The sequence below is a fragment of the Hemiscyllium ocellatum genome, chromosome 11 (assembly GCF_020745735.1).
Source record: "Hemiscyllium ocellatum isolate sHemOce1 chromosome 11, sHemOce1.pat.X.cur, whole genome shotgun sequence".
Lineage (NCBI taxonomy): Eukaryota > Metazoa > Chordata > Chondrichthyes > Orectolobiformes > Hemiscylliidae > Hemiscyllium > Hemiscyllium ocellatum.
The window spans coordinates 54,034,966-54,179,144 of NC_083411.1; the positions used below are offsets into that span (position 1 = coordinate 54,034,966).

The 144,179-nt window shown below is 41.5% G+C and overlaps 2 pseudogenes; both read left to right on the forward strand.

The window, feature by feature from the left end:
* LOC132819999 (sodium- and chloride-dependent neutral and basic amino acid transporter B(0+)-like) overlaps window positions 1-50,213 on the forward strand; it is a 129,019-nt pseudogene extending 78,806 nt beyond the window's left edge.
* A 13,654-nt stretch (window positions 50,214-63,867) lies between these two features.
* LOC132820000 (sodium- and chloride-dependent neutral and basic amino acid transporter B(0+)-like) lies at window positions 63,868-119,000 on the forward strand (annotated as a pseudogene).
* The last annotated feature ends 25,179 nt before the right edge of the window (window positions 119,001-144,179 follow it).

Genomic DNA, 144,179 nt, shown 5'->3' on the forward strand with positions numbered 1-144,179 from the left:
CACTCATCATTGTGAAAATTGCTCAGATATGCTCTGCATACAAAAAAAAGCTGGACAAATCCAACCTGGCCCATTACACCCCATCAGTCTACTGTCAATGATCAGTGAAGTGATGGGATGTGTCGTCAACAATGCTATCCAGCAGCACCTGCTCAGCAATAACCTGCTTGGTGATGCCCAGTTTGGATTCCACCAGGACCACTCAGCTCCTGACCTCATTACAGCCTTGGTTCTAACATGGACAAAAGAGCTGAATTCCAGAGAGGAGGTGATAGTGACAGCCCTGGGTAAAAACAATGGCTGCAAATGCTGGAAACCAGATTCTGGAGTAGAGTGGTGCTGGAAAAGCACAGCAGTTCAGGCAGCATCCGCGAAGCAGTAAAATCGACGTTTCGGGCAAACGCCCTTCATTAGGAATACAGCTGTCTGCCTGATGAAGGGCTTTTACCCAAAACGTCGATTTTACTGCTCCTCTGATGCTGCCTGAACTGCTGTGCTTTTCCAGCACCACTCTACTCCAGATAGTGACAGCGGTGGACATCAAGGCCACAGTTGACTGAGTGTGATATCCAGGAGCCCTAGCAAAACTGGAATCAATGAGTGTCAAGGATCAAACACTTCTCTGGTCCCCAGGAAAGTGCATGGTTGCAAATCCTCAACACCATTCACAATTGCTTAGATACTGAAGCAGCCCAATTTCAAATGCAGATTTGGGATAACAAGTGGCAAGCACATTCATGTCACACAATTGGCAGAAATGACCCCCTCCAACAAGAGAGAGTCCAGCCATTATTTTGTGAAATTCATTATCATGACCATTACTGAATCTCCCATTGTCAACAGCCTGGGGTTACCATTGACCAGAAACTGAACTAGACTCATACTCTGGTTACAAGAGCAAGTCAGAGTTTAGGAATATTGCAGCAAGTAACTCACCCCTAACTCCACAAAGCCTGTACATCATCTCCCAGGCACAAGTGCCAAACACTGATATTATAATGTAAAGGTTGAATTTATCATCAATCAGTGATTCTTTAAGATTGTCTACTGCTATCTATGATTGATAAATAAATTAATAGATAAGGAGATAATGTATTCCAACCCCAGATGAACAACTGGCAAATATCAACATATAAATTTATTCCCTTTCTAACTCCTCACACTCATAGTCATACACAGATAGAACATAGAACAGTACAGGCTCTTCAGCCCTCTATGTTGCGCGGATCTTTTATCCTATTCTAAGATCAAACTAACCTACATACCCTACATTTTACTATCATCCAAATACCAAGTGATGTAAGACTGACTGGTCTGTAATTCCCAGGGTTATCCATTTGCCCTTTTTTGAACAAGGGAATGACATTTGCCACCCTCCAATCATCTGGTACTACTCCAGTAGCCAGTGAGCGTGCGAAGATCATTACTTTTGTTGTAATGTCCTGTACCTTTAAGAAAGAGTGAATGCTGTTCTGCACTGAGAGCTTAGAAGCATCTATCATATGATTTAACTAGCAGTCTCAGAGTGTACTGGAAAATTGAAAATATATAACATTTGGCTGTGAAATGGAAACCTGAATTGTTTGCTGTTTTGGCAACAAATCCTATTTAAACAAACAGTTTAAATTATGCCTCAGGATACTAAAACCCAATCCAGTTTGAATTTATTGTTTTACCAACATCAAACTGATGATCCAATGTTGGGGGAATATAAAAAGGCAGCCATTTTCAAAATCAGATAGAGCAACTGCAATCGAGAGAGAGAGAGACCCAAGACATTGAAATACTCTGTATCAAAAGTACCTTTCATACGAAACATCTTAACAGTAAAAAGAAAGAAGATGATCCAGTGAGGTCTTCAGCCGGAAGAAGAAAGACACCAAAGACAGCCACTGAAAGCTTTTGAAATTGATTTGATGTAATTTTAATAAATATTTTATTGGAACAGTATATTATAGCATTAGAGGCAGTTATTAATCAGTTAAGAGAAAAGGAGCCTTAGTGTTGTGAATATTTGTTGCTTGATGTTCCCTTTTCGAGTTAAAGAATGAATTGATGTTATTTTCTTGAAATATTGGAAATATGAGGTGAGGTGAGCTTCTCTGGGTGTTTGGTTTAATGAAGAGAGGGGTTCACCGCTGTGTCATAACACTTTAGGCACAGCAATCTCTTCCCTCGCTTCCTGCAGCAAAGTTAGGTATATCCCGTCTGGTTCAGGCGACTTATCTATCCTCATGCTTTTCAAAATTTGCAGCATATCCTCCTTCTTAACATCAACCTGTTTGAGCATATCAGTCTGTTTCACGCTGTCCTCACAAACAATAAGGTCCCTCTCCCTAGTGAATACTCATACAACAGATTCATTAACGACCTCCCCAAATGCCAACTCCAGGCACAAGTTCCCATCACTATCCCTGATTGGCCCTACCCGCACTTGCTGTAAGTTCTCCGTAAACAACCTCAACATTTCTGTTGTACATTTCCCTGAGAATATCTACTCCCAGTTTATGATTCACGGTTCCTGCCTAATAGCATTGTAATTTCCCCCTTCCCCAACTAAATGCTTTCTCATACCATCTGCTCCTATCCCTCTCCATGACTATAGTAAAGGTCAGGGAGTTGTGATCACTATAACAGAAATGTTGTCCCACCAAGAGATTTGTCACTTGGCTTGGTTTATTACCAAGCACCAAATCCAAATGGCCTCCCCTTTGGTTGGCCTAGCTAAATATTTAATCAGGAATCCTTCTTGGACACACCTGACAAAATCTGCTGCATCCAAACTATTTGCGCTGAGGAGGTTCCAGTCAATATTAGGGAAGTTGAAGTCACCCGACACAAACCTGTTACGTATGTACCTTGTCAAAATCTGCCTCACAATCGGCTCCTCCATGCCTTTGTTGCTATTGGGTATCTATAAAAAACTCCCAATAAAGTGACTGCTCCTTTCCTGTTTCTGACTTCCACTTGTAATGGCTCAGTGGACAAATCATCCCCGACAATCTCCCTTTCTACAACTATTATACTGTCCCTTATTAGCAATGCCACCCCCCCCATCTATTTTACCTCCATCTCTGTTCCTATTGGAACATTTAAATCCCGGAACATTCAGCAACCATTCCTGCCCCTGTGATATCAAAGCCTCCGTAATAGCCACAACATTGTAGCTTCAAGAAACTCCATGCTCCATTGTAGCTCCATGCTCTAAGTTCATCATCCTTATTCTTGACACTTCTTGCATTAAAATAGACCCATCACACTAACTGCAGCTTTGCCCTATCAACTGCCTATCCTTCCTCACAGTCTCTCTGCATGCTGTATCTGCCTGTTCACCAGCATTCACATCCTTTGATCTATAGTTCCAGTTCCCATCCCTCTGCCAAACTAGCTTAAACCCTCCCGAAGATATCTAGCAAACCTTCTGCCCAGGATATTGATGCCCCTCAGGATCAGGTGCAACCTGTACAGGTCCCACCTTCCGCAGAAGATCCACATACCTGAAGCCCTCCCTCCTATACCAGCTCTGCAGCCACGTGTTTAGCTGCACACACTCTCCGCTCCTAGCTTCACTAGACAATGGCACCAATAGCAATCCTGGGATTACTCCTCTGCTTTTACTAATTAACCTTACTCTTACTAATCTTTCAATGTTCCCTCAATACAGGAGTTGTCCCACTGGACTGAAGAATTGCAGACATTATTCCACTTTAGAACAGGGGCGAAAGAGGAAAATCAGGGATTTATAGATCAGTTAGCCTAACATCTGTACTGGGGCACTGGTTGGTGTCTCTAATTAAGGATAAAATAACTGAGCACTTCAAATTTCTTCAGTTAATCAGGGACAGTAGGTCATGCCTGACAAACCTCATTTAATTTTTTGAAGCCATGACTAAGATAGTGGACAGGGGAATGTCTATGGTTGTTGTTTGTATGGACTTCAGATGGCATGTGATAAATTGCACATAAGAGCTTATTAACTAAGGTAGAGGCTGATGGAATTGAGGGCAAATTACTTATATAGTTCAGAAATTGGTTGAGTGGCAGATGACAGAAAATAAGGATAATGAGTAGGTCCTGAAATTTGCAGGATAGGACCAGTGGTGTCCCCGTAAGGATCTGTGTTAGGGTCTCAATTATTCATATTTTTTATTGACAACTAGGATAATAACATAGAAAGTCATATATCCAAATATACTGATAACACAAAGTTAGGGGGCATTGTAGACAATGTAGTCAACAGCATAAAATTGCAGAGGGTTCTTGATAGACTCAGTAATTGGGCAAAAATATAGCAGATGAAGTTCAATGTAAGCAAGTGTGTGGTTATCCATTTTGACCGATATAGTATCGATCTGGATACTTCCTAGATGGCATCAAGTTAAACACAATGGATGCCAAAAGAGACTTGGGGCTTCAGGTGCATGGACCTTTAAAGTACCACAAACAGGTACAGTAAATAATGAAGAAAGCTCATGGAATCTGGCTTTTACACCTCGAGGACATGAATACAAGGATGTAGACAGTATGCTGCAGATATACAAAACCCTGGTTCGACCACAATTGAAGTACTGTGGGAAGATCTGGGCACTACATCTAAGGGAGGATATATTGGCCTTGGAGGGAGTACAACATGGTTTTACAAGAATGATAACCTGGATTTTAGGGGTTTGGTTATGAGGAGAGATTCTAAAGATTAGGCCTGTTTCTCTGTTAGTATAAAGTTGCTGTTACCATCCACTTGAAACTGCAGAGTATGTTGGGAATTCACATCCATGGACCCTGTTTCACCTTTTTATTCTATTTTCCAGGTGTATTTCTTATTCCCTACTCAATCATGCTGGGTCTTGTTGGGATACCAATATTTTTCTTGGAATCTTCCTTTGGACAGTTTGCCAGCCTCGGGCCTGTGGAAATCTGTACCAATATTACAAGGTTAGAGATTATTGAATAATTAAAACTCAGCAACAATTTCAATGCATTTTAATGTTTAATTCATATTAATAAACTAATTATAATTGAGTGATTAAATGAGAGTGTATCTGAGCCTTGCTGTCATTCTCTTTGAAAACTTTGCTATGTTACACCAAGATATGTCAGTGATTAACACTGATGTTAGTTTAGTTTCTTATTCATTAAATGCGCGTGATTGTGATTGTGTTCAGTTCACCTGGATGGTTGACTCCAAATCTCATTGCTTTTTAAGAGTCAATTTTTCCTTAGATCATTTAAAGAATGATTAGATTAGATTCCCTACAGTGCAGAAATAGGCCCTTGGGCCCACCAAGTCCACACTGACCCTCTAAAGAGTAACCCAGATCCATTTCCCTCTGACTAACACAACAGACAATTTAGCATGGCCAACCCATCTTTGTTTTGTGGGAGGAAACCAGAGCACCTAGAGGAAACCCACTCAGACACAGGGAGACTATGCAAACTCCACACAGACAGTCGTCCGAGGCCGGAATCAAACTCAGGTCCCTAGCGCTGTGAGGCTGCAGAGCGAGCCACTGAGCCACTGTGCTGCCCTTGTAAATTGTATCAAGCCGCTGTGGTGAGGTTTGAACCCATGACCCTTGAGCATTAACCTGCGCTTCTTGACTACCAAGCCAGTGACTCCTCCACTACACCACCATCTCCAGGAAACTTGACTAGTAACATGCCCAACTATTGTAAACTAATAGCAAACTACTAGCTCAGAAATGTGTATGCTTGAGCAATGTAATGAATGAGTGTTGGGTTGCCCAATATCACAATATCATGCCCAGTTTCTGACATTGTGGGAGATAACAAAAGCAGTGCCCCATCAGGTAAAACACCCTGGTGGAGGCAAACTCACACCATAGCAACAGCAGTTACTATCTATTAAAGACATCGTAGACGTACAGATTTAGAAAACAAATTGATGACCAGCATGACTTTGGAAGCAGACAGTTTGGAATAGGGAGAAGTTTGTTATCCTTAAACAGCATCAGTTTTTCAGAGTACAGACAGTTGTACACATCTATAGATGGAGCATTAAGCACGAGAACAATGGAACATATTTCTACTTTTCATTAGGATGCAAACTCTTTCAAGATAAAATGCATTTCTAAGATTTCCTTGGTAATAAAAACAAATTAAAATGCTAAAGAACGCCCTTGAGCTATGACGAAGGCCAGTGCATTACAGAAAACTTGAATCCTAGAAAGCTCGGTTGATGGCAGTTAATACATAATGACAATTACAAACGTCTTTGTTCTTAAGGAAAGAGCAGTATAATTTGGAGAGACAAAAATATCAGAGACACACAGCAAAAGCTGGTGTTTTTGTAAAGGCCAAGTCATGGATAGCAACAAAACTGGTATGGATTTGGCATCCAGCAACACCTTCACTGATTTTACTGTTCCAAAACTTCATGCAGTTCTATTTTGCAGATCAAGGTCTAGGTGAGCCCATGAAAAGAACTCTTAAAAATCTTGTCAGACCTCAGGGAGGCACAGTGGCCTTATATTGCCAGGGATCCGGGTTTGAATTGACCCTCAGGCAACTGTCTTTGTGGAGTTTACACATTATGCCCATTTCAGATGGGTCCCACCAAGTGCTTGGGTTTCCTCTCATGGTCCAAAGATGTGCATGTTTGGTGGATTGGCTGTGCTAAATTGCTGATAGCGTCCAGGGATGTGTAGGTTAGGTGGATTAGCGAGAGGAAATGGAGGGTTGCAGGGATAGGGTAGGAGATTGGTTCTGGGTGGGATGCTGTTCAGAGAGTCATGCAGACTCGATGAGCTGAATGGCCTGCTTCCACTCCGTAGGGATTTTATGACTTGACAAGGAGGAGCTTCACATTATTAACATGCACAGTTTTTCTGGGTGGATCAGAAAATTCTGGATATGATTTGGAAAGATCTTGAAGAGCAGATCAAGATAAGAATTCACTTCAGGATGAACAGACTCCACATCATTTCAAATAGACAAGAATCCTCAAGAGACTATTCACCAGTTTGTTGGAGGATGCCAAAGCAAAGGGCATGAGTGTGACTTTACTGAAGAGGAACGGCCAGAGAATATTAATGAGTTAATTATCACATTCACATGAATTAAGGTCAGTTGGAAGAAACATTTGTGCAATAAGAAGGGCCACAGTCTTGACATATTACTTGAGGATAGACAGATCTATGAAGATGTCGTGGCAGGCCAGCAACAATTACATGCTTTAGGTGCTACCAATACTATTGCAATGGTCAGTAAAGCACAGAAACCCAACAAAAGCTCCAGTAGCAGTGGTTTGTTGCACCTCTCCAAAGTCCATGCTCTATTTTTTGATATCTGTAGCATCAAGGGACATGGCTATGTGCAGGAAATCTGTTTCCAAAAGCCAAGTCAGGCCCTTACAATAAACCACAAGCGACCAACATGACAGTATAGAGTAATAACAAATCATCAGCAACAAGGAAACTGTTACCAAGGTGCACCAAGGCAACCACATTGATGAGGTTCACAGTCAACCAAATGAAAGGCAAATTTTAGAAAATGAGCAGGCTTTACATGATGTTAATCTCACACTCTGTGTTGGGAGTAGAAAGCAATCAGGAGCTCTTTAATATCATGTGTCCTGAGAAGGCAGTGTGATACAAGATAAAAGCTAAAATCAACACCGGAGTTAGTGTTACCATGTAACCACTATATGGCCTCAATGACATGCACCTGAGCAAGTAATGTTCCATGGTACAGCCTATGAGAAACCATCTCTCAGTGGAGACAGCAGATCAACAATTGTATGTATTGCTAATGAGTGTCAATGCGCAAACTCTCACTGGCTTCCCGAAATATTTAGTCTAACAGATACATGGTTACCAGTATGTACAGATCTAAGTGCAGTCTCAAATCATGACATTCAAACCACACCCACCAATGCAGAACAAGTCACATATGGTGCAATTGAATTAGTCAAGAATTGGCAAAGTTATAAATTTGAAGTAGTAATTAAGCCAGGTAGCCAAGATGATTGCATATGATTCACAGAACTGCTTATCCAAAATACAAAGATATTCATCTTGATCTGCACCATGATCACCTAAACTATGAAATTAAATGTACTCTCAAGGCTGACATGTTATACTTTGGATAATGTGAATTGTTGTCACTGGGCGCAGTTTCAAATCATGCCCATGCTACCACAGGAACGCATGAGTATTGAAAGTTCAAAATGATTGGCATAACAATCCAGGGATGAATCGGGATATTCAATGACTCACGAATGCAATATATAAACAGTGGGAGACTCTATATCCAGATGATATTTCATCCAATTCTTCAGCAAAGTAACAACAGAGCTGTTCATATTGTATGGGGAGATTACTTCCTTGTGACAGATTACTTCTCTAAATCACCCATTTTTTTGGTGAATTAGCAGCAAAATGAGTACAAGTGTCACTGACACAATGGTGGTATTTTTAGGTTATTTGGTGTCCCAAGTAAGAAACTCCAAAATTGCTCACTGGGCAGAGAGTGAGAGTTAGAAATACAAATCTTTGGATACCAGCAAAGGTTTCGAAAATATGCAACCAGCCCAGGTCACAGAAATGTATTGCAGCTCATGATATTACATGATAAAGGAACAGAAGCCAGCTCTGAACAATTTATGACAGACCAATCATGCATGAAGAGATTGAGAGTTGAACCCTCTGATGATGTTGTGTGGTAGGGTTGATTAATAGCAACCAGCAGCAACTAACCAAGTTGTCAAACAAGTGCAACAGAGATCAATGAGTACCTTTCCAGGTGGACATACATGCACCAAGTCAGGAAAAATTGTCAAACTTTCAAAACATTATATTGAATTTTGAAACATTAATCTTTAAACTCTGTCTTACCTGTGTGCATAATTGTCAAATTAATTCCATGTGCCTCTGCACAACCATGTATATCTGTTTTGGAAAAGTTATCCTTATTCTGTTGTAAAATATCAGCCCAGATGCTATTTTGCCTCAGGAGGGTACCACTTGTTTGCAATAGTTAATTGTAACAAATGTTTAACAGTCTCTTCAAACCCATGATATTCACACTCAGTTTCTTATGTTATTGGGGATCACATAAGCATTGTCACATCTGGTAAAACATCCTGCTGAAGATAAACTCACACCAGCAGTTGCTGTTCTACTTTGAATAAATTAAAGCTAAATCACAAGATATGGGTTAGCAATGCAGCTAGTTATGAGCTGCAGTGAGAACTCTGGAGCTGAACCTATGCCCTCAGGTTAAGTTGGAAAACACAAACGAAGGATCCTGTCACTGATTCCCAATCCTTGATAAAAAAAATACCAAACTGCATACTACACTTTGGGTCAAGTCTGGACCCAGTGAGTTAATAGTTGATGGAGTTCAATGTTTCAGTGGTTAGTTTTTAGGTTGAAGAATGCTCACTTGGACATCAGGTGTGGGATTAAACCCTCAAATGAAATAGACATTGAGGAAACGAGGGAGGAGCTAAAACCAACTCTGGTACTTATCAATGGTGCCAAGTTATATAATCATACAGATGTACAGCCTGCAAACAGACCCTTTGGTCCAACCCTTCCATGCAGACCAGATATCCCAACCCAATCTAGCCCCACCTGCCAGCACTTGGCCCATATCCCTCCAAACTCTTCCTTTCATATACCCATCCAAATACCTTTAAAATGTTGCAATTGTACCAGCCTCCACTACTTCCTCTGGCAGCTCATTTCATACATGTACCACCCTCTGTAAGAAAAAGTTGCCTATTAGGTCTCTTTTATATCTTTCCCCGTTCACTCTAAACCTATGCCCTCTAGTTCTGGACTCCCACACCCCAGGGAAAAAACCTTGTCTATTTATCCTATCCATGCCTCACATAATTTTGTAAACCTCTATAAAGTCACCCCTCAGCCTCCGACGCTCCAGGGAAAACAGCCCCAGTCTGTACAGCCTCTCCCCATAGCTCAAATCCTCCAACCCTGGCAACATCCTTGTAAACCTCTTCTGAACCCTTTCAAGTTTCACAATATCTTTCCAATAGGAAGGAGACCAGAATTGCACACAATATTCCAACAGTGGCCTAACAAATGTCCTGTACAGCCACAGCACGACCTCCCAGCTTCTGTACTCAATACTCTGACTGATAAAGGAAAGCATACCAAAAGCCTTCTTCACTATCCTATCTACCTGTGACTCCACTTTCAAGGAGCTATGAACCTGCACTCTTTGTTCAGGTCTCTTTGTTCAGCAACAGACCCCAAGACCTTACCACTAAATGTATAAGTCCTGCTAAGATTGTTCTTCAATGAGCTTTTTTCTTATTCGTTCAAGGAACTTGTTTTCTCTGGCTGGGCCAGCATTTATTGCCTATCGCTAGTTACTCATGAGAAGTAGTGATGAGCTGCCTTCCAGAACCTCTGCAGTCTATGCACTGTAGGTTTCCCTACAATGTCCTTTGGAAAGGAATTCCAGGATTTTGACCCAGTGACTGTGAAGGATCAATGGTATATTTCCAAGTCAGCATGGTGATCGTTTTAGAGGGGATTTTTGCAGGTAGTGGTATTCCCCTGTATTTTCTGCCCTTGTCTTTCTAGATGGAAGTGGTCATGGGTTTGGAAGGTGCTTTCAAAGGAGCCTTGGTAAATTTCTGCAGTGCATCTTGTAGGTAGCACAAACTGTTGAAATTGCGTATCGGTGTGACGGGAATGGATGCTTGTAGATGTTTTGCCAACCAAGTAAGCAGCTTTGTCCTGGAGGGTGTCAAAACGTCTGGCATGCTCTTGGAGCAGGCAAGTGAGGAATATTCGATTAAACTCCTGACTTATGCCTTGTAGATGATAACAAGCTTGGGGAGACAGGAGGTGAGTTACTCCTGCAGTATTCCTAGCCTCTGACTAGCTCTTGTCACCATTGTGTTTGTATAGTAAGTCCAGTTGAGTTTCTGGTTAATGGTGACAAGAAGGATATTGATTGTGGGGGTATTCATTGATGGTAACACCATTGAATATCATGGAGCAGTGGTTAGATTGTCTCTTGTTGGAAATGGTCATTGCCTGGCATTTGGGTGGTAGGAGTCTTACTTGCCACTTGTCAGCCCAAGCCTGGATATTGTTCAGGACTACTTCAGTATCTGAGGAGTTGCGAATATTGCTGAACAATGTGCAATCATTGTGAACATCCCTACTTCTGACCTTACGGTGGAGGGAAGATCATGGTTGGACCTCAGACACTAACCTAGAACGTAGAACAATACAGCGCAGTACAGGCCCTTTGGCCCTCGATGTTGCGCCGATCCAAGCCCACCTAACCTACACTAGCCCACTATCCTCCATATGTCTATCCAATGCCTGTTTAAATGCCCATAAAGAGGGAGAGTCCACCACTGCTACTGGCAGGGCATTCCATGAACTCACGACTCGCTGAGTAAAGAATCTACCCCTAATATCTGTCCTATACCAACCTCCCCTTAATTTAAAGCTATGCCCCCTCGTAATAGCTGACTCCATACTTGGAAAAAGGTTCTCGTGGTCAACCCTATCTAAACCCCTAATCATCTTGTACACCTCTATCAAGTCACCCCAAACCTTCTCTTCTCCAACGAAACCAGCCCCAAGTGCCTCAGCCTTTCCTCATACGATCTTCCTACCATACCAGGCAACATCCTGGTAAACCACCTCTGCACCTGTTCCAGTGCCTCCACATCCTTCCTATAGTATGGCTACCAAAACTGCACACAATACTCCAGATGCAGCCGCACCAGAGTCTTATACAACTGCAACATCACCTCAGGAATCCGGAACTCAATTCCTCTACCAATAAAAGCCAGTACGCCATATGCCTTTTTCACAGCACTATTTACCTGGGTGGCAACTTTCAGAGATCTGTGTACATGGACACCAAGATCCCTCTGCTCATCCACACTACCAAGTATCCGACTATTAGCCCAGTACTCCATCTTCTTGTTACTCTTACCAAAGTGAATCACTTCACACTTACCTACATTGAACTCCATTTGCCACCTTTCTGTCCAGCTCTACAGCTTATCTATATCCCGCTGTAATCTGCCACATCCTCCTTCACTATCAACAACTCCACCAACTTTTGTATCATCCGCAAACTTGCTCACCCAGCCTTCTAGCCCTTCCTCCAGGTCATTTATAAAAATGACAAACAGCAATGGTCCCAAAACAGATCCTTGCGGAACACCGCTAGTAACTGCACTCCAAGATGAACCTTTACCATCAACTACTACCCTCTGTCTTCTTCCAGCCAGCCAATTCCTAATCCAAACCTCCAACTCACCCTCAATGCCATACCTGAGTATATTTTTGCAATAGCCTACCATGGGGAACCTTATCAAATCCATATACACCACATCTACCGCTTTACCCTCATCCACCTCCTTAGTCACCTTCTCAAAGAATTCAATATGGTTTGTGAGGCACGACCTGCCCTTCACAAAACCATGCTCACTATCCTTGATCACATTATTCCTATCTAGACGTTCACAAATCCTATCCATTACAATTCTCTCTAAGACTTTGCCTGATGAACTCTTGCAGAGATGTCCTAGAGCTGAGATGACTGGCCTCCGGCATCCATATCCATCTTTCAGTGTTCCAGGCATGACTCGAACAAGTGAAGAGTTTGTCCCTTGACACTAATTGATTTCAGTTTGCTCAGGCTCCTTGATGCCACACACGGGCAAACGCGGCCTTGATTTCAAGGACTGTCACTTCCACCATACCTCTGGAATCCAGCTGTTTTGTTTAAACCAAGGCCAGGCACTGAGTGACCCTGGAGGAACACAAGCTGGGTGTCACTGAGCAGGTTGTTTCCGATGATTGAGAGAGTGGACTGTTAGGGCAGTAATTGGCTTTTGTGTCCAGAACATGGTCAATGTTTCATGTTGTCAGGTATATGCCAGTGTTCTTACTGTACTGTAAGAGCTTGGCGATGAATTCTGGAGCACAACTCTTCAGTACTGTTGCTATAACGCTGTCAGGGCCCAAATCCCTTGCACTATGCAGTGACTCTAACTGTTTCTTGACACCAAGTGGAGTGAATTGATTTGGCTGAAGACTGGCATCTGTGATGCTGGCGACCGTCGGATGAGGCCAAGGTGGATCATCCACTCAACAATTTTAGCTGAACGTTGTTGGAAATGCTGACCAAATCTAACACCCACTAAGACAATGACAATACTAGAGGGATAGTTGTAACAACAGAATAATATTCTCTTGTCCAATTCTTGTTTAGATTCTGAACCTAATTGTCTGTAACTTTATCATAATTTCTGAACTCTGAGGATGACCTGTGCTTATATTCAAGAACAGGGAAAATAAAGTTGATGGCTTATTTTCAACTTTATAAGTTCAGACTGGAGAGAAGCAACATCAGTCAACCATGGCTGCCTTATTTCAAAACACTGTCTCCCTCTTTCTCTCTCAAATTACATTAAACATATTCTAGTTGGAAATACATTGCAATTGAATTCAAGAGAACAATTTTATTTCAAATAAACAGTATTGTTTCTAAGCTCTTTTTCCTTTGTTCAATTTTAAGGTGTTGGAGTCACCATGGTCCTTCTGATCATAATTGTCAACATTTCCTATGCCTGCATTATTGGTTACAGTCTGTACTACCTGTTTGCTTCCTTCCAATCACCCCTACCATGGGCAGACTGCTTCAGTTGGTGGGGAGCAGATGAAACATGCAGCAGGACTCCCAAAGGTACAGTGTTCACTTTGACTGGGGACATTCCGTGACTGTTCATATTTTATTCTGTTGATCTGTCATAAGAAAAGTAGCCAATGTTTTCGATAACCAACTTCATTGTGATTGTACAGCAGAGAGACTTGAACAGGATCCAGCTCCAAGGATCATGTCACTGAGTCACTGAAGTGAAAGATTGTCAATAATAATTGCTTACAGGGAAGAGAGATGCTTCAAAGAAAATCATCTCTCCTTTAGTATTGTCACTGTTGGTCATTCTCAGCTGCTTTACTCTACCTGAATTGTAGTTGTAGGGAAGCTAAGGTAGTTTCAACCTTTTATTATCAGTACCTACATTACTACTGTCTGGTACAGAGTTCAGTTTTTCTCTTTGTTTTCATCTCAGGCTCATCTCCCTCAAAATCTTCATTCAATGTCATCAGTAACACAATGAATGATTTACACTCACTCCTTGACCTTTAGGATTAGGGGTCATGAGATTGGATGCTAGATTTTGAGCCTGAAAGGAAATTTGAAGATCAGGACCAGGACGCAGATTTCAAACGTCATTGGTTTTACAAATGGGAGTGAGAGTAGCAACAAGTTTCAGAACAACATGTGTGTTAAACAGAGATAGGTGGAGGGACAGATAATGTTGAGGAGGTAGGGAGGCTGCAGAAAGACTTGGAGAGTAGATGAAGAAGTGGCAGATGGAACACTGTGGCAAGTGTGGAATTATGCACTTTGGTTGGAAAAGTAGAGCGCAGAATATTTTCTAAATGGAGCAAGTCTTCGGATATCAGAAGCACAAAGGAATTTCAGAGTCCTAGTTCAGGATTTTCTTGATGTGAATATGCAGGTTCAGTTGGGTGCTGGGAAGGCAAATGCAATTTTAGAATTTATTCTAAAAGGCTTAAAATGCAAGAGCAGGGATATACTGTTGTGATCGTAAAGGATCTGTTCAGATTACTTTTGGCAAATTGCAAGCAGTTTTGGGCTCTGTATCTAAGGAAGGATGTGCTGGCATTGGAGGAGGAGGAGGCTTACAAGAATGATCATGGGGATGAATGGCTTGTCATAGGAGGAGCAGTTAGGGACTTCAGGTTTCTACTTGATGGGATTCAGAAGGATGAGAGGGATCTTATTGAAACTTGTGAAAAAAATGAAAGGCCTATATAGAGTCTGATAGGACCCGAGACACAGTCTTAGCGTGATGGTACGAAGCCTCAGAGCTGAGATGAAGGGTGAATCTGTGGGACTCATTTCTGCAGAAGACAATGGAGGCCAAGTCATTGAATATATTTAAGACAGAAAGATAGGTTCTTGATTAGTCAGGGGATCATAGGTTATGGGGAGATGGCAGGAGAATGGTGTTGAGAAACATATCAGCTATGATTGAATGGTGGAATAGACTTGATAGGTTGAAAGGCATAATGATCTTCCTATCTCTTATAGCCTTATGATCTTATTTTATTTCAAAAATGTTTAAGTTGTTTCCCTCTGAGTCAAGGAAACCAATGTATGACCTGCAACTGGTGTCAATTTTAAATACCAATAGCCAATGACTTACAACACTGTTTGCCCTTATTCAATACATTGGGAGGTGCTCTTCTAGTCAGCCGACTATGTACATATTCTTGCTGCATTTTGCCTCTTAAGGGAAGGTGTGAGTCTTGGAAAACAAGAAATTCATGATTTAAATAATACCTTTTAATTTCCATATATCTGCATTGAGGACTCACATTCCTGTCTGTGACCCTGTGCATGGGTCCAGGAAGTTACTCTCAAACTTTTTTTATTATAAAACACAATTCACAAGTTTTGAAGCCTGGAAAGTGATCGTACTGGAGTTAGGGAATCAGAAGTAATTAATTATCAGGATTAATATTCATTTTCTGATCCATTAATGAAAGCTTATCACATGGCTTTTGACAGTGGTAATGCCCCAACCTCTGACCCACAAGGTTAATTTCTAACCAGAGGTCTATCATAAAAGTCTGAACAAACTGATCAAGGGATGTGGGCACCACTGTCTATGCCAATGTTCATTGTTTATCCCAAATGCCCTTAGTGATGTGGTGGTGAACCACTGCAATCTATAATAAAGGTATAGCATAGATATGTATATTGTAAATATTGGGAGTTAGAACTTGTTCATAAGATGTGGATATGAAAATATAGTCATGAAAATACCTAAAAAATGTGTCAATATAATATCTGAGTTAATGTGTGAGGGATTGAGACCAGGGAGTTTGAGACTTAAGCTTATAGACCAGACTGAGTAAGGAGGCTGGGGTATCGTCTTTGAGGGATGGGATGTCTGAAAGCTCAGTGATTGGCTGGTCCTTCCTGAGTGAGTCTGAATACATTAACTATCACATGGCTAGCACAGACCAAGTGGATCTGAAGGGACACATTTGGCGCCCATGTAGAAAGTTCTTTACTCATTTGTCTCTTCTGTTTGTGCTCCACAATGCTGACATTTCTGTCAGCTTCAAACATGGTGTATGAGACACTTTTCTTAAAATCCCTAAATGATGCTGTTATTAGTGTGAACTAATGATGTGGAATACAAGGAGGGAGCTCAGTATAAGTACCCAGCGTGTACAGTCTGGATAGAATGAAGGGCCAATTAAAACCATTCACAACCAATGGTGACTCAATGGAAATTTTTATCCACACAGCAAGAAGTTAGGATTGCATATGTATTGCCTGAGAGTGTGGTGGAGGTTACTTTTATTCAAGACATTCAAATGGGAGATCGATCATTGTTTGAAAAGGAAGGAGTTCAGAGCTACTGAGTGGAAGAACTAGGTGAAACTCTAATTTGGATTTTCACAACAGTTTGCATCGTCTCATCCTGTGCTATAATAATTTAGTGATTCTCTGTGCTGTTGCAGACTGGTGCTCAACAAAAAAACATTGTGTCTCAGTCCCTGTGTGATTTCTTTCACATGCAGGATATGCTATTGAGTGTCATAGGATGCATCTTCATGAAATGGGAGCCTTCACTGTTGATGTACCTATTTGTGTGTTAAGGGAGCTTTTGGGCTACTTGCATCTACCACTAGTACCAAACACTTTATGGAACAATGCAATTTTCTTCAATGTCATTGGATACCTCTATTGGGCACCCACCTGAAAATCTACCCTCCTAGGAAACAACAGACCAGATAGAGTGAACCCACATATTGTGCCGCTTCCCCACCCCCACCCTTCAACACATACATAAGAATGCCAATGGCAGCCAGCATACCCATTTAAGACATCTCTTAGGGAGTCAATTTACATCTGGTAAGAAAGGCAGTCCTCAAACCATCCTATCCTGGATTCAATGAGTGGACACTGGGAAGAAGAGAGGCTCTTCATTTTATATATTCCTACCTCAGTCTATGCCTCTGATTCCACCTTATGTAATGGATGAGGTTGGGTTGGGTTGCCCAGAAACCCTGATTGTACCACTAGAAATGGCAGCATTGTTCAACAAGGAGCAGTAAAGTTCTAAAACACATTCAACATTTTCTAGATCCATTTTGCAATCTTACTCTGGACGATGGATATTTTGAAGTCATTAATACAACATGGCTGCAGACGTATAATAACACTTGCCTAAATGGATCAGAAATCTCCATTCCTCACCAGGGTCCGAGTGAGCAATACTGGGAGTAAGTACATTGTTGTTTAGTATGACAGACTTTGATTAATGCTGACAAAAGACACATTAAGTCAAAACTTCCTGTCTTCCATTCATTCTGAAAATTTGCAAGAAATACTAAAGTGAAGGGAAAATAACAGGAACAAAAAAAACCCCAGAAATTGTTGGAGAAACTCAGCAGGTTTGGTAGCATCTGCAGCGAGAAAGCAGAGTTAATGTTTTGGGTCCAGCAATCTTTCTTCAGAACTGGACCTGATTCATTGACTTTGCTTTCTCCCCATAGATGCTGCCAGACCTGCTGAGTTTCTCCAGAAATGTTTGCTTTTGTTTCAGATTTCCAACATTTGTTTTATGTTAGTGGAAAATAACAGATGCTGAATGAGAGGTGCATTCCGATTGGTTGACAAGTGAACTCTGATTGGTTGAGTTGTTACACTGAGGGATGTGCCCATTAGAGCTAATTGACATTTACCTGGCAGATTTTGTTTAAATTTAAACCAGGAGGTTGATAGATTGGTCAGAGCATTGCCCGAGTTAATGGCTGTCATCTATTCTGTTCATTTGAATCGGGGCAGAGCTCATACACAGTTTTTCTGTCTACAAAGACGATCCCTGTGTATTAATATACAAAGTTTCCAGTTCATGCAAGTGTGCTACACTGGAAAATCATAATTGTAGTTTTATCCTAAATTTAATGCAAGTGTGATTACATAGAACATAGGAAAGTACAGCATAGAACAGGCCCTTTGGCCTACCATGTTGTGCCAAGGTTTAATCCTAATGTAAAATAAAATAACCGAACCTACGCACCCCTCAACTCACTGCTATCCATGTATATGTCCAGCAGTTACTTAACTGTCCCAAATGACTCTGCTTCCACTACCACAACTGGCAATGCATTCCATGCATTCACAACTCTCTGCGTAATGAACCTACCTCTGACGTCTCCTTTATACCTTCCTCCTAAAATCTTAAAACTATGACCCCTTGTGCCAGTCAATCTTGCTCTGGGGAAATCTCTCTGGCTGTTGACTCTATCCATGCCTCTCATGAGGGATATGGCCTCCTCTATATTGGGGTGACAGGCCACCTACTTGCGGAACGTTTCAGAGAACACCTCTGGGACACCCGGACCAACCAACCCAACCACCCCGTGGCTCAACACTTCAACTTCCCCTCCCACTCCAGCAAGGACATGCAGGTCCTTGGACTCCTGCATCGCCAGACCATAGCAACACCGCGGCTGGAGGAAGAGCGCCTCATCTTCCGCCTAGGAACCCTCCAACCACAAGGGATGAACTCAGATTTCTCCAGTTTCCTCATTTCCCCTCCCCCCACCTTGTCTCAGTCCCAACCCTCGAACTCAGCACCACCTTCCTAACCTGCAATCTTCTTCCTGACCTCTCCGCCCCCAACCCCCCTCCGGCCTATCACCCTCACCTTATCACCTTCTCCTTAACCTCCTTCCACCTATCGCATTTCCAACACCCCTCCCCCAAGTCCCTCCTTCCTACCTTTTATCTTAGCCAGCTTGTCTCACTGTCCTCATTCCTGAAGAAGGGCTCATGCTCGAAACGTCGAATCTCCTGCTCCTTGGAATCTGCCTGACCTGCTGCTCTTTTCCAGCAACACATTTTCAGCTCTGATCTCCAGCATCTGCAGTCCTCACTTTCTCCATGCCTCTCATTACCTTGTATACCTCAATCAGGTCACCTCTCGTCCTTCTAATCTCCAGCGAGAAAAATCCGAGCTTAGTCAACCTCTCTTTGTAAGACAAGCAGCATCTTGGTAAACCTTCTTTGCACCCTCTCCAAAGCCTCTGTATCTTTCCTATAATAGGGCGACCAGAACTGGACACAATATTCCAAGTGTGGTCTCACCAGGGACTTGTAGAACTGCAACAAAACCTCGCGGCTCTTAAACTCGATCCCCCTGTTAATGAAAGCTAAAACACCACATGCTTTCTTAACAACCTTATCCACTTGGGTGGCAACTTTGAGAGATCCATACACTTGAACACTAAGATCCCTATGTTCCTCCACAATGCCAAGAATCCTGTCTTTAATCCTATATTCAGCATTCAAGTTCAACCTTCCCCTTCTAAAATGCATCACTTCGCATTTATCCAGATTGAACTCTGGATAAATACCATTTCTTAGCCCAGCTCTGCATCCTGTCTATGAGGTGCTGCAACCTACAGTAGCCCTCGATACTATCAACAGCATTTCCAACCTTTGTGTCATTTGCAAATTTACTAATCCACCCCTCAACCTCTTCATCCAAATCATTTATAAAATTTACGAAGAACAGAGGTCCAAGAACAGAGCTCTGTGGGACCCCACTCAACATTGACCTCCAGGCAGAATACCTTCCATCTACAACCATTCTCTGCCTTCTGTCAGCCAGCCAATTCTGAATCCAGACAACTAAATCTCCCTGTACCCCATACCCCCTAACTTTATGAATGAATCTACCATAGGGAACCTTATCAAATGCCTTGCTGAAGTCCATATACACCACACCCATTTCTTGACCTTCATTGACCTGTTTCGTCACCTCCTCAAAGAACTCAATAAGATTTGTGAGGCATAACCTGCCCGTCACAAAGCCATGTTGACTGCCTTTAATCACACTATGCTTTTCCAAAATAGTCATAAATCCTACCCCTCAGAATTCTTTCCAAAACTTTTCTGACCACAGGTATAAGACTGACTGGTCTGTAATTGCCAGGGATTTCCCTATTCAATCTGCCATGTTTTATCACCCACTCTCTTACTCTGCCTGTATCCCTCCAGTCTCTGTGTGTCATCCTCACCATTTGCCTTCCCATCTATTTTCATATCATCCACAAACTTGGCGATAGTCCATTCAGTTTCCTCATCAAAGTCATGAATATATTGTAAATAAATGTGGCTCCAGCACTACAGCACTCCATTAGTTATAGGCCATCCTGAAAATGCCCCCATTATCGCAAATCTGTCTTCTATTAGTTAGTCATTCCTCTGCCTGTGCTATTATCCTTCCTCCAACACCACAGGTTCTTATTAACGAGCCAAGTGCATAGTATTGAATGTGTTTTCAAACTCCTCCTCCACAAATGGTGGGATTGTCCTGTGAGAAAGTGAGGACTGCAGATGCTGGAGATCAGAGCTGAAAAATGTGTTGCTGGAAAAGCGCAGCAGGTCAGTCAGCATCAAAGGAGCAGGAAATCGACGTTTCGGGCATAAGCCCTTCTTCAGGAATGATTCCTGAAGAAGGGCTTATGCCCGAAACGTCGATTCTCCTGCTCCTTGGATGCTGCCTGACCTGCTGCGCTTTTCCAGCAACACATTTTTCAGGATTGTCCAGTGAGGAATTTTGTGTGTCTGAATGAGATAATCTTTCATTCTTCTAAACTCTAGATCCTAAAACTACCTCTCTGTTTTAGGAACAACCGTTTTACACAGCTAGCATTTGTCAAGATTTCTGCAAATCTGCCTCAACCTGAAAATAAACAGCATTTTTCCCCAAACCCAAAAGACTTCAGAATCTTCGATCTGAGAGACAAATGTACGGCTCTGTTTATTTTGTTCCCTTGTAATTATTTGAACACTCAGGATTATCCAGTAAACATAGTTCAGTTTTAGAATCTCATCTAATATTAAACACTGTATCGTGAATTTGTATTTGCAGGCTGGCTTGGTACAGTTAGAATGTTTTTGTTGGGAACAGTTGAGTGAATTACTGATACGATCCATCAGTCTTTGGGATATATAACATTGAAACATGGCATCACACCAGCACTAAAACTAAGATACCACATTATTTATTTGTTCTAAGCAAAACATCTTGTTGGTTTAATATCAGCATCATGTTCACAATGTGAAACAGTTGACTTCAACTCTTGATCAAACATTGGAGATACCTTGCCCTTTCAGACCTGAGGAGGACTGGGCACTTCCAGGCCTGCCTTAGGGCCTGTGATGTCTGGTTGGAACATACATTGAGGGATTATCTGATCAGTGGCCATTACCTGCAGGGTGCTTGAGAAGTGCCCTACTTCAACATTACATTTACATGGCCAATAAATTTACAAGGTTGCTGATCATGCCCATTTTGCAGTATATGAAAACATAGGAATCTCAACATGTGTACTGACTTCTGAAGGTAGATCTTTGGTATATAGGAGTAGAGAACCCCTGGCTGATTTCCCAACTAGAACTCTAGCTAAGGAGATTAATTTGACTGTTCCATTTCAAGTGTAAATTTGAGCATAAGATGGAGCCCATTAAGGCATGCCATGAATTTTTTCATGCAGTTGCAGATTCAAATATAGCAAACACACCCACATTCTGTTTGAATAAGATGTAGAAAGAGAAAAACATAAAGGACATCAAACTTCAGTAACCATTCTCTTATTTAAAAGTAGGACTTATTCTGTAACAACTGAATATTTTTAAAAGCCCTGTATATTGCACTAAATACTCAGATGCATTGAGCACATAGTATCTATGTGTAATAAACAGTACCCTTATGAAAAATATTTTCTCTTTTTTTTAACTCAGTCAAGCACTTTTACACCATACAAGTTCATTGGATGAGACTGGGGAGATAGTCTGGCATTTAGCCCTCTGTCTGCTTCTAGCCTGGCTGATGGTTGGGGCAGCATTTTTGAAAGGAATCAAATCTTCAGGAAAGGTAAATGACTGGTGATGAAGACAGTTACAACAACTGACAAAATATAGATTCCCTGTAAGAATAAAACTAGAATTTATTGACTGTTGTGAAGTGCATAGTTTATATCCTTGGTGATGTTAACAGTTCCTGTAAGGTATAGAGAACAGAAAATGAACTAGTGTGCAGTAATCCTTTGTAGCTTCCACAGAGCATGGTTACCCTTTGAAGTGATACAGCCTTGAAGAGGAGCAGATATGACACCTCATGCTGCTCAATCACCTGCCAAGTGTTCAGCCACAAACTGTGTGGGTCCTGCTCTGAACAACACAACAATCAGAGAAATGACGAGGCTGAAATAAGTGTGAAAAAAAGTGTGAAGAACAGTCACAAATTGTAACATCCACAATTGAAATTGAACATAACTAATTTCTAGCCCCAGCAATGCCCCCAAATTCCTGAATGTGTCCCTCATTCTAAGGGTTTCAGTCACTGACACAGGGACTGGAGGAAATTCCAATTGCTGCGGAAGGCTGGGCAGGACTGGAGGAAGGGACTGAGCAGATTAGGGTCAGGGTTTTATTTACCATTTGTCTGGACTATTAGAATAGTAAAGAATCATGAAATATGAAATGTTGAATATATTCGTGAAGTTCTCATCAATTCTCCTGAATACATCTGTCATTTCCCTGAATGTGATTAATTATAAAACTATAAATAATATTGTAGAATTTAAACTTATTTCCAACATGTAGCTCAGTGTTAATTATCCACATCAACTGTCTTCTGATTCACTCTTTGTTTATATTCCTAACAGTTTACAATCAGCTGGATCCAATAAAGTAAATGTTGTACCACTAATACAGGAAAATCTTCCAATTTATTCTCCATTCTCAGGTTGTTTATTTCACTGCAATTATCCCGTATGTGGTTGTGACGATACTCCTGATCCGAGGGGTTACCCTGGAGGGAGCCTCTAAAGGAATTGAATTCTACATCGGAAGCCAGTCAGACTTCTCCAAACTGGCTGATGCTCAGGTAAGCTCAACAACAGAATCAATTGAATTTCAAAAATCAATTTTTTTTATTTAACTGTTCCTTCTTTTATTTTGTCTGATTGAGGTATTAAAATTTAGAATTGAAATGTACCTTTCAGTCTTTTGTTTGTATTTGGAAAGATCATTTTGCACATGCTGCGAAAAGCTAGCTGTGACTTTGTGATGAATTCTAATGAGTTAGTTTATTGTTGTAATCATCTTGGTATGAGCAGGAGGGAATCAATGCTAAGGGCTAGGATGATGAGATTAGATACAACTGGATGAGATCGGCAGTGGGATGCAAAGGATTGTTTATTCTCAGTGCCTCTTTCTTTCTGAAATCATGGATTGATTCAGTAATCAGATTTTCAGTTACAATCACTTATGAGACTATGTCATCAATATTTGTTCAATATACATTGGTGGGATATGGGCATTGCTGGCTGGCCAGCATTCATTGCCCATCTCTACTTGCCCTTGAGAACGGCAAAGCTGTGGTAGTCCATTTGACATCTCCTGACCTGTTTAATGTCAATGATATTTGGAGTTTATCGAGAAGTGGGAGATGGCATTGTCACAATATCATCTGTACCTGAGATGTGACTACAGAGAGAAAGCAACTGAGCATCTGCTTAACCAAGTAAATTGTTTGATTGCAAAATTAACAGCACATGAACTGTGATAGTGAAGGAAATGTAACTCTCAATGAGTGAACTTAGAGTAGTTCAGAAATAAAATGCAGAATTTTATGCCCTTCCAAATGACAATTTGGGAGCAATGGGACATGAAATTGGGTGGGAAAGCATTAGTTTGTAGCTTCTTGTCACTCATCTATCGTGGTGGCAGAAGATTCATGGATGGATTTTGATGCTCTGCCATTACTTATGGTGGTTGATAGATTGGCCAGAGCATTGCCCGAGTTAATGGCTGTCATCTATTCTGTTCATTTGAATCGGGGCAGAGCTCATACACAGTTTTTCTGTCTACAAAGATGATCCCTGTGTATTAATATACAAAGTTTCCAGTGCATGCAAGTGTGCTACATTGGAAAATCATAATTGTAGTTTTATCCTAAATTTAATGCAAGTGTAATTACATAGAACATAGGAAAGTACAGCATAGAACAGGCCCTTTGGCCTACCATGTTGTGCCAAGGTTTAATCCTAATGTAAAATAAAATAACCGAACCTACACACCCCTCAACTCACTGTTATCCATGTATATGTCCAGCAGTCACTTAAATGTCCCTAATGACTCTGCTTCCACTACCACAACTGGCAATGCATTCCATGCATTCATAACTCTCTGCGTAATGAACCTACCTCTGACGTCTCCTTTATACCTTCCTTCTAAAATCTTAAAACTATGACCCCTTGTGCCAGTCAATCTTGCTCTGGGGAAATCTCTCTGGCTGTTGACTCTATCCATGCCTCTCATGAGGGATATGGCCTCCTCTATATTGGGGTGACAGGCCACCTACTTGCGGAACGTTTCAGAGAACACCTCTGGGACACCCGGACCAACCAACCCAACCACCCTGTGGCTCAACACTTCAACTCCCCTCCCACTCCACTAAGGACATGCAGGTCCTTGGACTCCTGCATAGCCAGACCATAGCAACACGGCAGCTGGAGGAAGAGCGCCTCATCTTCCGCCTAGGAACCCTCCAACCACAAGGGATGAACTCAGATTTCTCCACTTTCCTCATTTCCCCTCCCCCCCACCTTGTCTCAGTCCCAACCCTCAAACTCAGCACCACCTTCCTAACCTGCAATCTTCTTCCTGACCTCTCCGCCCCCACCCCCCCTCCGGCCTATCACCCTCACCTTATCACCTTCACCTTAACCTCCTTCCACCTATCGCATTTCCAACACCCCTCCCCCAAGTCCCTCCTTCCTACCTTTTATCTTAGCCAGCTTGGCACACTGTCCTCATTCATGAAGAAGGGCTCATGCTCGAAACGTCGAATCTCCTGCTCCTTGGATGCTGCCTGTTTGCTGCGCTTTTCCAGCAACACATTTTCAGCTCTGATCTCCAGCAACTGCAGTCCTCACTTTCTCCATGCCTCTCATTACCTTGTATACCTCAATCAGGTCACCTCTCTTCCTCCTAATCTCCAGCGAGAAAAATCCGAGCTTAGTCAACCTCTCTTTGTAAGACAAGCAGCATCTTGGTAAACCTTCTTTGCACCCTCTCCAAAGCCTCTGTATCTTTCCTATAATAGGGCGACCAGAACTGGACACAATATTCCAAGTGTGGTCTCACCAAGGACTTATAGAACTGCAACAAAACCTCGCGGCTCTTAAACTCGATCCCCCTGTTAATGAAAGCTAAAACACCACATGCTTTCTTAACAACCTTGTCCACTTGGGTGGCAACTTTGAGGGATCTATACACTTGAACACTAAGATCCCTATGTTCCTCCATACTGCCAAGAATCCTGTATTTAATCCTATATTCAGCATTCAAGTTCAACCCTCCCCTTCTAAAATGCATCACTTTGCATTTATCCAGATTGAACTCCATCTACCATTTCTTAGCCCAGCTCTGCATCCTGGCTATGAGGTGCTGCAACCTACAGTAACCCTCGATACTATCAACAGCACTTCCAACCTTTGTGTCATTTGCAAATTTACTAACCCACCCCTCAACCTCTTCATCCAAATCATTTATAAAATTTACGAAGAACAGAGGTCCAAGAACAGAGCTCTGTGGGACCCCACTCAACATTGACCTCCAGGCAGAATACTTTCCATCTACAACCATTCTCTGCCTTCTGTCAGCCAGCCAATTCTGAATCCAGACAACCAAATCTCCCTGTACCCCATACCTCCTAACTTTATGAATGAATCTACCATCGGGAACCTTATCAAATGCCTTGCTGAAGTCCATATACACCACACCCATTTCTCGACCTTCATCGACCTGTTTCGTCACCTCCTCAAAGAACTCAATATGGGCGGCACGGTGGCACAGTGGTTAGCACTGCTGCCTCACAGCGCCTGAGACCCGGGTTCAATTCCCGACGCAGGTGACAGACTGTGTGGAGTTTGCACGTTCTCCCCGTGTCTGCGTGGGTTTCCTCCGGGTGCTCCGGTTTCCTCCCACAGTCCAAAGATGTGCGGGTCAGGTGAATTGGCCATGCTAAATTGCCCGTAGTGTTAGGTAAGGGGTAATGTAGGGGTATGGGTGGGTTGCATTTCGGCGGGTCGGTGTGGACTTGTTGGGCCAAACGGCCTGTTTCCACACTGTAAGTAATCAAAAATTTGTGAGGCATAACCTGCCCTTCACAAAGCCATGTTGACTGCCTTTAATCACACTATGCTTTTCCAAATAGTCATAAATCCTACCCCTCAGAATTCTTTCCAAAACCTTGCTGACCACAGATGTAAGACTGACTGGTCTGTAATTGCCAGGGATTTCCCTATTCAATCTGCCATGTTTTATTGCCCACTCTTTTACTCTGCCTGTATCCCTCCAGTCTCTGTGTGTCATCCTCATCACTTGCCTTCCCATCTATTTTCATATCATCCACAAACTTGGCGATAGTCCATTCACTTTCCTCATCAAAGTCATTAATATATTGTAAATAATTGTGGCCCCAGCACTACAGCACTCCATTAGTTATAGGCCATCCTGAAAATGCCCCCACTATCGCAAATCTGTCTTCTATTAGTTAGTCATTCCTCTGCCTGTGCTAATATCCTTCCTCCAACACCACAGGTTCTTATTAATGAGCCAAGTGCATAGTATTGAATGTGTTTTCAAACTCCTCCTCCACAAATGGTGAGAAAGTGAGCACTGCAGATGTTGGAGATCAGAGCTGAAAAATGTGTTGCTGGAAAAGCGCAGCAGGTCAGTCAGCATCAAAGGAGCAGGAAAATCGACGTTTCGGGCATAAGCCCTTCTTCAGGAATCAGATTAATGAAGAAGGGCTTATGCCCGAAACGTCGATTCTCCTGCTCCTTGGATGCTGCCTGACCTGCTGCGCTTTTCCAGCAACACATTTTTCAGGATTGTCCAGTGAGGAATTTTGTGTGTCTGAATGAGATAATCTTTCATTCTTCTAAACTCTAGATCCTAAAACTACCTCTCTGTTTTAGGAGCAACCGTTTTACACAGCTAGCATTTACCAAGATTTCTGCAAATCTGCCTCAACTTGAAAATAAACAGCATTTTTCCCCAAACCCAAAAGACTTCAGAATCTTCGATCTGAGAGACAAATGTACAGCTCTGTTTATTTTGTTCCCTTGTAATTATTTGAACGCTCAGGATTATCCAGTAAACATAGTTCAGTTTTAGAATCTCATCTAATATTAAACACTGTATCGTGAATTTGTATTTGCAGGCTGGCTTGGTACAGTTAGAATGTTTTTCTTGGGAACAATTAAGTGAATTATTGATATGATCCATCAGTCTTTGGGATATATAACATTGAAACGTGGCATCATACCAGCACTAAAATTAATATACCACATTATTTATTTGCTCTAAGCAAAACATCTTGTTGGTTTAATATCAGCATCATGTTCGTAACAAAAATAGTAACAATGTGAAACAGTTGACTTCAACTCTTGATCAAACATTGGAGATACCTTGCCCTTTCAGACCTGAGGAGGACTGGGCACTTCCAGGCCTGCCTTAGGGCCTGTGATGTCTGTTTGGAACATACATTGAGGGATTATCTGATCAGTAGCCATGACCTGCAGGGTGCTTGAGAAGTGCCCTACTTCAACATTACATTTACATGGCCAATAAATTTACAAGGTTGCTGATCATGCCCATTTTGCAGTATATGAAAACATAGGAATCTCAACATGTGTACTGACTTCTGAAGGTAGATCTTTGGTATATAGGAGTAGAGAACCCCTGGCTGATTTCCCAACTAGAACTCTAGCTAAGGAGATTAATTTGACTGTTCCATTTCAAGTGTAAATTTGAGCATAAGATGGAGCCCATTAAGGCATGCCACGAATTTTTTCATGCAGTTGCAGATTCAAATATAGCAAACGCACCCACATTCTGTTTGAATAAGATGTAGAAAGAGAAAAACATAAAGGACATCAAACTTCAGTAACAATTATCTTATTTAAAAGTAGGACTTATTCTGTAACAACTGAATATTTTTAAAAGCCCTGTATATTGCACTAAATACTCAGATGCATTGAGCACATAGTATCTATGTGTAATAAACAGTACCCTTATGAAAAATATTTTCTCTTTTTTTAACTCAGTCAAGCAGTTTTACACCGTGCAAGTTCATTGGATGAGACTGGGGAGATAGTCTGGCATTTAGCCCTCTGTCTGCTTCTAGCCTGGCTGATGGTTGGGACAGCATTTTTGAAAGGAATCAAATCTTCAGGAAAGGTAAATGACTGGTGATGAAGACAGTTACAACTACTGACAAAATACAGATTCCCTGTAAGAATAAAACTAGAATTTATTGACTGTTGTGAAGTGCATAGTTTATATCCTTGGTGATGTTAACAGTTCCTGCCAGGTATAGAGAACAGAAAATGAACTAGTGTGCAGTAATCCTTTGTAGCTTCCACAGAGCATGGTTACCCTTTGAAGTGATACAGGCTTGAAGAGGAGCAGATATGACACCTCATGCTGCTCAATCACCTGCCAAGTGTTCAGCCACAAACTGTGTGGGTCCTGCCCTGAACAACACAACAATCAGAGAAATGACGAGGCTGAAATAAGTGTGAAAAAGAAGTGTGAAGAACAGTCACAAATTGTAATATCCACAACTGAAATTGAACATAACTAATTTCTAGCCCCAGCAATGCCCCCAAATTCCTGAATGTGTCCCTCATTCTAAGGGTTTCAGTCACTGACACAGGGACTCTGGGGGAAATTCCAATTGCTGCGGAAGGCTGGGCAGGACTGGGGGAAGGGACTGAGCAGATTAGGGTCAGGGTTTTATTTACCATTTGTCTGGACTATTAGAATAGGAAAGAATCATGAAATATGAAGTGTTGAATATATTCATGAAGTTCTCATCAATTCTCCTGAATACATCTGTCATTTCCCTGAATGTGATTAATTATAAAACTAAAAATAATATTGTAGAATTTAAACTTATTTCCAACATGTAGCTCAGTGTTAAATATCCCCATCATGTAGCCAACTGTCTTCTGATTCACTCTTTGTTTATATTCCTATCAGTTTACAATCAGCTGGATCCAATAAAGTAAATGTTGTACCACTAATACAGGAAAATCTTCCAATTTATTCTCCATTCTCAGGTTGTTTATTTCACTGCAATTATCCCGTATGTGGTTGTGACGATACTCCTGATCCGAGGGGTTACCCTGGAGGGAGCCTCTAAAGGAATTGAATTCTACATCGGAAGCCAGTCAGACTTCTCCAAACTGGCTGATGCTCAGGTAAGCTCAACAACAGAATCAATTGAATTTCAAAAATCACTTTTTTTATTTAACTGTTCCTTCTTTTATTTTGTCTGATTGAGGTATTAAAATTTAGAATTGAAATGTACCTTTCAGTCTTTGTTTGTATTTGGAAAGATCATTTTGCACATGTTGCGAAAAGCTAGCTGAGACTTTGTGATGAATTCTAATGAGTTAGTTTATTGTTGTAATCATCTTGGTATGAGCAGGAGGGAATCAATGCTAAGGGCTAGGATGATGAGATTAGATACAACTGGATGAGATCGGCAGTGGGATGCAAAGGATTGTTTATTCTCAGTGCCTCTTTCTTTCTGAAATCATGGATTGATTCAGTAATCAGATTTTCAGTTACAATCACTTATGAGACTATGTCATCAATATTTGTTCAATATACATTGGTGGGATATGGGCATTGCTGGCTGGCCAGCATTCATTGCCCATCTCTACTTGCCCTTGAGAACGGCAAAGCTGTGGTAGTCCATTTGACATCTCCTGACCTGTTTAATGTCAATGACATTTGGAGTTTATCGAGAAGTGGGAGATGGCATTGTCACAATATCATCTGTACCTGAGATGTGACTACAGAGAGAAAGCAACTGAGCATCTGCTTAACCAAGTAAATAGTTTGATTGCAAAATTAACAGCACACGAACTGTGATAGTGAAGGAAATGTGACTCTCAATGAGTGAACTTAGAGTAGTTCAGAAATAAAATGCAGAATTTTATGCCCTTCCAAATGACAATTTGGGAGCAATGGGACATGAAATTGGGTGGGAAAGCATTAGTTTGTAGCTTCTTGTCACTCATCTATCGTGGTGGCAGAAGATTCATGGATGGATTTTGATGCTCTGCCATTAATTATGGTGTTTAAGTGGCCAATGAATGGCCATTGAAACATCTCCTCCCTGGTTCTGCACCTACTTGTGGAGACCAGGGGACAATCATGAGGTAAGGCGAAATCAAAATCCTGTTGAATTCCTATCGGGCTTCCAAGAAGAGGGAATTCATCTAAATGCATCAACACTTATTTGAAGGACTCTACTACGTATAGATGGGAGGACTTGGGGGGAGCTACTGAGAGCTAAGATCCTGCCTTTCAGTTGATCTTCTCCCCCTTCCCCCCCAAACCCTTCTTCCACATCAACAATAATAATGTGACTCTACGCATGTACTAGGTAATTTCACACTGAGCCAAGTTTGTAAATGTCAGGACATATCATTTTTATAACAGCAGAGTGGTGCATATCAGAGATATTTCTCTGAACCTCTGAGTGCAGTCAGAAATTGCTGTGGAATTTACACATAAATAACAAGGAGCATCTGGAGCCTCACCATTTAAGTATAAGATGGTTCGTTACAAATGTGCACTCAGTTTGACATTCATACCTATTTTAAATCTAATTTAAATCATTTTTGTGATCCAAATTCAACCCACTGTATGCAGTTTACATTTTGCTTAACAGACTGCAGTGCAGAAAATAGCAATGCCTTTGCAGAAGATCAGATTTTTGGTCTAGTGGGGTTTTATTTCTGCTATGAGTCAATTTTGGAGGGAAAATCTTAAAGTTGGCAGCAAGTAGTCAAAGGAAAATCAAATGATGGCCCTCCTATTAAGTGAAATGGTGTTGATCAGAGCTAGTTTAATTCAGTCAGATCACATTGAGCTGCTGGACTAACTCACACTATGCTTCTTGTGGTCAATGTAGTTTTTCAGTTGAATGAGTTCAAGTGAAATCGTTCTGCGCTGATGAATTCTCCCTTCTATTTATCAGGTCTGGAAAGATGCTGCAACACAAATTTTCTACTCGACATCAGTGGGTTGGGGCAGTTTAATCACATTGTCATCCTACAACAAATTCCACAACAACTGTTACCAAGGTACCATCATTGTCTGTGTTGTTAATTGTGCTACGAGTGTGTTTGCGGGATTTATCATCTTCTCCACTCTTGGACACATGGCTCATGTGCAAAACAAGCCCGTTTCAGAGCTTGCACAGTCAGGTAAATAAAAAGTTAACTGTACTATTCTGCTGCAGGATGGCACATATGTGTCATTTGTTTGACATCAATGGGGTACAAGAGGACACCTGGGCCTGAGTGTAATTTGCCCAAAAGAGCATTGAGTCAATGGGATTAATGGAATGAGAAAGGAATAGAAAAGTAATTGAGAATGATAGTAACAGGGCAACAGGCAAACATAAGACAGGTGCTCAGAGAATTCAGTAACAGAAAGATCAACTTATCCTACATTATTGGAATTGGTGCACTATGAAGTTCTCATGGAATGATTGTGTTTATTAGTGGCTTCTATTTCCGGATTTATTTTGATGTTAAATAAAAGTTGGGTTGATAGCTAGGGAATGGTAGAACAATTATTGCATGGCAGTGATTAGATTACTGAACGACCTGAGTATCTGTCCAGGGACAACCATGCCAACCACCACCACCTGCCTCCTCCTATTCATTCTCCCAGGATAACTCTGCCGTCCTGGAAACAAGATTTGAGAGATTCAGCAAACCTCTAGTGATTTTGAGATGTACTCCATTTGAACTTGATTTGACACCTTCAGGAAGCCAGTGGTTTGATCCACCATGTTCCTGTTGGTAGCAGGTGTTCCATTGTACACCAGCTTGAGTGGCAAGGAAGAACCACCAGCAAGGGCAGGTCTGGATATTCCAGTTGTTCTGAACTCCTTGTCACTGCCCCCTTGTTTGACTGAGGCTGGAGGAGTGCATTATCTCCCACTCATCCGCTACTTCATTGATAACAGCATGCATGTAAATGTTTTACCCAGTAACCACCATGGGCAATGATATAACTTAGCTAGAATGGGTTTAAACTTAGAAGATCTATCAACCAGGTTTCTTTGGGAATCCAAGATGGCAGCGACCCAGCAAGTCTGAGTCTACAGTGCTCCTCCCAAGACTTGGGCAAAGTGGGTCGCCCACCCCCACCGCACTCACCAAATCATTTAAAGTAGTTTTTACTTAATGTAATTAGTTGTTTAGTATTGAATTTAAACAATTTCATCTCCAGTAAAAATGACTAAAGGGGAGCCTGCAGCTCTCAGCAAGCAGGAACCCCTCCCCCACCCTCTCCAGCTGCAGAAGAGGCATCCGCAGCCGCCCTGGGGGACTTACTTTCGGTGGCGAGCCTCGTGGGAGTAATATCCAAACTTGATGCGAAGATTGACGCTTTTATAGAAGAATCCTGAAGCCGATGGGACTCACTCTCGGCCGCGCTGCAAAAGCAAGACATCAAGGAAATCGAGCGCTGAGTCAGAGGGGCGGAGCTAAAGGCCGCGACCTCCGAAACTACAGCACAATCGGCCGTGAATCAGGTCCGGATTCTCGAACAGCGAGTCTGGACCTTAGAGAATCACATTGACAACCTCGAGAATTGAGTCTGTCGAAAAAATATTCATTTGCTGGGCCTTCCCGAACGGGAAGAGGAAGGCCAGTTTACAGTGTTCCTTGAACAGTGGCTTCCACAGCTTTTAAATCTGGAGGCTGGATCAGGCCAGGTAAGGGTGGAATGGGACTACTGGGTTGCAATACGCGGATCCGGCTCAAACCAGCGTCCCCGCCCGTTCCTGTTCCGGCTGCAGAGTTATAAGGGGAGGCAGATACTTTTAGAAGCCTCCAGAAATCTTGGAAAAGATCTCCAAGCCACAATCTATAAAGGATCCAAGATCATGTTATTCCAGGACTTTTCCCCAGCTCTGGTCTGAAAGATGAAGGCGTTTGATGAGGCGAAGAAGTGTTTAAGGGACTTAAGTATTCAGTACTCCTTGCGCTACCCAGCGACGCTACGCTTTAACCATGAAGGGTCCATGTATAACTTCGGATCGCTGGAAAAGACCAAGGAATTTTGGACTCTCTTAGATAAATTGTAAGAGATAATTGATGTTGGTTTGCTTTCCCCCCACTCCGGTTTACATCCCACCCTCCCTTTTTTTTAATATGTTAATCATTTTTTTACCTTACTGTTTAATATTATCTTGGGGGGTGGGGAGAGGGATTTATTTATTTGTTCTCTTCTAAACTATTTTCTCCACCTCCTTGGTTTTTTTATTTTATATATATATAGGCTGGGGGGTCTAGTTAATGTTGCTGGGGGGAGGTGGTTACCTTATACTATTTTACCTCTGTTTCTAGGAGCGGGGTATACATGGTATTAACATTACCAAATATATCCAGGTGTTGGTGTGGGGGGTGGGGTGGTGCGTAGGGTGCTCACTATTAACTCTAGTTCTGTAGTATATTTGAATTTTCTTCATCCTATTGAGGGGCGCCTGGGTCAAGGGTGGGGCACTGGTTTGGAGGGGATACAATAGACTTTTGGAAAGGAAGTGATACCCCCTGGGAACAAGGGGGAAAATCTCCATTTAAATACGTTTTATATTTTTTTTATTTCGAAATAGTTTTTTATTTTACTGTTGTGAGTGTATTAGAGAGCCGTTATTTTTGTGAATTTTATATGCTCTATGCTCGGGATGTTCTGGATAGGGTTTCCCCTCTCGAGGGATCTCGGATTTGCCTGGACGATTATGGTTGATCAGTCGGTTAAGTGGTGCACCTGGAATGTCAAGGGGAGTAATTCACCAGTCAAAAGGAAGAAAATATTATCAAACCTCAAGAAAGAAAGGGTTGATATAGCTCTCCTACAGGAGACACACTTATTGGATAAAGAACACTTGAAATGACGACAGGGTGGATTTGATCAGGCCTTTTTTTCTTCTTTTAGCTCAAAACGCAGGGGAGTTGTTATTCTTATTCGGAAGAATTTCCCTTTCAAAATCCTAAATCAGATAAAAGACGAATCTGGACGATATATTCTGATTAAAGCCCTTATAAATGGAGAGGAATATGGGATTTTAAATTTGTATTGCCCCCGGCACTTCCTTTTAAATTTATAATGGAAGCCTTCTCAAAGTTGATGGCTCTCGGTGCCCATCATACAATTATAGCGGGAGACTTTAATTGTATTATGGATCCGGAAATAGATGGGATTCCCAAGAGTACTGCAGGAGTATCTCCCAGATCTAGACAATTGATGGATTTGAACAAAAAGTTAGGACTGGTAAATATATGGAGATGCCTTCATCCACAGGGCAGAGATTTTTCTTTTTACTCCAATCCACACAAATGCCATACCAGAATTGATCTGTTTTTTGCCCCTCGATTTTTTAAAATTCCATATCATCCTGTAAAATAGGCAGTATTATAATTTCTGATCACGCTGCTATGGAAATCAAGGCAAGGAACAATGAGACATCACCCTGGCATTGGCGTATGGACCCCTTCCTGATGAAAGACAGTAAATTTGTAAAGTACTTCTCTCAAGAATTTAAAACTTTTTTAGAAATTAATTTAGGTACGGCTAGCAACCAATCAATGATGTGGGAGACCATCAAAGCTTACGCACGAGGTTTGATCATCTCATACTCAGCGACCCAGAAAAAATTAAAGGGAGAACAACAGCGTCTGCTCGAAGCTCGCTTAAAAGCGGCTGAAACAGCATACGCTGACAGACCTTCTATTATCAAATTGCAAAGGATTATGGCCCTTAGGACAGCTCAAAACGCCACCCTTACCCAAACGGCTAAGAGGGAAATATTATTTGCAAAACAAAGGTCATATGAATTTTGTAAATACTTAGCATTTCTTGCAAAGAAAAAGAAGGCCCCTCAAATATCACGTCTATCAAGGAAAGTACTGGTATTTTTACTCATGATCGTAAAAGGATTAATGCAATCTTAAGAAAATTTTATTCTGATTTATATAAATCACAGGATTGTGAAGACAGGACTTGGAGGATGCAATCATTTTTAAAAAACTTGACCTTTCTGGACCTAACTCGGGAACAGATATCGGTCTTGAATGTTCCCCTAACAATCCAAGAAATACTTGACACAATCAGGCAACTTCAGAGCGGTAAGGCACCTGGCCCAGATGGCTTTCAAGCTGAATTCTATAAAGAATTTACAGGAATATTGGCTGGTCCACTTATGGACATGTATACCTACTCATACAGTCAGGGCTGTCTCCCGCCTTCACTGAAAGAGGCAAATATCTCTCTTATCCTTAAAAAAGGAAAGGACCCAGAAGATTGTGCGTCATACAGATCAATATCCTTTGTAAATGTAGATTTTAAAATCCTCTCTAAAACGTTAGCATTGAGGCTAGAAAGGGTATTGCCACATATCATAAAGGAGGATCAGACGGGGTTCATTAAGGGCCGTAGATCATCCAATAATGTTAGAAGGGTTTTGAATGTGATTCAAGCCTGCCATCAGGGAAAGATGCCAGGAATAGTAGTCTCATTAGATGCAAAAAAGGCATTCGACAGGGTTGAATGGTCATATTTGTTTTACACATTGGAAAGCTTTGGTGTTGGAAAGGTGTTTACCAAATGGGTCTCAACACTGTATAGTGATCCCAAAGCAGTTGTGATTACCAATGGATTAGTCTCGGATAACTTCAGTATGGATAGGGGCTGCCGTCAGCGATGTTCTTTCTCGCCATTGCCATTTCCGCTAATAATTGAACCACTAGCAGAAACTATACAGGCTGACCCTAATATAAGGACCCCGAGGATTGGTACAGGTAAACATAAAATTACCCTTTATGCAGATGATGTTCTTCTATTCCTCAGTAATCCTTTGATGTCCGTGCCTCGCTTAATCCAAGTTATTAATACATTTAGTGTATTTTCAGGCTATAAAATTAATTTCTCAAAATCGGAGGCTCTGCCAATGGGTGGCCTTGCTAGTATATCCCACTTATTGGACGGATCTCACTTTCCCTTTCAGTGGTCCCTGGAGGTTTTTTTATAATTAGGCATTTTTATTACCCCAGCATTTGGTCAGTTATACAAGGCTAACTTTGTGCATTTCCTGGAAAGGGTAAGGCAGGACCTCCAGCGATGGAGACCTTCCAATTTCCTGGCTAGGTAGAATAGCACTAATTAAAATGAATGTCCTGCCCCGTCTCCTATACCCTATGAGAATGCTTCTGGTGATGCTGCTGAGGCTGGCACTACGTAAATCAAAAGGCTGGTTGGGTTTCTTTATTTGGAATCATAGACAGCCCCTCATTAAGCTGAAGAAGCTACAGCTTCCACAGGCAAGGGGAGGATTGGATTTCCCAGATTTTAGGAAATATCAGTTAAGTTCCTTATTAAGTTACATAGCTGATTGGGTCTTGTCTGACCCGCAATCAATCTGGCTGGACATTGAGGCTTCTCAAGTAAAATGCCCACTTATTAACCTTTTATTTTCAGACAAGAGGAAAATCATTACGGATCACTGTAAAAACCCCATAATACTGAACACAATTAAAACTTGGAATATAATGCGGCAAAATGAGGGCAACTCACATAAAACATCCCCCTATGCTCCGATAGTGGGAGCATGGGGATTTCAACTGGGGTTTACAAATGCCACTTTCAAACTCTGGAGATCCAGGAGTATCTCTTGTTTAGGGGGTCTACTTAAAGAAGGGATCCTGATGTCTTTTGAACAGCTGCATCAGAAATTCGGTTACCTAATGGAGACCTCTTTCGATACTTCCAAATTCGAGATTACATACAGAAGAAGACTATGTTATTAGATAGTCTTTATAAATCAGATAGAGAATGTAGAATGCTATGGCCAATGCGGGTATCTTCCATCAGTACTATTTATCATTTACTACATGGTGAAGTATTGGGAGATATAGACAATCTGCTTAAAATATGGGATCAGGATTTGGGACTAGAAATCTCCATAGAAACGTGGAATGACATTTGGGAAAATGCCAGAAGAATCACCATCCTTAACAGAACTCAGGCCATTCAGCTGAAGATACTTCATAGGGCCCATATAGCACCAGATCGATTGGCAAAATTTAAGGCAGGAACATCTCCAATGTGTCCCAAATGTAAAATAGAGGTGGGCACTTTTGTACATTGCCTATGGACCTGTCATAAGATGCGTAGATATTGGACTAAAGTAGCAACTGCTCTGACAGAAATCTTAGGAACGGAAATTAGAGTGGACCCTGTATCTCTCCTTTTGGGCTTTTCGATCTTACCCTCCCTGGATATGCACGGGAAGAGATTATTTTCTATTCTCTCTATATATGCAAGGAAAAATATTTTGGTAAACTGGGTGGCTGAGGGCCCCCCTGGACTTTCAATTTGGCACAGATTAGTTATGGAATGTATTCCCCTTGATTTCCTTACAAATATGGTGCACCAAAAGAACAAATTATTTCATAAAATATGGCAGCCCTTCTTGAATTATATAAATACATATATTTCGGCCGTCCTAACAAGGGCTTTTATTTAATTGAAATGGCGATACTGGCTGGTCCGTGGCCCCTTGGGAGAGGAATCCCGCACGAATACGGGTTTTGTTACATATGATGTTAATACATTTCCAGCATGTATCTCACTATCAGTGTGTGTTGATTGTACGCAGGACTAATATTATCATTTGTTTTGTATCCATTGTTCAGGGTTTGGTTTGGCCTTTATTGCCTACCCAGAGGCCCTTGCACAGTTGCCATGGGCAACTTTATGGTCCATTTTATTTTTCTTCATGCTGCTCACTTTGGGACTTGACACACTGTTTGCAAGTTTTGGTAAGAATGACATCTTTTAAGTTCAACAATAATGTTACTTAATTTAACCAATCTCTTTCTACTTTTATAAAAGGAACTTATCTAAGCTATTATGTTTGGAACTACTGCTGATGATTGTAATGCATGAGAAAACAATGTTACTCTATAGTCAAATTCTCCACAATGTCTTAATGAAACCTCAGCTTGGTTGAATGAAGTGTGTTCCAAGTTATAGGAAAGAAATATTCAGGTCATTGTTACCTAACATCTGGAAGATTTACAGTGGAATTCATGTTTTTAAAAATCTGCATTCATGTTCAGTCGCTGTTCACAATTTTGTTTTTCTTCATTCATTCATGGGATGAGATCATTGCTGCCTAGGCAGCATTTATTGCCCATCTCTAATTGCCCAGATGGCAGTTAAGAGTCAACCACATTGCAACGGGTCTGGAGCCACATCTAGGCCAGATCAAGTAAGGATGGCAGCTTCCTTCTCTAAAAGACATTAGGAAATCAGGTCAGCTTTTCCAACAATCAATTCATGGTCATCATTAGATTCTTAATTCCACCAACTGCCGTGGCAGGATTTGAGCCTGGGTCCCTTGGATATAATCTCTGGATTAACAGTCCAACGATAATACCATTAGGCCATTGCTTCCCCTTTCCTTGTTCTTTCTGTTGTATCATACAACTCATATTTCTGTTTCTGCTGCCAAGTTCTAGGTGTCTCAATATAATAACTATCATTTTTGATGTACATCTAGACCCTTCTCATCAGGAACAGGATTTGTTAAAATGTATTGAGCAGCAATTATGTTGTGATTCAGTTAACAGACTAATCTGGAGGCCTGGATAAATGACCTGGAGACATGAGATCAACCCTCACCTCTATGTCAAAAAGAACTGCAGATGCTGGAAATCAGAAATTGCAGGAAGAACTCAGCAGGTTTGGCAGCATCTGTAGAGAGGAAGCACAGTTAATGTTTTGAGTCCAGTGACCCTTCTTCAAAAAACAGCATTCTGAAGTAGGGTCACTGGATCTGAAATGTTAATTCTGCTTTCTCTCCACAGATGCTGCCAAACCTGCAGAGTGTTTCCAATAGTTTCTGGTTGTGTTTCACGTCAGTGTCTGAGGAATTTGAATTCAATCAAATAAACCTGGATGAAATAACATTGCTGTCAGTAATTTTGACTGTAGAGCTATCATTGTGTCAGAAAAACCCATCTGACACCTAATGCCTTTTATAGAAGGAGATTGTGTGTGAGAGACCTTCTTGAAAACCTCAGAACCATAATCATATGTTAGACCCTGGAATCCTTGATGTGCATTTTGCTTCAATGCTTTATGTGATTAAAGAATCTAACAGAATATTTATTGCAGCTCACTGTTATATTCAAACATTATATTCATGTACGCTTCTCGGTGAGTATGAAAGTACTCAATTACAACATGCAGCACAGTTTGTCAGTATGTCATGCTTGAAGTGGCCCAAGTCAAGATAGTTTCTGAGATCTTTCTGCTCTTAAGTCACATAATTATGCAGGGTTTATATAATGCCTTACAGGTTATTATATTAGATAAGATTCCCTACTGTGTGGAAACAGACCCTTTGGCCCAACAGGTACACACCAACCCTCCGAAGAGTAACCCACCCAGACCCATTCTCCTACGTTTACTCCTGACTAATGCACCTGATACTACAGGCATTTTAGCATGGCCAACTCACCTAATTTGCACATCCTTGGATTGTGGGAGGAAACCAAGCATCTGGAGGAAACCCATGCAGACATCACAACCCACACTCATTCCACACAGACAGGCACCCAAGGCTGGAATTGAACCTGGGTCCCTGGCACTGTGAGGCAGCAATGCTAACCACTGAGCAACCTTGCTGCCCCACAGTGCTGTGGTAACATATTAATTGTGAGGCATGAAACAACAAGCCTCTCTGAAATAAAGTGGCAAGCCACTCAGTTGTGGCTCATTACTCCGATAGGAAAAATAAACCAGATGAACTGCCTGGCATCAGAAACAGCAAAGGTACAATCTTCCCAATCAGTATTGCAAACTCTTCTGCAATACAATCTGAGAGAGTTCTCCCACACATTGTTGAACTAAATGTCTAATATTGTCATTCCCACTGAATCACAGCCTATAGCCCACATCTCAGAATCTTCTATCACCCACCCTGAGATGGTGAGTTACTTTCAGGAGACATTAGCAAGCCTCCATTTTCCAAACATTGCTCTTATACAATTCTGCCCATAGACAGAGAAATCTCTCCCCATTGGCTCCTTTAGTTCTCTTGGCTGCCATTTCTCTGGTGGTGGATTTATCTAAGACTTGGTATAAATCATTAATTAATCACTGATAACTTTTGTTTTCAGTAGAAACAGTAATATCAACCCTGCTGGACCAGTTTCCTGAGTTCCTTAGGCCAAAGCGTCTTTATCTGACAGCTGGTCTTTGTTTGTTATTTTATTTCCTTGGCCTTCTGTTTGTAACACAGGTAAGTTGTAGCTTAGTCATTTGCTATGTTTCCACATGAGCAATCAACCCTCTCTAGACAAGGATACTCAGTAAAATGAGACACTGTTTCATAAATCACAAAGAATTAAGTTCAGTCTAAATAAGCTCCCAGCATTTAGAACCCCACTGCTGGTTTGGTTTTGGACCAGGGATGGTGATAAAAATGGATAATTGGCAGTCCAGAATAAGAAGAATTAACTGGAGGAGAGCTGACTTCAATGGGCAAAGAATGGAGCTGAGCCAGAGAGACAGGAACAAAATTATGGTGGGAAAAACAGTCACTGAACAAAGGGCTATGTTTAAAATATACATGATTCAGGTACAATCAAGGTATGTTCCCTCAAAAAGCAAAAGGAGAACAAACAAATCCAGAGCTCTGAGGATGAACAAAGGAGATAGAATACAAAATGAAGAAGAAAAAGTGAGGTTATGATGAGTGTCAAGACAAAAACTTCAAGCAGAACACTAAGGTTCAAAGGGGAAGTGAAAAGCATATTGGAGAAGTGAAGGGGGTTTAATAAGAAGATTAAGGTCAGAGGTAAAGCCACCATGGGCCTCCTGGGCCACAGAGAGGCGACGAGTGGTGGTTTAATGTGAGAATCACCACACCTCAGGGAAGGGGAGAGGTTGATACTTCGTGGTATCTTCAGCTGGTGCAGGAATTGAAACGCACCTCTGACATCTCTCAGCATTTCAAGACAGCTGTCCAGCCAAATGTACTAACTGATGAGAAAGCATTGATGAGAAAGCACTGTCAGCCAAACATATCAAGGAATCCCAAAGTCTTCTATAGGCACATTAATAGCAAAATGAGGAGTTGAGTCAATTAGGGTAAAAAAGGTGGTTTACACAGTGAATCATAGAATCCTATAGTACAGAAGAGGACCTTTGGCCCTCAAGTCTGTACAACCAAAATTATATTAATTCTACATTAATCTCACTTTCCAGCACTTGGCCCACAAGTTGAAATATAGGAAATATGGAGACAAGAGACATGACTAAGGGGTTAACTGAATACCTTGCATCTGTCTTTACCAAGGAGATGGAAGCGACACCAGTTATAGTAATGGAGGAGGAAGCTCTATCACGATAAAGATCAATATTCACCAGGAAGAAGTTTTGAGTAGGCAATCAATATTTAAATTGACAAGGTCCAGAAGCAGGTGTCATGCATCCAAGAACATTTAGGGAAGCAAATGTAGAAATTAAAGCACCACTGACCATAATTTTCCAGCCTTCCCTAAACTCAGGGGAGGTGCTGACTGGTTAGACAATTGCAGACGTTACGCCTTTATTTGTGAAAAAAACCTATGAAGGTAAGCCCAGCAATGACAGACAATTCAGTTTAACTTCAGTGGTGGATAAAAATCTGGAAACAAATATTAATGACAGAATCAGTTGAGGCATAGATAAATATGTGGGTTAATTAGGAACAGTCAGCGTGGATTTCTAAAAGGCAAATCATGGCTGACAATTCTTGAAGAGGTAATAGAAAGGATCGATGAGGGTAATGTCATTGATGTGGTGTACATGAACCTTCAAAACTCACTTTAAGCAATGTTACACAGCAGACTTATGAAGAAAGTTATAGCTCATGGTATAAAGGAGATAATAGCAGTCTGGATACAAAATTGGCTGGGTGAAATAAAATGGAGAATAGTGATCACCAAATATTTTTTGGGTTGTAGGAAGGCTTGTAATGGAGTTCGCCAGAGATCGGGATTGGAACAAAAACAGAAATTGCTGGTGAAACCCAGAAAGTCTGACAGCATCTGAAGGGAGAAAGCAGAGTTAATGTTTCAAGTCCAGTGACTCATCATCGAGAAATGGTAACTCCACTTTCTCACCAGAGATGTACCGTAGCTGCTAGGTTTCACCAACAATTTCTGTTTGTGTTTTTGATTCAGATGTCCAACATCCATAGTTCCTTGTTTTACATCAGTCTTGGGAGCCCTGCTTTTCCTGCTTTATTTGCAGGGTATAGACCTTGCCTTGTAAGGGACAGTTTCAAAGTTTGGAGGTGACATGAACCTTGGAAGGATTGTAAACTCTAAGCAAGAGAGTTGAAAAGTCCACAAGTTCACAGATATGTTGGTGGAGTGAGCAGGTAGCTTCCAGGTAAAGCTCAATGCAAGAAGTTTGAGACGATCCATTTTGGGGGGAGAAAACATTTGTAACGTCAGGGGTGCAGTACTTAAGAAGTGCAGGAGTGGTCTGGGCAGCTTTTCACAGATCATTGAAGATAGTAGGACATGTAGAGAGAGCATATGGTATCCTGGGCTTTAATAATAGAGTTATTAGGGTATAATAGCAAGAAGGTTATGTTGAACTTGTATAAGAAATTTGTTAATCCTCACCAGGTGTGCTGAGCACTGTTGTGAATGCTACAATATTGGAAGGATGTGAACACTTTGGAAGAATGCAGAAGAGATCGACAAAAATGATTCCAAAATGAGAAACTTAATGTATGCGAATACATTGGACAGATTGGGTCATTCTCCTTAGAGAGGAGAGGAGGGGTCAAGAGAAGATGTGACAGACATTGCCAAACTCATTGGATTAGATTACTTACAGTATGGAAACAGGCCCTTCGGCCCAACACGTCCACACCGACCCGCCGAAGCGCAACCCACCCATACCCCTACACTTATCCCTTACCTAACACTACGGGCAATTTAGCATGGACAATTCACCTGACCCGCACATCTTTGGATTATGAGGTCTGAATAGAGTAGATAGGGAGAAACTGTTCCCCTTTGTGAAAGGATCGAGAATGAGATGGCTCAGATTTAAAGCGATTTGCAAATGTAATGAAGAAGATCTTTTTCACATTCAGGTCTGGAGTGCACAGCTTTGAAATGTGATGGTGAGTCAATTGAGGTATTGGTGATTATTTAATTGGAAAAAGGGTGTGAGGAAGGGGTATGTGGCAGGAGTCATAATGCTTGCTGGGAAGCAGTGTGGACATAATGGGCTGAATGGCCACCTTCCGTACTGTAACAATCTATGATTCTGTGACTCTTTCTCTTGTTTGTTTGTGGAATGTGAGTATTGCTGGCTAAGAAGACAGTCAACAGGATGTGATTTATCCATTCCCTGCAGCCTTACAGTGCAGTGGGCAGAATAAATTTCCTAATAATGGGGCTCATGCCAATCACCAGCTGGAAGAGGTGCCATCCTTAGCAAGAGTATCCGATTGACTGACCATTCCACCAGTGTCAGCAGTGCCATAAGCTCAGTGGTGGGCACTACTGGTACTGCAGGCAAGGCCACATGTGGGACCAAGGAATCTATAAATCCTGGATATTGGGTCGAGGAAGGTTTGGAAATCTTTGGTTGGGATGGATTTTGCAGAGCAGTTGAGCATGATGCTATGTGTAATTGGAGTGCCCCCAAGTTGCCCCCTGAAAACAACACCCTCCCTTCTTTCCTTCCCACCATTTTATGCATGTCTTTATAAACAAAATGTGGATTCCGACCGACTTGCTTTGCAAAATCCATTTCCAACTCTCCACCCTCAGTACCCTTGTCCCTTGATGAAGATTTCCAATTCCTTCCTGAAGGATCATCGTTGAGCTGAAATGTTAATCTTATTCATCTCCCTGTTGAATCTGTCTGCCCTGTTGAATAATTCTAGAATGTCCTGATTTCCATCTCAACCTTCCAGATCCTGAAATTCTTTGCTTTGTAAATCAACTTTCTTTTGTGCCTGGTGCCTGCTTTAGCTTGGTTGTGGTGAATGCAGTTTTGGAAAGTGCTCTTGCAGGACACTTGCCGAAGTGGTGAATGTTGAAGGTGTTCCTTGGTGAGTCAATTAAACAGGCAGCGTTCTCTTCGATTGTGTCATGCTTTCTGTGTTTCACAAAGTCCATAAGCCTCATCAATTGGATCACAAAACTGTAGAATAGAAATCAGAAGGAATGATCATCAAACTTTACAGCACTGTGGTCAGACCTTACCTTAACTACTGCGTCCAGTTCTTCCCAACAAGACAGACAGACACATGGATACTGGAGACTGTAATGCTAGGAGCCACAAGACTGACTCCTAGAATTGGGGTTTTGAGTTATGAGGAAAGATTCAAGAAATTGTACTTTTCAGGCTGCAGGCCAGTTCATTTTGAGAGGTGATCTCATGCGGTTATAGAATGTGATTTTACTCAGAATATTAAATTTATGAGATTGGAGAGCTTGGTTTAAAATGAGGAAAAGCAATTTGAGATTTTATGTCTGGAATTCTGCAACACATGAAGAATGATTGACACACAGCACTAATTTCTGCATTGAGCAGTGGGGGCTAAAATCTAGAAATCATTGATGAAGCAATCAGATGTTGCAATATCAGGGTGTTCACCAATTATTAACGTCTGTATGAAGATGGAGTGATGACCTTCCTCATCCAGGATAAAGCTGTGGTCTCTATATTTATTGCTGCCTTTAATTCCCACGATCGCAGTAATAAAAAGAAAATATTTTGACTAATGTTGCAGATTTAATTTAATAAAGACGATTGCAATTTGAGCAGAGGGAAAGTTGATGAGGAATATGTGTCATCTGAGAATGTAGTAGAGGTCGTGGGAAGGGGAGATATCTAGAGGACTTTTGTGAACATTTCATAAATATCATTAGTACAATGTTCCCAGGAAGTTAAAATAAAATATTGAAAGGCATGGAAAGATCATAATATATAAATCCAGAGAGGTGTTGCACCTGACCGAGATCACATCTGGACAGAATCATAGACTCTCTGCAGTGTGGAAATACCATTTAGCCCATCAAGTCTGCATTGATCCTCTGAAGAGCTGCGCACCCAGAACCATCCTCTACCCTACAACCCTGCGTTCCCCATGGTTAATCCGCCTAGCCTTTGCATCCTTGGACACTATGAACAATTTAGCATGGCCAATCCACCTAATCCACATATCTTTGGACTGTGGAAGGAAACCAGAGCACCTGGAGTAAACCCACACAGACATGGGGAGAACTTATAAACTCCACACAGACAGTCACCCAAGGGTGGAATCAGAATTGCATTCCTGGCATTGTGAGGCAGCACTGCTAACCACTGAGCCACCGTGCTGCTACATGCAAAATTGATTATTTATTTCAAAAAAGAAAAATGGAACACAACTAATTCCAGCCCTTCAAGGAATGAGAATAAATCGAGCAAACGGTATTTTGCAGTTGAGAAAAGATAAATTCTTAAATCCTTTTAATGTCTGTTTTAAAGATTTGAATGTTATGTTTTTTTCCATTTAATGCTTTCTAATTTTCCATTTCATTTTAGGCTGGGATTTATTGGTTACATTTAATGGATTATTTCTGTACTGGATGGATTCTCATTGTAGTTGCTCTGTTGGAACTCATTGGTCTCAGCTGGATCTATGGTGGGTATGACTGGAAAAAAAAAATTACAATTGAAATGTATTTATGAGAATACTTTCACCTCTTCAGAGAACACTATAAAATCTACACTGGATATTGTGCAGATAACTATAGGGTTTGAACAGTTAGTGAGGATTTAGACTTGAGTCAAATGAATAATGACAGAGGCAAACGTTTAGGATTATAAAATTCATGAACTAATTTTATTGAACTATGTTTCAAAATCACAAGGCTATGATACAGATATAACAGGTGAACAACATCATGCATGTCCCACAGTGAAAAGCAAAATTTAGAAACTAATTGACTTGCTATTCAATCATGCCCTCACTTGATAACTACCCCACAGCAACTGAATCCTTCCAATCTAATTAACCTGTGGCATGCTTGCCTTCATTGGAAGTGGCATTGATTGTAAGGGTAGGCAAATTATGCTGCAGCTTTATGGAACTTTAGTTAGGTCACACTTGGTGTATTACATACAGTTCTGGTCACCACAGTAGCAGATGGATGTGGATGCTTAGGAGACGTTTACCAGGATGTTGCAGGGTATGGGGATTTTAGCTATGAAGAACATTTAGACAGACTGGGTTTGTTTTCATTGGAATATGAAAGGTTGAGGGGTGACTTGATAGAAGTTTAGAAGATTGTGATGGCATGGATTGAGTGGAAGATAAGAGGTTTTTTTCCCACTGTGGAGGGATCAATTACTAGGGGACACACTTTCAAGGTGTGGGGGGATGTTTCGAAGTGATCTACAAGGCATGTTTTTCACACAAAGGGTGGTGAGTGCCTGGAACACGCCTGCTAGAGGAGATGGTGGAAGTAGACACAATAGCAGAATTCAAGAAGCACCTGGACAAATACATGAATAGGAAGGGAATAGAGGGATACAGATCCTGTTCGTGAGGACAGTTTTATTATGGAAGAGCAAAATGTGTAAGCGCAGGCTTAGAGGGCCGATAGGCCTATTTCTATACAGTTGTGTTCTTTGTCCATTCTGACTGTTTCAAAACCCCCAAATATTCCCTTCCACCTTCATAACAGAAGCATCACATGGGTAGATTCTTAACATTGTTTCAAGACTTCTCACTTCCCTGACCACAATGATGATCCTACAGAATCAGGAGATTCCCTTAATGAGATTGTTCCTGTGAGTGTCTTGATCATCATAGAGATTAGGAACATTAATATGCTTCCTGATCCTTTATCTTGGGACACAGGAATAAGAGTAGGCCATTCAGTCCATCAAACCTGTTCCCCTATTTAATACCATCATGGTCAGTCAACACTCCAATGTCTTTTATCTGTGCTATCCATATCCATTCATTCCATTGGACAAGTTTCTTGATCATTTTCTTGCCCTTATGGTGCCCTAAGAATACAGCCAAGGGAATACTATTTACTGATTACCTGTTTACAGGAATTAACATTAGCCATTGTTTCCACTCCCTTAACTATTGTTCACACAAAGATCAGGCTCATCAATTCTAAAGTGATGAATGCAATTTCTTAGCCGACATTTTACATTTCCAGATTTTGGGAGACCATTGGCTGGAAGCTGTACACCAGGATCAGGCAGATGTCCCAACACACTGGCTATATGGGAATTGCCTGGGAATGTATGATACTCATGGAAATACCCAGTGTCAAAAATCCTCTGAATAAGTTCCAACTCTGAGTTAGAGACAGAGACTTCAGAAAGTTCTGACTGACTTATAATTACCCAGGAAATGTTAGAAGGATTAAAATCTGCTCTCATTATAAAAATGACTCCCTCAATCATTCACGTTGACCTGACAATGAATAACATTAACAGTCTCCCACCAAGTCATTCACCTGTGACATCACTTCCAATGGGCATGTGACCACCCACCACTCTCTATTCCAGGCAACACACACCTCTCATCTCCACTATCAAACACTCCCAACTCCATACCTGACCAGATCCAAATCTTCCACAACCCTGCTCCACAACCAACATGACTTCACCACATCATCAATCCCCACTCATTGGCACCTTTGGCCTCAACCTGCCACCTCACTTCATCTCCCATTCACCTTGAACACTTGTCTTCTCGAAACAGTGTGAGAGTTCCTTCAAGACCTTTAAATCTTGGAGTACAGATAATCGATTTGGTGATAAGGAACACTCTGTTCATCCAATTTGAAATCTTCAGCAATCCTTTCTCTGTTTAACCTGTTCATCAATGCCACCTGTACAAGATGAACTTCAACAGAAAACAAGCTGCCCTGAAGACAGGACAGCGCGAGTGATGGTGTCTCTCTGCTTCTTTGCTATTCACAGGGATAAACAGATTCATCAAGGACATTGAGATGATGATTGGGAAAAGGAATTGGCTTTTCTGGCTCTGGTGGAGAGCTTGTTGGATTCTGATCTCTCCGTGCATTTTAACCGTAAGGAGATGTTACATCTTTGAGTGATTTAAGCTGAATGTAAAAATGTACAGTAAGTCCCTTTCATCATGTTACTGATTTTACTTTCTGTGTTTATTTCATTCAGGCAATCTTAGTCTGGTCCTTAACAACATTTGCCCCTCCTCCATATGGACCAGTTGAATACTCTGTCTGGTCAATAGCGCTGGGCTGGTGTATGATCATCTTCTGTATTATGTGGGTACCCATAATAGCCGTGGTGAGAGTTGTCCAAGCTGAGGGCCCCATCTTGTGGCAGGTGAGGAAATGTTTGAAAGATCAGGAAACAGTTTCTGTGACAGCCTCTCAGACTCCTACTTTACAGTAACCTTTAGTAATACAGTGCCTCCACTGCTATATTATATCCCACTGTACTCCCAAGAAGTGTCATAAAGTAAAATCTTACACCAAACCTCACAAGAAATTACACAGTAGAAGAACAGAAGCTTGGCTGAACCAGTCGGTGTGAAGATATGTTGAGAAGGAGAAAAGAGAAATAGAGAAGTGGAGATGTATGGAGCAATTCCAAAGTTTAGAGCTTTGACTGCTAGAGACAGACTTAGAGGCATGTAGATCTCTCAAAACTTGTTGGATTTGAGGTGATTACAGAGGGAAAGTCCAGGGTATTCATGGAAAAGTGGGCCAGGTCTATGCCGAGTCCAAACCAATCCAGAGTCATTTAAAGATGGCAATGGGTTCTGATTCCAGTCGTCAGCCCCCTTCCAGGCGTGGCCAGTTATTGCTGGTCTAGAGTAAGTGCACAGTTAACAATCCCTCACCACTACATTCCCAAGCTGACAGGTTCCAAGAAGCAAGAATCTTCAAGCAATCCTCAACTTTTAATGAAGATGGGGCAGCTTCACCATGGCCCTGGTTCACAGCCTCTCACAGGCTTTAGACATTAATCTGGATTTGAGAATTTTTGTGAAAGGTGAGAACAAAACCTCTTATCTATGTCTATTCTGTGTGCCCATGCCCACTGAATGTTAACCCATGCTCGTTCACCCAGTTGGTATTCAAAACAAGATTTGTGAATGGGTATTTGCTTTAGTCAGCAGCTGCATAGTTGCCTCTGTGTTTCTAAAGGTCATTGATTATATGGTTTAGTCAGTAAGTTTGGTTGTCTATTTCAGAACAGTCTTTTGGGGCTTCTCTTTAACTCACAGTAGCCCTTGTTGGAAATGTATTACCACAATGTCATCAATGCACAATGTGTCTCGAGGATGTGTGATCAGGGTTTTGTTAAAAAAAACACTGACTAATTAGTGTCGTGTTCTCAATAAAATGATAATCTTTTAGATGTAGTAGCTACTTCATAAAATTAGAATAAATTGATTACTTGGTAACGCTGTTTAAATTGAAAAACTGTTCCTGCAATAGAGCATTTTTAAAAATTTCAGTTCGATTTAATTTCAAGATTATTTGGATATAATACGTGTCTCCAGATTTCATTGCAAATGAATATCACAATTCAGTCAGTTTAGACATGGGAGTCTGATCTCTGTAATAAACACACAGATTGAACATGTTTCGCTACAATATGACTTGCCAAGTATTAGAACAAACTGCAATATAATATGATTAGGAACAGCTTTCTTTTACAGTGGAATTAATTGGTGGATTAATATTGTGTAGGAATTGTTAAATATTTCACTTCTGTTTTCATAGAAAATTTCTGCTGCATGTACAGCAGCTCCTGAATGGGGCCCACACCTGGAACAACACAGAGGGGAAAGATACAGGAAGAAGCCTGACTCTACAGAAGCCCTGACTCATGTGCAATGTCTTGTCACTCCTGAGATTTGAGGAATTTTGAGAAGATGTTTTGTTCAGTTGGCCAAAAAAGACCCTGATAATTGCTTTTTCTTGTTTATACCCCCTGTAATTGCAATGGGAGTTTTTCAGAACTGTTTTCAGCTCCACCAAGAGCCAGGTATCACCTTGGTTAAAGTTTTCTTTGAGCCTTTTCGCCTTTTAAGCAGTTCCTTCAGGTTGAGGATGGTAAGGTTGATTGGTAAATCCAATGCGTGATCTGTAGACTCAGCCTCATGCGGTTTAGGTGGGCTGTTTGAGGCTGTGTGCACTCCTTCTGATGCTTTAATTTCATTTCAGCACATTCTGCATTGATTGTCTTGATCTGTTTAGTGTCCTCTCAGATAAGGCTTCACCATTTTGGATGTTCACAAACTAGATACTCCTATGAGACAACAGAGGTCTTTTATCTCCTCAGGGAATGCTTTGAGGACAATCTTCAGTGTTTCTGCTGTCCTCGTGGGAGTCTCCTGCAGTGACTGAGACTGAGTAGAACAGTTATGGGGAAGTTTGGTATCAGGCATGTGAAAGCTATGGCCTGCTCAGTGCAACTGATATGAAGTAATTCTTGGCAGGTTTGCTTTGGCAAAGGCACTGCTGTTGGACCTTTCTTGACATTGAATGTGGAGGAATTTGCAACATTACCGCTGCCAGTACTTTTGAGCTGGTTTCTGCCAGTTTTCCAACTCTCTAAAGCATATAGGAGCACAGAGTTGCTACTATCCAGCAGGACCTCAGGTTGCTAGTGTTTTAGATTAATTAACATTTGATTTTTTGTGTCATGAAACTTCAATCATGCTCCTGCTTCAGCCCTTGGGTGCTAATTAATACCCAAGGATTCCAACCATTATATATTGTGGACAGGAGTTCCAACTCCCACCTACAGTCTGCAATGGCTGGATTTCCCTCTATTAACCACAGGATGTGTTAAGAATTTCACTGGGGATCCTGCTCCACATGGATTTTTATCACTAGCACTGACTGAAAACATTGTCTGACCATGTGTGATGCTGATGGTAGTGTCCCTGCTGGCACAGTTCAGTCGTGACTTGTTGATTGGTCCCATCTCTCCACAAGGACACATGTTTAAATCCTTCAATCTCATCTGATCAATCCAGAAACTGGGGAAGTCCTTTCTTTGCTGTTAGTGAATACTTGCTTCACTGTTGGCAAACCACCAAAAACTATTAACAATGTTTCACGGTGATAAAACCAGTTAACTCAATGCCCTCAGTTGGTTAAGTTTTTGGAAAATTAGTGAAGGTTGTCAAGAAGGTACAGGGCTCGACCCGACCCCACTCTCTAGACAAGCCAGAGGCAAGTTAGGACATGGCAAAGATCAGAGCAACTCACCCTCTGACCAGACAAAGAGAGAGACAGAGGGAATCAACCCATGAAGAGAGAGGAAAATGCGGGAAAAGAATTAGATGAACCAGTGAAAGTTATGAGTATCCGGTAGGTATTTAAGTTTCTCAAAGAATTGGGTAGTTAGAAATAAAGTTGTTAAAACTTAGAATTGTAAAGTTTAGTTCTTAATCTGTGTTGTCTTCAAATAAAGTTGTGACAGTTATATTGACTGCTGGCTTGTGCTGTGTCATCTTTTCCCTGTTTCAAGAAGAGTTATCTGGGTAAACTCATTTCACGTGTACTGGTTGACTGAGTCTGCAGGGTCCTAGACACCGTGAATCAGACAACATTCACCATGTCAAACCAAAAATGAGAAAAATAAAAGAAAAATAATAATGGTCTCAATGACTGAACAGAGAACAGTGACAGCATTAAGAGAGTAACTGAAAGTGCAAACCTTTTATGCCAGAGTTTCACATTTCATGAGTCATGTAACTCCAGAAAGGTATATTCTGGCCTGAATCTATAGCATAATGCAAGAATGAAAATGTGTCTCAGGAAGAACTTTGTGTATGTCAGAATGGAGTTTTAATTCAGTTAAAAAACCTGGAAAATATAAGTATGATTTGTAATGATGACCTATTGATATTTCTAAATAATGATTTATAATGGTGACACCTTGATTCATTAACGTCTTTCTTGAACAGCAAAGACCCTTCCCCATCCCGGCTGTAATTTCTTCCAAAGTCTTCTGTTGGACAGAAGATACAAAAACTTAAACAAATGTATCAAAAGATCCAATCAACAGCTTCTTCCCCACTGTTATTAGACTTCTGAATAGACCTCGCAAATTTCCAATTTAATACTAACCTTGTTCTTTGTGCAGCTTTTCTGCAACTGTAACATAATATTCCACGCTCTGTTCTAGTACCCTTGTGCATTTTGTACAGTATGGCCTGCCTGTATTGCACGAAAAATAAAACTCTTTATTTTCCATTGAAAGGAGGGTACAGCTGCAGTATCAAATTTGTTTGCACATTTGCCATTATAAATATAACGATAAGATGACATAACATTACGAAGTGGTCAATTTGTAAGGATGCACAATAACATATGTATCTATAAAGATGGAAATAGAGTAAATGAAAACCTCATATGCACACACACACATACAAGTCTATGGGATGAATTTGCATTTGCAGAATTGTAATTGTACCTAAACAAACAAATGTTACTCAGTGAAGAACCCTTTTGTCTCTGACACATAACATGGTTCATTCAAACATCATTCCAGAGTCATGAACATGTAATCCAGGATGACCCTTCAATGCAGGACTGAAGGCATCTTCAAAAATGGGACTAGTGTCTTCAAGGACCCATTTGTCAGGTGGATCTAAATGTTTCCCCTTTGCACTATTTTGAGACAGTGCAGGAAAGCTGTTTCCAGTGACAGTGACCCCCAGGTAATGTTTATCCACAAATATCAATATTATCTCTTCGCTAACTCATTGCTATTTATTGGAGCTTGTTGTTCTCAAATTGACTGCTACACTTCCTCACATTACAACAATTAATACATTTCAAAGTAACCGTATTCACATTAATACATTTGACAAGTTTCGGTTTGAACCTCTGACTCAAGAAGAAAATTAAATGAAATTACTTGTTTAAACTGTTACTAAGCATGAGTTATTCAACAAACACCAACCTTTAACATGGGCACAGCTTTTCACACTCCAACAGCTCCGAGGCTGGCAAACTGGCCAAAGGAACATTCCAGTAAAAACAATGGTGTCCCAACAAGAGCCAGCATGAGTGTGCAGGGAATAAGGAATGCACCTGGAAAATATAGGAAAGGATTTTAATGGAAGATACAATCATCTGTTCAAGCTGAATCTCCTCCTTTCCACTAGGTAGGTTCCATTGAAATTATGCCTCTTTGAAAGTCTGACCTGGGTTCAGATTTCTTGTGTGGACCAAGATCTAAGATTGTCACTATATATCTCAGGACTGAACTGGCTCAGCTTCCAATACATCAGTCTGGAAAATCTCACATTTGGCATTGGAGTGGATTGTCACAGAAAATCTTGGCCCTATTTTAGAGAAATACCTGTTGTACTTCAGTCCTGAGGGAAGGTAAATAAATAAAGTAATTAGTGAGGAGATATTGGTAAGCGAGTTGGTAAGGGACTAGGGTGTTAGTTAGATGAGGGAGTTGTGATGCAACTGAGTAGTGAGCGGGTGGTTCTCAGCAGACTAAGGGGGTAACACAGCAAGTTGTTGGTTGAGGGGAATGTGACAGATGGGAAAGGGGGTTTAGTGAGTCAGTGGATTGTGGGCATAGGTATTAGATGTTCACAGAGAGAGAATGGGTCAGCTATCCAGTGGGCACAGGTCAATTGTTGTATGTTATTGACTAACCAGAGACTGGCAGCTCATGGTTATGCCAAATATCCATTGATGTATCTGCCGGTCTATCAATCCATTGATCCATGTGTCCTTTCATCTCTGAATCTATCATTCCATCTCTCCCGATACAGCAATTCAAGGTGCTCATTCCCAATTCATTACCTATGATTGCTGTCTGATTTTGGGGTACAAATGTATGTTAATATACAGGAGATGATGAGTCTTTGATGCAGCTGCTAAAGTTAGAGTTAATTACAAAAATATTCTCATGTTTTCTTTCTCCTGGAATTAGAATATTTTTGCTTCCTTACAAAATTGTGTTACAACACTTTTATGCATTCGTTCTTCATATGAACATCATTTTTCATGACATCCTGATCTCAAGGCCTCATGCTGTTAGAACACAGCCTTCATTGACCTAGGGTTCTGGGGGTTTGAAGAGCACTTGAAATAAGCAAGTTATAATGTAACTCTGAGTTCCAGAGGCTGACTGAGAAGACCAGTAACTGAGGATTTCAGATACGGTGCTGTAAATATACCTGACGTAGATATTGCAAGCATTTCAAACAATAACACATTAAAGGATATTCAAAATTCATAGATTAACAGTTCTACACAACTGCCAGGGCTCAGATGTTTCATTTTGAAAGCCATCTATTAGATGAATCTTGTTGTTTCCCCTGATTCGAACCCAAACTCCAAAACACTATACAGCTAAAAACCCACGGGATTGAATTCATCATAACCAAATTCTGAATGAAATGAAACATTTCCCTTTTCTTGTTGACTTGAATGTTCTTTCTAAAGAAATGAAATAATTCACTAAATTTTACTTTTCTCCAGATGCATTTAGGATCCATTACAGTTCCTCCTCCGTTTCTGTAAACCAGGTATGGGAATCTCCAGACATTGCTCAGACCCACAGCGTAACCAATCACTAAGAGCAGGCAATCAGTCTCTGAGGACCAGTTGCCTCACTCCACATTCTCATCACCTTCAGCCACACTTTCATCAGTAATAATCTGAGGGAAAGAAAGGAAATGGTCAGTTCAGAAATGAGCATTTCACAGGCTAAAACTCATGGTAAAAGTGCAATTCTCTGTAAGAATATTCGATAAATGAGCAGAAATAGGCCATTCAACCCATCAGGTCTGCTCTGCCATTCCATCATGGCTGTTATGTTTCTCAATCCTATTCTTCTACTTTCACCTGGTAACCGATGATCCCTTTACTAATCAAGAACCCTATCTTTCCCCTACTGTACACTGGTGTTTTCTGCTTAGCAGCAGTTTGATGGAAACACACTCAGACTCTGAAGAGAGACTTTGCAGTTCACAACAATGAAAATCTCAAAACTCATAGTTATCTCTCAGAGTTTTACGTGGCTTGAATGTCAAGTTTTGAGAAAATACTCACCCTGTCCTTTGGAGGATGTGTTTGGTGGTCATTCTGTTAGATCCTAAATATAATCTATTGACTTTGTTTCATTTTTGGAGAAGGAAGAATGATTCTTCCACTTGCTCAGGTATTGGATGGAAGCCTCAAGGAGGGCACCTTTGTCTGAAGCTCCCTAATGTTTGTGACTGGAATTAAGGCTGATGCAGCTTCTCCGTTGATGGTGACTCTTCCACAATCAGAAGCCAGTCCCTTAGACTGTCTGAAAGGGGTGTGGCTCGAAAGTTCTCAGCTAGTTCTTGATGAAGATCCCCGAATATTTCTCCTGTTTATTGGTCAATTTCCATATTAAACATTTCTAATGCAGCATATCTTTCAGAACACTCCAGGTCAAGTGCGGCTATTTTGCATGGACAGGTTTGAGTGCTGCAATCGTTCTGAAGGGAACGGGACAAAATGAATTTACTCCAAGTGGGAGCTCAGGCAAAGCAGAAAGTTGTTTGAACTTACTTGTTTAAAAATGGGACAGTCCATGCCAATACCAGAAAACTAAAGATGCTAATGTTCATTTCACATGTAACATGTATTTGCAATATTTGGATGTGCCCAGTGACATTGAGAGAGAGAGAGTGGGAATAATGTAGTGGTATTGTCACTGGATTAGTAATCCAGAACATTAGGTTAACCATGTGGGTCAAGAGTTTAAATCTAAGCAGGGCATTTGGAAACATATAAATTCAATAAAATGAGAAATTAAAAAGCTGGTCTAATAGTGAATATGTAACCACTGGTGATTGTCATTAAAATGCATTTGGTTTACTAATGTCCTTCACGAAAGGACATAATTGATTCTTACCTATTTTGAGAGCAAACAAAACATCCGACATCAACCTAAGCACCAGACAGGACAAACACAGCCTTGCCGACACTGTGATGTCCTCCTTATTTACATCTGGGGACTTGTTGCTTAATCGGAATAGCCTCTCCTATCTCTGCATCATGCACCATTAGGCTAATACTTCCCAGGTTATTTCCTCATATCTCCCCATGTGATAGTAATGCTCTTTCAGGTAATTTCAATTTTTCTCAGGAAGATAACCCAATCATTTATCCCAATTTTTGACAACTTCCTCATTGTCCCATTTAATTTGAGGAATGTCCAATTCAGAAGCCTCTGAACTTGGCTCTTCCTTCTGTGCTGTAATCATTAACACCTTCTCTTGCTTTCCTTCCCTGTCAAAATATCTTTTGAGTATCCCACAAGACACACTCTGTGAGATTTCTTCCAGTCTGGGGTCCATATCAAGTAGTTTACCTCACTCAATGTCCTTTCGATTTTATAAGATCCACTAAATCCTGCTTTTAAAGGTTCACCTATTACTGGAAGTACCACTAATACCTTATCCCTGATAGCAAAATAGCGATATTTTGATTTCTTATTCCACTTGCTGAGTCATTGTGAGCTGTGGTACTTTTAAATGCTGTCGAGTCAACTCCCTAGCTCAATTTAATCATTCTCTAAAATTTGACACATAGTCCAAATGGGTGGTCTCTGAATTCTGACATATTAATTTCTCCTTAATCAATTTTAGTGGTCCTCTCACTTCATGTCCAAAAACTAATTCAAATAGACTGAATTAGATGGATTCATTTGGTATATCTCTGATCATAAAAAGAACAACCAAATTCCCTTATTCCAATCATCTGGATAATCCTGACTATAAGCCCTCAACATGGTCTTTAGTGTTCAATGCCATCTTTCTAACGCTTCCTGCGATTCTGGATGGTACGCAGTAGATTTGAATTGTTTTATGTCTAAACTGTCCATAACTTCCTTAAATAGTTTGGATGTGAAGTTTGACCCTTGATTTGACTGTATCTCTGTTGGTAGTCTGTATCTAGTGAAAACTTTGAGTAATTCCTCTACAATCCTTTTAGCTGTGATATTGTGTAATGGAACAGCCTCTTGAAATCTTGTCGATGTATACATTATTGTTAACAAATACTGGTTCCCACTTTTTGTTTGTGGTAGGGGACCTACTCAATCAATTAAGACTCTGGTAAAAAGTTCCTCAAAATCTGGAATAGGTATTAAAGTTACAGGTTTTATTACCATCGGTGGTTTTCCAATCACTTGACATGCATGACATAGCTAGCAAAATTCAACTACATTCTTGTGCAGTCCAGTAAAAATGTCTTTGTATTTTAGCTTGTGTTTTCCTCACTTCTAAATGGCCTCCAAGTGGTGATTCATGTGCCACCTGCAACATTTCCTTTCTATACCCCACTGGCAATACAATTTGATGAATCTCTGCCCGTTTCTCATCTGCTTGAATATGTGATGGTCTCTTTTTCCTAATTAAGACATCATTTTTCAGGTAATAGCACACAGGGATAAATTCAGACTCCTTCTCTGTATATGCCTTTTGATACAATTGCTTTAAGTTTTCATCTTTCTGCTGAACCTCAATGAGTTTTGCACAGGTAAAGATATTTGCATGATTATTTATTTATTCCTGTTTTATCTTAACTAACTGATTGAATACAGTCTCTGCTAATGCCACTTCAGATTCCTTATCTGTACCCTTTGATCTCTCCTCCTTCAACTGGTGACTCTGTGACCTCATTACTACACAAACAGGGAAGATTCCCAAGTAAGATTCTTGCAGTGCTTTAGTTGCTTGAGTATCCACAGGTCTTTCAACTACAGTAGGCAGCACACCTACCAGTGAATCAGCTGTATCATTCACAAGGACAAATTGTTTTCCTGGAACCGATACTTTGTCCAGTACTCCTATACACATTCTCCACTCTTTTCTAGTCACTCTAGCATCATTTTACATAATTGAGCACTTTTTGTCTCACCATGAACTCTTGTTACCAGTAACTTTTCTGGCAATAGTCCTTCAGGAGTATATTCCTCCACATCCTTCAGCATCACAGACTGAGAGAATCCTGTGTCCCTTAATATTATAACCTCTTTACTTGCTACTCTAACATGAATAAACTTTACCTTTTCAGGTATATTTTTAAAGCAGATCTGGCATTTCTTCCTTAACCAACCTCTGATCAGCTTGTGCACTCTGATGCAGCTTTCTAGCTCCCACTGTTACCACTCCAACAACACTTCCAGGGTTATCCTGCTTTCCCACGCCTGGCTTTCCTGTGCTTTTCCTAGCCCACCAACACTGTGATTTCATGTGATCTACTTTATTGCAATAAAAACACTGGAGCTTTTACCTTCTTCGTCCCCTTCTGGGGTTTCCTTTTTACGCTGTGATAAGGTCTCCTTATGATCTTCACTGAGATCTATCTTACCCTTTCCACAGGAGGATTTCTCTTTTCCCCAACTTCTATCCCTCATGGATTGAAATTGATGCAGGAAGTCAGACCGTGATTTATGGACCAACTCATAATCATCAGCCACTTCAATTGCTAAGCTTGCCATTTTTAACTCTCTGCTCTGCCAAATGAATTTGCACTATGTCAGGCAGTGAATTTTTAAACTCCTCCAAAATAATTGTCTCTCTAAGGGTATTGTAAGTTTGTTCTATTTTTAAAGCTCTTATCCACCTACCAAAATTACTTTGTTTAATTCTTTCAAACTCAATATAAGTTTGACCAGGGTTCCTCCTTAGATTCTTTAAACGTCTATAGGCTTTCTGGTACCAATTCATATGCGCTTAAGATTGATTCTTTTCCCTACTCATACTCCCCAGATACCTGCTCTGATAGCGATGTGAATTCCTCACTAGCTCAACCCACAAGTTTGGTTTGGATCAACAAAACCCACACACTGACTGGCCATTGCATTTGTTTAGATTCTTTTTCAAATGAAATGACAAGGGCTTCCACATTCTTCTCATTAAATTTAGGCCTTGTTTGAACATACTTAAACAGTTTCTCACTAGGCTTCTGACTGCCAGGGGCTTGCTCATCCTCACTCTCTTCCTCACTAAACCTACCTTCAGCCTGCATCTCCATCCTTTTGTGCTGACTTCCCTTTTTAAGTGTCAATTTCTAAAGTTCAATCTCTTTGCTTTTTCTTTCTCTTCTGCTAGAGTTCTTCATTATCTTTCTTTCTCTGTGGCTAAAGCCCTTAATGTGTTTGCTTTTTCTCTCTCTTCTGATTTTAATTGTAATTCAAACTGTTTCATTTCTGCTGCCCTTTCCTTATCTCTCCCCTCTAACTCAAGCTGCTTCATTTACAATCGAATTCTTGCCATCTCTACAGATCCTGATAGTGTTTCCAGCAAATTTGAATACTGAGCTACTGCTGAATTCATCTCATCTTTCCTCACATTAGGAGGTAAATTCAACCCTAGCTTGTCTATTAATTCCTGCAGTTTGGTCTTATCTGCCTTTTGCAAAACCCCCGAGGTCACTTCTTCCACCTCCAGGAACTCCTTGGTGATTGAAAGAGCCATTGCCATCCGAACACGGTTTAAACCAACCAAATCAACACCCGAAATAAAAGACACTAGCAACTACCACTCGCTGTTTAAATCCCGCAAAAAGCCCCCAGTCTGTCATGGACTAGGTCTGACTGTAACTTTGCTATTTGTTTAATGAGGTGTACAGTGGATATTCCTGGAGTACATCAGCTTGGTCAACTGCCAGGTTTTAAACAAACAAAATTTATTTGCAAAATTATAAAATGAACTACAAGGAACAGAAAACAGAATACCCGATAACTTATCCTATCCAAACCCTACCTAATGATGCTGTTCTGAAAATTCTTGCAACAATCCCAGTACACAGATCCCTAAGCACAAACAGCAAACAATGGCACAGGCAGCATACAGTTCAAAATCAGAAGGGCAGAAGGACAGAGAGAAGGCTTCCAGTTTCCCCCATGACTCTACTCCCTCCCGTACTGAACTGAACAGCTAGAGAGCTGGCCACGTCCCCTTGACAAGACCAAGTTTTCAAAAGGTCTTTCAAGCTTTTGATCTGAAGCAGTATTTGTTCGGGGAAACAACTAGGCTCCAGTGAACCATTCAAAGTTCAGGCACGATGGAGCCTGGCCAATTATCCCCTCTCTAAAAAAAAACTCAAGGGCAAACTAACTTGTACCAGACCATTACTGTGACAATTGTTGGGGGCTTATAATCCAATCCAATCAAAGTGATCACCCCTTTCTTATTTTTAGTTCATCCATATAGCTAGACAATCACCCAGGAATATTCTGTCTAAGTACAAGTTGAATTCCCTAATCAAAAACATCATTCCCTCACCTCTCTTGTGCACCTTTTTATCCTTCCGATAGCATCAACATGCCAAGCATTAAGCTGCCAGTTATCATCCTCCCTCAGCCAAATTTCTGCAAAGGGTATGATATCCCAGTCCCATGTTCCTATCCATACCCTACGTACATCTGCCTTACCTGTCAGTCCTCTTGCGTTGAAATAAATGTGTTTAATTCATTGTTTTTCCTCATAGCCCGCCATGCTCTTGCCTGCCTTGTTTATTGAACTTTCTCCCTTTATCTTCTGTATCAGTTCTCAACCTTTTCTCTTTTCTCATTGTTGCTCCCATCCCTGACCCCCATCACGGTTTAAGAAAATGCAGTCAGAGAGGAGAAGGGTATTATTAAGCAGGACAGGGGTCAGAAGGGATTTACCAGGATGTGGCCAGGTATGGAAGGTTTGAGTTATAAAGAAAGGCTGAAACGTTTTTTCACTGGAGCGTAGGAGGTTGAGAGGTGACCTGATAGAGGTTTATAAAATAATGAGAGGTATAGATAGAGTTGATGGTAGTTGTCTTTTCCCTAAGATGGGGAATTTCAAGACTAGGGGGACATTTTTAAGGAGAAAGTGAGGACTGCAGATGCTGGAGATCAGAGCTGAAAATGTGTTGCTGGAAAAGCGCAGCAGGTCAGGCAGCATTCAAGGAGCAGGAGAGTCGATGTTTCGGGCAATTTTTAAGGTGAGCAGTGAGAAGAGAGAGATTTGAACAAGATATGAGGCAATTTTTTTACACCAAGAGTAGTTTGTGTGTGGACTTCCTGAGAAATGATGGATGTGGGTACAATTACAGCATTTAAAAGATATTTTGATGGATACGTGAATAGGAAAGGTTTGGAGGGATATGAGCCAAGACCAGGCAGGTGAGACTAACTTAGTTTGGGATTATGTTCAGCATGGACAGGTTAAACCAAAGTGTTTCCATGCTGTATGAATCTATGACTCTGACCAATCAGAAAGAGGCTGGCAAGAAGTCAGGAAAGCTCCAGAGTGCATTGCGATCCGGAACAGATTAGTGTTGGATCACCACATTTATTTCTGGAGAAGGTGGGACGTACAAGTGTTCTGGTTTTCTGAAGGTATTGCTGAATGTGATGGTGGGATTTAAAACTAATTTTTGCAGGGGTCTGGGATACTAAATGGAGGTTCAGTAAAGGTTGATGTACTGAAAAGTATTGAAGAACCCACCATTGCAATGCAGAAATTCGTGCAAATATATTCAAGTTAGTGCAGAATGGAGTGTGGCAAAGATGGATGGTATTTTTTAATGCAAGGAGTCTTGTGAGTAAGGCAGAGGAGTTGTGCGTGTTTATTAATGTATGAGGATCTAATATCATTGCTATCACAGAGATGGTTGTGGTTGAGGAAAGAACATGATTGTCAGCACAATATTCTGGGTTATAGAATCTTCAGGTGAGATAGGGGAGATGGGTGAGGGTGTAAAAGAGCTGGTGTCACCACATTGATCAGGGAGTCAGTTACTCCAGTAAGCAGGAATAATATCTTAATAACAAACACAAACAATGCTGCAGAACACAGAAGGTCTGGCAGAATCAATAGAGAGATAAACAGAGTTAATTAGTTGAGTCCAGTACAAGGCTTCTTCAGAGTTGAAAGTTGTAGGAAAATGGGCCTTTATACTTTTGTCAGAGACAGAGGAGGGTGTAGGGGCCAGAGGACCAGTGCAAAAGACAGGGGGCAGCAGCAGCAAGAGAGAACAGCTCCTTCGGGTGATTGATGGCGGTTGCAGCTGCCATGGTGATCGGTCTTCCTGTGGTTTTTTTTGTTTCTGCACGGGAGTAAGTTGGGGCAGGGCCCCATGCAGTCCCAGATCCTTGGCTGGCTCTGGCTCTAGCACTGAGGTCACAGATGAGGATTGAGCCAGGATCCCGATGACTGGTGGCAGCTTCGCAGGGAGAGCAGTAGGTAGGAGATCAGGCCCATGGCTCCAGCTCAGACATAGAGGCTTGTGGGAGACATGGCAATGGCAGGGGTGGGTCCATAATTAAGAACTCAGAGCCCAATGACAAGACCCTGGAGCCCGTTACAAAGACCCTGGCTGATGTTAAGCAGTGAATGGAGGAGGAGCGGAGGGTATTAAGAAGAAGAGGGAAAGATGAACTCAAAAGCAGTAAAATTTTGCATTAAACTCAGTCTTTCAAGATGACGCTGAATGTGGTGACACATTGCATTTTGCACAAGAGAATACACTTTTTGTTGTATTTTTATATGCAATCATCACTCTTCCAAACCCACTGGTGTTTGTGATTCAGCCAAAAGATCGTGCACCTAGCAAAGCTTCTAATGATCCAGCCAGATGGCTAAGCTGATCAGTAAATAACATTTGAAAGCAATGGAAGTTTTTCAGTAATTAGCTCTGGATCTCACACTGAGAGAGCCCTATCTAATCATACAATTCAGAATATTGCTTTACCCTATCAATAACCTACTCCAATACAGATGAAGACTTTTTGAATATTAATGTGCTGCACTTTCAATTGGTGACTTGCTGATAGTCAGAGGCAACAGTGTAGGAACCATACTATTTAATAGTTACTTAACTTTTCCAACTATAGAACTATTACACCTCACTTTAGTAAGCATAGTTATAATTTAGGCGATAACATTTCATGATGGAATGCTAAGAAAGCAATACAGATTTACTTCTCTCTTATAATCTTCTAACTTTAAACATTTGGTTAGAGGTGAGACTGCCAGATCAATGGACAAGCAATCATGTTTTTCCCAAATCCATGTACATTTCATCTTATATAGGGATTACAAAACTGCAGCCACACATTCAAAACTAATTAAAATTTCATTACGTAAAATGAACTCGGGTAGCAGGGGATGACAATTATATTTCTAATATGGGAGAAGACCCGTTCATTTTTAGAAGAAATCTTAGATAGCTTTTCTTTGGCTGAAGTTCAACTTGGTTTGGATTCACTTGGAAGCTATTCCTTTTAAAACCAGCACTTTGCCCAAACCCTGAGGACAGGGAATGAATGCCCTTTGATCGTAACTGTTCTGAAAACAAATCATTTAACTCAATAGAAATGTTTAGTGTGGAAATTGAATGATTAGCTAAGTAGAGTTACACCTGTTATGAAACACAGTAAGAGGCTGACTTCTGACTCAACAAGAATAATCCATTCATGAGAAGTTGAAGGACTTTTGGCCAAAAGGAGTGTCCTCATTTTACTTCCAATTCTTGTGCAAGTGGAAGAATAGTTCATTGATGTCTGAAAATGGACCGAAGGCATTTATTTCGGTTCTTACTGAATGACAATCGGCCAAACCCTCCACAGGATACGGTGAGTATTTCAACAAAACAAAACAGTAAAAATCCATGTAAGACAATTTCAGATACTGTTGATTTGTAGATTTTGGTCATTGTGAATTGTAGACTCTCTGTGGACATCTGGCTGTTTCTAACCTGACAGACATTGCTGCTAAATAGAGAACTGCACCATTTTCCGATAGTTGTGGGAGTGGTGACTATACATTTCACTTGAGATCTAGTCTGAGAAAGATTAATGTCTGAGCTTGCCATTTCAATTCTTTCTCCCAGGATACCGCCAATGAACATGGTGCTGTGGGTGATGAGAATGTGGAACGGGGTAACTGGTCTTCGAAGACTGATTACCTGCTCTCAATGATTGGTAATGCAGTGGGTTTTGGGAATGTTTGGAGATTTCCTTACCTGGCTTACAAAAATGGAGGAGGTATGGTAGAGAAATTAAAAATATCGGAGAGTAAGAAAGGCAGAACTAAATGGATCGATTTGTTGACTTATCCTGAAAATTGTAGTTCAGTAAATAACAAATGTTTATTGCACTAAAAATGATATAGTAAATAATGCAGAGTTAAACAATTTCAATGTGAACTGGTAAATTCAATCCCACAGCTAACAATTTTGACTACTATTTTCTTATGAAGAGAGAGATATGTCAAGGTAATAGTTTAAAATTAGCAATGTGATGCATCAAATATATGCTATTTATAAACCAAAGTAAATGGTTCATTTATTAATTTGCAATGTATTTTCAATTGATATTGTTTAGAATGCATGAGCCATCCACATCAGATATATTTACTGCACAATGTGTGAAATCCTCAGAATAGCAGGCTCCTCAGTCAGGCCCTGTGTTCAGGTTTGTACATTATCATCAAAACTGCTCAAATCAGGGCTCTTCACAACCCACACCATTGGATTGATGGAAACCAAGCGCAAATGTATAAGAAATGTCACAACATGACTGTGTAAAGTGACCTGAAAAGATATCTGATTGTGTTAGAGAGTGAAATTCACAAAACGGGAATTTGGACATTCGTAGAGATTTCAGGGTAAATTTTAATCCACCCCACACAGTGTAAGCATGGAGTTTCACTTGAAAATTGAAATCCTTTCCGCTATTTTCCAGGTGCATTCCTTATTCCCTATTCTGTCATGCTGGCCCTTGTTGGGATACCATTGTTTTTCTTGGAGTGTTCCTTTGGTCAGTTTGCCAGCCTTGGGCCTGTTGCAGTGTGGAGGGCTGTGCCTATGTTACAAGGTGAATGTTTATTTTATCGATACAGTCGCAGCAAATTCGGAAAAGTAATAGTGTTGATTTAATAAATAATAATAAACCTCCCTTATCTGACAAAGGTTAAAGCCAAGCTTGTGAAGTAATGTTGCACTCTGATCTGCCATACACGTTATTAGATGTGGTACATGCTGTCTATTGGTTTTTGGCTCATAGTTTGTCAGGTTTTTTTTATAAAAATGATGAATTGAAACCCAGGATTCGGGACCTAACACAGCAGAGTGACATCACTGGTAAGGCATAAGTTCATTGGTTGATAATAGCTACTAACATGACTATTATTGGCTACTTTCAGGTTGAAGGTAAATAAGGGAAATATTTAAGGTTACAAATTAAAAGATCAGTTGGAATTTTTTGAAAAAAACTAAATTAAGAACTTTTTAAATAAAATCGAGATGTAGGGCTAGACAATATCTTGTAACTGCATGAAATTGGAGTTGATGGACCCTACTGAGGAGCTGAAAATGTGTTGCTGGAAAAGCGCAGCAGGTCAGGCTGCATCCAAGGAGCAGGAGAATCGACGTTTCGGGCATGAGCCCTTCTTCAGGAATGAGAAGAGTGTGCCAAGCAGGCTAAGATAAAAGGTAGGGAGGAGGGACTTGGTGGAGAGGTGTTGGAAGTGCGATAGATGGAAGGAGGTTAAGGTGAGGGTGATAGGTTGGAGTGGGGGTTGGGGCGGAGAGGTCAGGAAGAAGATTGCAGGTTAGGAAGGTGGTGCTGAGTTCGAGGGTTGGGACTGAGACAAGGTGGGGGAAGGGAAATGAGGAAACTGGAGAAATCTGAGTTCATCCCTTATGGTTGGAGGGTCCCTAGGCAGAAGATGAGGCACTCTTCCTCCAGCCATCGTGTTGCTATGGTCTGGTGATGGAGGAGTCCAAGGACCTGCATGTCCTTGGCAGAGTGGGAGGGTGAGTTGAAGTGTTGAGCCACGAGGTGGTTGGATTGGTTGGTCCGGGTGTCCCAGAGGTGTTCTCTGAAATGTTCCGCAAGTAGGCGGCCTGTCTCCCCAATATAGAGGAGGCCACATCGGGTGCAGTGGATGCAGCAAATGATGTGTGTGGAGGTGCAGGTGAATTTGTGGCAGATATGGAAGGATCCCTTGGGGCCTTGAAGGGAAGTAAGGGGGGAGGTGTAGGTGCAAGTTTTGCATTTCTTGCAGTTGCAGGGGAAAGTACTGGGAGTGGAGGTTGGGTTGGTGGGGGGCGTGGACCTGACGAGGGAGTCACGGAGGGAGTGGTCTTTTCGGAACGCTGATAGGGGAGGGGAGGGAAATATATCCCTGGTGGTGGGGTCCGTTTGGAGGTGGCGGAAATGATGACGGATGATATGAGGTTCAATGTGACCACATCTGTGACAAGTGTTGGTTTCTCTTGTATATGACTTGTCCTTCTTTGTGTGTGGCTGCATCAAGCTGTGTGTAGCTCCTCAGTACACAAACACTAAATCTGACTATGTACTGAGGTTCTACTTGTCCCTGGTGTTGTGAAGGATGGGACTGGTCTTGTTGCTGCAGACTGCTCCAAGGAATTAGACTGTTCCATATCGCTTTTCCTTTGTGAAGAATTTCAAAACACTTTTCATCACAGGTCTATTAGGAAGAGGTCAGTATGTAGCATCCTCAAGACCCTGTTGGAAAAGGACAGGTTAGTCAGCAGACTGTCAAAGTCATTTCACAGAATGCCTCATCGCCAGAATTTTCCAACAAGCACCATGACATCACTTGGCTCATGGTGAGAAGGGCAGTACCTGTGAGATTCTTCACGTACGCCTGGATTGTCTGCGCCACTGCATGTTGCTTACAAATCGGTTTAAGGAGGGGGAGTTTGTGACTGTCTCACATCTCCTGCTGGAATATGCCTTTGCAAAGAGAGACTGGAGAGAGATGCCACAACTGTGTCACTCGCCCATCTCCACTGACTTGCAGCTGTCTGCACTGGACCCGCTGTTATAGGAGTCACCATTTTTCAGGCCCCATCTCATCACTGCTGGGCCCATTTCAATGCTGCCTCCAATACTGGGTAGACTGTTGGGCCCCACAACCAAGAGTTCCCACTCCGGGCCTCCCGTGATTCCAGCCAGGAGTCTCCTGCTCTGCTGATGCCTTGGTGACACCAGGTGTCCCCGCTCTGGGCCTACTGCGAGCCGGAGTGCCTCATTCCACTGACAGGCCAGTCTGCTGGTGTGCCAAGATTCCCACTCCAGCCACCGTCCTCCAATATGCCAGCACTGGCACCTTAAAGAGTCCATCACCTCCGTCTCCGATTGCTGGAGGAGCAGGGGAAAGTCCTTGCTACCATCACTGCCACCTCCAATTACCGGAAGGCTGTCACCACTCCGTGTAAAGCCTGCTCTTGTTGCCTCTGACCAACCCACCAAAGAAACAAGAAATGAAAAGAAAAAAAATCAAGAGAGAGCAGAAAGTAAAAGATTTTTAAAACGTAGGTGGAAGTGGATGAGCTCTAGATAAGAGTCTGCATGCAGCCCTGCTACACTGTCGCCATCTTGGAAAATTGAGGGTTTGCAGAGCAAAAATGACCCTGACGAGAGTTATGTCCAGGCCTCCCAGCAGCAGTCAGGATATGGGTCAGAAAATAAATCAGGAGGTAGAAAAGGCATGTAAAAAATGATGCACAATTGCAGTAATCATGGGAGTCTTCAATATACAACTGGACGAGGAAAATCAGGTTGGTAGGGGATCCAATAAAAAAGGGATTTGCAGAATGTCTACGAGGTGATTTGTTCGAGCAACTTGTGATAGAGCCCTCCAGGGGACAGGCAATTCTGGATTTGGTGCTGTGTAATGAGGTAAACTCGATTAAGGAGCTTAAGGTGAATGATCCATCGGGGGCAGTGGCCATAATATGATAAAATTCACCCTTCAGTTTGAAATGGAAGAGCAGGAATCTGGTGTAAGATCTTTACAATTGAGTCAATGCAACCAGAAAGCCATGAGGGAGGGGCTGACCTGAGTTGATTGGAAGGGGACCATAACAGGGAGGACGGTAGAGCAGCAATAGCAGGAGTTTCTGGAGGTAGTTTGAGGGGCAAAACAGAAATTCATCCCAAGGAAGAAGAAACATAGTAAAGGGAGGATGAGGCAACCACGGCAGACAAGGGAAGTCAGGAATAGCATAAAATCAAAAGGAAAAGCATCCAATGTGGTGAAAATTAGTGGGAAGTCTGGAAATTTGGAGGCAGTTAAAAACTAGCAGAGGATACTTACAAAAGCAATAAGGGGGAAGAAGATGAAATCTGACGATAAGCAGATTGTAATATAAAAGAAGATTGCAAGAGTTGCTTTAGATGCATAAAAGGTCAGAAAGAGGTGAGAGTGGACATTGGACCATTAGAAAATGAGGCTGGGGAAGTAGTAATGGGGAACAAAGAAATGGTGAAGAAAGTGAATAGGGACTTTGCATCAGTCTTCACTGGTGGGAGGCAGCATTAGTGTGCCAGGATGTCAAGAGTCAGGAGGCAGAGTTGAGTGTAGGGGCCATTCCTGTGGGGAAGGTGCTGGGGAAGCTGCAAGGTCTGTAGGTGAGTAATTCAGCTGGGTCAGATGGACTACACCCCAGAATCCTGAAGGTGATAGCTGAGGAGATTGTACAGGCATTGTTGGTGAACATTCAGGAATCACTGGAGTCAAGGAAGTTGCCAGACAACTGGAAAATGGTTAATGTAACATCCCTGTTTCGGAAGGTATGGAGGCAGAAGGGAGGAAACTATAAGCCGGTTAGTCTGACCTTGATCATTTATAAGATTTTACAGTCCATTATTAAGGATGAGATTGTGGAGGGTTTGGAAGTGCATGGTAAAGTAGGGCTGAGTTAGCACAGCTTCATCGAGGGTAGGTCATGTCTGACAAGTTTGTTAGAATTCTTTAAGGTGGTAATGAGCAGGTTAGATGAAGGAGAACCAATGGATGTGATCTATTTGAATTTCCAGAAGGCCTAAAAACAGGAGCTCTGTATGAAGCTGCTAAATGGGATAAGAGCCGGTGGTGTTAGGGGCAAGGTCCTGACATGGTTAGATTAGTGTGGAAATAGGCCCTTTGGCCCAACAAGTCTACACTGACCCTCCAAACAGTAACCCATCCAGACATGGATAGAGGATTGGCTGACTGGCAGAGGGCAGAGATTAGGGATAAATCCACCAGTTCCACAAGGACTGTTGGGACCACAACATTATACATTAACAATCTGGACAAAGGGACTGGGGGCATCGTTGCTACGTTTGCAGTTGTCGCAAAGATTGGTAGAGGGACAGGAAGGGCTGAGGAAGTGGGAAGGCTGCAGAAGTACTTACAGTAGTGAGGAGAGTGGGCAAAGAAATGGCAGATGGAATACAGGATGGGAAATTGTGAGAGTTATGCAATTTGGTAAGAAGAATAGAAACAAAGACTATTTTCAAATTGGGGAAAGGCTTTGGAAAACCGAAACATAAAGGGTAGGAGTTTAGGATTCCCTTAAAGTTAACATGCAGGTTCAGTTGGCAGGTAGGAAGGCAAATACAGCGTTAACATTCATTTCAAGAGGGTTAGGATATAAGAGCAGAGATGTGCTACTGAGGTTCTATAAGGCTCTGGTCAGACGGCATTTGAAATATATGAAAATGTTTGGACCCCATGTCTCAGAGAGGATGTTCTGACCTGGAGGGGTCCAGAGGAGGTTTACAAGAATGATCCCAGGGATGAAGGGATTGTCAAATGAGGAACAGTTAAGGACTCAAAGGAGCCGAGGAGGATTTACAGAATAATGACATTTACAGAATAATGAAATTTACAGAATAATGAATGGTCTGAATAGAGTAAACCTGGAGAAGATGTTTCCACTTGTAGGAGAGACTGGGACATGAGGGAACAGCCTCAAGCTGAAGGGACAACTCATCAGAACTGAGATTAAGAGGAATGTCCACAGCCAGAGGGTGGTGACTCTGTGGAACTCATTGATGCAGCAGGTTGTGGAGGCCAAGTCATTGAGTATACTCAAGACAGAGATAGATAGCTTCTTGGTGGTAAGGGGTTCAAGAGTTATGGGGAGAACTCAAGAGAATGAGGTTCAAAGACATATCAGCCGTGACTGAATGACAGAGCAGACTCAGTGGGATGAATGGCCTAATTCTGCTCCTATGTCTTATGACCCTATGGCCTAAGACTGGGCATGTGTGATTATCACCACTCACAATGATAATGGTGTCCTAAAGAATTAGTGAGAGGGCATATAAAGGTGAAGACAAGGAGCATCATTCTTGTAATCTAGACAAAGAACTATAACATAATTAACATTTCCTGTTTAATACAAAGAGCCTTTGAAATCTTTACTGTTGGACACTGAATGTTGAAGCAGCCAACATAATCGATTAAACAAAACCGATATTTCCCCAAAGGTGTGGTCAGCCAGGGCAGTCTCCCTGTTCTGTCCTGTGCTCACTGAAAGAAAATCCAATTTGGTTGAATGACCAGCCAAATGCATGTCAAATACATTATTTTAAATCAATAATTCACAAACCAGACTCCCCTGTTTTTTCTTCTGTTTTCAGGTGTGGGGATTGCTATGATGCTTCTGATTACAATGTCCAACATTTTGTACAACTGCATCGTTGGCTACAGTCTATACTAACTGTTTGCTTCCTTCCAATCACCCCTACCATGGGCAGACTGCTTCAGTTGGTGGGGAGCAGATGAAACATGCAGCAGGACCCCCAAAGGTACAGTGTTAGCTTCTACTGGGGAAAGTGTACACACTGACTGTTCATTGTTCATTCTGTCAGTCTGAGTGAGGGAGAGAGATGAACAATAGTTTCAGTGACCATCCTCATTGTGGCCATACAGCAGAAAGACTCGGATAGAAAGCAGCAGCAGGAATCATGGCACTGAGTCACTGGAATAGCAGGACAGTCAGTCAGAAATAAATAGTGAAACATCAGAATTTAACAGTCTTTCACATGTCTCACGTTTACTTTCACCTTGTCAATAAGTCTGTGTTGTGTTCTTTCTGACTGCGTTCATTTTTGTATCTCTCTCCATCCCTGTATTGTGTCTCACACTGACTCCCTTCTCTGTCTATTACTGTGTTTTTTGCAGCTATCATTTTCTTAACTTATTCTCTTTCTCTGAGTTTTTCCAAATATCGATCATCTCACATATATTTCTTACACAGTCTGACTCTAAGACACACAGAGTTTTTGTTGCAATTATTTAAATGTCTCATCTCTTTAATTTCATCTCATCTTCCACAATAACACTATTTAACTCAGGATGTCTCATGTCACTATCAAAGGTTCATGTTGTGTGAATTGACAAGACTTAATGTGAGATCTTGATGTGAGTCAAGTTGAAATTTCTGAAACAGAGGACAAAATACTTCAGCTTTGAAATAAAATCTACTTTTAAATAAACTGCGATTGTGGATGTTCCCCTGACCATACTGTACAGACTGGGGCTGTGGGTGATCCTGGACATCAACTACAGTCTGCACAATATGGTGATAAATCACCCACAGTCCCAGTCTGTACAATACAGACAGGGGTCACCCACAGTCCCAGTCTGTACAATACAGACAGGGGTCACCCACAGTACCAGTCTGTACAATACTGTCAGGGATCACCCGCAGTCCCAGAGTGTACAATACAGTCAGGGATCATCCACAGTGCCAGTCTGTACAATACAGTCAGGGATCACCCACAGTCCCAATCTGTACAATACTGTCAGGGATCACCCACAGTCCCAGTCTGTACAATACAGTCAGGGATCACCCACAGTCCCAGTCTGTACAATACGGTCAGGGATCAACCACAGTCCCAGTCTGTACAATACGGTCAGGGATCAACCACAGTCCCAGTATGTACAATACAGCCAGGGATCACCCACAGTCCTAGTCTGTACAATACAGTCAGGGATACACCTACAGTCCCAGTCTGTACAATACAGTCAGGGATCACCCACAGTCCCAGTCTGTACAATACTGTCAGGGATACAACTACAGTCCCAGCTTGTACAATACAGTCAGAGATCATCCACAGTCCCAGTCTGTACAATACAGTCAGGTATACACCCACAGTCCTAGTCTGTACAATACTGTCAGGGATCACCCACAGTCCCAGTCTGTACAATACTGTCAGGGATCACCCACAGTGCCAGTCTGTACAATACAGTCAGGGATCACCCACAGTCCCAGTCTGTACAATACGGTCAGGGATCAACCACAGTCCCAGTCTGTACAATACTGTCAGGGATCATCCACAGTGCCAGTCTGTATAATACAGTCAGGGATCACCCACAGTCCCAGCCTGTACAATACAGTCAGGGATACACCCACAGTTGCAGCCTGTACAATACAGTCAGGGATCACCCACAGTCCCAGTCTGTACAATATACTCAGGGATCACCCATAGTCCCAGTCTGTACAATACGGTCAAGGATCACCCACAATACTAGCCTGGACAATAAAGTCAGGGATCACCCACAGTCCCAGTCTGTACAATACAGTCAGGGATCACCCACAGTCCCAGTCTGTAAATACTGTCAGGGATCATCCACAGTGCCAGTCTGTACAATACAGCCAGGGATCACCCACAGTCCTCGTCTGTACAATACGGTCAGGGATCAACCACAGTCCCAGTATGTACAATACAGCCAGGGATCACCCACAGTCCTAGTCTGTACAATACAGTCAGGGATACACCTACAGTCCCAGTCTGTACAATACAGTCAGGGATCACCCACAGTCCCAGTCTGTACAATACTGTCAGGGATACAACTACAGTCCCAGCTTGTACAATACAGTCAGAGATCATCCACAGTCCCAGTCTGTACATTACAGTCAGGGATACACCCACAGTCCTAGTCTGTACAATACAGTCAGGGATACACCTACAGTCCCAGTCTGTACAATACAGTCAGGGATCACCCACAGTCCCAGTCTGTACAATACTGTCAGGGATACAACTACAGTCCCAGCTTGTACAATACAGTCAGAGATCATCCACAGTCCCAGTCTGTACATTACAGTCAGGGATACACCCACAGTCCTAGTCTGTACAATACTGTCAGGGATCACCCACAGTCCCAGTCTGTACAATACTGTCAGGGATCATCCACAGTGCCAGTCTGTATAATACAGTCAGGGATCACCCACAGTCCCAGCCTGTACAATACAGTCAGGGATACACCCACAGTCGCAGCCTGTACAATACAGTCAGGGATCACCCACAGTCCCAGTCTGTACAATATACTCAGGGATCACCCATAGTCCCAGTCTGTACAATACGGTCAAGGATCACCCACAATACTAGCCTGGACAATAAAGTCAGGGATCACCCACAGTCCTAGTCTGTACAATACAGTCAGGGATACACCTACAGTCCCAGTCTGTACAATACAGTCAGGGATCACCCACAGTCCCAGTCTGTACAATACTGTCAGGGATACAACTACAGTCCCAGCTTGTACAATACAGTCAGAGATCATCCACAGTCCCAGTCTGTACAATACAGTCAGGTATACACCCACAGTCCTAGTCTGTACAATACTGTCAGGGATCACCCACAGTCCCAGTCTGTACAATACTGTCAGGGATCACCCACAGTGCCAGTCTGTACAATACAGTCAGGGATCACCCACAGTCCCAGTCTGTACAATACGGTCAGGGATCAACCACAGTCCCAGTCTGTACAATACTGTCAGGGATCATCCACAGTGCCAGTCTGTATAATACAGTCAGGGATCACCCACAGTCCCAGCCTGTACAATACAGTCAGGGATACACCCACAGTTGCAGCCTGTACAATACAGTCAGGGATCACCCACAGTCCCAGTCTGTACAATATACTCAGGGATCACCCATAGTCCCAGTCTGTACAATACGGTCAAGGATCACCCACAATACTAGCCTGGACAATAAAGTCAGGGATCACCCACAGTCCCAGTCTGTACAATACAGTCAGGGATCACCCACAGTCCCAGTCTGTAAATACTGTCAGGGATCATCCACAGTGCCAGTCTGTACAATACAGCCAGGGATCACCCACAGTCCTCGTCTGTACAATACGGTCAGGGATCAACCACAGTCCCAGTATGTACAATACAGCCAGGGATCACCCACAGTCCTAGTCTGTACAATACAGTCAGGGATACACCTACAGTCCCAGTCTGTACAATACAGTCAGGGATCACCCACAGTCCCAGTCTGTACAATACTGTCAGGGATACAACTACAGTCCCAGCTTGTACAATACAGTCAGAGATCATCCACAGTCCCAGTCTGTACATTACAGTCAGGGATACACCCACAGTCCTAGTCTGTACAATACAGTCAGGGATACACCTACAGTCCCAGTCTGTACAATACAGTCAGGGATCACCCACAGTCCCAGTCTGTACAATACTGTCAGGGATACAACTACAGTCCCAGCTTATACAATACAGTCAGAGATCATCCACAGTCCCAGTCTGTACATTACAGTCAGGGATACACCCACAGTCCTAGTCTGTACAATACTGTCAGGGATCACCCACAGTCCCAGTCTGTACAATACTGTCAGGGATCATCCACAGTGCCAGTCTGTATAATACAGTCAGGGATCACCCACAGTCCCAGCCTGTACAATACAGTCAGGGATACACCCACAGTCGCAGCCTGTACAATACAGTCAGGGATCACCCACAGTCCCAGTCTGTACAATATACTCAGGGATCACCCATAGTCCCAGTCTGTACAATACGGTCAAGGATCACCCACAATACTAGCCTGGACAATAAAGTCAGGGATCACCCACAGTCCCAGTCTGTACAATACAGTCAGGGATCACCCACAGTCCCAGTCTGTAAATACTGTCAGGGATCATCCACAGTGCCAGTCTGTACAATACAGCCAGGGATCACCCACAGTCCTCGTCTGTACAATACGGTCAGGGATCAACCACAGTCCCAGTATGTACAATACAGCCAGGGATCACCCACAGTCCTAGTCTGTACAATACAGTCAGGGATACACCTACAGTCCCAGAGTGTACAATATAGTCAGGGATACACCCACATTCCCAGTCTGTACTATACAGTCAGGGATCATCCACAGTCCCAGTCTGTACAATACAGTCAGGGATCACCCACTGTCCCAGAGTGTACAATACAGTCAGGGATACACCCACAGTCCCAGTCTGTACAATACTGTCGGGGATCACCGACAGTCCCAGAGTGTACAATGCAGTCAGGGATCATCCACAGTCCTGTATTTTTGCATTGAAGAGCTTCATATCTTTATTCCAAAAAAAAACTCTCGAAAATTTAGGACATTTCCATTATCCAATATTCCAGAAGAATAGAACTCAGTTTTTCTCTGCCTCAGACGAAGTGATGGAAGCTGGTACAATTAAAACATTTAAAAGTTAGCTGGATGTGTATATGAATGTGAAGGGTTGAGATGGATACGGGCCAAATGTTGGCAAATCGGACTAGATTAATTTCGGATATGTTTTTTAGCATGGACAAGTTGTACTGAAAGGTCTGTTCCTGTGCTGTACATCTCTCTGACTCGATGACTCTTGATGTTATTTGTTCCATTTAGTATTTCAAAATCCGTGACGAAGTCATCTTTTTAGTTTTTAATTTATAAAGAATAGAATCATTGTCTGTCTAATACCATGCAGTTAGGGACATCTATCAACACCCAGAAGACATGGATTTCCCATTATACACCCACAGAATTCAGTGATGGAAGTCCTTATCTCCATAGGCTAGGACTCATTCAAGTAGCGATCGATTTCTACATCTTCTACTTCAGAATTTGGAATGTTACATCTTGCCAAAAATAATTCAGATATGAAGAAGGTATTTTTGAGCTAAAATTACAATGTAATTTTTGAAAACAGTTGTTTCATCTTATCCTTGAGATTTATGTTATTTGAAATTTCATTTTTACATTGCTAGTTTCTGAAAGTGAATTGATAAGAGTACATTCAACAATGTGGTTCATCTGGGCTCAGAGTAATTATGGATGTCCGTAGGATCATAAGACCATAAGATATAGGAGCAGAATTAAGCCAATTGTCCCATCAGGTATGCTCCGCTATTCAATCATCACTGATATGTTTCTCAAACTCATTCTTCTGCCTTCTCCCTGTAATGCTTGATCACCTTACCAATTAAGAACTATTTTATCTCTGCCTTAAATTCACCCAATGACTTGGCCTCCACAGACCTCTGTAGCAATGAGTTCCATAGATTCATCACTCTCTGGCTGAAGAAATTTCTCCTCACCTCAGTTCAAAAGGGTTATCCCTCCACTCTGAGACTGTGCCCTAGGATCCTGGCCTCTCCTATGCATGGAAACAACTTCTCCACATCTACTCTATCCAGGCCTGTCAGTATTCTTAAAATTTCACTGAGATACACCCTCAAGGAAAGACACAGAGTCCTCAACTGCTCATCATGTGATAAGCCCTTCATCCCCAGGATCATTCTTGTAAACCTCCCCTGAATCTCTTCCAATGCCAGCACATCCTTCCTTAGATACAGGGCACAAAACTGCTCACAATACTCCAAATGAGGCCTGACCAAAGCTTTACACAGACTCTACAGTACATCCCTGTTCTTGAGTTCTAGCTCTCTTGAAGTGAGTTGCATTTGCCTTCATAACTGCCAATGAAACTGGCATGTTAACCTTAAGGGAATCCTGAACCAAGACTCTCAAGACCATGTGTACTTCAGATTTCTGAAGCCTTTCCCCATTTAGAAAATAGTCTATGCTTCTATTCTTCCTAACAAAGTACACTTCCTCACACTTTTCCACATTGTATTCCATCTGCCACTTCTTTGCCCACTTTCTTAATCTCTGTAAGCCTTCTATAACCTCCTCACTTCCTCACCACTACCTGTCCCTTCACTTAGCTTGTCTCATCTGCAAACTTAGCAACAATGCCCTTAGCTCCTTCATCCAGATTGTTAATGTATAATGTGAAGGTCCCAACACTGATACCTGCAGAACTCCACTAGTCACCAGCTGCAATACCCAAAAAAGCCCCTTTATCACCACTCTCTATCTTCTGCCAGGCAGCCAATCCTCTATCCATGCCAGTACTGTGCCCCAAATGCCATGTGCTCTTATCTTATTTAACAGCATCCTGCTTCAGTCACCAATCAGCTGAAAGGCTTTTAAAATTAAATGCATCACAAACTAAATATAAATGCATTCTTTTTGTGTGTAACCAAAGCTAGAGAAGGAGATCTTCTTTATGAAAATCCTCCACCTCACTAAGAAAGCTTCAGTACAATTAATAATTAACAATCTGCTCTGAAAACCCTGCACATGGCTTCACAGCTGTGACACCCTGCTCCCAACTTGCTCTGGAAATGTGATATCACCCGCAGTTCTCTGCCGATATGAAACTTGTCCCCACCCTCCCATTCACTGTTACTATTGGACTCCATCCCCCTCCACCAATGTTGTTGCTACTGGAACCGACCAACAAGACTGCTCCCTTCCCCCCAAAAATTCTCCTATCATCCTCAAGTTACCCTCAACACTGGACTATTTAGCAAACTCCATTGGTATCCTGCACCATGGCATCTTACCCACTTGGCACCCTACACCTCCTCAGCTGGCACCTTATCCACCTGGCAACCTGTCACCCTGCTCCTATCCACATGGAATTTTACATAGCTCTCGATTTGCATATCTGCACCCTACCTACATGCACCCTATTTAGCTGGCACCCTTTTCCTATCAGTTTAGCACCTTCCCTTCCCTGCACCCTAGCACACATTTGTGTTATGAACTTCCTGTTTGACAGCAGCTGTCAGGAACATTAAAATGTGAGAAGACAGCAGTTGTGAAAAGGGGTTTTGCTTTCCCCTGGCAGGCTCTGTGCTGTGAAAGCACTGTCAGATTGAAAATGTGGCTCCCCATTTCTGAGAGAGCCCTGAGTTGAATCTACCGCTCAGAACTGTGGAGCTCCATTCATTCATTTTGTAAAACAAGGAATGGTGTAGCAAGGTATGTGAGACTCTCCTTCCCTGGATAATCCAGCCCATTATAATCCGTAAAGTCTTCTCTAATAACTACTAGTGAATACTTTTGAAGTAACTTTTTATATACAGTACCATTTTAATTTGGTTTTCTAATTACTTTTATGCAGACTTTTATCCAACAAGAGATTAAGCAGATTGAGCACCAGAGCAGGACTGTGCTGAGAGTGAGTGCACGGACTGTACCTCTGTGTTCTGATCTATGCATAACTTTACCCATGTAATCAAAAGGATTAACTAATTCAGTCAGAGTGAAACAGTGACCCTGGTTATATTGAAATGGAATGCAAAATTGATGTATAATACTGAAACATATTTTCCAGAGACTCTCTGCAATCTCACTCTGACTGATGGATATTTTGAAATCGTTAATATAACACAGCTGCAGGAAAACAATGGATCTTGTCCAAATGGATCAGAAATCTCCAATCCTCACCAGGGCCCGAGTGAGCAATACTGGGAGTAAGTACCTTGCTGCAGATAGCTGCACCAATAACCTACACAGCTGGGCCAGTAACTCCTCTTGGGTTAGTTAGTTTGTTTATATGTGTTTAATGAGAGAGAAGCTGTTTCATTTTGATTGAGGTATTATTTACATTGCACACTTGTTACAAAATGGCATCATGGGAAGGAAACTTTTACTATTTAATATTCCCCTGGTTTCTAAGCATTGTAACTTTGACAATATTTATAAAGCAAAACACTTTTCTTTGTTTTCTTGCTCTTCAAGGATAATATTCATGACCAGAATTCTTAAACATGAAATGGTTAGAATCATGTGTGACTGATGTTCATTTCTCTACTTTTAATTGTAATAAGTTATTATTTTAACACACAGTCCTAGGACTGGATTTAGATTAACTGTCTGGAGGTAGATACCATGTGTAGGAAGATGAAGGAGCTGAATTCATTGGAAGACATAGTGACTAAACCAGATAGGTTTCACAGTGCATTGTGAAGCAGTCAGTGAAACATTGTCAGAAACAGCTCTGCAGGGAATCTCCGAGTAAAAAGTGAGGTCTGCAGATGCTGGAGATCACAGCAGAAAATGTGTTGCTGGTTAAAGCACAGCAGGTCAGGCAGCTTCCTGTTCCATGGATGCTGCCTGACCTGCTGTGCTTTAACCAGCAACACATTTTCAGCTGCAGGGAATCTCATCAACTTGTTTGAACAAAGCTTTACATTGAAAAATATCAATACACACGAGGAAAAATATGTCATACAGAATATCAAACTTCACATTTATTTCTGAGTGCAAGAATCAAAGCTTCTATAAATCAAAAATTAATTTAGATATTACACAACTCTGTTTGTTAAATACATTGATGCACTATGTCTGAAAACATCTGCGTGTAATGAAGAGTGTCCTAACTTACTACATGTTTTTGTTCTTATTTTCTGTATTAAAGTAGTTTTACGCCGTTCCAGTTCAATGGATGAGACTGGGGAGGTAATCTGGTATTTAGCCCTCTGTCTGCTTCTTGCCTGGCTAATAGTTGGGACAGCATTATCAAAAGGAATCAAATCTTCAGGAAAGGTAAATGATTGGTGATAAATAGAGTTAAAACTCGTGACAAAGTAACAGTAAAGCTAGAAACGATAAATAATTTGTGAAGTGTCTGATTTATCTCCCAGGTGATGTTAACAGTGTCTCTTTGGGAAATGGGAGATTCATAATTCATCAACACTTCAGGCCTGAGGAAGATCTGAAGAACGTTCTCCTGAGGGAAAGAACAGCAACTTCCCCAAACCCCTGCAATGTGTCCCTCATTCTAAGGGTTCACTCACTGACACTGGAATTCTGGGTGAATTTCCAATTGCTGTGGAAGGCTGAGGAAGGATTGGGGGTTGTGGGGAGTGGGGGAGGGGGGTGTGGTGGCGGTGATGGGGAAGGATAGGATCAGGGTTTTATTTGAGTGAAATGAGATTTGTCTGGACATGAGAATGGGACTGAGACCTGAGGAACAATCATTAGGTGAAAACAATAAAATGCTGGTAATGCTCAACAGCTTGTGAAGCACCTGTCAAGACAAACCGAGCTAATCTTTCACTTCCATGGATTTTCATCTGACCGAGAGAAATAAATAACAGTTTAAGAGGTTTCTTAAGACAATGGACGTGGGGAATATGGTTCGGTGAGTAAAAGGAAGATTCTGTGATAGGTTGGAGGACAACAGAGGTTAACTAACAAAGCTCTGACCTTCATCCCCGTTGTATTGTTGGATAGGTTCCAAACCAAAGAGCAAATGTAATTTTAAGGCTGTTAGAAGAATCACAACATGTGACATTCCAGTGTAATGTGCCTTTAGTAGTTATTAATGTTGAAGGAATATGTTGTAACAGCTGTGTAGCAGTTACTGTGGGTGGAATCTGTTAGTGACATGAGCAGCCTGTGCTAAGGTGAGATTTAATGCAGAATCAGGTGAGAAATCTCATAAGGTCCAACTTGACGTCAGGAACAACTTGCTGTGTCTTTTATGTACCTACCCAGTGAGGAGGTGAGCTTCTTGGGTAAGAATTACCTTTAACTGATTCTTTTCATTGTGTAATTTCTGTTATTATGTCTGAAGACCTGTGTCCCCTTAAGAAGGGTTCAAGTTCGGTCAAAGGAATCGACAAATGCGGTCTATTCAAAAAATAAGGGTCATTAGTTGATTCAGTTAAGGTACCTTGATGCAATTCTATCCAGCAACACAGAGATTGAAGCTTCTGTGTTCTGGGGAAAAGTTGCGCAATTACATTTGAAAATTACACATTATTTACATGTTTTTAAAGAAATAGTACAGTCTTAATTACAAGAAAGACCAATCACATATGATTTACAGCGAATTAATCTAATGATATTTTCTGGGAAAGGGTTCTTAACTACAAAAAAAGTCCAATCAATTGTAATATGGTGATATGATTGAAGACAGGCTAATCCAATGGTATTTCCTTTAAGAAGGATATCTAATTTACGTAAATTGTCATGCCATGTATTAGTTCAACGTTTGTTCAAATGCTCAATTAATGTATCAGTGTTTATCTTATGAAAACTCTATTGTCCTCATCTTTCAACTGCAAGTTAATTCTGCAAGTCAGCAGTATGTTCAGCAGTATGATTCACAGGCCATTTTATAGTATTCTTTTAAATCGAGAAACCATTTTGTTGTAATAAAAATCTTCATATTTTGTTGCCTAAATTCAAATTTGAGATCCTCATGTCTATAGGTTTAGCAGTGTTTAAATAAGCACATTATAACAAGGTATCACAAAACAAAGTCTCAACATGCAAACCCTGTGAACTAGATGAAAACGCAATCCTTGCGTACATCCTCCATGTTACTATTCCTCTTCAGTTTGTCATCTGTTCCCTTCGATGCATTGATGAGAATCCATTTAATTTGCCATTTGGTTGGATAATATTGTCTTTATTCCAAGGTGAATGATGTATAAAAGTAGGCAAAACTTGCTACAAAGGTACAGCAACTACTGTTTTGGTCTCCTTAGTTAGGGGGTATATTTGTATTGGAGAAAGTTCAGTGAACATCTTTGTATTAATTCTTTTGAAAATATAAGTTTGAGCCTGTACTCACAGGAATTTAGGAGACCGAGAAATGATCTTCAAAGATTTCGAATGGTCTTAGAAAGCTTGACCTTCTCAGAGAATCTCCAACAGGGAGCACAGTTACAAAATAAGGTTCTCCAAATGAGGTAGAGATGAAGTGGAATTTTTAATCTTTCAAATACTCTTCCTCCGAAAGCAGTAGAGGTCAGATCATTGAATATATGCAAGGCAGAGTTTGACAAATTGTTGATGTACAAGAGAGTCAAAGGTTCTGGAGAGGGCAAGTGTCAGGGTGATCAGGCAGAATCTTATTGCATGGTGGGGCCACATGGCCTTGTACTGCTTCAAGGTTTTATTTTCTTCTGTTGTACCAGTAATACAGGAAAATCTAACAAGGTGCTCTCCATGCTCAGGTGGTTTATTTCACTGCGACATTCCCTTACGTGGTCCTGACCATACTCCTGATCCGAGGGGTTACCCTGGAGGGAGCTTCTAAAGGAATTGAATTCTACATCGGAAGCCAGTCAGACTTCTCCAGACTGGCTGATGCTGAGGTAAATACAGCAATATGAATGATTGAGTCTCATTAGTATTTTTAGTTGAATTGATTCGTGCCTCAGCACATGTACTTTGTTAGCTTGTCATCATTGATTTAAACTGAAAATGTGTTGCTGGGAAAGCGCAGCAGGTCAGGCAGCATCCAAGGAGCAGGAGAATCGACATTCCTGAAGAAGGGCTCATGCCCGAATCGTCAATTCTCCTGCTCATTGGATGCTGCCTGACCTGCTGCACTTTTCCAGCAACACATTTTCAGCTCTGATCTGCAGCATCTGCAGTCCTCACTTTCATCATTGATTTAAAATCAATGTATTGCTTTTGAGTCCTTAATTCAATTCTTGGAAATTTTTAACAAAGCTTGTGATGAATTCAAAGAGTCAGTTTAAGGTCTATATCATCCTGCCATTAACAGGAAAGAAGGTCAGGGCATCAGCTATGATGGACGAGAGGATCGAAATTGATGAGGAATTATGATAGGGATTGGGATGCAATAGAATTCTTCCTTCATGCCTCTTCCTTTCTGAAATCTTGGAAATGATTTAGGAGTTTCAGGTGAAATACCTCATTGACCTACAAAGCAAATACTGACCCACATTTTGCTGTATCAGGGCAATAGAAAGAGCCACTCTTGATGAGCCTTGTCCTTATCCATTCTATGTCAATGATATTTGGTGCTGCAAGTACCTGGAAGTGGGAGATGGAAATGAAAGAACATTGTCTATATCTGAAATCTACATTGGAGTGAACATTGGAAAGCAACTGATTATATCTTGAACCAGTCAGATTATCGTACTTGGAATATAACAATGCAAGGACTGAGACAGAAAAGGAAGTGTAAGTTTGAGTGGGTGACTTCCAAGCTGTGATTCCATTCTTCCAGTAGGTAGTTTAAGTGCCAGAAATTGTGACTGGCAGTAAGTAAATGCTTGGCACGTCATTAAAAGGCTATTTCAATGTCATGTTTCTTGAAACAAATCTCCGAGGTGATTCAGTCAACAGCATAAGGACAGAAACATCATGGAGCCCAGTGAATGCAAATAGGCAGACTAGGCAATACCACATTTGTGAAGCTGACAGTGTCCTCATGCATACTGGATAATGATGGCTGGAATTTTGTATTCAGTCCAAAGATACAGCAGTCTTTGTGAATAGACAATGGTGAACACTATTTATTGCTTAATTTTTCTGACAGGAATTGGATTTTGATTTCCATTTAAATCATTTAACCATTGTTTACATAATCCTAGAAATTACAGTGTAATTTTACTGGTTCCTGTTGATATTAAGCTACTGTGATATTATTACAATATGAAAGTGATCATTATTTATGGTAAAAGTTGTTCTTTGTTGTTACTTTCACGAAAAGAATGGAATTAACTATGGTCAGTACAATACTGCAAGTGAGTCAGTCACTGAAAACCATGGCTGGTGAAAGAGTATACAGTCACGTCTTCGATAGTGCAATAGTCACGTTCCGTGTGACCCTGCGCTATGCAAGAATCACGCAATACAAGGAGCACTTACAGTGTTGCCGATGTAATCATGTTCTAGCCAACATACTTTTTGAATTTTTGCACTTTCGAAAAGCGTCCCCAATCGTCAATCACGGTACAGGTAATTTGTGTTAATGAAACATGCATTATACCAGAAAGACCTGTGTCAGATATCCCAGAGGAAATTTAACTGTAAATAATCAACAGTAGTGATGACTGTTCTGTTTAAGAAGAGTTACTGTTGACCAGAGGGAGCTACTTTGCTCAGTTCACCATGGATTAACCACACGAGTTCTCATTATCTTCACAATTAATGTTGTTAATCTGTTGTACATGTTTGTGTTTCATTTCCCTCCAGACATCTATTCTATTTTGTATTTACCAGGTCTGGAAAGATGCTGCGACTCAAATTTTCTTTTCTATCTCAGTGGGTTGGGGCACTTTAGTAGCATTGTCATCTTACAACAAGTTCCACAATAACTGCTACAGAGATACCATCATTGTCTGTGTTGTTGATTGTGCTACGAGTGTGTTTGCTGGATTTGTCATCTTCTCCATCCTGGGACACATGGCTCACATACAAGATAAGCCCGTTTCAGAGGTTGCCCAGTCAGGTAAACTAGAGCTGTTAAAATTGTCAAGGGTCAGACAGCTTTAATGTTCTCTCTGAAGTGATTCAACCCAACATTCCAGTGATTCCAGTGTCCAGACACAATAATCAATCCTCAGATCCAAACTGATAACCAGGCTCTGAAGACACATTGCCATGATGTTTGGTTTATACTGGACAGGGATTGGAGCTGAATAATGCAATGGTATGCCCAGGGTTGAACCCTAGCTCTTAAAAGTGAGCTTTTGAAATAATCACAGAATAGTAAATCTCAAAAGCACTCAGTTAACATTATAATCCACTGTAAGATTTGTTATTTACCTTAGAATTACATTTCATATGAGCCACATTTTATATTTAAGAAGAAAATTTTGAATGAATTCCATAATATTGTGCTTTTAGGTGAATCAGAGACAGTTTTTATTTATTGACGATTAGTTACTGATCATATTATGTGCTCAAATATTCAATTTGACAGTAGTACATTTTTAAAAATGTTTAATATGAAGAGCAAGAGACATGGAAATGTTCTGTGCTAAGCCACTTGTATCGGTTGATGATGCTGTGATAAGTAATTAATGACCAGGTAAAGTTACAATAAAACACAGTTCACACATTCTCATTACTCCAGTAGTCTGAGCACTGAGTGGTTTGACAGCCTGAATGGAGGCAGGAACATAGGAACAGGGGTAGGCCACTCAGTCTGAGTAGTTTGCCTCACTACTCCATGTAATAATGAAGGATCAAACATTTCAATGTTTTTTACTCATTCCATTCCCTGACCTTGTACACCACTGAGAATCAGAAATATATCAATCTCAACCTTAAATCTACTCAAATCTTGACCTCCACAGCCCTCTGTGCTGGACAATTCCAATGTTTCACAACACTCTGAATAAACTAATTTCTTGTCAGCTTGGCCCTCAGTGGCATCCCCCTTAGTTTTAAATTATGGCCGCTGGTTTTAGATTCTGCAGACAGAGGAAATATCTTACCTGCAGCTACTCTGTTGTTCTCTTTAACTACGTTGTAAGTTTCAATGCAATTGCCTCTCATTCTACGAAACTCTAGAGAATAAGGCCCAGTTTTCCCAATCTTTCTTCATAGGACAGTTCTACCATTCCAGGAGCAAGTCTTCTGAACATTTGTTGCACTCCCTCTATGCAATGACATTTTTCCTGAGAAAAAGTGACCAAACTGTGCACAGTTTCCAGGTGTGGCCTAACCAAGCTGCTATACAACTGAAACAAGACTTCACTATCCCTGTACTCAAATCCTCTTGCAATAAAGGATGACATTCCATGAGGCTTCCTAATAGCTTGCTGCACACACATGTTAACCCTCAGTGACTTAGCACCAAGGAGACTGAGGTCTCTTTGTACAACTACACTTTACAATCCCCAACCATTTAAGAAACACTCTAAATTATTCGTTCAATTATTTCTCCCCATTCCCTACTCTCCAACATTATTCCCTGCTTTAAAATGCCAGTTTCACCAATATATCAGAGAGATTTTTTTTTGCTTAGATTGCAAATGTCACTCTGAACTCAGTGTTCATTGCTTCTAAATATTATAATTTCTGAATTGAAAGTGATTAATATTACAAATATATAATAACTAATGTTTTTTATTTTAAACACATATCCGCACAACTTTGGTGACATGAATAGTTTTGCAAATGGTGGCTAATATTGGCAACTGTAATAAATGAAATGAAATGAATGTCAACAACAAGTTAATAGCAACATTCATTATGTCATTTCAATTCTATTCACTGTTCAGGTTTCGGTTTGGTCTTCATTGCCTACCCAGAGGCCCTTGCACAGTTACCGTGGGCACCATTATGGTCTGTTTCATTTTTCTTCATGCTGCTCACTCTGGGAGTTGACACACAGTTTGCAGGTTTAGGTAAAAATGGCATTGCATCACTTAAAAAAATCATTTCTTTTGAAGAAATTATGACAGTGTTGGGCAAAAAAGTGCTGTTGGTGATGTTAGTGGACAAACGCACAACATTTCTTTGTAGCAATTGTTCCCTTATTGTCTGAAAGAAGAATGCAGCTATTTGTCTTAAATGATTAGCACCTGCATCAAAATAAAAATTGGGGAAAAGTTGCATCGGCATCCAAATGATTTCACAATACAATTTGCACTAACAGCGATGGTGAGGGAAGGCATCACAGAAGATCAAAATGTGAGTTGGAGTAAATGAGAGAGATGAGGTTCAGTGTTATTAGGAATTAGTAAGTGAGGATGGAGAGTGTATGAGCAAATATTAAAAGAGAAAGACAAACCAGTAGAACTTATTAGCAAAAGCATGCAGCATTCAGAGTTAAGTTGATGAGCTGACAACACAAATAGAGACCAGTCACATCACCTGGTGAAGATTATTGAAATGTGGTTGCAGGAAGATCAGTACTGGGAGTGAAATGTCCTAGGGTAATGAGTATTCCAAAGGGATAGGCAAGTAGGAACAGGAGGTGGAGCTGTTTTATTGGTTAAGGGAGATATCAAGGTGCATTAAGAAATGATATTGGCACTACGAACCAAGATGTTGAATCAATCTGAGTGGAAATAAAAGGCAAGGGAAGAAACCCCTTGGTAGGAATAATTTACAGATTCTCAAACAATACTTCCAAAGTAGGGCTGAGTATAAATGAGGCAGTAATGAGGGCTTATGAGCCAGCCACAACAGAAATTATGGGTGATTTGTACATAGATATTGATTGGATTCATCAACTTGGCAAGGGTAGTATTGAAGGAAGATTCATAGAGTGTCTGAGGGATTCTTTCTTATGGCAACATGTCATGGAACCAACTGGCTGCTTCACATTTGGTATTGTGTAATGAGGAAGGATTGGTAAATGATCATGTAGTTAAGGATCATCTTGGAAGGCGTGATCACAACCTTCTATAGTTTCAAATTCAGATGGCAAGAGTGAAGACAGAGTTATATACAGGAGTTTTAATGTTGGCCAAAAGTCATTATACAGGCCTGAGAAAGCAGTTGGCCCTGGGGGACTGAGGAAAAATATTAAAGGAGCAGGACATTTGAAAAATGGTGGCAAATGCTCAATGAGTTACTAAATACCTGTCAATTAAAGTATATTCCTGAGAGGAAAAGGAATTATAGGAAGGTAAAAGAAAATCCATGGCTTAACAAGGAGGTCGAGGATAACATAAAGACAAAAACTAGGGCATATCATACTGCAAATGTTTGAGACACTCTGGAGAATCAGGAGATCAATAAAAGGAAACTAGCAAAAACCATAAGCTCTGACACCAAAAGCTTCTATAAGTATATAAAAAGGAAGAGAGTAGTGAAAGTAAATGGTGGCCCTTTAGAGGGTGGAAATGGTGAGGTAATTATGGGAAACTCAGAAATGGCAGAGGCACTAAACCAGTATTTTGTGTCTTTTTGCAGTGGAAGATTATAATTTCTTCCCAAAATCTGCAGTTACTATAGAGGAACTTGGTGAAATTACTAGGGAAAAGGTATTAAGTAAACTGATGGGATTAAAGGCAGATTAGTCCCCAGGACCTGATGGCCTGCACCCTAAGGCAGCAGAGATAGTGGATATATTACTAAATTCCAAAATTTCCTCGATTCTGGAAAGGTGCCAGTGATTTGGAAACACTTTAATGTGAAGCCTGTATTTGAAAAAAGAGATAGGCAAAACGTGGAAAATTGTAGATCAATTAGTTTGACCTCGGTCGTGAGGAAGTTGCTGGAGTCAATAATAAGGGAGAGAAGTGACCACTTGGAACAACAAAGCTCAATTCCCCAGTGGCAGCATGGTTTCATACAGGACAAGTTGAACTTGACAAAATTGTTGGAATTTCTGAGGATGTAGCTATCAAGTTGGATAATGGGGACACAGTGGATGTGTTATATCTAGACCTCTAGAAGACATTGATAAGGTGCTGCATTAAGACTGATACAAAAGGTTAGACCGAAGGGTAGAGTATTGGTTCGGATAGAGGATTGGTTGACTGACAGAAAGCAGAGGGGTGGGATAAATGGGTCCTTCTGGCAAACTGTAACTATTGGGGTAGCATAGGGTTCAATCCTCTGACATCAACTGTTGACAATCTATATCAATGAGCTGCCGGGAGGGACAGAATGTAACAAAACAAAATTCACAGCTAGAGAATGAACTAGAATCTGGCAGATGGAATTTAACGTGGATAGGTGCGAGGTTACATATTTTGGCAAGAATAATGAAAGAGCAAATTATTAATTTAAATCAGAAGCAGATTCAAAGTGCCTCAGTGTAGAGGGATCTGGGTGTCCTTGTGTATGAATCACAGAAAGTGGGGATGTAGGGGCTGCATCTAATAAGAAAGGCAAGTGGAATCTTGGCATTTATTGCAAAAGAACTGGTTTATAAAAGTAATGTTGTCACAATTGTATGAGATGATGTTGAGACCATACTTGGAGTATTGTATCTAGTTCTGGTTTCTTTACTTGAGGAAGGATGTGGTGGCATTAAAAGCAGTTCCGAGGAGGTTCTCCAGATTGATTCAAGGGATGAAAGGGCTGTCATATGAGGAACAATTGAATACGTTGGACTTGTACTCGCTGGAGATCAGAAGAATGAGGGATGATCTGATTGACACACATAAAATGCTCAAAGGGATTGATAAGGTAGATGTGGAACAGATATTCCTCCTTGTCGGACAGTCTTGAACAAGAGGTCATAGATATAGCCTGAGAGGAAGTAGGTTCAAAACTGGGGTGAGGAGAAACTATTTCTCTGACAGGGTTGTGAATCTGTGGATCTCACTGCCCCAGAGTGCAGAAGAGGCAGAATCAATCAACAAATTCAAGAAAGAAATAGATATGTTTTGATGAAAAATGGGACAAAGGGCTGTGGGAAACAGGCAGGAATTGCAACCACAATAAGAACAGCCATGAATGTGACAAATGGTAGAGTGGGTTTGAAGGGCTGAATTGTCCACTCGCTCCTAATTTCTATGTTCCTCTGCCCAATAGCTATTGTGGTGATTTTCAATCTCAGATGTTAATGTTCTATATCTTTTCTTTGCTCTCATGCCTAGAATTTATCTTTTCGTTGAGACAGATCTTGCTGTTCAAGAGATGGGGATTTTTATTTACCTGCCTTACAGGGAGCAGGATGGTCAGCAAACTTATTCACTCATGTTGAAACTCACTCATGTTGAAACACACTCATGTTGAAACTCACTCATGTTGAAACACCCTACGTGATATTTGAGGATAACGATGATGCAGTTTTCCTCTGCATCAGAGCAACAGGAAAAATACAACTGGGGGAAAAATACATATCTCAGAGCCAGAAAATGGATGCAGAAACCTTTTACTCCAGGGCTTTGGTGTGTCCAGTGGTGTTTTGTCCTGTCATTGTGCAAGTTATTAATTAATGTCTTCATTTGACATTTTCTTCCATTAGAAACAGTTACGACAGCCCTGCAAGACCAGTTCCCTACATTGGTCCAATCAAAGCCCCTTCTTCTGACAGCTGGTGTTTGTTCGTTATTTTATCTGCTTGGCCTTCTATGTGTGACACAGGTAGGTTGTATTTCAGTGATATCAGCTGTTTTCACATGTACTCAGTAACTGTAAAAGGTGATCAAATTCACAGGATGAAAAAATAAAGAAGGCATTAGTGTTCTGGTCCTTTCTTTTTGCAGTTGTTTAATGTTGTGCAGTGATCATGTCATATTGATATCTTGCTGTGATTCTGAGTTTATTCTCAGATAATCCACTCTTACAATCGGACTGGGAAACAGGACCACGGTTCAGTTTATTATGTCATAAAATTGCTCAGAAGACACATTCGTTATCGCGGTTAGTTGTTACAGGGAAGCATAGCTGCTCTCCCTTCGCAATATGTACTGCACACTGAACAAGTCTATAGCTGTCAGTGACATGTATTATATCAAGGTTATATGCATATCAGCATGTTCTTCTTAAAATGATATTACTATATTCCTATAACATACATGAATGAAAATAAATATATCTCAGACTGGTTGTGAGAACTATCACTCCAAAAATAGGTCACTGTGCTTAGGAGTTTAAGAATTGAACTGTTTAAGACTTTAAGTGGTTGTATAATGAATCAATAATTTAATAATCCTTCCAGATCTCATGATCCTCTTTCTGTCCTGTGATCTAGATTTATCAACTGACTGTTCTTGGCTCACTGATATTTTGGTGACTTTCCTTTTGTTAAAGAGGAGATTATTTTCATGGTTGCGTTCAACATTTTCATTCCCTGAGTTTACCTCAGGTGGTGTTCTGTGCACAGTCAGAATGCTCAATGTTAGAATGTTGTACAATTCCCCAAATTATTTTCTATTCCTCTTTCTCATTGTTCCATTAGATATTGTGACTCCTTGGGTTTAAGGCTCACTGCACTTTCTGAGTACTTCTGTGGGTGACCATGTTCCCTGGATGGGATGTATGATTCAAACCTTTTACCACTCTCACAAACTAGATAATTCCACACCCAGATGTCAAATGAGTGCTGTTTTTATTCTGCCTGAATGTTCAAGATGTTTATCCCATATTTACAGGAAATTGGACTGTTCATGACTTGGCAAATGTGTCCTGACTTGCTTTTTAATGTGATTGTTGCTGGTAATAGAAAGCCCATACCTAGACGTATTGTTATGAAGTGTGACATGGCAATATGGAGATGGAGTCCAATTGCTCATTTCATGACGGATGGCTGAATAGTATGAACCATTTCATTCAGCAAAAATATTGGGTCTGGGATAATGTGGTGAGGCTGTCACATGATTTAGACCCCATGTAGTACACATCCAAGGTATCCTAGGCCCATAAAATATTTATCAGTGCAATATGACCAATTTCAGATATTTTCTCCAGGTACACAATGCACTTTATACTTATGGTGATTACCATGGGTGTAGTTGAGTAATCCTTCCAACGTCTGGTGGTTGGAAAATTGGAATATTACTCAGTGACTTGGTGAAAATTGTCACCGTGGATGGTAAGTAAATCTGTTACAAGCTTCAACCAAAGATATATTGGAATCTTGTGAGGGTAGAGAAATTTTTTTTCTGTTGATGTGGTGGCTGACTTTGACATGCCTGATACACCCTCACAGTCTTCTCGATTTTTCTGTTGTGAACTGAGCAATACACAGTGAGCTGTACAGGGGCCTTTTTCACCCTATGCCCATATGCCCCTGGTATAATGAGGCAATAGAGTTTACTAAAGAGCTTCAGCTACAAGCATCTGTTTATGTTTGAAAAGCATGCCTCTTGAGGGTCCCTGGCTCATCCTTGTCTGGCTAAATCCCTTGGAGCACATCTGGCACGTTTTGTATCCCATCGGGCCGGACTTTGATAATAACTTTCCAAAATGCCCTCAGTTGTGAATCATTCATTGTCTTTTTTCTTACTGTTGACCAATATTCATCTGGATTGATATTGATGATGTTTTCTTATGTAATTTTTTTGTAAGTGCAGCCAAACTGCCATTGTCTAATTTGGCGTTGGTACACCTCTCATTGTGTCTGAAGTAGCCCAGATTGTAACAAATATCAAAGTTATATCCCTGAACTTTTATGAGACATTGTTGTAGTCTTGACGGTGCATGTTTCAGTGGTTTATGTCAAATCATTTTCAATGTTTTGTTCCTACAATGAATCATTTACTAAACTGGTACATATGGAAATTTGTGATAGTGCATACCAGAAGAAATGTTTTCTGTCCTATGTTCAAACAGTTAGATTGTTATTATGATAGAATATTGGATCCAAAAGCAATGAATTTACCATTATGTATGCCCCAACACTGTTTTGACAAGGTCAGGCCCAGTGGGAGGGATGACATGGATGAAGGTGCTCTGGCCCGAAAAATGTTGAACTTGATAACGAGTCCTGACAACTGCAGGGACCCCAAATGGAAATGGGATGCTGACCAGAGTTTCCAGATGACCTTGGGCTCCTTTCATCGCAGCTAACCCATTTTCACTCACTAATGGTCCCCATAAGCAACTTTTCTTTCACCCAGGCTTAACAGTATCCATTCCTTTGTCTGCCCAACAAGTGTTCTCTCTTTGTGTAAGCTCCATTTCCACATGTTGTTCACTCCGTTCTCCCAATCCCTCTCTTCAGTATATATCCCATCTTTTCCTAGCAACAATGAGTTCTGAAGAAGGATCACTGGTCCTGAAATGTTGACTCTGCTTTCTCTCCACAGAAGCTGTCTGACCTGCTGTGTTTCTCTGGCAAATTTTGTTCTTGTTTCAGATTTCCAGCATCCACATTCCTTTGCTTTTAGAATTCCGCAGGTGGCAGAACAGCCTGATCCCTATGCCCTTAACTTCCAGATACATGTACCTGTGAATGCTCCTGCATGGCTGTATGTGGAATACTCTCTGCTTCCCACCAGCTCCACCACCATTGTCACTGTTGGTGCACCCAAGTGCTTCTCTCTGAGAGAAATTATGTTTGAGACACGGAATTGTTCATTCACTTTTAATCTGTAGCAAAAGCTTCCCTTCATTGCCAAGCCTTCAAATGAGGCCTTGTGCAATCATATTCTTCAATTTCTGTTTCTGTTGGGTATAATTGCGTTGTGCAGGAAGAGATCTTGAACCCTTCCCATTATAGTGCACATTCTCTGCTAGCCCTCTGTATGAGCCAGTTAAGAGAAAGATGCGGCCGTTAATGTTTCCTTTGATTTGTTCACACTCTACCCTCCTCCTCTACATTATATACCCTCCCCACCTCTCCTAGCCTTCTCCCTTTTCACCGATGTTCCTTCTGTTTCTCTTCAGTCTCCTCCTGTGATGATCAGCTCCTCCACTATCCCCTATGATATTCCTGCTTATCCACCACCACCACACTGTTTTCTTTTGGCTCAGTTGGCTGGATGGTTGGTTTTAAAGAGAGTGATGCTGGAAAAGCACAGCCGGTCAGGCAGCATCTGAGGAGCAGGAGAGTTGATGTTTTGACCATAAGCTCTTTAACAGGAAGATGATTCCAGCACCACACGTTTTGACTCTGATTTCCAGTATCTGTAATCCTCACTTTCTCCTGGATGGCTGATTTACAATGGGGGGGGGGGGCGGGGGGAGAGGGGCACCAACAACACAGGTTCAACTTCTGCATTGACTGAGGTTACCAACAAACAATAAAAATGTGAATTAAGAAGATTGATAATCCAACCATCAATAAATCGTTTTGGAGGTTTGACAACTCATTCTGACCTGGTGATTGTATACCGATTTGAAGAGAAGTGTGTTATTTTCAGTTGCTCTTGACTGGTAACTCAGTTGCCTTGATGTTAGATGCTGCAACTCAGCATCATGTCATGATCATCGGCATCAGAATTTTCTCCCTCACTGTCTGCAAACATGCTTAGCTTAGCCTAGCCTTAGGGGAGACAATGGCCTACTGGTATTATCGGTAGACTGTTAATCCAGAGATCCAGGGAATGTTTTGAGAATCCAGGTTTGAATCCTGCCACGGCAGATGGTATAATTTGAATTCAATAGACTCTGGAATTAAGAGTCTAATGAATTCAAATGAATCCATTGTTGATTGTTAGAAACACCCCTTTGGTTCACTAATGTCCTTTACGGAAGGAAACTTCAATTATTACTTGGTCGGGCCGACATGAGAAAGTGAGGACTTCAGATGCTGGAGATTAGAGTCAAAAAGTGTGGCGCTGGAAAAGCACGGCTGGTCAGACAGCATCTGAGGAGCAGTAGAATCGATGTTTTGAGCTTAAGCCCTTAATCAGAAATGAAGAGCTTGTGCTCAAAATGTCAACTCTCTCTTTTCGCAGCAGAGAGCGGCGGGAGCTGGGCGGAAGTTCAGGTGGAGAGCAAAGTTGGTCGGGAAGGTAATTGATTTGCTCTATAAAGAACTTACCTCGAAGCCAACGGTCTTTTCGCAGCAGAGAGCGGGAGGAGCTGGCCAAAGTTCAATGGTGCAATACCTTAGCAGAGATGACCGTGGTGGAACAACGGCAGATATTTCTGTGTAAAATGCAGAAGTTGCAGGATCAGTTCATTCCTAAAAGGAAGAAAGATCCTAGGAGGAGGCATGGGTGGCCGTGGCTGACGAGGGAAGTTAAGAAACATATAAAGTTAAAAGAGAAAAAGTATAACATAGCAAAGATAAGTGGGAAAACAGAGGACTGGGAGGCTTTTAAAGAACAACAGAGGATTACTAAGAAGGAAATACGCAGAGGAAAAATGAGATACGAAGGTAAATTGGCCAATAATATAAAGGAGGATAGTAAAAGCTTTTTCAAGTATGTGCAAGGCAAAAAAATGGTTAGGACTAAAATTGGGCCCTTGAAGACAGAAACAGGGGAATATATTACAGGGAACAAAGAAATGGCAGAAGAATTAAATGGGTACTTCAGATCTGTGTTCACTGGGGAAGACACAAGACTGGGGAAGACCCTGAGGAAGCAGTGACCGAAGGACCTGAACTTCAGGGAATCTGTATTTGCCAGGATTTGGTGTTGGAGAGACTGTTAGGTCTGAAGGTTGATAAGTCCCCGGGGCCTAATGGTCTACATCCCAGGGTACTGAAGGAGGTGGCTCGGGAAATCATGGATGCGTTGGTGATTACTTTCCAGAATTCGATAGATTCGGGATCGGTACCTGAGGATTGGAGACTGGCTAATGTTATACCACTTTTTAAGAAAGGTGAGAGAGAGAAAGCAGGAAATTATAGACCAGTTAGTCTGACCTCAGTGATGGGAAAGATGCTGGAGTCTACTATAAAGGATGAGATTACGGCACATCTGGATAATAGTAACAGAATAGGACAGAGTCAGCATGGATTTATGAAGGGGAAATCATGCTTGACTAATCTTCTGGAGTTTTTTGAGGATGTAACTCTGAAGATGGATAAGGGAGATCCAGTAGATGTAATGTACCTGGACTTTCAGAAAGCTTTTGATAAAGTTCCACATAGGAGGTTAGTGAGTAAACTTAGGGCGCATGGTATAGGAGGCAAATACTAGATTGGATTGAAAATTGGTTGGCTGATAGGAAACAAAGGGTAGTGATAAACGGCTCCATTTCGGAATGGCAGGCAGTGACCAGTGGGGTACCGCAAGGATCCGTGTGGGACCGCAGCTTTTTACAATATATGTTAATGATATAGAAGATGGCATCAGCGATAACATTAGCAAGTTCGCTGATGATACAAAGCTGGGTGGCAGGGTGAAATGTGATGAGGATGTTAGGAGATTACAGGGTGACCTGGACAAGTTAGGTGAGTGGGCAGATGCATGGCAGATGCAGTTTAATGTGGATAAATGTATGGTTATCCACTTTGGTGGCAAGAACAGGAAGGCAGATTACTACCTCAATCGAATTAATTTAGGTAAAGGGGCAGTACAGAGAGATCTGGGTGTTCTTGTACACCAGTCAATGAAGGCAAGCATACAGGTACAGCAGGTAGTGAAGAAAGCTAATAGCATGCTGGCCTTCATAACAAGAGGGATTGAGTACAGAAGCAAAGAGATGCTTCTGCAGCTGTACAGGGCCCTGGTGAGACCACACCTGGAGTACTGTGTGCAGTTCTGGTCGCCAAATTTGAGGAAAGACATTCTGGCTATTGAGGGAGTGCAGCATAGGTTCACGAGGTCAATTCCTGGAATGGAGGGATTACCTTACACTGAAAGACTGAAGCGACTGGGCTTGTATACCCTTGAGTTTAGAAGACTGAGAGGGGATATGATTGAGACGTATAAGATTATGAAAGGATTGGACACTCTGGCAGCAGGAAACATGTTTCCGCTGATGGGTGAGTGTCAAACCAGAGGACACAGCTTAAAAATACGGGGTAGACCGTTTAGGACAGAGATGAGGAGAAACTTCTTCACCCAGAGAGTGGTGGCTGTGTGGAATGCTCTACCCAAGAGGGCAGTGGAGGCCCAGTCTCTGGATTCATTTAAGAAAGAGTTGGATAGAGCTCTCAAAGATAGTGGAATCAAGGGTTATGGAGATAAGGCAGGAAGCGGATACTGATTAGGAATGATCAGCCATGATCATATTGAATGGCGGTGCAGGCTCGAAGGGCTGAATGGCCTACTCCTGCACCTATTGTCTATTGTCTCCTGCTCCTTGGATGCTGCCTGACCAGCTGTGCTTTTCCAGCACCACACCTTTTGACTCTATGACTGGGTTCGAAAATATAAATCTTTTATTCAAAAAGAAAGAAATACAGAGCAGTTAACTTACTATCTATCATAAGTAAAATGTTAGCAATTATTATTAAGGAATTTGTGGCATGACAATGTAGGTTTTGAAGTAGTCAAATAGAGCCAGTACGGTCTTGTGAAGGGAGAGAACATATTTCACCAATTTGTTAGAATTATGTCAGAAATAATATGAGTGTTTGGATAATGGGGAAATGGTGGATGTACTTTTTCTTATATTTCCAGAGGCATTTGATAAAGTGTCACATTAATATTTATTGTAGAACATAGGAGCTCATGGTACAGGGGTTAGCATATTGACATAGACAGAAAATTAGCTGGCTAATAGTAAACAGAGAGTCAGCACAAATGTGTTTTTTTTTCAGGTTCTCATGATGTAACAAGTGGCGTGCCTCAGGGTCAATTCTGGCATTTGAATGATTTACAATTTACATCAATGACATAGATGAAGCAGTAGAAGACACAGTTACCAAAGTTGCTGATGACTTAAAATTGGAAAGTAATTTTCAAGGAAGACATAAGGGGACTATAAAAAGAGAAAGATGGTTTAAGTCGGTGGGCAAAGATGTAGCAAATGGAGTATAATGTAGGAAAACATGAAGTGTTTCCCTTTTAGCAGGAAGAATAAAAAATACAACATCATATCAAAATGATTAGAGATTGCAGAACTCTGAGAGACAGAAGGATGCGTGACAATCAAAAGTTACTGTGCAGATGCAGCATATAGAGTCATAGAGATGTATAGCATGGAAACAGACCCTTTAGTCCAATCTGTCCATGTTGACCAGATATCCCAACCCAATCTAGTCCAACCTGCAGCACCTAGCCCATATCCCTCCAAACCCTTCCTTTCATATAACTATCCAATTGCCTTCTGAATGTTGCAATTGTACCAGCCTCCAACACTTCCTCTGGTAGCTCATTCCATACACGTACTACCTTCTGTGTGGAAAAAAGTTGCCCCTTAGGTCTCTATTATATCTTTCCCCTCTCACCATAAACCTAGGCCCTCCAGTTCTGCACTCCCTGACCCCAGGGAACTTTGTCTATTTATCCTATCTATGCCCCTCATAATTTTGTACACCTCTATAAGATCACCCCTCAGCTTCCGATATGCCAAGGAAAACAGCCCCAGCCTGTTCAACCTCTCCCTATAGCTCAAATCCTCCAACCCTGGCAACATCCTTGTAAATCTTTTCTGAACCCTTTCATATTTCACAACGATGGCACAGTGGTTAGCACTGCTGCCTCACAGCGCCAGAGACCCGGGTTCAATTCCCGCCTCAGGTGACTCTCTGTGTGGAGTTTGCACATTCTCCTCGTGTCTGTGTGGGTTTCCTCTGGGTGCTCCGGTTTCCTCCCACAATCCAAAAATGTGCAAGTTAGGTGAATTGGCCAAGTTAAATTGCCCATAGTGTTAGATGAAGGGGTAAATGTAGGGGATTGGGTCTGAGTGGGTTGCGCTTCGGTGGATCGGTGTGGACTTGTTGGGCCGAAGGGCTTGTTTCCACACTGTAAATAATCTAATCTAATCTTTCCAATAGGAAGGAGACTAGAATTGCACACAATATTTCAACAGTGGTCTAACCAATGTCCTGTACAGCCACATCATGACCTTCTAACTCCTGTACTCAATACTCTAACTAATGAAGGAAAGCATACCAAATGCCTTCTTCACGATCCTATCTACCAGCGATTCCACTCCAAGGTCTCTTTGTTCAGTAACACTCCCTCCGCCCTTACCATTAAGCATATAAGTCCTAAGATTTGCTTTCCCAAAATGCAGCACCTCACATTTATCTGAATTAAACTCCATCTGTCACTTCTCAGCCCATTGGCCCATCTGATCAAGATCCTGTTGTAATCTGAGGTAACCTTCTTCGCTGTCCACTACACCTCCAATTTTGGTGTCATCTGCAAATTTACTAACTGTACCTCTTACGCTCACATCCAAATCATTTATATAAATGACAAAAAGTAGAGGACCCAGCAGCAATCCTTGTGGCACTCCACTGGTCACAGGCCTCCAGTCTGAAAAACAACCCTCCAATATATTTAGGAAAAACGAAGAGTGTGCTGCTGGAAAAGCACAGCAGATCAGGCAGAATCCAATGAGCAGGAAAATCAAAGTTTTGGTTATGAGACCTTCATCAGGAGTGAGGCTGGTGGCCCAAGAGGGCTGACAGATAAATGAGAGAAGGAGTGGGCTGGGGGTAAGGTAGCTGAGAATGCGATAGGTAGATGAAGTTGGGGGTGAAGGCGATAGGTCAGAGAGGAGGATGGAGTAGATAGGTGGGAAGGAAGATGGACAGGTAGGACAGGTCAAGAGGGTGGTGTCCAGTTGGAAAGTTGCATCTGGGATAAGGTGGGGGGAGGGAAAATGAGGAAACTGGTGAAATCCACATTGATCCTATGTGGTTGGAGGGTCCCAATGTGGAAGATGAGGCATTCTTCCTCCAGGCATCGGGTGGTTAGGGTTTGGCGGTGGAGGAGGCCCAGGCCTTGCATGTCCTTAGTGAATGGGGAGTTAAAGTGTTCGGCAATGGGGCAATGGGATTGTTTGAGCGTGTGTCCTGGAGATGCCCTCTGAAACGTTCTGCAAACTGGAGTTCTGTCTCCCCGATGTAGAGGAGACCACATTGGGAGCAACAGACATAGTAGATGATGTGTGTGGAAGTGCAGATAAATCTCTGACAGATGTGGAAGGCTCCTTTGGGGCCTTGGACGGAGGTAAGTGGGGAGGCGTGGGTGGAGGTTTGCAATTCTTTTGGTGGCAGGGGAAGGTGCCAGGATAGGAGGGTGGGTTGGTGGGGGCATGGACTGAACAAGGGAGTTGCAGAAGGAATGGTCTTTATGGACCATGGATAGGGGTGGGGAGGGAGATATATTACCTAGTGCATTCTCAGCTATCCTCCCTCCCAGCCTCATCTCTCTCCCATTTATCTCTCAGCCCCCTTGGCCCACAAGCCTCATTCCTGATGAAGGGCTTATGCCCAAAACATCAACTCTCCTGCTCCTCAGATGCTGCCTGACTGGCTGTGTTTTTCCAGCACCACACTCTTCAACTTTGATCTCCAGCATTTGCAGTCCTCACCTATATATTTGGGAAAGCTAATATAACTTTATCATTTGCTGCAAGGCTGAGTGGATACAAAAGTAGAGATGTTAAGCTTCAGTTATACAGTGCACTGATGGTTCCATAATGTGAGAGTCTGTATACAGTATTGCTTGTATTATGGAAAGAAGGACGCAAATATATTCAAAGCAATTCATAACAGCGGTAACCTTATTAAATTATGTGGAGGTGCCAGTGTTGGACTAGGATGTACAAAGTTGAAAATCACATATCACCAGGTTATAGTCCAACAGGTTCTTTTGGAAGCACTAGCTTTCAAAAGTTTGCTTTGAATTCTATGTCATACGATCTTATACTCCATAACCACCTGATGAAGGAGCGGCGGTCAGAAAGCTAGTGCTTCCAAATAAACCTGTTGGATCATAACCTGGTGTGTGATTTTAACCTTATTAAATGGTGGAGTAAGCCCCAGGGACAGGATGGCCTACTCCTGAGCCATGTTCCCTTATTCAGATATTTGTGTTGAATGGGAATGTAGTTCAGATACTGAGTGGGGAGAGTTGGTAATTTCACAAATCCCATTAATGCAATGTTCCCAGGCAGTTAAAACTGGAGGCAAAGAGTTAAGATGTACATGAGGGGTCATGATGTCTAAATCTAGGATGTATTTAGATTAGATTAGATTACTTACAATGTGGAAACAGGCCCTTCGGCCCAACAAGTCCATACCAACCCTCCGAAGAGCAACCCACCCAGACCCATTCCCCTACACCTAACACTACAGACAATTTAGCATGGCCAACTCACCTAACCTGCACATTTTTGGAGTGTGGGAGGAAACCAGAACACCCGGAGAGTGCTCACGCAGACACAGGGAGAATGTGCAAACTCCACACAGACAGTTGCCTGAGGCGAGAATTGAACCTGGGTCTCTGGCGCTGTGAGGCAGTAGTGCTAACTACTGAGCCACCATGCCACCCATAGGGTCATAAAGTCAGAGATGTACAGCACAGGAACAGATCCTTCACCCATGGTATCAGATATCCTAAATTAATGTAGTCTTATTTGCCAGCATTGGGCCCATATCACTCTAGACTATTCCTATTTATATATCCATCCAAAAGCCTTTTAAATGTTGTAATTATACCAGCCTCCAAAACTTCCATACACACACCACCTTCTGCATGAAACTGCGCCCCAAGGTCTCTTTGTTCAACAACGCTCCCCAGGACCTTAACATTAAGTGTATAAATTCTGCCCTAACTTACTTTTCGAAAATGCAGCACCTCACATTTATCTAAATTAAACCCCATCTGTCACTCCTCAGCCCATTGGCCCAGCTGATCAAGGTCCAATTGGACTCTGAGGTAACCTCTTCACTTATTTGATCACGTGAGATCACATTTGGAACACTGCAGGTAAATTCTGATCTCCCCATTTCAAAAATGACTTTCAGGTGAGAATGGAGAAGAGGGAACAGCAACATAATTGAATCCCACACACAAATGAATGAGGGAATATTGAGCATCGAGTTAGAATTGTGTTGGAACAGTTCTGAAGATGAGTTGTACCAGACTGGAATCAATATGTTAGTTTCTTTCTCCACAGATACTGCCAGACCTGCTGATTTTTTCCAGGAATTTCTGTGTTTGTTTCAGATTTCCAGCATCTGTAGTATTTTGCTTTAGTTATGATGTGGAAGTGACAATGTTGGACTGGAGTGGACAATTTCAGAAGTCATATGACGTCAGGCTATAATCCAACAGGTTTATTTGAAATCAGAAGCTTTCAGAGCACTGCTCCTTCATCATCTGATGAAGAAGCTTGTGATTTCAAATAAATCTGTTGGAATATAACCTGACATTGTGACTTCTGAATTTGCTTTAGTTAGAATTGTGCTTTTATTATAAGCACTTACATGTATGCATTTTTCAAATCTCATCACAGTCTGAATTTGAAAGTAAGAGTACGATCATTTTCCTGTGTAACATTTTTGAATTTTCCATTTAATTTTAGGCTGGGATTTACTGGCTAAATTTAATGGATCATTACGTTACGGACTGGATTCTCGTTATAACAGCTCTCCTGCAACTCATCGGTCTCAGCTGGATCTATGGTCAGTCAATCATAAAAGAGACCAAAACAAATAAACATATTAAATTTAAAGTACTTTGTGAAAATTAAGGTTTCTTTAATAAAATCAGACCAAATGAATCAGATGCCGGCAGACGTGTATCAGAATTCACTTGCTCTTCCTGACAATGAAACCTAATTAGTTCCAGAAACCCGCATGAAACACACATCATTTTTTGCATCCTTCACTCAGGATCCACTTGTTTTTGCTGGATTTCAGCCAATTTTACTACAGTCATTGTCTTGTTAATTGCTGATACTTGTATTATTGCACAAATCCAAGATCACATAGGGAGTTTATCTTTCTGCTGTTAGATTGCTTCACAAATATGTGATGTACAAAGGTTCCTGACTGACCTTCAGTAGCAGTGATAATATTAGCAGCCAGCTTGCAGTTACTGTGTGTTTGTTGTATGTAGTGAGGCAGCACAGAGCCCAGACTGTGTAAGTATGAGTTTTATAGCAGTATAAGTACTTAAGACAATGAGACCATAAGACAGAGGAGTTGAAGTAGGCCATTCACCCCACTGATTTTGCGCCACCATTCAATGAGGTCATGGCTGATTTGACTATCCTTCACTCCACTTTCCTACCATTTCCCCACAATGTTTGATTCCTTTACTGATTTACAATCTATCTTACATGAATAGACTTATATACCTAGCCTCAACAGCACTCTGTGGTAAAAAGAATACCACTGCACTCTAAGAGCAAAAAGTTTTCCTCATCTCTGTCTTAAATATGTAACCTCTTGGTTCTCAGGAGATGCCTTCTGGTCCCAGACTCTAGCATAAGTGAAAACAGCCTCTATTCCTATATCTGATCAAGCACAATCGTTAACAATCATATACTTTTCAAAATAGATCGCCTCTTATTCCACGAAATTCAAAAGAGCTCAAGCCCAAACTACTCGAACACGCCTGAAAAGAAAATCTCTCCATATCCGAAATTAATCTCATGAACCTTCTTTGGACTGCCTCCAAAGCCAATATATTTTTTTTGAGGGGGAGATGATGACCTGATGATATAATCGCTGGATTGTTAACCCAGGTACTGCCTTAGGGATCCAGGCTTGAATCCCATCATGGCAAATGTTGCAATTTGAATCATAAAATCTCTGCAATGTGGAAGTGGGCCATTTGGCCCAACGAGTGCACACCAACTCTTTGATGAGCATCCTACCCAGACCCACACCCCTACCCTATCCTCGTAATCATGCATTTCTCATGCCTAACCAGCCTAGCCTGCACATCCGTGGACATTATAGAGGAAATTAGCACGGCCAGTCCAACCAAGCTGCATGACTTTGGACTGTGGAAGGAAACTGGAGCACCTGGAGGAAACCCATACAGACATGGGGAGAATAGGCAAAATCCACACAGACAGCCACCTGAGGCTGGATTTGAACCCAGGTCCGTGGTGCTGTGAGGCAACATTGCTCACCACTGAATCACTGTGCTGCCCCGTTTTATTGAATTCAATAAAAATCTAGAATTAAGAGTCCAATTATGACCTTGAATCAATGTCAATGATTGAAAAAACCCCTCTGGTTTGCTAATGTCCTTCAGGGAAAGAAACTGCTATCCTTACCTGGTCTGGACAACATGTGACTCTGGACACATAGCAGTATGGTTGACTCTTAACTGCTCTCTGGGATGGACGATAAATTCTACTGAGCCAGTGGCATCCTCATCCCATGGAGGAAGAGAAACTGTTCCGAATATTCCAGCCATGGTCTCACTAGTGCCTTGAACATTTATAACAAAGCTTACCTATTTTTGTATTCTGTTTGCTTTGAAATAAAGGCCAACTATCCATTTTCCTTCCCTCATACCCATAAAATTTAAAGGCCAGGCTTTTCAGATTTATGCACAAGGAACCCCAAATCCTTCTGTGCTGCAGCTTTCCGCAGTCTTTTCAGTCAAATAATATTCAACTCCTCTACTCCTCCCACCAAAGTGTATTACTCACATTTTTCCACTTTATATTCTACCTGGCTAGTTTTTGTTCTTTCACATAACCTGTTGTATCTCTCAATAGAATCTTTGTGTCATCCTCACCAAATGCCCTCCCACCTATTTTTGTGATCTGGAAACTTGGTGATTGTATATTTACTTTCTTCATTCCAGTCATAATCAAGGCCCTAGCTCTAATCTCTGTGATACAGTTACAGGTTGCCATCCTGAAAATGTCCCCACTTTGGGTGGCACAGTGGCCCAGTGGTTAGCACTGCTACCTCACAATAATTCTGAATTGTTTTGTATCTTGAGGACCACAATAGCACAGAATTACTGAGCTGAAACCAATAGCTGAGTTCTGTAGCCATGAAGATGGCCTCAACCACGATCTTGGTTACAAGTCGTACTACATGTGACCCCATTACACTGTTCTGTACCTGTAAGATCTTCCTTACTGTCCAGTTTTGACACCATCACCTTGATAACTTATTATGATCTCTCTACCTTATTTAATGTGTACAGTTTTGGATTAGTACTTGTTACTTTGGTTGGACCCTCGGCGTGTGAATCTTATACCTACCATGTTATTCCAGTCATTTGATTTGTCTCCAGAACTACCTTATTTTTAATATTTTGTAATTATCTCTCTTCCTTAATGAATCAGATTATAGATCATCCCTTCACCTGCTATTCAGCTGTTGACACTTTATTCACACCATCTGACACTCTTGATCACCTGCAGAGACCTATTATTCAGTCTGTCAACACTCCACTCACACCACTTATATGATATTTTGATCTCTCTGATTATAAACTCTGTGTCTGTGTGCTTCTCTTTACGAAGAGAAGGGGCAATGCTCCGAAAGCATTTGATTTCAAATAAACCTTTTGGACTATAATGTGGTGCCATGTGACTTCTGACCTTGTCCACCCAGGCCAACACTGGCAGCTCCATATGTTGTGGTTACAACTTCATTAAAAGCCCGTTAAGTATCCATACAAACACTGTCAGTCTAGAACAGCCCTACAGTGTTACTTATATTGATCCCAGACATAGCAGGCAGGCAGGGGGAAGGAGTGTCCTGCCTGATGGGTAGGGATCTAAAGGTTCTACTGCATAGTGTGGTGTTGAGGTGGGATTTCTTCTTACCCCTGGATTGGTAAGATCAGGGCATGACATGACAACCTGGTCCGAGGTTGCCACCTGGATCAGTGCAATCTCAGCCATCTGGAGGAATACCCAGCAGTGAAAGAAGGAAGTCAATGATCTTCTCCACTTTGCTAGTAAGTGCTACCATGTTTGTTATCTCACCCTCACCGTAACTCTCTTGCTATACCCACCTTCCACTGAGTCTCATGCCCTACCAATCTCACTACAGCTTGCAATCTGTCCCCCTCCGCTCACTCACACCTACCCCAATCCTAGACACCATTAATCCTGCAGTCCCTCTGCACTGCTTGTTCACTCAGGATACCTCCCAGCTGCACCTACAGTAACAATTGGGACATGTCCTTTCATCTCCATTAATACCTGCCTCTGTCTCATTTCAGGAAGTAAGCAGCCCACAGTAGAGCAGAAAGACTCAAGCCAGGTGGTGGGCTGACCTTCATTCAGTTCCTAACCCCTTACGTGGAGTAAACACTAATGTTGACCACCCTGAGCAGCTGGTTGCCCATGTCTAAGCACATGGAATTGGTATCAGAGACTGCCCATGACTTACTGTGCCAGCACCCCATTACACCCTCCTTGATTTGACAGAGTCCTGTTGACAACCACAACAAGATTCCTTCCTTTGTGTCTGCACTAAATGGCAAGGAGCGACTGGAATAATATCCCTGGCTGAGGTAGCACACACACAAAGGCAAAAGGCAAGGCAAGGAAGAGGTGTTGTGAGCATCCAGGCCAGCTCAGAATGAGTGAGAATTGGGACAGCAAGTGACCAGCCTGGAGATGCAGCCTGGGTTCATGCTCTTGGGTGTGCTGGCCGAGGCATTACAATGATAGTCACTGGGGCAGACTGTGGTGCAGTACCGAAGTGTAGAAATTTTCTGAGATGGCCCAGCAAGATATTAGAGACTGGCATATATCAGATCCAATACCATGAATGTAAAGTGTATGTGGCTGGCATCCTTGGAGTATTCTCTGAGACCTCAGTGCCTAATATTTAGGTCATTTTGAGCAGGTAACAAGCTGAATTCACGAGATCCCCACTCTAATCTCCAGGTCAAGTTTTCTCAATGTTGAGCTTGTTAGGTGAGTTTAAGATAGGAAGCTGAATATTAGTTAGGCGTGTTATACCATTACTGATGAAAATGTGTTGCTGGTCAAAGCACAGCAGGCCAGGCAGCATCTCAGGAATAGGGAATTCGACGTTTCGAGCATAAGCCCTTCATCAGGAATGAGAGAGAGTAGCCAAGCAGGCTAAGATAAAAGGTAGGGAGGAGGGTCTTGGGGGAGGGGCGATGGAGGTGGGATAGGTGGAAGGAGGTCAAGGTGAGGGTGATAGGCCGGAGTGGGGTGGGGGCGGAGAGGTCAGGAAGGAGATTGCAGGTTAGGAGGGCAGTGCTGAGTTGAGGGAACCAACTGAGACAAGGTTGGGGGAGGGGAAATGAGGAAACTGGAGAAATCTGAATTCATACCTTGTGGTTGGAGGGTTCCCAGGCGGAAGATGAGGCGCTCCTCCTCCAGCCGTCGTGTTGTTATGTTCTGCCGGTGGAGGAGTCCAAGGACCTGCATGTCCTCGGTGGAGTGGGAGGGAGAGTTAAAGTGTTGAGCCACAGGGTGGTTGGGTTGGTTGGTCCGGGCGGCCCAGAGGTGTTCTCTGAAGCGTTCCACAAGTAAGCGGCCTGTCTCCCCAATATAGAGGAGGCCACATTGGGTGCAGCGGATGCAATAGATGATGTGTGTGGAGGTACAGGTGAACTTTTGGCGGATATGGAAGGATCCCTTGGGGCCTTGGAGGGAAGTGAGGGAGGAGGTGTGGGCGCAAGTTTTACATTTCCTGCGGTTGCAGGGGAAAGTGCTGGGGGTGGAGGTTGGGTTGGTGGGGGGTGTGGATCTGACGAGGGAGTCACGAAGGGAGTGGTCCTTGCGGAACGCTGATAGGGGAGGGGAGGGAAATATATCCTTGCTGGTGGGGTCCGTTTGGAGGTGGCGGAAATGACGGCGGATGATACGTTGTATGCGTAGGTTGGTGGGGTGGTAGGTGAGAACCAGTGGGGTTCTGTCTTGGTGGCGGTTGGAGGAGCGGGGCTCAAGGGCGGAGGAGCGGGAAGTGGAGGAGATGCGGTGGAGGGCATCGTCGATCACGTCTTGATCACGTCGATCAAGGACTCAAAGCCCTCCGCTTCTTCCTTTCCCGCCGCACCAACCAGTACCCTTCCACTGACACCCTCCTTCGACTGACTGAACTGGTCCTCACCCTGAATAACTTCTCTTTTCAATCCTCCCACTTCCTCCAAACTAAAGGAGTTGCCATGGGCACCCGCATGGGCCCCAACTATGCCTGCCTCTTCGTAGGATATGTGGAACAGTCCATCTTCCGCAACTACACTGGCACCACCCCCCCACCTTTTCCTCCGCTACATCGATGACTGTATCGGTGCTGCCTCGTGCTCCCACGAGGAAGTTGAACAGTTCATCAACTTTACTAACACCTTCCATCCCGACCTTAAATTCACCTGGACTGTCTCAGACTCCTCCCTCCCCTTCCTAGACCTTTCCATCTCTATCGCGGGCGACCGACTCAGCACAGACATCTACTATAAACCGACTGACTCCCACAGCTACCTGGACTACACCTCCTCCCACCCTGCCCCCTGCAAAAACTCCATCCCATATTCCCAATTCCTTCGTCTCCGCCGCATCTGCTCCCAGGAGGACCAGTTCCAACACCGCACAGCCCAGATGCCCTCCTTCTTCAAGGACCGCAGATTCCCCCGAGACGTGATCGACGATGCCCTCCACCGCATCTCCTCCACTTCCCGCTCCTCCGCCCTTGAGCCCCGCTCCTCCAACCGCCACCAAGACAGAACCCCACTGGTTCTCACCTACCACCCCACCAACCTACGCATACAACGTATCATCCGCCGTCATTTCCGCCACCTCCAAACGGACCCCACCAGCAAGGATATATTTCCCTCCCCTCCCCTATCAGCGTTCCGCAAGGACCACTCCCTTCGTGACTCCCTCGTCAGATCCACACCCCCCACCAACCCAACCTTCACCCCCAGCACTTTCCCCTGCAACCGCAGGAAATGTAAAACTTGCGCCCACACCTCCTCCCTCACTTCCCTCCAAGGCCCCAAGGGATCCTTCCATATCCGCCAAAAGTTCACCTGTACCTCCACACACATCATCTATTGCATCCGCTGCACCCGATGTGGCCTCTTCTATATTGGGGAGACAGGCCACTTACTTGCGGAACGCTTCAGAGAACACCTCTGGGCCACCCGGACCAACCAACCCAACCACCCTGTGGCTCAACACTTTAACTCTCCCTCCCACTCCACCGAGGACATGCAGGTCCTTGGACTCCTCCACCGGCAGAACATAACAACACGACAGCTGGAGGAGGAGCGCCTCATCTTCCGCCTGGGAACCCTCCAACCACAAGGTATGAATTCAGATTTCTCCAGTTTCCTCATTTCCCCTCCCCCCTCCTTGTCTCAGTTGGTTCCCTCAACTCAGCACCGCCCTCCTAACCTGCAATCTCCTTCCTGACCTCTCCGCCCCCACCCCATTCCGGCCTATCACCCTGACCTTGACCTCGTTCCACCTATCCCACCTCCATCGCCCCTCCCCAAGTCCCTCCTCCCTACCTTTTATCTTAGCCTGCTTGGCTACTCTCTCTCATTCCTGATGAAGGGCTTATGCTCGAAACGTCGAATTCCCTATTCCTGAGATGCTGCCTGGCCTGCTGTGCTTTGACCAGCAACACATTTTCAGCTGTGATCTCCAGCATCTGCAGACCTCATTTTTTACTCAAAGGTGTTATACCATTAGCTTGCTGCTTAATAGGGCATAATCCCATTAATTAGGAACTCATCACTGCTGAGTGACAGATTCAGCTCATTGCTTACTGAAAGAATAATAAAAAAAAGGTCTTCTCAACATCAGAATTGCTACAGTTCTCATCCAATTCTCGAATAAACCTTGCCAAGCTCACATCATCCAGATCCCGACAAGATACTGCTGTCGATCTTCTATCAGCTCACCAATTCACTATCCATGGTCATACTGTACACCCAGCGCAATGGGCTCTCAGGTTATTAAGGAGCCTCATGTGTGGTACTATATCAAATGTTTGAGCTGATCCAATATAACTGGATTTCTTTAGGAATCCAGCAGCACCCACATGCTACAGTTGCAACATATCACCTAAGTGGTCATCTCTATTGCACTTAACTCAATGGTGTATTTTATAAGTTTTAATTAATTACACTTATACCCCTGTTCTTTACATTGGAAACACCCCACTCTTTACCCTTCATTGGTTTCTATCAGTATTAATCGTATCCCTAACAAGTGATTTGTAATAAGATTAGAGAAAATTAGCCTATTTTTGCTGTTGTTCACATGTTTCTATATTTAGGGTTTGTTATGAACTCTTCACTTTCATATTTTACAAGTCCTTAGCAGAAATAGACCCATTCAGCCCCTCAAGCCTGCTCCACCATCAATATGGTCATGATTGATCTGTTTGTGTTTCAAATTCCAAGTTACCTTCATCGCCCAAGAAGAACTCATTCCAGGAAAAGCTTATGTTTCCAATTTGTGCTGGGATGGACAGACCCTTGTTCCTAAAATGAGAGAGAAAGATCAATCAGTTGGTGACAAGAATCAATTTCCTTATCCTGTTTGAAATCTGGAGCAATCCCTTCTCTGGGTTAACCTGTTCATCAGTGCCACCCTGTACAAGATGAACTTCAACAGTAAACAAGCTGCCCTAAAGACAGGACAGAGTGAGTGATGGTGTCTCTCTTCTTCCTTGTTGTTCACAGGGACAAACAGATTCATCAAGGACATTGAGATGATGATTGGGGAAAGGACTTGGCTCTTCTGGCTGTGGTGGAGAATGTGTTGGATTCTGATCTCTCCGTGTTTGCTGGTGGTAAGAAGCTGTTACACATTATTTTGATTTAAACTGAAAATACCCAATCTCTCATTCTGTTTCTGATTTAGTTTTGTATCTTATCCACATTCAGGCAGTCTTAATCTGGTCCTTGACAACATTTGCCCCACTAAGATATGGATCTGTTGAATACCCTGTCTGGTCAGGAGCACTGGGCTGGTGTATGACCATCTTCTGTATTATGTGGATCCCCATCATGGCTGTGGTGAGAGTTGTCCAAGCTGAGGGCCCCACCTTGTGGCAGGTGAGGGACGCTTTGAAATCTTTTAAAGATTAAGGAACAGAGAACATAAAATTAGGTCTTGGATCATGATAGATGCAATGCAAAGCATATTGTTTCAAAGTCAAAATGTCTTTTTGTTGTCCTTTCACTTATGCTCAGTTCAGTCCACCGTGATACCATCTTGGTTCAGGCACTAAAGTTGGAGTGGACTGGAAGTAGTATCTGTGAATGTTTGAATATACAACTAAAAGAAAGTGGATCGGTTAGCTCAGTTGGTTGGATGGGTGAGTTGGTGATGCTGAGTGATGCCAATCCCTGTACCAGCTGAGGTTACTGTGATGAACTCTCCTTCTGGAACTCTCCCCTTGATCCTCAGGTTAAACCACCATCAATCACCTCGCTCTCTATTGAGAGAGCAGCCCTGTGATCTGATAGGATTATGGTTATTTCAATGTTACAAAAAAACATAATTTATCACATTTATGCAATTAAATCAAAGATAGGTTTTAAAATAATAAAAGAATTGCACTATTGGAACACATCACAAATATGAACATATCAGTGTGTTGCAATACCTTGGAAAATGCAGGTCACCTTAATTTAACAAATATAAACAAAAGGTCCACTAAACTCTATATTTTGTATTTCAGTCATGGATCACAGATTGTTAGGTTGATTTCATTAAATTCTTAATCAATTCATACACTATTTATGCACCTTACAAAGTTGGAGTTTGGACTGTTTCAAAACTATCTCTCAGTTTCAGAATGGTGTCTTCTGCATTGCAGATCTTTACGTTTGTCTGGTTGTAATAACAAGTAGTGGCATTAGGTGGTGGGATTCAGTAGTTTTCGAATAAAGTCCACATGGAACATTTCCTGGTTTCAGTACAGGTTTGTCAAGATCAATCTCACATTTTGTTTCTTCATGCTTTCAATGAGAGAAAAGGCAGGGAGACAGTGAGTTTTGAGGAAGGAATTCCAAAGTCCCGTAATTCAGCAACTGAGGGGCCATCTACTAATGGTCAAACTATTTAAACAGCAAGGGTTCAAAATGCTTGATTTAGACAACCACACATGTCACAGAGATTTCCAGGAAAGGGTGAGCCAAGACCATGGAAAGATTTGGAAACAAGCAGGAGAATGTTAAACTTGAGTACTTACTTAAGCAGGAGCCAATATGAATTAGTGAGAAAGGAATGATCGATGATCAGGACTTGATGTAATTAAGAGCACAGATTTGAATTATTAAGTTCACAGAGGGTCGGATTTGGGAGGTCAGCTGAGTTGTTACTTGAATAGGAGAAAGTGAGGACTGCAGATGCTGGAGGTCAGAGTCAAGAGTGTGGTGCTGGAAAAGCACAGCTGGTCAGGCAGCATCCAAGGAGCAGAGAATTAATGTTTCGGGCTAAAGCCGTGATGAAGGGCTTTAGCCAAAAATGTCGATTCTCCTGCTCCTTGGATGCTGCCTGACCTGCTGTGCTTTTCCAACATCAAACTCTCGATTTGCTATTTGAATAGCCAAGTGCCAATGGCATGACTGCATGGGTGTGGATTTTTGCAACAGAGGATTTCTGTAACCACAGAGGAATCGAATCAGATTATGCAGGCAAAAATATATGGTTTTAGTGGTGTTATGAAAATGTTGTCAGAAGCTCATTTCAGCATCAAATACAGATCAAAACAAATCGTCACAAGTAGGGTGATAAAGAAAGTTTATGGCGTACTTGCCGTTATTGCTCAGGGAACTGAGTACAAGAATCAGGAGGTCATGTTACAGCTTTATAAGACTTTGCTTAGGCTGCATGATGACTATTGCGTTTAATTCTAGTCGCCACATTACAAGAAGGATGTGGAGGCTTTGAAGAGGGTGTAGAAGAGGTTTACCAGGATGAGGCTTGGATTAGAGGGTATGAGCTCTAAGGAGAGGCTAGAAAAACTCAGGTTGTTTTCTCTGGAGCGGCTGATGGAAGCCTACAAAATTATGAGATGGATAGATAGGGTTGACAGTCAGAATCTTTTTCCCTCCCACAGTTCAAAAATACTAAGAGAAGCATTTAAGGTGAGAGGGCAAAAGTTCAAAGGAGATGTGAGGGGCAAGTTTTTTTACACAAAGAGTGTCAGGAGTCTGGAACAGGCTGCCGGGGTGGGGGTGGAGGCAGATATGATAAAGGCATTTAGGAACTTTTAATTAAAGACATGAATATGCAAGGAATGAAGGGATGTGAACCAATGGCAGGCAGAAGAAAATAGTTTAATTTTGCATCATGTTCGGTACAATATTGTGGACTGAAGGATTAGTGTCTGTACCGTACTGTTCTATATAAGACCAAGGTTATGATTTGTCTGTCTCAACTACACAAAGTTCACAGAATCTGAGTTGTTATGGTGCAGAAAGAAGCCATTCAGCCCATCATGCCTGTACCAGCCCTCTGAATGCACAGAAGGCCTTAGTATTATTCCCCCAGCTTTTTCCCATAACCCTGGACATTATTCCCATTTCAGTGATTATCCAGCGCTGTCTCTAGTACACCGAATGATTCTGCAATAAAAGATCAAAACAATGGCACTTTTAAAAGGAGGATGACAGACAAAGGCAGTGACCACAGGGTCAGAGAAAGACTGACCCTGCTGTCTGACACAGCAGTGAATCTGCACTATCACTGCTTTTGCTGTTTGAGTTCATGTATCTCTGGACATTAGAGTGCACTTAGGAAAATTTAACAAACAGTGAAATTCACAGCTGACCTTAGAGGAACCTGTGTGGGTGAGCTCACAGCACAGGAACAGACATGTGCATAGTTTGTACTTGTAATCTTGCTGTAAATCTACAGTAGTGAATAGAGTGGATTCTTTCTTAATTGTATCTTTTATTGAGATCGGTCTGTTGATTAAATTTTAAAAATATAAACCATAGGTACTAAGTTAGCATGGAGCAGTGTTTTTTTAAAGAGCAAAAAGATGGTGCTATTTTCTGGGTCTGTAGATTGTGAAGGAGCAACGATGACCTTTAGTTGAGTGAGGTGCTCTTCCTATCAGATGTGGGAGTTTAGGGAGCATTTTCATGTTACTGATGGTTACTTCTGCAGGAAGTGTCTTTGATTGTGAATCCTATCAGATCGCATGGTTCGGTTGGACCAGCAGTTAGAGGCAATAAGGAATTTACAAGAGCTAGGGAATATGACGGGTGGCAGTTATAGGAAGCGAGAAAAGCCGCAGAAACATTCAGGTAGATGGGTTAACTCCAGGAAAATTAGGATGGGTAGGCAGGTAGTACAGGAGTCTTCTGTGGCTGTCCCCATCTCACACAAGTATGCTGTTTTGGAAAATGTAGGGGGTGATGGACTTTCCGGGGAATGTAGCACGAACAGCCAAATTTCTGGTCCGGAGACTGGTTTTCAATGTAATGAGGGGTACGTCAGGTTCCAAGAGATCAATTGTGAGAGGGGACTTTCTAGTCAGAGGCATAGACAGACACTTCTGGGGCCAACAGTGAAAAATCAGAATGGTGTGTTGCCAGGATCAAGGATATGTTGGAGAGAGTGCCGAATGTTCTCAAGGGGGAGAGGAACCAGCAGGAGGTCATTGTACACTTTGGAACTAATGATATAGGAAGGGAAAAGGATGAGATTCTAAAGGGACAATATAGAAGCTTAGGCAGGAATTCAAGAGGAGGTTCTCAAGGGTAGCAATATGTGGAATAACCCTGGTACTACAAGCTAATGAGGGTATGAATAGAAGGAAAGAGCAGATGAATGTGTGGCTGAGGAGATAGTGCAGGGGAGAAGGGTTTACATTAATGGATCAATTAAATCTCTTCTGGGGTAGAAATGACCTCCACAAGAAGGATGGATTGCACCTGAATTGGAAGGGGATGAATATACTGGCAGGGAAAATTGCTCGAGCTGCTCAGGAGGATTTAAACTAGTAAGGTGGGGGGTGGGGGTGGGGGTCGGTTGGGGTGGGGGGGTGGTGGTGGAATCGTGGGACCCAGGGAAATTGTGAAGAAAAAGATCAATTTGAGATTGGTTGGGAAAGGTGACCAGTTAAAGCAGGCAAGAACAAAGCAGAAACCAACTACAGGTTGGACTGATAAATTAAACTGTAATTATTTCAATTCAAGAGAGCTAACGGGGAATGCATGGTTAGGAATATCGGGCTGGGATGTCATTGCAATTACAGAGATGTGGCTCAGAGATGGACAGGATTGGCAGCTTAATGTTCCAGGATACAAATCCTATAGGAAGGATAGAAAGGGGGGCAAGAGAGGAGGGGGAGTGGCATTTTTGATAAAGGATAGCATAACTGCTCTACTGAGGCAGGATATTCCTGGGAGTACATCCAGGGACGTTATTTGGGAGGAATTGAGAAATAAGAAACGGATGATCACCTTATTGGGATTGTATTATAAACCCCACCAATAGTCAGTGGGAAATTAAGAAACAAATTTGTAAGGAGATCTCAGCTATCTGTAAGAATAATAGAGTTGGTATGGTAGGGGATTTTAACTTAGACTGGGACTGCCATCGTATCAAGGGTTTTGATGGAGAGGAATTTGTTAAGTGTGCTGAAAACATCTTCTGATTCAGTATGTGGATGTACTGACTCGAGAGGTGCAAAACTTGACTTACTCTTGGGAAATAAGGCAGGGCAGGTGACTGAGGTGTCAGTGGGGGAGCACTTTGGGGCCAGCGACCATAATTCTATTCGTTTTAAAATAGTGATAGAAAAGAATAGACTGAATCTAAAAGTTGAAGTTCGAAATTGGAGAAAGGCCAATTTTGATGGTATTAGGCAAGAACTTTCAAAAGCTGATCGCGGGCAGATGTTTGCAGGTAAAGGTACAGCTGGAAAATGGGAAGTCTTCAGAAATGAGATAATGAGAATCCAGAAATAGTATATTCCCGTTAGGGTGAAAAGAAAGGTTGGTAGGTATAGGGAATGTTGATGACTACAGATGTTAAGGTTTTGGTTATGAAGAAGAAGAAAGCATATGTCAGGTATTGACAGCAGAGTTCGAAGGAATCCTTAGAGGAAAGAGGCAGTAGGAGTATACTTAAGAGGGAAATCAGAAGGGCAAAAAGGGACATGAGATAGCAATGGCAAATAGGTTTAAGAAAAATCCAAAGGGATTTTATAAATACATTGAGGACAAAAGTGTAACTAGGGAGAGAATAGAGCTCCTCAATGATCAGCAAGGAGGCCTGTGTGTGGAGCTGCAGGAGATGGGGAAGATACTAAACAAGTATTTTACATCAGTGTTTACTGTGAAGAAGGACATGGAAGATATAGAATGTAGGGAAATAGATGGTGACATCCTGAAAAATGTCCATATTGAAGAAGAGGTGGTACTGGATGTCTTGAAATGCATAAAAGTGGATAAATTCCCAGGATCTAATCAAGTCTACCTAAGAACTCTGTGGGAAGCTAGAGAAATGATTGCTGAGATATTTGTATCATCGATAGTCACAGGTGAGGTGCTGGAAGACTGGAGGTTGGCTAACGTGGTGCCACTATTTAAGAAAGGTGGTAAGGACAAGCCACGGAACTATATTTCAGAGAGCCTGACATCGGTGGTGGGCAAGTTGTTGGAGGGAATCCTGAGGGACAGGATTTATATGTATTTGGAAAGGCAAGTACTGATTAGGGATAATTATAATGGATTTGTGTGTGGGAAATCATGTCTCACAAACTTGATTGAGTTTTTTTGAAGAAGTAACAAAGCAGATTGATGAGGGCAGAGCGGTGGACATGATCTATATGGACTTCAATAATGTGTTCAACAAGGTTCCTCATGGAATACTGATTAGCAAGGTTAGATCTCGTGGAATACAGGGAGAACTAGCTATTTGGATACGGAACTGGCTCAAAGGTAGAAGACAGAGGGTGGTGATGGAGAGTTGCTTTTCAGACTGGAGGCCTGTGACCAATGGTGTGCCACAAGGATCGGTGCATTTTGTCATTTATGTTTTGGTAAGGCAAATCAGAGCAGGACTTGTACACTTGTTGGGAAGGTCGTGGGGAGAGTGGGGGTGTGGTGGGGGGGGTGTGCTTTGCTGAACAAAGAGACCTTGAGGTACAGGTTCATAGTTCCTTGGACGTGGAGTCACAATTAGATAGGATAGTGAAGAAGGTGTCTTGAATGCTTTCCTTTATTGGTCACAGCATTGAAATAGGAGTTGGGAGGCCATGTTGTGGCTGCCCAGGACATTAGTTAGGCCACTTTTGGAATATCATATGCAATTCTGGTTTCCCTCCTATTGGAAGGATGTTGTGAAACTTGAAAGGGTTCAGAAAAAAATTACTATGATGTTGCCAGGGTTGGAGGATTGAGTTTCAGGGAGAGGCTGAATAGGCTGGGGCTGTTTTCCCTGGAGCGTTGGAGGCTGAAGGGTGACCTTCTCGAGATTTATAAAATCATGAGGGGCTTGGATAGGGTAAATAGACAAGGTCTTTTCCCTGGAGTGGGAGAGTCCAGAACTAGACAGCACAGGTTTAGGGTGAGAGGGGAAAAATTTAAAAGGGATGTAAGGGGTAACTTTTTCATGCGGAGGGTAATCCGTATTTTGAATGAGCTGCCAGAGGAAGTAGCAGAGACTGGTACAATTGCAACATTTAAAAGGCATCTGGATGTGTCTATGATTCGGAAGGGTTTTGAGGGAAATGGGCCAAATGCCAGCAAATGGGACTAGATTAGGTTGGGATATCTGACCAGCATGGACAATTGGACTGAAGGGTCTGTTTCTGTGCTGTACATCTCTATGACTCTATTTACTACTTTTGCAAATCAATCAAAACATCAAGGTCTAAACAGCACAGATTTAATGAGATTGAGCTAATTGTTCCTGTTTGCTCTGCCCAGACCTCTCATTATTTTGTGAACTTTAGTGAAATCCCCCTCAGCCTCTTCCTCTCCATGGCGTGAAATTCCACATTCTCTAATCAAAACCTGGCAATTAATTGTCAATCAGCATTAGTGGGTGCATTCTCCACGGCAACATCTCTGCCAATCAGAATTAATTTAGCAACCAATCAATAGTCTCCTTTCAGATGACAGAATTTACTTTTCACCTTGAATTGGTTGGGATTCTTGCAAAATGTCCCAATAAATGCAGGACAAAAGGATTTGACAAAATGCGTCTTTTCTCAACAATACATCTAAAGGATTATTTGATAAACTATTCTGTAATCCTTATCATTAATGCTAGTCAGTCTACATCATTTGCTTCTCTGCAAGTATTTCTAATGTAAACAGTGTTCGGTTTTCGGGTTTTGCCCAATTCACCAAGAATTTCTGTTTTTCGTTTCTTAATTCAGCTTACACTGTGGTATCTCTTCCCAATGAAAAGCTGCTCTGTGACATCATTACAGGATACTAAACCCCTAATGCAATGGTTAGGAGGTTGGTCTTTGAGGTTGTTGTAAATAGCAAGTTCTTACAGTCCTGCACTAGTAGGCAGGAGGGCCCATACAGTCTCCTCGTTTGCCATCCCATGCTTGTGTCCGGCCTACAACATTATAAGGTGTACGCAAAGCCTAGAGCATCAGTTAATATTCCCCTGCAATTGTGGGTTTGCGTGGTAAGGGGAGAACAGGAAGGCTCAGAAAAGGAGATGGCTGACTCTATCAATGAGACCAGCTCAAAGTCCCAGCCTATCCAGATATTCATTGCATTCCTGACCTTGCTGTTGAGTCTCCCTACTCTCCCTGGACCTTCGCTCCCATTTCCTGTCATGTGACCTCACTACTGGCTCCCCCTGTGGAACTCCAGCACTTTGATTCTGGAGGTTGCTTCTGGTGCCAGCAGTGACCATTACTCCCTGTGGCACTGCTGGTCAGTCAGATTGGCAGGCAGTTTTGTTCAAGGAAAATGCACAAAATGGAGGATAAAAATCCCATATCCAACCATTTGATGCTCTGAGCAGCTTGAAGTGACTCTGGCACAGCCATAACCTGTACGGATATATTCCCCACCAAGTCTTCGGGTTGTCGGACAGGAAACCTTGCTATCCGAAAAATCCTGGTCATTGTCTTTATAATTTGTAGGTTAATTGACTGGCTACTGGTACTCATGTTTTCCGTCTTCCACCTTAAGTGAATCCATGCTTCTCCATAGCACTGTGGCTTAAACCACACCAGGCCTTGTTCATCTGCCAGCCCTGTCCTTGTTGATCACTATGAGACGATAATCCAACATCACACTTTTAAAATTTTCACCCCTGTATCATTGAGCAAATCCTCTCTCTCGTACCCTCCTCCAACTGTGTGAACCATCAAAATACCTGCACTCCTACAATTCTGACATTTGTTGCAACACTCACCATTTCACTCACTCTCCCATTGGTAACTGTGCATTCAGCAGGGTTAACCTTAAACATTGGAATTGCCTCCCTAAACCTCTTCATCTCACCATGTCTCTGACCTTTAACATTTAATGAATTGCACTAAGGTCATTGCATCAAACTGATTGTCTGTGAAAAGTCCATTTCTTTCAGTGTGTCTCACTGCCAGTGCACAACAGGATCAATTGAAGTGTCTGGATGAAAGTATAATCTTTGTCATGAAATATTGTTTGCTATAGTGTGAATTATCAGGTGTCGGAATAATCTGATTGGGAACCAGATTTCTTTTCCACTTAACAGTGGGTGAAAATCCAACAGAAATGATCAAACATTTTACATTTCCATTCACAGAAAATATCTGCTGCTTGCACATCAGCTCCTGATTGGGGTCCCTACTTGGAACAACACAGAGGGGAAAGATACAGGAAGAAGCCTGACTCTACAGAAGACCCAAACTGTGTGCACCTTCTGGTCATTCCTGAGAAGTAACAACGCAAAGGAAAATTCCTGTTCAATTGGTAAACATTGGTCCTGAAATTCCACAGCCATTCTGGAGTACAATCAGTGTCACTTCATTGAGTGCTCCCTTGATCAGTCAGCACCTCAGCCAAGACCCAGGGATAAGATTTGTTGAAGTTTCCTGTGCCCACTGTAAACATGGGCATCAATTTGGGGCAGGATGGGGCTGCTGAGAATTACTGAGCATTCAAGTTCCTGCATCATGAGTGTTCAGTCATGTTCCTCCCTGCGTCCTGGTGATAATACACAGGATTCCAGTCTCTGTACATTGTGGACATTAGCTCCTGCTCTCACAGCCCCCACTTACAGTCTGCACTGCCTGGGTTCCCACCAATTAACTACAGGATGAGGGAAGATTTGATGCAGCGGAATCTGATTCAAAATGATATTAGTCATAGAAGGTGCAGAAAGGGTTAATGCTGAGGATTGCATTAAGAATGGCCATATCAATATCATCATTCTGATTTGGGTGGAAGAATAGTAGCTTGATTAATAAAACCTACCACTGAAATCCTCTTTACAGTCTCTGTGACAATGTCTACCATATCAGTGGAATATGTACCTATTGCTAACATGTAATAAATGACACATTGGTTAAGACAAAGGCCTGTGCTTGTTGGAGGACCAAGTGTTTTTCCTCGACCACACTTGATAAAATGAGCTCTGCAAATCCCTGCCAGGAAGGATATGTTGGCAGTGAACCTGCCTTGATGGTTTGATAGTATGAGCAATCTCTAACATGATGAGCAGTGGTGCAGGTTCCGGTGAGCTTTGAAGGTATCTTCAGGTATAACTTTAAGATGATAAACGTATCGCAATTTTTGACAAGACAAAATCAACAGAGTGAGATTCATCTGGTAGAACACATTAAAGTGATTGGGATTGTCTTTAACCCCACATGCAGCTCTGAAGAGAATGGGAAATGTCTACTGGGCAGCACGGTGGTTCAGTGGCTAGCATTGCTGCCTCACGGCGCCAGGGACCCGGGTTCAATTCCTGCCTTGGGCAACTGTCTGTGTGGAGTTTGCACATTTTCCCTGTGTCTGCATGGGTTTCCTCCGGGTGCTCCGGTTTCCTCTCACAGTCCAAAGATGTGCAGGTTAGGAGAATTGGCCTTGCTAAATTGCCAGTAGTGTGAGGTGCATTAGTCAGGGGTGAATGTAGGGCAATGGGTCTGGGTGGGTTTCTCTTTGGAGGGTCAGTGTGGACTTGTTGGGCCGAAGGGCCTGTTTCCACACCGTAGTGAATTTAATCCAATCTAAAAGAAGGGGGACCCATTCATTACACTTGCAAACAAGGTGTGAATCATCTATTTTGACAACATAAGCATGAGAAAATCCTCCTGCACAGCTATACACAGTAGCAGCTTTGTTATACAGCAACATACAAGGCGGCACGGTGGCACAGTGGTTAGCACTGCTGCCTCACAGTGCCAGAAACCCGGGTTCAATTCCCACCTCAGGTGACCTCCTGTGAGGAGTTTGCACATTCTCCCCGTGTCTGCGTGGGTTTCCTCCGGGTGCTCCGGTTTCCTCCCACAATCCAAAGATGCGCAGGTTAGGTGAATTGGCCATGCTAAATTGCCCATAGTGTTAGGTAAGGGCCAAATGTAGGGGTATGGGTGGGTTTCGCTTCGGCGGGTCGGTGTGGACTTGTTGGCCCGAAGGGCCTGTTTCCACACTGTAAGTAATGTAATCTAAAAAAAAATACAAATCCTTTAAGATAAGGAGACATTGAGATTTTGTATCATTAAATGAAAAGGAAGCTAAATAATCATATCAGGAAGACAAGGCAGCAGTAATAGTACTGTCAGCAAGATGTCATTTCAGAAATGGGCCAAATAGTACATAAAATTGGCACCTTGCCAATAACTGTTCTTAAGATATTGATTTTGCCTCCAAACTAGATACTTAATCAGAAACCGAACAAATATACTTTTATATTCAATGATCTAATGTACCAAGTTGCTCATAAAAGTTGCATCAGATACACTTGATGAAATTCTGCAAGGTTTTAAAAATCACTGTCCAACAAATTAAATTCTTGAAAACACAATATTTATCAGGTGTTCAGCTTCCAGAGAAATCTATGAGTAATTTATTTAGTGATCTCTACATAGTAGTGGAAAAATATGACTATGAAGCCTTGAGATCACCCTTCATTGGAGATAGAATTATTGATGGATTACTGGTAAGTCTTTTCCAGTTTTGTTGTGGTCCAAAGAAAATTTTCAAGAAAGCCATTTAGATGGTGAGACAAGCAAAAATCTGGAAGCAAAACAGATCAACATAAGACAGGAGGATCAACCTTACCACAAGATGTCAGCAGATTCTCTTCAGCTCCTGTGGTTCAAAAATCCTAAAGACAGTAGAATAACCAGTAGAGATTTGGCCAGACAGCAGATACTAGGAGTGAATGTCAATGCATTGGAGAAAGTAAACTTCACAGGCACAGACAGTATCCTCTTCCTACTTTTCCCTTTGAACATTTTAGTCCTAAGAACTATATCTGACTTCTTCTTGAATACACTGAATGGTTTGATTTCAATCACTGTCAGTGGCAAAGAATTCCACAGGCTCACCACTCTCTGAGTGAAGAAGTTTCTCTTCATCTAATTCCTAAATGACCTCGTCTGTATTCTCAGATTGTGAGCCCTGGTTCTGGATTTCTTGGTCATTGGGAACATCCTTCCTGAATTTACCCTGTCTAATCCTGTTAGCATTTTGTAGGTTTCTATCAGATATCCACTCAGCCTTCTAAACGATGGTGAATATAGTCCTAATCAATCCACTTTCTCTTCATATATCAGTCCTGTCATCCCAGGAATAGTCTAGTTGCAGTCTTTGTTGCAGTCCCTCCATAATTATTCCAGCAATCCATGAATCAGTCTATGAACCCATCCGTCTATGAATTCACCTGTCATTGAATCTGACCATCCAATCATGAATCCAACCAACTGTCTACCAAGTCCATCTGCCTGGAAATTTGGCCCACTTTCTGAGAATCAATCAGTACATTATTTCATGCACCTACCTGCGAATCCATCCTTAAATCTGTGTTTCCCTCCATGAATCTAGCTGGCGATCCATCCACACCTTTGTGAATCTTTCCATCTGTATATCTGCCCATAAGTCCATCACATCATTGTTCTGTCTGTATGTGAATTCATCCATCGATCTGTTCATCTGTGACACTATCCATCCATGAATCTACCCATGAATCCATCCCTCATCCCATACAGTTTTGATGTGGATGGTCCAACTACCAGTTTATCTGACTGGCTTAGCAGAAACCACCCTATCACACAACTGAAACCGGGCTGTTTGAGCCCTTTTTACATATGCAGTTTTGACTTCTGATATCAATTGCTGTTTTACAAGAACTGTAATTCCAAACTTTAGCAGTGAAAAAGCCTTCTCCCCATCTCTATCTCTCCCAAAAGTCTCTTATTCAGAAAAACAAATTGCAGACTTAGTCAGCCATGGTGGACTAATTCTCTGAGCATGCCAAATACCACTGCACTCTTAATTGCCATCCACCTGTATCCCAACTCAGAAAAAGAATTGCAGTAAGATTAACCAAATGAAGATTCCCAATTTGGTTCTTGACCAATTGGACTCTAAGTCATGTGAACTAATACCAATGTAATAACTTTTCATGAAATTCAATTTGCAACTATTTTTCTTTCTCTATCCTTCTTCACTGTATTTGTGTGTGTGAATGAAGTAGCAGAGTTTGTTCCTCCATGTTTTGCATGTTTATTAATAAACCCCATCTTAAAGATTTTGCTTTGGGTTTATTTCCAAGATTGAAACTCAAAAAATAAAGATACAGTTTGGACAGCGTGTTGTGGCTTACTTCAAAACTGGGCAAAAAGGGAAATCATTACCTCAAACGATACCTGTCTCCAAATCAAGAGGGAAAAAGCAACCATAATTTTAATTCACCCCCATTCGTCCATAACCTTTTGATCTTCAAGTTTTCCATTTATTTAGTGTACACTCACATGCACACAGCATACTTCTCTCGACTGCCTCTTCTGACAGCTCACTCACCCCATTCTCACAAGCTTGGATCCTGCTCTCCTTAGATCATTGGACTGGATCATACCCTCTGACCATCTCCCCATTCAGGGTCCTCCTTGCCAATTTATTCCCAAAGAGTTAATCACTCTGGCAAATCCCTGCTGGGTCACTTAGCACAAAACTGGCCATTCACAAGCAGCTGTGTTGCTTCTTCTGTTCTATATCAGTACCCCTTACATTACTGCCCATTTACTCTATGACCTCCTCAAAACTTTCTACATGTTTGGTCAAACAAACTTTTCCCTTTGACATTCAAGCCAACTATTCATAGCTACTCTATATGTCCTGCTCTTCTTTCTCTACTGAGGATTCCATTATTTATTCTTGCACTGATGCAAATGGATTGATTTATTATTGCTTGAAAGGGGTCAGGAAAGATTTACAAGAATGTTGCCAGGGTTGGAGGGTTTGAACTATAGGGAAAGGCTGAATAGGCTGGGGCTGTTTTTCCTGGAGTGTCAAAGGCGGAGGGGTGACCTTCTAGAGATTTATAAAATTACGAGGGGCATGGATAGGATAAATAGGCAAAGTCTTTTCTCTGTGTTGAGGGAGTTCACGACTAGAGGGCATAGGTTTAGGGTGAGAGGGAAAAGATATAAAAGGGACCTAAGGGACAACTTTTCACACGGAGGATGGTGTGGGTATGGAATGAGCTGCCAGAGGTAGTGGTGGAGGTGGATACAGTTATAGCATTTAAAAGGCATCTGGATGGGTATCTGAATAGGAAGGGTTTAGAGGGATACAGGCCAAGTGATGGTAAATGGGATAGATGAGGTTAGGATATCTGGGCATGGACGAGTTGGACTGAAGGGTCTGTTTCCTTGCTGTATATCTCTATGATTCTATGACATGCTATGTTTTAAATATAGGCATTATTTTAGCTTTCTAAAACTGGATCTCTGCCACAACTCCATTTCTGAATGAATTAATAAAAATGAGTAATTCCTTATCCCGAGATTATTTCAAAATATATGGATGCAATTGATCTAGACTGGAATTGGAAGGGGACCTATATCCTGATGGGGACATTTGCTAGTGCTACTCAGGAGGTGTAAGACCCATAAAGGATTTGTTTGGGTGGATAGATGGGTTGGGGGTGATGGGAGGTTTTGAGCATGCAAAGAGGCACTGAGAAAAGAGATAAGGTGAAGGCTGGTACAGTTGAGAGGAGGAGCAACTCAAATAGTCAAGGCAGGCATGAGCAAGGCAGAGAACAAGGTTAGTCTGATGAATGAGACTACATTTATTTCAAAGCAAGAGGCCTGACAGGTAAAGCTGATGACCTTGGGCATGGTTGGGAACATGGGAATAGGATATCATAGCTATTACAGAGACACAGCTCCGTGAAGGGCAGGACTGGCAGCTTAATGTTCCAGGGTAAAAATGCTGTAGGAAGGATAGAAAGGAGGACAAGAAAGTAAGGGAAGTGGTGTTGTAGTTCAGGCTAAAATTACAGGTGTACCTAGGGAGAGTATTCCTGGGAGTAATGAGGTCAAAGCCAAGTGGTCCTGATGGAACTCAAACTTTCAGTGACTAGATTATTGCTAAGCAAGAGAACTGCTTGATAGCATTGTTGATGATACCTTCCGGCACTTTATTGATAATTGAGAAAAGACTGATAAGGTTTTAATTGGCCATTTTCAATTTGTTCTGCTATTTGTGTGGGACATATCTGGGCACTTTTCCATGTTGGCAGACACATGCTAGTGTTGCATTTGTACTGGAACAGCATGGCCGGGCTATTGCAAATTCTTGACTATGTCTTCAGTAATATTACTAAATTCTTTTCAAAACCCATAGCCTTTGCCCTATCCAATTCCTTAATGCATTTCTTGATATATCATGTGGAGTGAACTGAATTGGCTGAAGTACAGCATCTGTGAGATCTGCGGAGGAGGCCAAGATAGATCATCCACTCGATATATCAGGCTGATGGTTTGGCAAATGCCTCAATCTTGTCTTCTGCATTGATGTGTTGGGCTCCACCCATTATTAAGGATGGGGCTATTTGTGAAATCTCTTCCTCCAGTGAATTGTTTACTTGGCCATCACCATTCAGGATTGTTTTGGTAGGCTGGCAGCGCTTAGATCTGAGCCTTTTTATCACATAGTCTGTTATTATACATAACGTGTTGTTAGCCACTAACAGTCTCCATTACCAGCTATTCATCCTCCTAGCCTGACTGTTATACACTCCCTCACCTGTCCAACTATCCTTTTCTGTCTTTGGCCTCTATGCGCACCTATTGTTTACTCCTTACTGCCTCGTCCAACATTTTCCTAGTTGTCATCAGTTCTGAGGAAGACTCACTGGACCCAAAACATTAACTTTGATTTCTCTCAATAGGTGCTGCAAGATCTGCTGAGCTTTTGCAGCAATTTATGTTTTTGTATCGATCTGATTCATTGGTTATGGAATTCCTTAACTCTGTCTATCAATTGCTGCTGATGCTGTTTAGCAAACAAGTAGTCTTCTTTTGTAGCTTCACCAGGTTGATGACTTGGATTTGGCTCCTGTCATGTCCAACCGCACTCTTCATTGAACTAGGATTAATTGATGGAATTGGCTGAGGCAGGGTAATGTTGGACCATGAGTTTGCAGGTTGTGTTGAAATACAACTCTGCAAATATAGCTCACAACACCTCATAGATGGCCAGTCTTGTGTTGCTAGATCCATTCAAAGTATATCCAATTAACATGATTGTAATGGCACACAACATGATGGAACGTATCCTCAATGTGAAGATGGGACTTTGTATCCTCATGGACTGTGGGATGGTCACTCTTAATGATACTGTCGTGGTCAAGGATACCTGTAGCAGGCAGTTTGGTGTGGATGGATTGAGTATGTTTTTCACTCTTATTGACTTCATTGGAACATTTGCAGACCCTATCTAGCAGCTATATATTTTAGCTCTTGGCCACCCTTAGTGCTTACTCAAGGTAATGTTCAATGTGTATAAGTATTGATTCATCAGCTGGGGGGCAGTGAGTCAAGGGAGGGTGTGGTATGTGATAATCAGCTGGAGTTGTCCATGCCCATGTCTAAAGTGATTTCGTTTTACTCCATTGCATTCGGCATCAATGTTGATATCTCCCAAGGCAACTGCCTTCTAACTGTATGTCCCTGCTTTCATGACAGTTGGTTGGTCCAGCTGCTGGAACAGGTCATACCAGAGATGGTGATGACATTGTTTGGGATATTTTGTGCAATGCATGATGCCATGAGTATGACTATCAGTTTGACCAGTCTCTGAGACAGCTCTCCCAATTTTAACACTGGCCTCAGAAGTAAATAAGGAAGACTTCATAGAATTGACAAGGCTGAGACTGCCATTGTCATTTCTGGTGCCTTAGCCCATCTAGCTTCACTTCTTATTTGAGACTTTCTACCAATTGATACGAGTGAGTGATTTGCTAAACTATTTTGAGGGCAGTTACGAGTCAAGTATATTGTTGCATTTACACATTGGCCAGACCAGATAAGGGTGCTATTTTTCTATCCTTAAAGGGCATTAGTAATGGTTTCATGTCATCATTAGTGACTTTCAATTTTATATTTAAATGAAAACTCAGATTTCAGCACCTGTCAAGAAGGAATTTGAACCCAAGCCCCCAGAATATTACCTGGCCCCTGGTTCCACGACCTCAGTAACAATGTCACAAGTCCATTTCTTTCTCCAAGTTGTTGTTGCAAGCTTGGGACAGTAGGAAGATGATCTATCTAAGGGCAATTGTATCTGCAAAAGCAAATTACAAGAGTCCATGAGGAAAATTAATGAATAAACATCAACCTGGATGCTTCAAGGAATGAACAAGAATACAAATCAGATCAGATTTGGTCCAAGGTGTTACTTACATTGATCTACTTCTGCTATTAGATAGATCCCAGGACTTCAATGCATGTTCACAATGGAATAGTAGCAACCAGTCTCTGATAGTGGCAATAGACATAAGAGATACTAAAGGTAAGGACAGAGGGTGAGAACAGGAACTGGATTTTCAGGTTGAGCAGATAGGGACTGAGATTGAAAGCATGAGTAAGGTTAGGAGTAAAGGTGGGAGACAAGCCTGGCAGCCAGGCAGAAGCCAGGCTGGGAGCAAGACTGAGGCAAGACAGGAGGCAGATCGAGTGTGAGAAGGAGCTAAAGTCCCCACTATTGGCAATAGACATGAGGGATTTTAACAATAAGTACAGAGACTGGGAATAGAGTTGGGACTGAAGAGGATCTTGATGGATAAGTCAGGAGCTGGAGTGTTGGCAGAAAGGTTGTGGGAAGAGGGAAGCCACCAAATGGGAATGAAGTTAGAGTAAAATGTGCAATGTTGAAGGGATATATTGGCATAATTTTATTAACACAACATGAGAAATATGTAAAGGAGTAGACCTTATAGGCCATTGAGCCTATTTTGTTATTTAATACAACCTTTTCTTCAGTATTTACGAACGAGAGGGACCATATTGTTGAAGAGGAGAGTGTGAAACGGACTGGTAAGCTAGAAGAGATACTTGTTAAGAAGGAAGATGTGTTGGACATTTTGAGCTACTTGAGGATAGACAAGTCCCCCGGGCCTGACGGGATATATCCTAGGATTATGTGGGAAGCAAGAGAGGAAATTGCAGTACCGTTGACAATGATCTTTTCGTCTTCACTGTCAACGGGGGTGGTACCAGGGGACTGGAGAGTAGCGAATGTTGTGTCCTTGTTCAAAAAAGTGAATAGGGATAACCCCGGGAATTACAGGCCAGTTAGTCTTACTTCGGTGGTAGGCAAAATAATGGAAAGGGTACTGAGGGATAGGATTTATGAGTATCTGGAAAGACACTGCTTGATTAGGGACAGCCAGCACGGATTTGTGAAGGGTAGGTCTTGCCTTACAAGTCTTATTGAATTCTTTGAGGAGGTGACCAAGCATGTGGATGAGGGTAGAGCAGTGGATGTAGTGTACATGGATTTTAGTAAGGCATTTGATAAGGTTCCCCATGGTAGGCTTATGCGGAAAGTCAGGAGGCAATGGATAGAGGGAAATTTGGCCAATTGGATAGAAAACTGGCTAACTGGTCGAAGTCAGCGAGTGGTGGTAGATGGTAAATATTCAGCCTGGAGCCCAGTTACAAGTGGAGTTCCGCAGGGATCAGTTCTGGGTCCTCTGCTGTTTGTAATTTTCATTAATGACTTGGATGAGGGAGTCGAAGGGTGGGTCAGTAAATTTGCAGATGATACGAAGATTGGTGGAGTTGTGGACAGTGAGGAGGCTGTTGTCCTCTGCAAAGGGACTTAGATATGATGCAGAGCTGGGCTGAGGAGTGGCAGATTGATTTCAACCCTGCCAAGTGTGAGGTTGTCCATTTTGGAAGAACAAATAAGAATGTGGAATACAGGGTTAACGGTAGGGTTCTTAGTCAGGTGGAGGAACAGAGGGATCTTGGGGTCTATGTACATAGATCTTTGAAAGTTGCCACTCAGGTGGATAGAGCTTGTAAGAAGGCCTATGGTGTATTAGCGTTCATTAGCAGAGGGATTGAATTCAAGAGTCGTGAAGTGATGTTCCAGCTGTACAGGACTTTGGTTAGGCCACATTTGGAGTACTGTGTGCAGTTCTGGTCGCCTCACTTTAGGAAAGATGTGGAAGCTTTGGAGAGGGTGCAGAGAAGATTTACCAGGATGTTGCCTGGAATGGAGAATAGGTCGTACGAGGATAGGTTGAGAGTTCTCGGCCTTTTCTCGTTGGAACGGCAAAGGATGAGGGGTGACTTGATAGAGGTTTATGAGATGATCAGAGGAATAGATAGAGTAGACAGTCAGAAACTTTTTCCCCGGGTACAACAGAGTGTTACAAGGGGACATAAATTTAAGGTGAAGGGTGGAAGGTATAGGGGAGATGTCAGAGGTAGGTTCTTTACCCAGAGAGTGGTGGGGGCATGGAATGCGCTGCACGTGGGAGTGGTAGAGTCAGAATCATTGGCGACCTTTAAGCGGCAATTGGATAGGTACATGGATGGGTGCTTAATGTTCGGCACAACATCGTGGGCCGAAGGGCCTGTTCTGTGCTGTATTGTTCTATGTTCTATGTTCTAACCATCACTGATCTTGGAGTGTGACTTCACTTCTCTGCCTGCTTCCCATATCTCCATATTCTCAAGAGACTAAATATGTCTACGCCTGTCTTAAATTTATTCAACAATGGAGATAACTTAATGCCCTGCAGCAGAGAATTACTAACCCTTGGATTGAAGAACAACCACTTGATGAAGATGTTAAAGCAAAAACAATGTTAACAACATCCATAGGAGCTTACTATATTTCGTGAGTACAGGAACGGATACACTTCCGAAACTGGATCAGGGTTACACTGCTTAAACAACTCAACAAGAATTCAGACTGCTGCTAGTCACAATGAGTCACTTTCCCTTCATGGCTGAGTGGAGAATTATCTGCAAGGATTTATTAAACCAAATTCCAGCAAAACATCTTCAGTACAAAGTATGCATGGAGGAGCAAAGTGAAGAATGATAAATTACTAATTAACCAAGTATTTCTGAAAATCTAGAGCACAGACCAACATGACTTTATGGAAGACTATGAGTTTAAATTTGATATATTTTCAAGTAAAGCCTCAGATTTTAAATGGAGGTACTGTATTTATTGTACCTCCAATAATAAATAGTTCATTTAGATAGCGTCAATAAAATCTTCAGGAGAGAATTGGCTGGTTGGTTAAAAAGAGAAGACATTCAAAACTGCATCATTTTACTGCCAAGAGCAATTAGGGAGCATGGTATATAACAGAATTTTAAGAGCACTTGTGATAGCTGAATCACTCTTGCCTAAAAACATAATTGTGACTCTTTGATGATTTTTGACTGATGATATATTAGCAATGTGACAGAAAATATTAAGGAAAACAATTGGCTCTCACATCATTTCAATTAATTCAGTAAAACTGTAATTGCTGCATCATTGCTTCAATCCAAAGCAATGGATATCACACTAAATTAAAAAAAATAGTTAACTGATTAACACAATCTATCATCTGAATCTGAGAACACTATTAAAGATCCATATTATTTGTTGTTGGTGTTTCAGTCAATTTATGACATGGGCTGAAATTGTAGTTGGCTTGCTGCTGTAGTCTCTTCCTCTACCACCATGAGACCATCGCTCCTTCCCCATTAGCTGCATGTAATACAGCAAGGCATGATCCCTGGAAGATAGTTCCTCATGTCTTGCTTTGAAACTGCTCCTTGGGGCTGTTTAAATAAAAAACAAATCTTTTATGGCATGTGAGTGTCACTGGCAAGACCAATCTTTATTGTTCATTTCCAATTGTCCTTGAGAAAGTAGTGGTGATCTGACTTCTTGAACTGCTGCAATTCCTGTCATGTAAATATAGCCACAGGGTTTTAGGAAATGATTTGTGATTTTAACCTGGCCGTGGTGAAGAAATGGTGATATAGGTTAAAGTCAGAAGTGGTATGGATTTGGAGGGAACTTGCTGGTGAGGGTGTTCAAATGGGATTGTCCTTGTTCATCTAGGTGATGGAAGTTGCTGGTAGACATGTGTGTTTGGAAGATGTCATTGCAGGATCAGTTTTGAGTTGCTGCAATGCAAGTTGTAGTTGATACACTTCTCACTCTACTCCTGTGCATTGATGGTGGAAGGAGTTAATATTTAAGCTGGGAGATGGTGCACCAATCAAGTGACTTGCTTTGACCTGGATAGTATTGAGTTGCTTGAATGATATCAAAGTTCATCCAGACAAGTAGGGAGTATTTCATTACAGCCCTGACTTGTGCCTTGTAGATAGTGAACAGGATATGTGGAATTATTTACCACAGAATTCTCAACCCCTGCCCTGCTCTTGTAGCAATGGTATTTTAATTGCTGCTCCACTTAAATTTCTAGGTGTTGAAGGGTGGGTTTCAGTGATGATGATGCCATTGGATACTACGGGGAGTAGGTTAAACTTTCACTTGCTGGAGACTTCCATTGCATGGTACTGGAGTGTCAATAATGTTACCTAGCCACATACTAGGCCTAGTTTAAATATGTTCGAGGAGAAAGTGAGGTCTGCAGATGCTGGAGATCAGAGCTGAAAATGTGTTGCTGGAAAAGTGCAGCAGGTCAGGCAGCATCCGAGGAACAGGAAATTCGACGTTTCCTGATGAAGGGCTTATGCCCGAAACGTCAAATTTCCTGTTCCTTGGATGCTGCCTGACCTGCTGCGCTTTTCCAGCAACACATTTTCAGCTAGTTTAAATATGTTCAGATCTTGCATATGGACATGATCTGCTTCAATACCTGAAGAGTCGTGAATGGTATTGATATTACACAATTATCAACGAACATCCCATTTAAGATTTTGTGATGAAGACAAACTGATTGATGAAGTAATTGAAGGTGGTTGGACATGCTGATCTCATAGAGTGATAGCTTGGTGTTAAGATACTTAGACTCCAACAACCATCCTTCTTTGTGTTATGTTTAACTCCAACCAATGGATAGCTCCCCCTAATTTACAGTTTCTTTCAATTTTGCTAGGGTTTCTTGATTCAGTCAATTTCTCCTTTGATGTCAAGAACATGTACCCTTTCTTCATCTTTGAAATACAGTCCTTTTGTACCTAGTTGGGCCAAGTCTGTAATGAGGTCAGGAGTTGAGTGGTCCCGGTGAACCCAAACTATGTATCAGTGAGCAGCTACAGGCTGAGTAAATAACACTCCTTTCACTTTACTGATGATTAAGATGAAACTAATAGGAAGGTAATTGACCAGATTGAAATTTTCCTGAATTTTTCACATTTGGTCAATTTTCCACATTGATGGATAGTTGGCAGTTTTCCAACTGCACTGGAACTACTTATCTCAGGCTAGTTCAGGAACAAGTCTTCTGGACTACAGTGGGGTGTTGCCAGGGCTTATTGTCTTTGTTGCATTCATTGCCTTCAGTCATTTCTTGATTGCTAAGGATCTTGATGGCTAAGGATTGCCATTACTATGCTAGAACCTTCTGCAGGCCAAAGCTGAGATGACTCATCCACACAGTACTTCTGACTAAAGTTGGTTACAAATTGTTTTGCCTTGTCTTTTTCACTAACGTTCTGGCCTCCTCCACCATTGTGGGTGTGAATGCTAGTGAACCATCGTACTTTGGTTGCGTACATAATTGCCCACCAATGCTCACCGCCAGCTGTAGCAGGACACAAGAACTTTGGTCTGAGCTGGGAAGTAGTAGAAATGCTCCTGAGTGTCTTCCAGAAGGAAACCTTGTAGAAATCTCCTCTTTTCTGACATCAGAACAGGGTTTTTAGTACCATCTTCAATCCTACTAACATGATCTTTCATTAAAATTTTCATATTTCAATTTATAAGCTGTGAGCATTCTGATTATGTGTTATGAGAACACACAGCATAAAGTGTGTGATATTTGGAGTGTGATTCTCATGTGTTATGTCTGGGATATTGACATACAGTAATACATCACAGATGAATCTCCAATGATGGTGCACATGCTAAGTCAAACTTGTACCTCTTTTTGCCAGCAAATTATATCACGAGGAAATATCCAGTTATGCATTCATTGTAGCAAAAAAAAATGCATTCACTTTGAGATTCTTGAAATTAATGTTGGTTCCAAGTAAAGTCAGTCAGTAAATCAAACAATTAGCTTTGTTTCCTGAATAGGTCAATTATGAAATTGCTTTTGTCAGGCTTGATTTTTTACCCAAGATCTGTGATAGAGTGGCCAAAAAATTGATGGAGACTTTCCATCACAATCTCGCTCCAGCCCACACTGCTTGAAATTTTCAAAGGCTCTGCTCCAACATGTCAACAGCATTTGACCATCCCACCATGCCAATGAGCTTGTGGAGTAGGGACATTAGATTTCCTGCCTTCTGGTTCCATTTCTGTTAAGGAACCACACAATGAATGGGGGTTCAGAAGGCCTGCTAGTTCACTGCTTGAAGAGAGGCAACCCAACTGGTATTCTGTCTGCCACCACAAATATTCATAACCTCAAAGCTTATGTCCTACCTAAAATGTTATCTTAGGGGTACGTTGGGGGTTGTCTTAAATGAACTTCCTACTTTAGTAGTATTGCAGTGGATATACCATTGCAATATCATCCCATTTTCATGGGAACAACCGGAATTTTCGCCTAGAATCTTACCACCACAAGTTGCAATCTAATGTGCTGTACTCACAGCAGGGTTGGTAGCAAGTAGAAATCCTACAGGAATCCTATTACTGTTGTAATCTTATCTCAAAAGGAAAATCACTTGATTGTGTCTGCTGTATTTTTGTTCTTGGATATAAGAAGAGTAGACAGACATTTTATTATTGAATTAAGAAAGAGAACAGGGAGACAAAGTCCATAGATCTTGCATGTACCAGCTCTTTAAACAAGTATCATTACCTAGTGCCAATCTGCTGCTGTACACCCATACCCTTATACATTGTTTTATTCCAAATAGTCATCTAATCTCTTAACTGAATCCCACCCACTTCCAGGCAGTACATTCCAAACCTTCAATACTCAATGAGTGAAGAAAGCTTTTCCTGACTTCACCTTTGCTTCTTTTGCAATCACTTTAAATCGATGTGCTTCTGATCTTGTTCCTTTTATGAATGGAAACAATTTTCCCTGATCTCCTCTTAGCTTTCTTTTCCCTTCGGAGAATAATCCAAACTTCTTCAATCTATCCTTATAACCGAAGTCACTCATCCTTGGAGCCATTCTTGTCAACTATTTCTGTGTTATCTCTAATGTGTTTTTCACTTCCTTCCTATAATATGTCACCCAAAATTGTAATAAATAATGTAAATCTTCCTGTTTACATACTTTGGTTGGAGATGTGGATGATATGGAAATATGGAGAATAAATAATGTCATAGAAGACAATTTTAAATGTCAATGTCAGACAGACGTTGCTGGAGAAACTCACAAGGTTTGGCGGCATCTGTAGACGGAAAGCAGAGTTAATATTTCAGGACCACTGAAGATGGGTCATTGCCTCAATAGAAGTTTTCAAAACATCAATGAACTGTAGATGGTGAAAATCTGAAAGACAAGCAGAAATGGAAATTGCTGGAGAAACTCAGCAGGTCTGGCAGAATCTTTGGAGACAACACAGAGTTAACATTTCAGGTAGGCTGAAGAAAGCTTGTTGGAGCTGAAATGTTAACTCTGTGTTGCCTCTACAGTTGCTGCCAGTCCTGCTGACTTCCTTCAGCAATTTCGGTTTCTGTTTTTGTTTCAGTTTTCCAGCATTTGCAGTTCATTGTTGCTTCAAAAAAATTCATTGAGACAGATTTGAATGAAAACCAATCAGCTGTGACCATTTTTGCACAATTAGCTTAGATCAAGTGTGACAGAGGAGAGATTACTGTCTAAAATGCTACATTTGAATAATTAAAAGGGAATGCAGATAAGCTATTCTTATACCATGAGAGATAGATGCTTAATCCAAAATATTGTGTTAGGTTTCTCAACAATAAAGTAAACAGCTAGCAGACTACAGCAATGACTTGTATTCACATACAAACAGTTAATTCGGCTGTTTAATTCTTAAGTCTTAAAATGACTCAATATAGTGTCAGTCCGTGCTCTACTTATTGAATAACTCTCCATAAATGGAAAAATAATTACTTTGAAGAATGAGTTGAGGCAGAATTCTGTCATTGTGTTAAATGATCTAAGAGAGCTATTTGCATCTTTATTCTTTCTTTCACGATTTTGAGACCTCCCAATATACTTTATAATTGGTAAAACATATTTAAAGGATATCTAATGTTGTATTTTATGTTCAACAAGGTCCCACAAATAACAATGAGATAGAGATCAGTGATATTTATTGGGTTAGTAGAGATTCTGTGAAGTCCCTTTTGTTCATAATGAGCTCCCCAACATTGCTCCGAGGATCATGGTGCAATGGTGAGAGAAGTAGTTCATGACATATAAATGACAGAAAGCCTGAGTCCAAAACCCACCGTAGCAATTTCCAGTACAGGGTGGAAACAAATGGTCAGCAACCTCTCCGCAGGAGACAAGAGGAGAAAAATGTCATTGTTTCAGTGCCAAATTATAAATGTATTTTCAAGTAGAATGTAGTCCTTAATTGCTTAGAATGACCTGTGCAGAATGGACACTTGCAGGAGGTTGTGGAGTGAGTCAGGCACCAGCTTTTTGCTACTTCACTATAGCAAAACTTTACATCTCTAAAAAAGCAAGTGGAAAATTGGGAGAAAAATACAAAACCAATTTGAACAAATGTTAGCGTGATTAAGAGCTTTAAGGATGTTAAATTAATCAATTTTCTTGGACAAACCAACTTTGTTTAGGAATTAATTAATTTGGCATTGGTTGGGAAACCAAAATTACCTAGACAAGTTTGTCGCCTTGAGATTATATTGAGCTCGATTATGTACAGCAGTGTTTTCTGGCACATATGCTGTCAGTCTGGCAATTTCACAGTGAACTGCCTTTTACTTTGTGCTGCAAGAGGCTAGCTAGACCTTTAGCAAATTCTGTCAAGATGTACTACTATTTCACAAATGTCTTACTTAAAATGCCTTAGGCAATAGCTTTCAAAGTTCTTGAACAAAACTAGAAATTTTCATGAGAATAGTTACCAACATTGGAAATAAGGATTGCTTTGTTCAATGCTTTGATCTGAATCTAGAAAATGGACTTATGTAACATCCAGGAAGTTTGGGTTAAAGGTGGAAAGTTCATTTAAGTACATCATTATTGTAGAACCACATTTGTTTTGTTGGCAATCGTATTTCTAGCCATATCAGGCAATTAACTACATTGCTACACATGCTTTTATTTTTATGGATACAATTTTGAATTATGTTGACAAATGATTACTATGGGACTAGTTTAGTTTGGGAACATGGTCAGCATGGACTAGTTGGACCAAAGACTCTGTTTCCATGCTGTATGACTCTATAACTCTGTATTATTCTTATGTATAAATTGACGTTGAAGCATCATTCAGCTTTTTGTAATTCAGTAAAATATGTATATTTGGGTTCTTTGCTGACCCTGCTTCCAATACCTTCATTAAAATAAAAACTTGTGTACCAATGTAATTAATTGTCTGATATAGCTAGAAATATGATTTTCTATAAAACTAATGTGGTTCTACAATATTAATCAATTTGAATGGATAAGGACTGCATTCTTCATGCAGATGTAACATACTTCTTAATTGTATATAAAATTATATGGGCTCAGATTTTTGAAATCAGCAATGATGCTGAATATGTTTTATCCATAAAGATTTTTGTAACCAAATTTTTTATGATTTTTCAACCAGAAATTCTAAGTTTGACTGAAGAATCCAAAAATGAGTGCTGACATCAGCAAGCAAATCATCAGATACTGCCTTATAGAGGTTTACAAAATTATGAGAGACATGGATGGGGTAAATAGGCAAAGTCTTTTCCCTGGGGTTGGGGAGTCCAGAACTAGAGGGCATAGGTTTAGGGTGAGAGGGGAAAGATGTAAAAGAGACCTACGGGGCAACCTTTTCACACAGAGGGTGGTGCGTGAGCTGATGGAAGAAGTGGTGGAGGCTGGTATAAATACAACATTTAAGAAGCATTTGGATGGGTATATGAATAGGAAGGGTTTGGAGGGATATGGGCCAGGTGCTGGCAGGTGGGACTAGATTGGGTTGGGATATCTGGTCTTCATGGGCGGGTTGGACTGGAGGGTTTGTTTCCATGCTGTACATCTCTATGACTCTATGAGATACAAGCCATGATTGGAGGTGCCGGTGTTGGAATGTTAAAAAACACACAACACCAGGTTATAGTTTAACAGGTGTATTTGGAAACACTAGCTTTTGGAGCACCACTCCTTCTTCAGGTGGTTGTGGAATTTAAGATCGTAGGACATAGAATTTATAGCAAATTTATAGTGATGTAACTGAAATTATATATTGAAAAAGTCATGGATTGTTTGTTAAGTCTCTCATCTTTTAGAATGACCATGTTGGTTTCAGAACTTTGGAACAGCACTCCAAAAGCTAGTGTTTCCAAATAAATCTGTTGGACCATAACCTGGTGTTGTGTGATTTTTACCATCAGATACAAGAATTACATATGGACATGTGAATGTACAAATTCACAGCAGGATTAGGCAGCTCAGCCCTCTGATTTTGTTGTGTTGTTCAATAGACCATGGCTGATTTGAATATGCCCCATTCTGCCTACAACTTACAATCTTCACCACCTTGCTTCTCGAGTATCTATTTACCCCCATCTTAAAGATATTCAAGGACTCAGCTTTCACCATCTTGTGAAGCTGCAAGTTCTAATGACTCACAAACCTCGAGAGAAAAAAAAGCTTACCTCTGTTTTAAATGGATGATCCCTTATTTGTAAATAGTGTCCCCAGTTTAGATTCTCCCACAAGCAGCAACATCCTTTGCGTACCCATCCTGTTAAGACCACTCAGGACTTTATGTTCCAATCAAGTTGGCTGGAGACTGAATGGTTAGCACTACTGCCTCACAGTGCCAGGGGTCTGGGTTTGATTCCAGTCTCAGGTGACTGTCTGTGTGGTGTTTGCACATTCTCCCTGTGTCTGTGTGTGCTTCCTCCCACAATCCAACGATGTGTGAGTTAGGTGTATTGGCCATGCTAAAGTTGACTATGGATGTGTAGGTTAGGTGCATTAGTCAGGGATAAATGTAAAGTAATAGGGTAGGGGAATGGGTTTGGGTAGGATACTCTTCAGAGGGTCAGTATGGACTTGTTGGATCTCTTTCTTGTCTAAACTCCAGCTGATAGAAGCCTAAGCTATCCAATCTTTTCTCATACAAACTTGGGCATTCCAGCTATTGGTTCAGTAAGCCCTTTCTGACTGCTTCTTCATTAAAAATAAGCAGATCAATCCAAAAGACAGTAATCCTGATGTGGCCTCACCAATGGCTCAGGATCATTGAAGCATAATCTTCCTACTTTTGTATTCATTTTCCCTTGCAATAGATTTCCTAATTAGTTGCTGCACCTGCATTATAAAATTATGTGATTCATGCAATGTACATACTGAAATCCCTTTGTATCTCAGATGTATCTGCAGTATCTTACCATTCAGATAATATGCTTCTTTTCCATTCCTCATGCCAAAATGGACAATTTCATCTTTTCTAGCAATATGCTTCATTTCCCAGATCTTTGCCTACACAATTAATCTATTTGTATCTCTTCATAGCCTCCTTATTACCTCTTCACAACTTATTTTTGAATCATAGAATCCCTACAGCGCAGAAAGAGGTCATTTGGCCCATCAAGTCCATACTGATCCTTCATAGAGCATCCCACCCATTGCTGTAACCCCACATGAAGTTTTTACCATGGCTAACCCCGTATCCTGCACATACCTAGACACTAAAAGGCAATTTTTAGCATGGCAAATCCATCTAACCTGCACATCTTTGGACTATGGGAGGAAATGTGAGTGCTTGGAGGAAACCCATGCAGGCATGGGACAACATGCAAATTCCACACAGATAGGCACCCAAGGCTGAAAATGAGTCCCTGGTGCTGTGAGGCAGCAGTGCTAACCACTGTGCCACTCTTTCCCTACCTACCTTTGTGTCATCAGCAAATTTAGCAACCATGCTTAGAGTTCCTTTATCATTTATATAAACTGTAAAATACTGAGGCTTCAGCTCTGATCCATATTGCATATCACTCATTACATCTTACTAATCAGATAATGATCCATTTATGTCTATTTTTTGTTTTCTGTTAGGCAATCTTCTATCCATGCTGATATGTTACCAACGATACCATGAGCCTTTATTTTTGTGAATAACCTTTGATATGAACTCTTATCAAATGTCTCTACGTTTAGTATGTCTACTGGTTCTTCCATATTTACAACACAATCTCCTTATCAATTGTTTAAACATGACTTCCCTTTTATAAATCCATGTTCACTCTGTCTGATTAGCATAACTTTCTAAGTGCCATACTATAAAACCTTTAATAATAGCTTCTAACACCTTCCCAATGACAGATGATAAGCTAAGTAGTGTACAACTTAATAGCATCCTCTCTTTGTACCCTTCCCTGTTTGAATAAAGAAGTTCCATTCAGAACATTCCAACCTGTTGGAATCTTTACCAAATCTAGGGATCATGCAATATTTAAATCTGATGCATCAACTATCTCACTAGCCATTTCTTTTAAGACTCAGGATAAAGTCTGTTAGGACTCGTGGATTGTCAACCCATAGCTCTAACGACTTATTCAGTACCACCTTCCTGGTCATTTTAAAAAAAAAATTTCCCCCACTCTAGGGTGTTACTTTGTTTTTCGTGAAATGCCTGATCAAATCATTTGTCAACTCCTTATTTTGCATAATTAACTTACTAGGCTTACCTTATATATTACCTGTGCTCACATCATAAATACTTTTCCTTTTTAAAGTGTCCGTAGAAACTCTTCCTATTTTCTGTAATATTTCTAGCTAACTTTGAATGGCTAGCTTGGATGATTGTTTTACAATACACAATGATGTCACCAGCATGAGTTCAATTCCTGCACAAGCTGAAGTTAACAAGATGGACTCTCCTTCTAAACGTCTCCCTTCACCTGAGGCATAATAACTCTTAGGCTAAACCACTATAATTCATATCTCTCTCTCTCTCTCTCTCTCTCATGAGAGAGCAGCCTTATGGTCTGATAAGAATATGGTAATTTTTAGCTCATTTTATATTTTCCCTCTTTAAACTAATTTTTAAAAATACTCTGCCCAATCTTCTGTCCTGTCACTCATCTCTGATTATTTTATGATTGCTTGATGCTAATAGAGGCTTCTAACACAGAAGGAGACTATGTGTCCTCACCAACAAAGTCAGAAATTACCGGAAAAGCAAGACCATGTGATCTCACCTGTGGCAAGAGAATATTTGACAATTATTGCCTGGGTCCTTGATACTTGCTCCTTTGCCAGGCTCAACAGCTGGAATAGATTTCATTTGGGCTTGCAAACTTATCCACTTTTCAAGTTGCTAACTCTGCTATTACTTGATGTGGAGGTGCCAGTGTTGGACTGGGGTGGACAAAGTCAAATGACACCATGTTATAGTTCAACAGGTTTATTTGAAATCATAGAAGTTTCATTAACACAGCTCCTTTGTCAGGTGCTAGTACCTGTTCCCTCACTCTCTATGTTAATTTCTTCTAATATTTCACTGTCCTCCACCCCAATGTGTATTTGTGTCATTCTTTCCATCAGAAAGACTGATGTAAAGTATTTATTGAGAACATTAGCCATGACTTCCAGATTATCTGTATGATCCCTAAAGCATCCTTTTCTTTTCCTAGCTATTCTCTTGTTTTTAATACAGTTAAGAAAACATTTGAGTTTTCCTCCATTCTACTTGCCAATGCTTCCTCATGCACTCTATTTGCATTCCTAATTTATTTTCTAAAAGCCTCTCTGTGCCTTTTATATTCCTTTAGGGAGATCTGGCTGTCTGCTATAAGCGCCTCTTTTTAAAAAAAATCCTAACATTTATGTCCCATGATATCCTGTGTCCTCCAGTCTTGGTACCATGCTTTGTCTTTATGGGAACATACTTGGCCTGTACTCTCTCACTATTTTTTGCTTGAATGTTTCTCACATAGTTTTGTCTGCAAGTAACTGCTCCAAGTTCACTTTGGTCAAATTTTATCATAGCTTAGTAAAGTTATCTGTGCAGTTTAGAACTTTTATACTCAGCCCATTCTTATCTTTTTCCATAACCAGCCTACATATAACTGAGTTGTGGTCACTATCTCCAAAATGCTCTCCTATTTATATGCCTTCTGCCTGCCTGGCCTCGTATACAAATATTAGGCTCAGAACTGTTCTCTCTTCTGTTGGTCTGTCGAGGTACTTTTGGAGGTAATTTGGGAATATTTCTCCCTCCCTGCCACTCACGTTAAAACAATCCTCTTTAATATTTGCATAGTTGAATTCCTCTAACATTGCTGCATATTTTTCTTACACTTCTCTGAAATTCAATTATACATCTGATCCTCTCTCCACACCTGACTGATTGGTAACCCATATCTGAACAATCTGTTTGCTCCACCCTTCTTTCTGATTGTAATATATCTGTTATGTATATTGTTTAAATATCCTTTAGATGGAATGCCACTGCACCTCCATTAACCTATGCATCAGCCTTATTTGCCAGTTCACTTCAGTTAGCTTCATGTTCATGTCCTCATAATTGCAACTATGTGAATTTAAGATACTCATCTTGAACCCAGCCATATTTTCCTCAAACTGAGTGTAAAATTCAATCATATTATGGTCAATGCCACCTTGGGCTGCCTTCAATATGAAGTCATTAATTAATCCTATCTCATTGCACAATATCAGATAAATGTTGCATGGTCTCCAGATGGATCTAGAAAGTCCTGTTCCAAGTAACTACTATGAAAATATTTGGACAAATCTTCATCTAGGAATTTTGTCCATTTCAACCATTTTGGTTGACATGTAGATTAAAAGTCCCCATGATTATCATCTCACTTTTTTGATAAGCTCACTATATATTTCTTCATACTCCATTCAGCCATGTAGTTACTGATAGTGCAAACCATTCCCACAAGTAACTTCATGCATTGATATTTTCAGCTGTCTATTCAAACTGCTTCTCGAAGGTTGGAGGATGGACGAAGGTTGCACACTCCCCAAAAGTGGGAATTAAACAAGTTTTTGTAAAAGGAGGTTACAACAAGAGTAAGGTTAACACCTTACAAGCTGGTACTGCAAAACACATTGCGGCAGACATGAATCTAGAATGGCCTCCATGTCCATGTCAGCAGAAATGAATGAAGAGAACTTTGAACATCCTAAGGCCTGTATCAACTCTTGAGAGCCAACTAGAGTATAAATAGAACTTGTTGGGAAAACAGGTCTTGCAGCATGTGTGGAGAGAAAACAAAGTTAATGTTTTAGATCTGGTTACCCTTCTTTAGAACCCTTCTGTTCTGAAGAAGGGTCACTGGAGACAAAACATTAACTTTGCTTTCTCTCCACATATGTTGCCAGACCTGCTGAGCTTTCCCCGCAATTTGTTTTTGTTTCTGATTTCCAGCATTGCAATTTTTTGGTTTATTTTTGTAGAGTATAAATAGGTTCTTGTGAAAGGATAACAGAAATACCTAAAATGGAAGATTTCTGTTTATTATTGAAGAATGAAATGAAAACAAGAACATGTAGAAAGTTAGATGATTTTCTTTACAAATTGGACAGAAGTAGGATACAGACATTGGACTGAGATCGCCCAGATGTAGGAGACAGACATGGGATACAGATGTGGATCAAAATCAGAGAGACATCAGACCAAACTTAGACATGGAACAAAGCCGGGCAAAAATGGGACAGAATGTTAGACAGAATTCTATTCAGCCAGTCTAATACTGAGATTATTTGAACAAATGTGAAGTTAACCTGCATACTTGAGTCCACTTGTGGTTTGTCGGAGGAGAATAACTACAACACCCCAGTTTCACAAAGGTAACTGTGTAGTCAGGCCAATTTTAATGATCCAAGTCTCCCAGTAAATAAGTGAATGGGTATCTAATTTAGTGAATAGATGTGTGAGTAGGAGATGAGTTGGTGAATGGGTAGTTTTGGGGATTGGAAATTAGTCCGATCAGAGTGTAGTCAACTGTTTAGATGGTAATTGGGTTGGATTGAGGGTGTAGCTGGGCGTTCGGTGGTGTGATTTTGCCTTCAAATGAATGGTTTTCTGGATGTGGCATTATACATTTAAGTTATCTTCCATGACATGAGAAATTGGGTATAATATTGTGGTATTGAAGAATGCAACTGATGTTTATTGTAACAAGCTATTATAGACAAGATAATATTCTGCAGAGGCATAGTGACTGGGCTGATAGTAGACTAACAGTTAAACATGGAGCAGCAAACATCCAATGGAGTGTCATGCTTCAAGTGTTCTGTGGTAAGGTGGAGTGTAAGATCTTTATACCTGCCAATCATATGCTCTGATGTAGGGATGAAGGCACAAGTATGCCTCTTAAAGGTAAGCTGACAGCCTGACTGTATCCCAAAAAAACAGGGATAGCTGGAATTACATTGGTATGTAACATTTTCAATTGTTTATAATGCATCCTGATCTGCTGATTGTAGACTTGTCTGGTGAGTAATGCACTGTTCTCTGTTGCATTTGTTGGACAACTTGGCTGTCTTGCTGATAGTTGCTGTCACTCACCATCACTACAACTTCAACACAATCAACATCAAAGTCAGAGGTTCTTGCTTATTCTCTTCATGCATGATTGGCATGCTGAACTTTAGACTGAGCTGGCTTCTGTTCCTTTGCAATGGAACACCAAGATCAGTAACACTTTGCATGATCTGGCTGATATGCATTTTTTTTTAGAAATCCTTGCTGACATCCAAATATTTGTAGGATTTCTAATGCAAAATTTCTATCTAGTGTGTGGTTTTGATAGCATTGAATATGTTTACTTTCACCTGTCCCAGAATGGTTACAATATTAGTTGCTGGGCAATGTCTTTTGCACTTGACTTCCAAATGTATGTTGCATTGGTATTGCAAGAAAACACAGCAATGCGAGATGAAGATATTATGTTGTTGCTTGACAGTTAATTGATTGATTTATTGATTTGATAGCAATACCTACATTCTGCTAGACTATTTGAATGTGGATAACGGGGGTGACAATGTGATATGGATCACTTTCTACTGAACACACATATTTTGAAATAGTTTTCTAGAGTACTGCAAACTGTTGTCAGACATCTATTCTGAGATACTGATAAAAACTGAAAATAACACATGCTGTCATTGATACTCATGTTCATTGTGTCGCTAAGTCATTTAACAATGGGAATTTGAGAAGTAATTTGACACAAAAATATTCTCTTCCCTATGCACTGTGAATAGGTCCATTTCTATTTTTAGGCAAAAGTGACGACCTGCAGATATTGGAGATTAGAGTCGAGAGTGTGGTGCTAGAAAAGCACAGCAGGTCAGACAGCATCTGGG